This window comes from Urocitellus parryii, chromosome 14 (genome assembly GCF_045843805.1).
Source record: "Urocitellus parryii isolate mUroPar1 chromosome 14, mUroPar1.hap1, whole genome shotgun sequence".
NCBI classification, from domain to species: Eukaryota; Metazoa; Chordata; class Mammalia; order Rodentia; family Sciuridae; genus Urocitellus; species Urocitellus parryii.
The window spans coordinates 44619337-44759189 of NC_135544.1; the positions used below are offsets into that span (position 1 = coordinate 44619337).

Below are 139853 nucleotides of genomic sequence, written 5' to 3' on the forward strand. Positions count from 1 at the left end.
GCTCTGTGACCCTGTGCAGGGCTCTGGGCCTCTGCATTTGAGCAGGACCTTGGACTCCTAGCTCCCGACACCCAAAGCCCAAGTTCCAGCAAACGTAGAGCTAGGGAGCACCATAGCAGAATCTCCTCTCAGCACCTCTACAGAACTCCCAGATGTCTCTCTGCTCCCAAACAGGTCACTCAGCTGCTACCTACCCACAGCGCAACACCATCGCCTGGCTACCCCACCTCACCAGACACCCCACGCGGGAAGCAGGCCGCCTCCGTCTTGGCTCACCTCCCTCGCCATGTTTGCTGGGGGCAGCTCCTAGATCCAATCTCCAGCTGGCCAGGTACCAGGTTTCCAACTTCCCCCTCTCCTCCCCAGCATGAGTAACCTAACACACTAACTGCCCAACTCAAAACAACTCACAGTTGGACAGGTGTGCAGTGCGACCAGGAGCCCTGGTGTGAGAGGTCCCACAATTGGGAACTGCTAGGGCAGAGGGAGATGGGGCTAAAGTTTGGAGCCTAACAGAGAGACCAGAACTGGGAAATCTCCAGGCAAGAGAGGGAGATAGTACCAGGCGCTCAAGTCATATGAGCCAGTGGTCCCCAAAAGAGACCCGTGAAGTGCAGTCTCCCTGCAGGTACCACTCCCTACTTCTAGGAGCCCTGCACTAGGGCCAGTCTTCCCATCCTGCTTGCCTCCACCATCCGGAGGGTAGAGACACCAGCTTACGACAGACAACCCCACCTATTGTATGAGAAGAGAAGCAGGAAAGATATGGATCTCTAAAACTAGCAACAACACTGTTTTTTTTTTCTCTTCTACCCCTCTATCCTCCAGGCCTCACATCCCCAACATAATGTGGAATCAAGAACTTTGCATGAAATAGGATTCTGAGGACTGAGACTTCTGAATAAAATAATATATAGGTGTTGTATATGCCTTTTTTTCTCTTTTTTCTTCCTTCATTTTTCTTTCCCCCTCCAAATTTTACTATTTTAACATCCTGTATTTTTCTGAATACTTATGTGTGTTTGTTTTATGTACTGTACTGTCTTCCCACGTACTTGCCTACCCTAAATTACTTCCTTTCTATTCTCTTGTTACCAACCCTCTTCATTAGATTTATCTCTCAAATTCCCTAAGATATATTAACTCTATATCCTCACATCCTACTTCCTCAGCATATTGTCCTATGCCCCACCCCCAGTTCATGGTCCACTGTCAGAAACTGTAAACCCTTTTATAAAACTGCTGATTATATTATAGACAATAATTGAATCCAACATTTATGTACATTGAGACCAAATGTAAACGTCTTAATAACAACAAATTATTCTTAGGTGGCATATTGTTGATATTGGGATCTGAAAACATTCTCCTTCCCCAAAAAGGAGAGGTCTTGGAACCCTACAAGAACACTACAAACCTGTAGGGTAAAAACAATAACACCCCAGACCCACAGAGCTGGAAAGGAAGACACACAAGCAACATGAAAAAGCAAGGGAAGAAAGTGCCCCAAACAAATCAAGACATCACATTATTAGAATCATAGGAAGCCACAGCAGAAGAAATAACAGAGAAGGAGTTCAGGATGCACATGGTTAAAATGTTCTATGAACTCAAGGAAGATAGAGCAAATACAGGCAGTGAAAGATCACTTCAACAAGGAGCTACATAAACAAATTCAGGAAGTAAGAGATCACCTCAGCAGGGAGATACAGAGGTTCTTTAAAAAAATAAAAAACAGAAATCCTTGAAATGAAAGAAAGAAACAATAAACCAGATTAAAAGCTCAAAGGAAAGCATCACCAACAGAGTAGACCACTTAAAAGATAGGACATCAGACAATGAAGACAATATATTTAATCTTGAAAAGAATGTAGACCACACAGTGATAATGGTAAGAAACCACAAACAGAACATTCAAGAAATATGGGATAGCATAAAAAGACCAAATTTAACAGTTATTGGGATAGAGGAAGGCATAGAGTTCCAAACCAAAACAATGAACAATCTATTTAATGCAATAATGTCAGAAAACTTTCCAAACATGAAGAATGAATTGGAAATCCAAATTCAGGAAGACTACAGGATGCCAAATGTACAAAATCACAACAGATCACAACAATCCATTATAATGAAAATGCCCAACATACAGAATAAGGATAGAATTTTAAAACCCACAAGAGAAAGGAATCAGATTACATATAGGAGAAAACCAATTAGGATAACAGCAGATTTTTCAACCCACACCCTGAAAGCTAGAAGATCCTGGAACAACATATATCAAGCTCTGAAAGAAAATGGGTGCCAACCAAGAATCTTGTATCCAGTAAAATTAAGCTTTAGATTTGATGATGAAATAGAAACTATCCATGATAAACAAAAGTTAAAAGAATTTATAGCTAGAAAACCGGCACTACAAAACATCCTTGGAAAAATATTCCATGAAGAGGAAACGAAAGACAACAATGAAAATCAGCAGAAGGAGGTAGTACCTAAAAGGCAAAACTAATTAAAGAAGAAAATCAAGTCAAATTAAATAACAAAAATAAACAAATATGGCTGGGAATACAAACCATGTCTCAATAGTAACCCTGAACGTTAATAGCTTTAACTCACCAATCAAAAGACGTAGGCCAGCAGATTGGATTAAAAAAAAAAAAAGATCCAACAATATGCTGCCTCCAGGAGACTCATATGATAGGTAAAGACATACACAGACTGAAGGTGAAAGGTTGGGAAAAATCACACCACTCACATGGACTACGGAAGCAAGCAGGGGTTTCCATCCTCATATCAAATAAAGTAGACTTCAAGCCAAAGTTAATCAAAAGGGATAAAGATGGACATTACATACTGCTCAAGGGAACCATACACCAGCAAAACATAACAATCATATAAATATGTATGCCCCAAACAATGGTGCAGCTATGTTCATCAAACAAATCCTTCTCAAGTTCAAGAGTCAAATTGACCACAACACAATAATCTTGCATGATTTTAACACAACTCTCTTACCATTGGATAGATCTTTCAAACAAAAGTTGAATAAAGAAACTATAGATCTCAATAATACAATTAATAACTTTGACTTAACTGACATATATAGAATATTTCAACCTGCATCAAGCAGATACACTTTCTTCTCATCAGCACATGGATCCTCCTCTAAAATAGACCATATAATATGCCACAAAGCAACTCTTAGAAAATACAAAAATGTAGCGCTACTACCCTGCATTTTATCAGATCATATGGAATGAAATTGGAAATCAATGACAAAATAAAAAATAAAAATTACTCCAACACCTAGAGACTAAACAATATGCTACTGAATGAACAATGAGTTGCAGAAGACATCAAGGAGGAGATTAAAAAATTCCTAGAGGTAAATGAGAACACAGACACAACATATGGAAATCTCTGGGACACTATGAAAGCAGTACTAAGAGGAAAGTTCATTGCAAGGAGTTCATTCAATAAAAGAAGAAAAAGTCAGGGCTAGGGATGTGGCTCAAGCAGTACCATGCTGGCCTGGCATGCATGGGCCACTGGGTTCCATCCTCAGCACCACATAAAAATAAAATAAAGATGTTGTGTCCACCGAAAACTAAAAAAAAATAAATATTAAAAAATTATCTCTCTCTCTCTCTCTCTCTCTCTCTCTCTCTCTCTCAAGAAAGAAGAAAAAGTCAACAAATAACCAAGCTAACATTACATTTCAAAGCCCTAGAAAAAAAGAACCAATCAACACCAAAAGCAGTAGAAGACAAGAAATAATCAAAATTAGAAATAAAATTGAAACAAAAGAAACAATTGACAAAACAAAAAGTTGCTTCTTTGAAAAAATAAATAAAATTGACAGACCCTTAGCAATGCTAATGAAGAGAAGGAGAGAGAAAACTCAAATTACCAGCATACATGATGAAAAAGGTAATATCACAACAAGCACTACAGAAATAGAGAGGATAATTAGAAATTATTTTGAAAACTCCAATAAAATAAAAGATATTGAAGGCATCTACAAATTTCTTAAGTCATACAATTTGCCCAGATTGAACCAGGATGATATACACATTTTAAACAGACCAATATCAAGTGATGAAATAGAAGACACCATCAGAAGTCTACCGACAAGAAAAGCCCAGGACTGGATGGATACACAGCCAAGTTCTACAAGACCTTTAAAGAAGAATGAATACCAATACTCTTCAATTTATTTCAGGAAATAGAAAAAGAGGCAGCACTTCCAAACTCATTCTGTGAGGCTAATATCACCTTGATTCCAAAACCAGGCAAAGACACATCAAAGAAAGAAAACTTCAGACAAATATCTCTAATGAACATAGATGCAAAAATTCTCAATAAAATTCTGGCAAATCAAATACAAAAACATATCAAAAAGATTGTGCACCATGATCAAGTAGGATTCATCCCAGGGATGCAAGTTTGGTTCAACATATGGAAATCAATAAATGTAATTCATCACATTAATAGACTCAAAGATAAGAATCATATCATCATCTCAATGGGTGCAAAAAAAGCATTTGACAAAATACAGCACCTCTTCATGTACAAAACACTAGAAAAACTAGGGATAACAGGAACATATCTCAACATCGTAAAGGCTGTCTACACTATGCCCCAAGCTAACATCATTCTAAATGGAGAAAAATTGAAGGCATTCCCTCTAAAAACGGGAACAAAACAGGGATGCCCTCTTTCACCACTTCTCTTTAACATAGTTCTTGAAACACTGGCCAGAGCAATTAGACAGACGAAAGAAATTAAAGGGATACACATAGGAAAAGAAGAACTCCAATTGGCACTATTTGCCGATGATATGATTCTATACCTAGAAGACCCTAAAAGTTCTACCAGAAAACTCCTAGAACTAGTAATTCAGCAAATTAGCAAGGTATAAAATCAACACCTATAAATCTAAGGCATTTCTGTATATCAGTGACAAATCCTCTAAGAAGGAAATGAAGAAAACTACCCCATTCTCAGTAGCCTCAAAAAAAAAATAAATTAATTAAATACTTGGGAATCAACTTAACAAAAGAGGTGAAATATCTATGCAATGAAAACTACAGAACCCTAAAGAGAAATCAAAGAAGACCTTAGAAGATGGAAAGATCTACCTTGTTCTTGGACAGGCAGAATTAATATTATCAAAATGACCATACTACCAAAAGTGCTATACAGATTTAATGCAATTCTGATCAAAATCACAATGGTATTCCTCACAGAAATTGAAAAATCAATCATGAAATTCATCTGGAAAAATAAGAGACCCAGAATAGCTAAAGCAATCCTTAGCAGGAAGAGTAAAGCAGATAGCATCACTATACCAGACCTTAAACTGTACTACAGAGCAATAGTAACAAAAACAGCATGGTATCAGCACCAAAACAAACTGTTAGACCAATGGTACAGAATAGGGAACACAGAGACTAACTCACATAATTACAATTATCTTATGTTAGACAAAGGTGTCAAAAACATACAATGGAGAAAAGATAGCCTCTTCAACAAATGGTGCTGGGAAAACTGGAAATCCATATGCAACAAAATTAAATTAAACCCTATCTCTCACCATGCACAAAACTCAACTCAAAGTGGATCAAGGACCTAGGAATTAAACCAGAGACCCTACACCTAATAGAAGAAAAAGTAGGCCCTAATCTTCATCATGTGGGATTAGGCCCCAACTTCCTTAATAAGACTCCTATAGCACAAGAATCAATAAATGGGATGGATTCGAACTAAAAAGTTTCTTCTCAGCAAAAGAAAGAATATGTGAAATGAATAGAGAGCCTACATCTTGGGAACAAATTTTTACCCCTCACACATGAGATAGAGCTCTAATTTCTAGGGTATATAAAGAACTCAAAAAGCTAAACACCAAGAAAACAAATAACCCAATCAGACACTCCTCAGAAGAGGATATACAATCAATCAACAAATATATGAAAAAATGTTCATCATATCTAGCAATCAGAGAAATGCAAATCAAAACTACTTTAAGATTTTATTTTCTTTTATTGCTCCAGTCAGAATGGCAGCTATTATGAAGACACACAATACGTGTTGGTGAGGATGTAGAGAAAAAGGCACACTCATACACTGCTGGTGGGACTGCAAATTGGTGCAACCAATATGGAAAGCTGTATGGAGATATCCTCGTAATCTGGGAATGGAACCACCATTTGACTCAGCTATCCCTCTCCTCAGTGTATACCCAAAGGACTTAAAAACAGTATACTACAGGGACACAGCCACTTCAATGTTTACAGCAGCACAATTCACAATAGCTAAACTGTGGAACCAACCTAGATGCCCTTCAGTAGATGAATGGATAAAAAAAATGTGGCATATATACATAATGGAATATTACTCAGCAATTAAAAAAATAAAATCATGGCATTTGCAGGTAAATGGGTGGCGTTGGAGAAGATAATGCTAAGTGAAGTTAGCCAATCCTAAAAAAACAAATGCCGAATGTTTTCTCTGATATAAGATGACTGACTCATAGTGGGGTAGGGAGGGGGAGCATGGGAGGAAAAGATGAACTCTAGATAGGACAGAGGACTGGGAGGAAAAAGGAGGGAGCAGGGTATTAGCAAGGATGGTGGAATGTGATGGACATCACTATCCAAAGTATATGCATGAAGACATGAATTGGTGTGAACATACTTTATATACAACCAGAGATATGAAAAATTTTGCTCTATATGCGTAATAAGAAATGTAATGCATTCCGCAGTCATTTATTTTTAAAAAATCATTTGAATTTTTTTTTTTTAAAAAAAGAGTGTGACAAGCGAGTGGTGAGCTTGGAACCCCAATATCATGACAAATGGTTGCAAAGGCAAGTCTATGGATCTGATACCTCCTTCTGACGGTAGAATGGGTGGGTAGTCCAATTGGCACTACGGCCTGTGGCAGAGACTCCTGCACATTTCCTGCATTCTGTTCACTTAGGCAAGGTCGTGAGTGTGACTAATCATTTTCAGACTCAGGCAATGAAAAGTCCACTCTCTTGTTCCCCCTCCAGTGACAGGGAGGCAGTGCTCCACCTTCCCAGCCCTACAGGGTGCGGTCTTGATCAACCTGAGTCCTGAGTGAATGAGAGAGAGTTCAAGAGAGTGAAGTGTTGGCCATAGAAAATAAGAGAAGGAAGCTCTTCTAAGAGAGTAGGATGAATTCTGATACCAGTAATGTTTTCCACTCCCAAAACAGAGAGCCTATAAAACTTCTGCTCAGAAAGATTTCAGAGTTTCAGTAGACTGGGGAGTGTATGTACCTCTTTTGCTTCACACTTCAAAAGGGAGCACTGCTGATTTTTGTCTTGACTCTATGCCACCACCATGTGTTCGACGTGAGGAGTACATATAGCCTCTTTAGTGGCCACATGCAGACCTGATCTAAAAAGACTAACCATGACACCATCACTCAGAGATCCAAAAATCATAATTGGATTTGACTTTAAATTGCCTCCCTTGTGGGATAAATCCTGTATTTGGGAAACAGGAGGAAAGTTGTGTTGGCAACCAGGAATGGGGACCATGGCACAGATGTTGTGGTTCACCAAACATTATTGTGAAGCAAGACGGTGACTAGTTCTGGCCAATAAGCTGTGGGCAGGAATGACCCCGTTCATCTGTCCCTGTGACCAAGACAACAGATCATGTGAGACGGCAGAGCCACAAGGTGGAAACATTCTATATCACCAAGCAGGACAAATTTCCTGGAAATCTACATGAACCCATAGAGTTCACAAAATATGAATTATTGTTAAGGTTATATAACACTGAGATTTGGGGGTGCTTCTAACCATAACATTTTCTGTCATATATAAACCACCATGAAAAAAATTTTTGAAGTTCTTTCAAAGCTCAATCCAGACCCTACTTTTCTTCTTACTTAATGGGCTCCTCCTAGGACATTTTATAGGTTCCCATAGCTTTATGATCACCTATATGTAAGTGACTATTTCCAGGCATGCCCTGGACAGTTCTAGATAATACCTACTACCACAACATAATCAAGTGTACCATTTTCGTTCTCAAAAGTGTCCCCGTGTGGATGAATAAGTTATATGGCCACCTTATCTATATGCCAATATATCCCGCTTCCTCCTTCCTCCTATCCTCCCACCCATTGGTCCCTTTCCTGTACTGATCTCCCTTTGATTTTCACGAGAGCCATTCTCATCTCTCTTTTCCTTTTTTCCTCTCTAGATTCTGCATAGGAGAGAACACATATGACTTTTGACCTCCTGAGTTTGGCTTACTTCACTTAACGTGATGGCCCTCTAGTTCACGCATATTCCCTCAAGTGACATATTTCCTTTTTTCTTTATGGCTAAATAAAACTCCATTGTGTGTACATACCACAGTTTCTTTATCCATTTGTTTGTTGATGGACACCTAGGCAGGTTCCAGAGTTGGGCTATTGTGAATTGTGCTGCTTTAGACACAGGTGTGCATGTATCACTGTAGTATGGTGACTTTAATTCTTCAGGACAATTACCGAGAAGTGGTCTAGCTGGGCCATATGGTGGTTCCATGCCTAACCCTTTGGGGAGCCTCCATACTGATTTCCACTGTGGTTGTACTAATTGACAGTCCTACCAACAGTGTAAAATTCTTCCTTTTTCTCCACATCCTACTATTTATTATTATTTGTATTCTTCATGGCTGCCATTCTGACGGGTATGAGATGAAATCTGTGAAGTTTGGCTTTGCATTTCCCCAATTGCTAATGATGTTGAACATTTTTTTCATACATTTGTTTCCCATTTGCAGTTCTTCTTTTAAAAGTGTCTGCTTCATTCATTTGCCCATTAATTGGGTTATTTGGTTCTTTGTCACACACACACATTCTTATACTTGGTCACTCTGCACTGCCCTCACCCACTCCCATTTTAGGTCTAGACTTTACACATATTTAAAAAAAAAAAAAAAGAATTCCTAATCATCCTCATCCAGTCCAGTTTAAGTCATTCTGTCATCCTTTCTCTCCACATCCTATTCTTTCTTTTCACTTTATTCATCACAACGCATAATTACATATTAATCTGTTTATATTATTTAAAGTCTGTGTCCACAAGAAGATCCATAGAATCAGAACCTTTCATCCAACACAGCAATGCACAGCCTGCACACTGCTTGGCATATTGCAGTCAATAAATTTTTAAAATTGCAGAAGATAAACAAATGAGAAGACATTCTCAAGGGAAAACTGCTTTTCATATGAGACCACAACTTTTGACCAAAAATCATCATGAATTAAGATGCACACCTGGAGATGTGTTTTAGCCTTTATTCATTCACAAAGCAATTCTGAGCCAATCTACGACCAAGAGAAAGACTCTAAACTCTGAAGGAGTGTTAACAGGCTGAACAATAAAACAATATTGCCCCTACAAGTACAAGCAGAAAGTCGACTTTCATTCTGTTCATAAAACCTCTTGGTAAACATACATTTTCTTTCCATCAAAAATGCATTAATAGGATCATGCTTATATAGCTAGTCGGCACAAGAGACGAATGACAATTTAAACTGTACTATTTAATTCTTGCAGTAGAGTGCTCACAACTCCAAGTTTCATCTGTTGACTTTCTCAATGGCATTCATTCTGTGGCATTGCCACCAATTACATTAAAGAAATCACTAATTTTTAAAAGCTAGGACTACCCAAAAAGTTCTGAACTGTAAATAACATCTGGAATAGTGCATTTAAGCCTAAAATGGCAAGATTATTTAAATCTCTTCTATAGTCCTTTGTGTAATATTCGTAGGGAAATGAATGCTATATATGAGAATGAAATAGATTAGGTTCTTATATTTTTTACCTAAGAGTCTATTTAAGTAATATTGATTAATATTTAGATGAGTAAAAAATAAATCAATGTTAAATATTAACTGCACAAAATCTAAAATAAAATGGCCACATTACATCCTACATTATATGACAGATTAAAAGCAGCTAGTTTGAAGACTTTTTAAAAGTTTAAAGTTTCTGACATCATTTTCCACCATTCCATCAATTCTTCCTTCTCCTCTTCTTTTCTTTCAGAAAATGACTCCAGTTCAAAATCAACCTAAAGGAGAAAAATTAGTAACATGTTGTTATCAAACTGTGTATTTTTAAAAATTGAAATAAAAATAATTAGAGCAGCTTTAGAGTTTATAAAATACACTCAATACAGCCACCTAAATTAAAGTAGACCCTTTAAAAGTTTTATTTAAACAAAATATACTTTCAGAAGATAAAAACAAAAAGCAATTAGGCCTCAATTGTGCTTTGATCTAATAGCATTAAGGACAGATATGGTTCAACAAAAATCCCCTCCCCAGCCTCTTCCACTCATAAAAAAGATCTAACTATAGTGAATTTCATGCCTTTGACATTTAGGAAGCATCTTCTGTCTGCAGTGAACTTTCTCCTGATAAGAGGGGAATACAGAACACAGTTCAGTGAGCTGGTATCACAGTTCACCAGGCCCTGTTTTCCCAAATTGTGAATGTGTTAAAGAAACTAACAGACGCACATATCTCCACACCACTCTCCCTGGGATGTGGGGGTCTTCATCAGGTCTGTAGGAAATCCACACACTCCTGCATAAAGTCCAAATGTGCAGCCCCCAAACCAGTCCACCTCAGGCTCCCATCCCAGGAACTAAGAGTTCCTTGATGTGGCCACTAGAACCCTGGATATTTTGGAATGGGATTATGTACTTACTACTTCCTTGGACGACAGCATATTAGAAAGACTAAGGAGTGTCATAGTGGAACATTTTACAACCTGTTCCTGGTTTATTATTTTTTTCCAGGTTTCAGTAGCCCAAATTTACTTCCTGATCTTAATACTCATATAGCCTAATATACACATAGACACAACCAAAATCAAAACACCAGTTGAAACACTTGAGATATTTTGTTTGCAAAAATAAAGCATTTGTACCCCAAAATTCAGGTGCATAAACTAAAATATAATGCACGTTTCTCAAGTAAACCTTTTGATTGGAAATCGTATTGGCCACCCTACAGGATTTTGACAGTTGTTAATCCCTGCTCTAGAAATTTGGGCACTATCACCACCACCTTCTTAACAAAATTAATTAGCTCTACTTAAATAAGATACAATTTTTGACAGTGCTTAGCTCATAGTATGTTTTATTTGTTCTTTTCAGATATACATGATAGTAGAGTGTATTTTGACATATTTTACATACATGGGGTATAACTTCCCATTCTTGTGCTTGTACATGATGTGGAGTTTCATTGGTCATGTATTCACATATGAACACAGAAAAGTTATGCCCAATTCATTCTACTGTCTTTCCTATTCCCATCCCCCATTCCTTCCCTTCATTTCTCTTTATCTAATCCAATGAATTTCTATTCTTTGCCACCTGCATCTCAGAGCATTAATCCCCAGGATATATAAAGAACTCAAAAACCTTGACACCAAAATAAATAAACAACCCAATCAATAAATGGGTAAAGGAACTGAACAGACACTTCATAGAAGAAGAAATATGAATGGTCAACAAATATATGAAAAAAATACTTAATATCTCTAGTAATTAGAGAAATGCAAATTAAAAGTACACTGAGATTTCCTCTCACTCCAGTCAGAATGTCAGTTATCAAGAATATGAGTAACACTAAATGTTGGCAAGGATGTGGGGAAAAAAGTTCACTCATACATTGCTGGTGGGACTGCAAATTGATGCAACCACTTTGGAAAGTAGTATGAAAATTCCTCAAAAAACTTGAAATGGAATCACCATTTGACCCAGTCATCCCACTCCTTGGCATATACCCAAAGGACTTAAAATCAGCTTCTATGGTGACACAGCCACGTCAATGTTTATAGAAGCTCAATTCACAATAGCTAAGCTATGGAACCAACCTAGATGTCCTTCAACAGATGAATGGATAAAGAAAATGTGCTATATATACACAATGGAATCTTACTCAGCCATTAAGAAAAATGACATTATGGCATTTGCCAGTTAATAGATGTTCCATGGAGATTATCATGCAAGTGAAAGAAGCCAATCCCCAAAATCAAAGTTTGAATGTTTTCTCTGATATGTGGGTGCTAACCCATAAAAATATGGTGGTAGGGAATAAAAATTTGTAGTATGTTGTTTTTTTGTTAGGGAAGTACCAGGGATTGAACTCAGGGGCACTCAACCACTGAGCCACATCCGAAGACCTATTTTGTATTTTATTTGGAGGCAGAGTCTCACTGAGTTGCTTAGTGCCTCACTTTTACTGAGGCTGGCTTTGAACTTGTGATCCTTCTGCCTCAGCCTCCCAATCCCCTGGGATTATAGGTGTATGCTACCACGCCCAGCCATAGTATGTTCTTAATAAATGTCAGTAATGTCCAAAATTATCTTGCAGCTGTCATATTTTTCAAATACTTATTAAGTAAGGCACTATGCTAGGTGCTAGAGATAAAAAGACAAGGGGAACAGAATTCCATTTAAATTGAAACCAAGGTTAGCAAATAAAAAATTAAATATTTTTAAGTTATTTCATTTTCTTAGGAAATCTCTTCAAAAGTTGAGAAACGGTAATGAGTTTCACACCAAATGGTGTTAAATCATCCAATTAGACCTTGGGCCAATCACTTAACTTTTTTAGGCCTCAGTTTGCTCATCTGTTAAGTGGCTATAACAAGGATGGAAACTCCCTCACAGGGCTATTATAAAGATTAAATATGTCGCTTAAACATGCTGGACAATGGTGAGTGCTGAAGTCTTAGTAGCTTAATAATAATGATAGTCCTTAGCTATTATTATGATCACTTACCCCAACAGCAGGGCTATAAGGAACTGCCACTTTCTTTGTTATTGCTAGATAGCCCGGAGCTGAGGCTGTAAGTTTATAGTTCCCAGGTACAAGCAGTCTCCAGTAATCACCATCCTTTGCTGTAGGAAAAACAGAACATCAAACCACTAGGCAGGTGCACAAGCAAAATGCATAATTATGCCATCCCAGGAATCTTCACGACAGCTCAGTTCAAGGTCTTTGAGTCCCCATTTCTAAAACAAACACATGGCAATGTTTGGGCAATGAGATGAAATTCTATGGAAGGAGGTGTGAGGCTCTCCCTCCAGGTCTCATTTCTTAAAACTACTCTACAGACCTTAATGCTAAATTGTCTAATAAATCTTCTAAGATCTTGGATCTTCTACTCATGTCAGGAATCACACAGATGAAAAAATATACCCAGTCCTCAAAGCAGTGAGGTTAGAGCATCTAGACACCATGATTTGATTCTTTCAGGGGAAGATCAATGTTTCACAAAGTATGGCCCAAAGGTAGCCTCACCAGAATCCCACAGGCACGGTCAGAAATCTAGATTTCCATAGGAGGGAGACCAATAGAGTAAAGTGAGGGGGTGGGGAGGCACTGAGGAATGAAATTTACCAGATTATGTTATGTGCATATATAAATATGTCACAATTAATCCCACTGTAATTATAATGTACCCATAAAATTAATTAATAAAAAAACAAAAAATAAAAATTATCTATGAAATAAGCCTTTACTAAATTTTATGAAAAGTAGAACTAAGCTTAGCTTCTCCCTTCAACAGGGTTTCTCAACATTGGTGCTATGAAAATGTATCCAAATTGGCTGGAGAATTCTATATTGGGGGATCTCCTGTATACCACAAAAGTTTATTTATTTATTTATTTTAATATTTAGGTTTTTTTGTTTTGTTTTGTTTTGTTTTGTTTTGGTAGTGAGGATTGAACTCAGGGGCACTTAACCACTGAACCACAACCCCAGCCATTTTATTTTAAAACAGGGTCTCCTTAAGTTTTTTAGGGCCTCACTAATTTGCTGAGGCTGGCTTTAAACTTGCAATCCTCCTGCCTCAGCCTCCTGAGCTGCTGGGATGACAGGTAGGAGCCACTGCACCTAGCCAAAAACATTTTAGATTTCTAAAGATTCAGAAGAATCTGTTAGCCTGGTGCATCTTCCAGGAACCATATTATCCACAAGGTCTCCAGAGAATTCTTAAGCAAACCTATGATCTAGTCTCCTTTACTCCTCTGGATTCCTTCCTAACCTATTTTGAGTTCCATGGCCCACCATTATATCACATGCCTTCACCTCACTCGCTTTCCTCCCTTGGCCATACACACCTAGCAAATCACCAGCCTTGGACAATTTCCAACTCCCTACCTCCATGTGGCTAGAAACACACACCCGTGGTGATATTTCTCCAATTTCTAGATACCAGACCTAGGGAGTCACGGTATATTTCTTCTTCGCCTCCCTGGCCCATTCAATCTCCCATTTTCCTAAGTCACCACTTCTGGAACTGTAACAGGGATCCACTTCAGGCTTTAAATATAAACCTTGCTGCTCAACCACTGGTAGCTTATTCTAAAGCTGACATTTTATTTCCTTCCTCTTTTTCCTGTTCCCATCCCTAACTTCAGGGGAAGCAAGACCAACATTCTGCCCATCCTAGGCCAAGTTATCTTTCCTTTGACTCACTGACCACAGGAATGAAGAAACCTAGACTTGGGAGATGGTACCAGTGGATCAAAGAAATGGCCGTCTCTCAAGGCTATCACTTGAACATGAATTACGAGTCCTGATAGACACACCTGGTAGACACACCTGATAGACACACCTGGAGTTCAGCCTTTGAAACCCCTCTTTAAAGCCCACTGTTCCCCTGGCAGTTAGAATCGCGATCTCTGAGCTAGGAGTCCCCTGTCGCATTTCTCATTTGCTTGCTAACCAGTAATACCTCTTTTTTCTTCTTTTTTTTTTTTTTCAAAACCTTGTCCTCTTTATTGGATCAGCAACCGAGACAAGGACTTAGCTTTTGGTATCAAGCCATAGGTGCACCTCAATAACCCAGGAAACCTGACAAAACGCACAATCTGATTCACTAGCTCTGGGGTGAGGCGCGAGATTCTGCGTTTCTACCCTCCAGAGTGATGCTGAAGCTGCTAATAGGGACCGCACTTTGAGTGTCAAGGTTCTAGTGGTCAACTCATATTTTATCCTTTTCCCTGAGTCTCTAACACATCCTCATCCTCCTCACTCTTCCTCAGCACTTTACAACTTATTTCACTGTGAAAATAGATACAATCAGGAAAAAAAAAATTAAGCCCTCATCCCCACATCTTCCAATCTACCTCTAGATCATTCTCCTTTCAGCTAGTGCAACATTTATCTTCTATGCTCAATGCAGAATTTCTGGAACGACTGTCACTATTCTGTGTCACTAAAAGCTCTCTTTTCTTCTCTCTTGGACCCACTTGAATCAGGCTCCTACCACTTGCTCCCCTGAAATAGGTTTTGTCAAGATTCTCCATACTGCTAAATCTATTCGTTCACTCTCAAGAATCATCTTACCAGGCACTTTTTATTACTCCATCCTACCCTCCTGAAACACTTCCAACCTTCCAGGACCACACACTTTATGTCTATCTTTGACTTCATTGCTAGTTCCTTCTTATTACCCTGCCCTCAAAAAGCTGGAGATTCCTAGAACCCTCAGAAATCATTCTGTTCCACCCAGTTATTCTCTCTACTATTAGATTTTCCTCAACTTTTTAAATCATGGAATGCAGAGAAAATGGTATTTACATGGCACTCCTGGGATAACAGAGAGAGCAGGTTTCCAGGAGACAGAAGGTATCCATGCCTCAGTTCCACCCTCCCTGAGGACTAAGGGGATGAAGGGGAAGTAGCATTTTGGCACAGATGCTGGAGCGCTGGTTGAGAAGGCATGCTGGTACTTAGTGCGATGTTGATAAATATTTGTTGGATAAGTGAATAAACAGAGTTTTAGAGAACAAATGTTAAAGGTAAAAAAAAAAAAAAAAAAAAAAAAAAAAAAAAAAAAAAAAAAAAAAAAAAAACCTCCAAGCTACAAGTGTGAAGGTTAGGAAAGAAGTAATGATATACAGTGCTTTGGAAAACAAATCAATGATTATTTGAAAATAGTATTAAAAGTTTATGGCTAGAAAAATATTGTTATTGTTTTTTAAAAAAATCCCAATAAATAACAGTTCAACTAAAATGAATGAGTAAGTATTTAAAACAGCAGGGCTGGGGATGTGGCTCAAGCAGTAGTGTGCTCGCCTGGCATGCGAGGGGCACTGGGTTCTATCCTCAGCACCACATAAAAGGAAAATAAAGATGTTGTGTCCACTGAAAACTAAAAAACAATTTTTTTAAAAAAAAATCCTCTCTCTCTCAAAAAAAAAAAATTAACAGGAGTAGGTAGATCTTCTGGGGAAATACACCATATTCTCCAAACTGAGAAAATGAAGATGGTGCTTTAAACCTAGAAATAACTAACATCACAGCCCAATTCTATAATATCCTGTATCATCCTGAATAACTCTAGATTTATTTTAAGGGTTAAACAAAGAAATGTGTGAGACACACAATATGCTGGGAGTTACCTTACCTTCTACTCTTTTCACTCCCTCCCGACTCACAGCTCTTTAGAAAAGCCACTCGTGGCTTTACTCTGGCTAATTCATTTTTCTCTGAACAACTAACTGCAAACCTCAGGCAGTGGACAGCACCAACTCACAGCTCTGGGTGACAGCTGAGGACAGGGCGCCACCTGCTGCACTCAGATTTTTACACGCAGCATAATTTCACTGTGCCTGACCTGCTCCAGCAGCCTACCTAGGTCAAAGCTGGGCAGAGATTGTGTAAAGAGATCTGAGGCATCTCACTGTGTTGCTTATAGTATGAGTTATAATTATGATAATAAAAAAATCATTCTCTTGTACATAATGCTAGATCATGGCAAAGAACACCCACCAGATGTAATATCATGGTCTATTCCTTCCACAGAGATGGTCGCATTGGCAATTGGGTTACCTTGAAGGTCTCGGACAAATCCTTTAACTCCTCGGTGTATCTGTGGAGGTCAAGAACAACCAAAAATCTCATATTAGAAATGGCCTAAAAAATATGTTTTATATTAAGCATCTTCTTATATTCCTGCCCTGCAGGGAAGGAATATGATTCAATGATAGGTCAGGAAACTCGGGAACCTTAGAAGATTCTGATGTGAGTGGCCAGGAACAAGTCTCTGGAGAATTTTGAGAATCAGCTTATTCCAAAGATAGAAATGGGAAGCTCTTCTTAGCAAACTATTTCCCCTAATTAGCCTGACAATTCTAGTTTCTGCAAACATTCCTTTGAGATTTCCTCTCAACCAATTACAGAATTAGATGCCCAAATTATCTATTTTCTATGAGTTCTAAACTAGTCTTTGCTTAGATTTTAGAACCAGGTGTTCAATTACCATTATCGCCACCATTATCAAGAAAATAGGCCCAAAGCAGGACTTGTGACTGTCTACACTGATCTTCGATCCCCTGACTGCAGTATTCTGGGATGCAAGCAGCTGTATGTGCTCTCATTGTAACTCCATTCCCACTGCTTCTACACAGCCTGCACCTAACATGATGTTATCTCAAGACTGATCACATAGCTCTGTAGACAGAACATATTTTCATTCAAAGTAGCTTAACGCAGGACTGTGTAACTTTATCCCTCTTCTTTTCAGCTTATTTCTACTATCAGATGGATTGGATGCATGTGTACCTGCCACCATAAAGATGACAAATATTGTCCCCTGTCCTGATGGCATGAAAATGTGTTTTATTTTGTTTTATATTGTGTTTTTCCTCAAGAACTGAGACAACTTAAGCAAGGTGATGATCTTATTAGCACCAACTATAGTAAATCCTATTTATAACTCCAAGAAGCCTTTTCTGAATTCCCAGGAATAGGACTGGGAATCTTCTGTGTCCTGCCATTGTAGTTAATTCTGGTAGTTAGTCTTCATTTTTCCTTATGATTAGATATTCATGTTTCTGATCCCACTAATATGAAGCCTTGAGAGGGTGGTCACTAGCCCCAGTGCCTAACATAGTGCCGGGAATATAAAAGTAGCTCAAAACATTTTTGTAGAAAAAATATGTAAACAATGACATTATTTGATATCTAAGAGAACACACCAAATGTCCCCATCTTGCTTCCTCTAACCAAAAGTGCATTTCTTCCGTTAACTTTGCTCTTGTAGGATCCAGTTAAATACAGCTCTCCTCAAAAAAGAAGTTCTATAGGGATTCCCACCAAGGTTATTCTAGAGTTAATATGGTTAATTATTCTTAGCTTTGTGGCAAAAAAAAAAAAAAAAAAAACACCACCAGTATACTAACACACAGCAGGAACCCACTAATTGAAAAAGTCCTGTGGAGCAGTTGTTCTTTAATCAGGACCCATCATCGGTGGATCTATTCCACAGCAGTTCATTGGTAAGGTATTGTATGAATATATGACATGCATAGAACAATTCTTAAGCTAATTTTACTTTAAAATAAAAAAAGAAGTGGTATTATACATGTGTGTGCATAGCATATATAGCATATATACAATATATATACACAAGAGGTATACAATATAAATACACTATATATGTATGTATATATATATATATATATATATATATATATATATATTTAAAAGCATTTGTTTTTGACAAATTGGTTTAACAGATTTTTCTGGACTATTTGCTGGCAAGTAAAATCACATCACTCTACTTAACTTTAGGCCTAAGTGGTCACATACAGAATAGAATTTAAAGATGGTCAAGGCATGGCAGGCAATACACTGAGCCTTTAGATCTTTCACCACCACTGCCCTGATGTCAATGCCTACCATACTACAGAGAGGAGGAATTCGGCAAGGGGTGACCAATCTAAGTAGGTAAGATATTTTATTTTGACAGGTTGTGAGATCCCCCAAATTCTACACAGATCTCTCTGGAATGATTACACAGTGACCGTGGTACAGATCTAGGATTAACTCATGAAAGGGGGTAGGGCATGGAGATTCCACAACCACACAACCTGGATTCAAATTCTAACTGAATAACTCCAGAAAAGCTGCTGAACCTCTCTGATACTCTGATTTCATTTTTTTAATAATTTTTTATTTGTTTTAATTAGTTACACATGACAGTACAATGATCTTGACATATCACACATTTGAATCAGATGGGATATAATTTCTCATTTTTCTGAGTGTACAGGTTGCAGAATCACATTGGTCATGCAGTCACATGTATACACACAGCAATAATTTAACTCCCAGGTGATAATGGTGGTGATAGTGGTGGTCATATAACCTCCTTCTCGGGTTGTCGTGAGGCTAGGCACACAATTACTACATGTAAGGCATTACATGTATAACAATAATGATAAATGGTAAATGCTCAATAAATATGCATTGTTGTGATTATTATTACCTGGCCTCTAGCTGGATCTAGGTTAAGAGAAGTGAGGCACCAAGGCACTGACGGAGACACTCTCAGGAGCTGATCTCATATTTGGTGACCCTGAGAGTGAATTTTTCCTGACGTTGTGCATCCTAAGTGCCTCATTTCCTCACTCTTGTCCTGCCCTTTCTGGGTGCCTCCTAGGGCCACTGAGATCAGGCTGGGACATGATCTTAGGACTTCCCTCACCTGCAAGAGTTTGGCTCACTTCTCCACAATTTTCCAGTGGGGTCAGTTCTCAGTGAATCGTCATGAGCCACAAGGTCTCTGACAGGTGAAAGGTGAATTGAATCTACTGACACCTGCTTTCCAATGACAGCACCTTCACCCAGGCTCAGACGGACCTCCCTGGACAGGACTCCTCCTAGAAGACTATTACACCACAGGTCTCAATACTCCTAAATATTCATTTGATGCTGGACACTCTACTTACCTGCTCAAGGTAGCTAATGAGGGAGTTTTTGTTATCCTCCCAGTAGTTCTTCAGAGACTCCTCAGGTGGGAACTTTTCACAGCTAAGCTCCACAGTGATCTCAAAACAGTTGCTGCTCAGGTAATTGAAGTCTTGCATTCCTGCCGAAGCAACAGATGGCACGTCCATATATGCATGCGGTGGCTAAAACACACAGGCGATTCTGCTGAACTGAGCTAAATAAAAATGTACCATCCTGGGCCATCTGAGGGAGCTCCCTGGGAAACCACAGGGAAGTCACCTTCCGTAGGGGATCTGAAAACATACTTGCAAGATGAATACATTAACTCTGCTTCCATAGAGAGGAGGGAATTGTCAAGAGGCTGGCCAGTCTGAGGAGGTGAAGTGTTTTATTTTGGCAGATCATGAAATCTATAAAATTCTCTATGGACCCCACTGGAATGGCGACATAAGTAACTATTTAACTTAATGCATTGCTGTTGCAAAGTGCAAAAGCAGATGTCAGCCACGGTCCATGTTGCTGTAACAGGCTTCAAAAAAGACAAGGTGAATGACTCCATCCCTACTGACCTAAAAGAAATGCACATCCTTCAAAGCCTTCAACGGAGTGGGAGATGATCTAACATACTGCTCTTTCCTTATGTCCAACCAGGACCGCAGTGTACACCTGAGGGACTAGGAATCCTGATAATGCACTACATATTAATTCAATAATCACTGAGTGTCCATATAAAGGTCATAAACTTGAATTATACTTCATAACTCCCTAAAGAGAAGATTCTGTATCCAGATAATTTTCATTGAAATTAAATCTAATTCATATTAATAGTGGATACTGTTGGTGCCCACCAGATCACTTCTATGGAGCCAGGGCACCCACCCCAAGCTGCTATTAAGTGTGGGCTGTTAGGAGTTCACAAAGGCTGCTCCCCTTTCCTGGAGAATGCTTGATAGGAGCCACCTAATTTGGAAGGTTACACTCTCCCATTTCTCACCGTCAATTCTTTCTGGCAGCACACAACCAACTGGTATGCAGTCACCAAAGACTGTACCCTTACCAGAAAAAGATGACTCCGCCTGATTTATGCTCTGGACCCTTCTCCCAATGGCTCTGTCCAAGGCTACACCTCACCTGAGACATCCTTGCTCAGCTCTATCCTTTCCTTTTCCCCGCTCCCCTAAGGATTTTCTTAAAGTGTACGCCCTCAATAAACATCCAAACCACTGTCTCAGTCTCTGCTTCTAGAAAACCTCACCCAAGACATTGATTTTATTCACTATGTGGAGAACTAAAACCATCAAAGCTTCCTTTGACCATCTGATTACTGTGGAACATAAGCATTAACTAATACTAATATTATTATCATTGCTATTGCTAATATGATCATCAGTATTTTACTAATATTGTTTATCTGATATTGTATAGACTGTATATATTTGTTCAAAAGTGACTGCACAAGGAATTGCTAAATTTTTATCAAAGCTGACATATATTTTACTTCCCATCTGATGTATTTGATTTATTCTAAATCCTAAATATGACCTAGACCTTTGTTCACAAATTACAAAAGAAAACAAAGTACTAAAACTGGTCTGGTCAAATGCAAACCGTAAATAAAAACAGTATCAACATATACCAGAAAAAAAAAAACAGGAAGAATATTTTTCTCAGGGCATAATGCAACAAAATTAAACATATCTAACCAATCCCTGAAGTCACTGGATGCTGCCCTAATTCTCTTTTTTGTTTCCAGGTTGGCCATAGCAAAATTTCCTTAGGCAAAGTGAAAAAAAAAAAAAAAGTATCAATATCTTCGCATCTCACCCTCATCCTTGGTCCAGGCCAGTAGCATCCTACAACTGTTATTCTTCTGCGTGGTTACAAAAATATGAACTCTGTAAAGTTCATATTGGGACAAGGGAAGCTGCCTTGATGGGCAAAAAAGGGATTTCCTGCACAGGGCCTTCTCTCTCTTTGCAGACTAAACCCTACCTGATCTGATAGTGTTTATTACACTAGTGAATATAAACTACATAATCCATGTCACATAGTCTCTTTAGCCCACCATTTAAAAAAAAATTAAAAGATGTGTGCACCAAGATGTGCTAAAGGCCACAGGATGCCCTCTAAAATACGCATTTATCTATTGTAAAAGCAAGACTTGTTTATGATAAGGATGCTACCTTATTACCTAAAGCCTGAACTTGAAAAATAGAGCAATTAACAATATTCAAGTTATATTTTCCCACTGAATACTTCAGTTTGTTTTCTTTATTTAGCATCTCATTTTTTTAAATCCACAAGAAAAAAAATTACATATTATTCATGCATAAAATTAATGGAGGAATTAGGGGTTCCGCCTACTTCTTAATGACTGAAGAAGACTGAAGAGTCTCTAGGTGGAAATCGCTCTGTAAATCTAAGGAAGTAAACATCAGAGAACAAAATGGAAACTCACCGCCAGGTACACTGTACCAAGCGCCACCGTTGGTTGTTCCATCTACAAAGCTACTGTCATCGTCATTCTTGCGACAGGGAGGTCTGTTGGAGTCAGACATGGCCGGGTTGAAAGAAGAGTAGGCCCGAGCCACGCTCTTGAAAATGGCATCATCCGGGCAGGAGCTGTACTCATGGGCACTACCTAGAAATTAAATCCAAAAGATGAAAGGATTTGACACAGATCAAAAGGCACCACTTGTTTTCTGAAAAGTAATTTGGTGTTGAGCTATTGCAGATGTATTTTTTAGCTACATTGCTATGGGGAAGAGGTGAAGATTTAACTACCAATTACACTTAGTTATGTAATTTCCATTTCTAATACCAAAAAAAAAAAAAATGTAGAAATCAGATTGACTGAACCTGCTACTTATGAACTGAAATTTCACAAGAAAAAGGTGATATGGTTATAGAAGATTGGACCTGGGAGAATAGCAAGATTTCCATTGTTTAAATTTTTCATTTCAAATATGCGCCCATATCAACCTAATAGCCACTATGAACCACTTTCACACATGCTATTCAGTGTTCGATTTTAATTCTTTTTTTAAAAAAAATCTCCTATATGTGTTGTATGAGCAAATATTAGGTCTTTTGATCCCATGTATTCTTACTCCTATATTATAAATGTGCCTGGCCTACCAGTTTCCCAGCTATTGACAAATCACAAAATCTCTAGGTATATTTAACAGTGTTGTTTAGCCAGACTTTCTTCAAATCTCAAAGTTTCTAATATCTAAGATCCTTATCCTTTGTTTACAAAGAGCTTACTCTTCAAGGGTCCCTAAGACTAGATCCAAAGCAGGAGATTTCCTGAAGCAAGAAAAATTAAGCTGAAACTGTCTATCTGGTTAAAGGGTGCCCTGCCTGAAGCTTAACTAAAACTAGTTAGAAGAAAATAAAGGATCACTTCCCCTCCCTGACACCCTCCGACACGAATCCAATGAAAAAATGCAAGGGGATGTTCAAAAAATGTACATGGGCCCTGATGAAGGACCAGAGACTGCTTCCATTTTTAGGCTGGTGCACCAAATGACATGACCTCTGTAATCTCTCCATTTTACCAGGAGCCGGGATTAAACCAAGTTCATGATTTCTGTCTTCTCCCTTTCTCTTCTCTACGTGTTCTCTTAGGGTCATGTTTCTCTTCACCTCAACTTCAAAGAAAGTTACAGTCTTTTTTGGCAAGTATGCCAACATTACGTGAAATAGGGTATGTATGTTAAACACATGTATTTCTACCCGCAAAACTGACTGGTAGCTTACAAGACTACTCCAGAAATCATCTTCTAAACCCTTTGTATTGTAGTAATAAGCCTTAAACCACTCAGAGAAGCAGGAAGGATACCTACCACTCCGAGTCTCGTCGTATGGATAATTGGCGACAAGGTCTCCTCCATGGAGATTGGCGGAAAGCACAAAAGGAATGTCCATGATCCAATGGATGACAGCCTTGGTCTCAGGGGCAAGCTGTAATCAAGATTAGAGATTAAAATGAGTATTAATTTGATGATCATTGGTTGATCACTTGACAGAAAAGGTGAAAGAAAGAGAAAAAGAAAAGAAAAAAACCCTCAAAATTATTCATGTTGAGCCACTTTGTGGCTGTTTTCATAGAAAAACAAAAGTTCCTATAAGAGCAGCATTCCCTAGGCCTTTCTCAGACTTGTAAAAAAAAAAAATAGTTCAATCACATTTAAATTTTCTTCAAAGTTCTACTTTTGTGGGATGCCAGTTTTCTCTCTTTGTAGCTTGGAAAACAGAAGGCAAATCACTTGGGGACATCTTGTGATCTGTAATGGCTCCCGGGTCTTCATGATTAACAGTTAAAAATAAGACAAAGAAAAAAAAAATGGTTGGATCTCAGAACAAGATTCAAACTCTGTAGTGGTTCAGATATGTGGGAGATTTTATTTCCAATTTCAACTTTTGCTTACTATTTTTCCAATTTCCTTCAACTACTTCAAATATTGTCCTCCTATTGTACTTGGTTTCTTGCAGAGCTGACTATAAAATATCAGTTTCCTTCAGAATGCTCATCTTAAATTTTGAAACAAAGGCAATGGTTTCAGGAATCATGTTGTCTTTTGATTGATTCATAGTCCCTCATAACTTGGAAGCAAAACAAAAGAGGGAAAAAAATTTATACCAAAGAATTAATCTGCAGCCAAAAACTTGATACTTTTATGTGATGAGTTTTTAATAGCAGCAAGAAAGACTATTAAACTCTAAGTACTTCTTTGATAAAAAGAAAAGCTTTTAACGGAGATGTGATCCATACTGTTCTTTTGGACAGAAAAAATCTAACAGCAATAGCATTTGATGGCTATAAAAAGATCTTGCATTTGTATGTCTCTGTTCTGTTTAAGAATGGCTTTCACGTGCATTATTTTATGGAGCTTTACAGCATACCCACTTCATAGAGAGGAATTTGATGGTTGGCTGTGTTAAACAACATGTCCAAGTTCACATGGCTAAGGATTCAAAATCCAGGCTATGAACTGATAAGCCCCACAATACTTTTAGCATATCAGCATTAGCTGATATTAAAACTGTCCTATTTTCACATAATTATAGGAAAGTGTGATTTAGAATAGGTGTTGTCAACAGATACCAAAATAGAGTTACATAGGAGAATCAGTTCTAATATTCTACAATAAAGTAGGGTGACTGTAGTTCCAATTTATTATATATTTCATAATTAACTAGAAGAGTTCGAAGGACAAAGAAATGACAAATGTTTAAAGCAATGGAAATGCTAATTACCCTAATTTGACCATTATACTTCATATGCATGTATTGAATGGCCACACTGTACCATATCTATATCTCCCATATTTACATTATACACACACACACACACACACATTCACACACAATTATGTGTCAATCAAAAAATAGAATGGGATGTTGGTTTTATCAGTTATTTGGTTGGTGTATTTTATCCTTGCTACAAATTAATTCTCATTGTAGAAAATGTAGAGAAGACAAATAAGCACAAAGAAGAAAATTAAAGTCACTTCATCGGTTTACCATCTAAAAATAGCCACTGCTAATACTTTCATATATGTGTTTTTGGTCCTTTTTCAATCCACTTACATAAATATTTAAAATGTGATCATTTACATGCCCTTTTATTTACTGTAGTTTTTTTTTCTGCTCAACAAAAAATAACATACCATTTCATATGACTGAATACCTTTCTATAATATATTAACAGCTGAGTAGTAATTATCTGATGCGTGCATCTAGCATTCATAAATAAAATCAATAACAATAAAATAATGGTAAATACTTCTAAAAAATAAATATTAAACACTTTCTATGTGACACGTTGAATTCCCACACCCTCCCAATGAGATAGGGACTACACTTTCCCCATTTATAAATGAGTAAATTGAAATACTGAGAAGTTAGGGAACAACATGACGTTATTCAACTGGTAGTGGTAGAGCCTAGCCTCAAGCCCAGTTTTATCTGCACAACTACCACTCTAGCACTAGTAATCCCTAATTGTTGAGTATTGGGTTGTTTACTATGAAAATTTTGTAAATATTATCAATACCCTTATAGTAACCCTTTGTGCAGATCTATACTTTCCTGGGGGAAATCTCTAGAAATAAAATGACTTGACCAAAAGCTAAACACAATTTTTGCTTTAAAAAAAAAAGTTTAAATAAAATTTTATTTTTAACTAACACTGTTTAAATTTAAAAATATTCCAAATTGCCTCCCCATAAGTTATAGCAATGTATTCATCAACATCATATTAAGCCTTGCATCTCTAATCACTCTTACCAAGAGCATATTTCTAGGTTTTTTTTAAAGTTTTTCACTATGATTAATAACAAAAATTTTAATTAGCCAGAGAAAGTTTTTATGTATTAATTGATCATTTATATTTAGTCTTTCATGACACATTTATATGTTTTAACTGATTTTTCTAATGAAATGTTTACCTTATTAATTTGTAATAGTTATTTAGTAAAAACCTCTACTATATATTACACATATTTTTCAAATTTGCCATGTACCTTACAAATTTTGTAATTAAAATGCAGACCATAAAGATATTTATGTTATGAATGATAACAACAAATTTACTGACCTTTTCTTTATGGTCTCTTCCTTTGCTTTTGCGTTTCATTCATAGTTACAAAACAGTAATTTTAGTGACCATCATATGCCTATTTCTACAAAGGGAATTTTAAAAGTTCTGTCCCCTTCAAAAATTACATATCTGTTTTTTGTTTTGTTTTGGTTTTGTTTTTTCCTCACATCATCATATGTATTCTGTATAACGATGAGGGTCTGCTTCCATCTTCCGTGCAATTCCCTTATTCCTCCCTTTCCTTCCCACCTCTCTTCCCTATTTAGTGGTAATCTTCTTCTCATGCTCTTCCTCCCTACCCCATTTTGAGTCACCCCCCTTATATCAGAGAAGACATTCAGCCTTTGTTTTTTAGGGATTGGCTAACTTCACTTAGCATAATCTGCTCTAATGCCATCCATTTCCCTGCAAATGCCATGATCTTGTTATTTTTTAGTGCTAAGTAATATTCTATTGTGTATAAATGCCACAATTTTTTTTATCCATTCATCCATTAGATTGGGTAGAGAGAAGTGATGGGAGGGGAGAGGAGGGGAAGGGGGATATAGGAAGGACAGGAGAATAAAATAGACATTATTATTGCTGTAAGTATATACTTGACTGTATGACCAATGTGATTCTGCAACCTGTATACTCAGAGAAATAAGAAATTATACCCCATCTGATTCAAATGTATGATATGTCAAGATCATTGTACTGTCATGTGTAACTAATTAAAACAAATTTTTAAAAAAAGGAAAAAAATTACATATCTGCCAAAGTTCTCTTTTACTGGTCTCCTACACTTTATATTTAAATTATTTAAGTTGAATGCATCTAGAATTTATTTTGATCTCTGCTATTTGTGAGATGGATCTGTCTCAATTCAATTAAATAATCCTTTCCACATTGATCTGAAATCTGCCCTCATTATATACTAAACTTTTATACATAATTACATCTACTTCTAAAGTTCAAGTAGTTTAAACTAGGTCCATTATAACTTTTGATTAAAATAATCTAAAAATAACTTTAAAAGAAATTAAATTTAAAATTCTATAATGCACATTTTTATAATGAATTTATATTTTTAAGCTCAGCACCAACCTGGTATTAGTATTATATGGTATGAATCTAACATAAATTCTTCCATAATATTTTGTTCAAAAGTTTTTATTTTGCTGCTAAATTTGTTTTCGGTCCTCTACCATGTTCATCCTTCATTCTCTATTTATTCAAATCCAGTGATTGGTCTGACCAATGAGTAAGAAGAGGCAGAAATCACTGAGGTTTGGAGAACTATTGAGGACTTCAGGAAAAGGGTAGAACTTCAGGAAGGAAAAAAATAAGATAGGATTTGGATAGGAGGAGAAGAAAAAAAATGAGAGAAGTTAAAGTCAAGAAGGAGGGAGGGTAACCTGGCCATCTTTGGGAAGTAAGCAGAATATTCCCTGGGGTGAGGTGTCAGTGTTAACAGGCGCTCAGGTGAAAAGCCACTCTGCAACTGACTATTTTGCTATTCATTATTAACCTGCAAATGTTCAAAACAGTTTGCACAACATGCTGCCATGTGTTCATACATCAATATGCACATAAAAATAATTTTGAAGGACACATACCAAAATATGAATTTTGCAATAATTGTTTTTATTTTTTTAATATTTTTTTTAGTTGTAATTGGACACAATACCTTTATTTTATTTATTTTTATGTGGTGCTGAGGATCAAACCCAGGGTTTCACACGTGCTACGTGAGCGCTCTACCACTGAGCCACATCCCCAGCCCCACCATAACATTTTTTTTAAACTGCTTTTTGAAATAAGTTCAAAGATACAGTCCTGAATACACAAAGTTGTATAAAGCTCCTTGGCTTAGTTCATTGTTAGTTCTTGTATCTTACATGCACCACTGCTAATATTCATGTTACAAGTACATTCAAAAGTAAGCAAGTCAGTTCCACAATCTGATAAATTAAAGATGAATTTCTCTTTGACTCTGAATGGCCTTTTAGGCTGACTATATACTTACTGTAATTATAGGTTTAAGTGATCTACAGAGTGGACCACAGTGGACCATCCCTAAAAGCAAGGCCCTGATAGCCTCTAAAACTATTTGTGACCTATTTTTAAAACTTCCATTTAAAGACTATAAGTATAACTCAAATGTTATGCCCTATAATTAGATGGCTTTGACTCTTAAAATATGTTGAAACTATATTTATTCTATTTTCTTCACAACTCTAGCCATTTAAGGTTCAGTGTAATCTTAATAACTTACGAAATGCATTTTATCCATGCTGTTCTCAAGCAATCAAGGCCAAGGTTCACGTGCTAAGCCCAGATCACAGTGAGATGACCAGGCTCACAAGCTCAGGGGCAGATGAGAAATGGCAGCAGGAAGAACTGGGAGTATAGGAGACAGCTTTTATATTCAAAGGTTCAGAAGAGCAGGAGCACGTGAGTCTCAAGCCTGTGTCTCAAGAGAACGTCACAGCATCTGAAGAGTATGCCACAAGGTGCAGGTTCCTTCTCACCTCCTCCCCTACAGCACACACAGCCCAGAGCTCCTGGACCAGTCATCACAGGACTCTGCATTCCTAAGCCATGATTCCCGGGATACCCAACAGAATAACCCTTGAACTTTACAAACCTCTACAAGGAATCTAGATATCGGGCTGAGAAGAATTAAGAAAAGGGGAGTATCTAGCAGCATTAATGAATTGTCTATGTCTCGTACCAGAAGGCTCTAAACACTGTCTCATTTATGATGACAAAAACAAAAAAGAAATGAACTGGACACAGGCAATGTGACCTCACAATTGTCAAGCAGATTTACAGGAGACTTGGAACAAAGTCAACAAATACTGTTAATGTACCAAAGAAGGGTCTAAAAAAATAATTTTCATATTTCTCTTTGGTTTACCTTTATCTAGAAAAAGTAGTAGCATCAAGATCTTTGAAGTAAAAGTTATGATTTAAAAAGAGTACCAATGAACATCTTTTAATCATATTGCTTAAGCTAAAAATATGAAAACACCTAGTATGGAGAAGGTGCAAAGATGACACAGTTTTAACAGGAAGGAGAAGGTCATGCTGTCTGGAAATAATGGCACCTACACAAAGTTGCCAATCAACCATGTTGTCGACATGAGCTCATTCGAAGTTCTTCTGTAGCAGGTGATCGGAATTATTTTCCTCATTTCTTTAACAAAGATGGCATTGACAGGGTAATGCAAGCAATGGAGAGTTTGTGTGCTCATATCAGGTCTCGGCTTCCAGAACAGTTTTTCATTCCTGTTCCAACTGCTCATAGTTTATCACTCAGAACTTCCTTCTTTTTCACCCAACCATGGCCTTCGGGCTCTCCCTTCTCCCTGAAGATGGTTGTCAGGAGGAGAATCTGCAAGTGCATCTGAGATGCAGAAGCAGGAAAGTTTTCCTTTTCAAATATTTTGATTTGTTTGCAGGGCTGGATTGTATTTTTTTTTTTTTTTGGTACCAGGGATTGAACCCAGGAGAGCTTAACATCTCAGATAAGAATTGAAATTCCTGCAAGCAAGAGACTGAAAGTGAGAAAATCAAAGGGAAAAGCGTATGTGTAAACAACTACGTATGATATAAACTTGTATGTGACAATAAGCACACTACTGGGAATGAATATATCGTAAGGAAGGATTAATAGGATCTGTTTTGAAGAGCAGAGGAAGATCTCAGAGATGAGGAGGCATAGAAGGACAGGGAAGGGTATTCTTGACAGTTGGAATAGCCACTTACACGAAGACATAAAATTATCAGAAAATTGTACATGTGAGTACAAATAGAAGATAGGGCTATTGGAGCCAAATTCATGAATGAGTCAAACAGGAGTTTCCAGGGGCCAAGAGACACTTGAATGATCCTGGAACTATAATGAAATGAAGAAATCATACTTCCCAGTCTCTTAGTTAGGAAAGGTACTAAAAATAATTGATCCAACAGAGCTGCATGTCCTGGAACAATAGAGAAGGGACTGAGAGCTGCTACCAGCCATCTTCCACCTGTCCTCCATGACGGGCTCAGTTTCTCCACAAATAATTGAAAGCAATATTGCCTTGAAGGTGTACCAGGGGTTTAATAGATGCAAACTCGCGTCCACCTAGCCCCCAGGTAACTAGCAGGGAATACTGGGAGAGAATGCTGAGGCAGTAATAATAGTCCTGGGTCCTGAACTCAAGTTCTTTCGCTGCATTAACTTTTTCAATCCTTATAAACATCCTATGAAACAGACAGTACTATCATCTCCATTTTCCAGATAAGAAGCTGAAGCACAAAAGAATTAAAGAACTTTCCATGTTTGTACCGCAAGTATATGGCGCCAGGATTTGGTCTAAGATGGCTATGTCTAGAATCTTTATGCCTAAACTTCATACTATGCTGCCATGCTAAGTTTTCACTTTACCCTCTGGGTAGTGGTGAACCAGTAAGATTTTTGAAGCAAAAGAGAAATAATTTGTGTTTGAAGAGTCACTCTGGAGGAAATGAGATGACTGTTATAATTTGAATGTGAGATGTCCCACTAAAGCTCATGTGTGAGACAATGCAAGAAGGTTTAGAGGAGAAATGATTGGGTTATGAGAGCCTTCACCCAATCAGTGAATGGATCCTGTGATGGCATTAACTAGTGGAAGCTGAAGGTGGGTAGGGTACAGCTGGAGTAGGTGGGCACTAGGAGCATGCCATTGGGGTATATATTTTGTATCTGGTGGGTAAAGTCTTTCTCTGCTGCCTGATCATCATGTGAGCCAATTCCCTGCACCATGCTCTTCCACCATGATGTTAGACCTCACCTTGAGCCCTGAGGAATGGATTTGGCTGTCTATGAACTGAAACCTCTTGAGCCCCCAAATAACTCTTCCTCCTCTACAGTTGTTCTGATGGGGTCTGTTAGTCACAGCAGTGAGAAAGCTGACTAAAACAAAGTCTGAATGGAGTTGGGAGAGGAGGGACACAAAACAAGAATAAAAGGACACGGGGCCTGAACCACAGCCAGGGAATAAGTTTTGCAGAGGAAGGGAAGATGGGAGGGAGAGGAGTCAAAAAGGTCAAATAACTGGGAAGTAGGAACTAATTGACAAAGTTGGAAATTGCATGGTTTTGGTGATCAGGATAAGTGAAACAATAGTGGTTCTAAGAGAAAATACTTATTTCTGGACAGTCTGAACCTCAGTCCCAGGTACCACCAGATAAAGGGACCCAGTGAGCAAGTAAAACAGAAAATCTATGCTCCTGGAAGATCTAGAATTAGAGACATGGGTCTGAGAGAGCTGGTATAACAGCTAACATTGCAGGTTCAGGAAAGGATGGAAACCTAGTGCAGCAGAGAGAGGTATCAGATGGGATCCTGAGGAAGGGCAGTGTGAAGCCAAGGTAGAAGAAACAGGGAAAGAAACGAAGCAGTGATTTGAAAGTAGGAGAGAAAAGAGTTTTATAAAGCAAGAAAGGAAGGAAGAAAGTTCTGTAAGAGAAGAAAGTCCAACAACGTGGAATGCTGCTGAGTTGCTAATGAGATGCGCTGACAAAGGACCTCTGGGAGGGCCCTGGTGACTTCCCAAGATCTACAACTGGCTTCCTTCTTCCTGTTCCTAGCCCAAACTTCTACTCTATAACCCTCAGTCAATCCTAGGGAGCAAACCTAACATCTAGGCTCCCCCTCCTCCAGCCTTGGCTTGTGTAGTGACAGGTAACTGCCACCTACCAGCATTTATTACTCCTGCATTCTTCACTATGATAAAGATACTCAAACTTATTTTCCAGGTAGAAGACAGAAGTGGGTCATTGGGGGCATGCCTTTGGGGTACATATTTTGTATCTGGAGAAAGGACTGTCTCTCTGCTGCCTGATCACCATGTGCACCCATTCCCTCCACCATGCTCTTCCACCATGATGCTAGACCTCACCTTGAGCCCTGAGGAATGGATTTGGCTGTCTGTGAACTGAGACCTATAACACTGTGAGCCCCAAAATAAACTCTTCCTCCTCTACAGTTGTTCTGGTTGGTTCTTTTAGTCACAGCAGTGAGAAGGCTGACCAAAACAGTGACTGAATGGAGTTGGGAGAGGACGGACAAGAGATCTGAACTAAAGCCAAGAAATGACCCCAAGAAAACTATATATAAGTTCTCTACCTTTGTATTTTGATCCACAATTTTCTTCAGATTTTTCAACAGGTGGTTATTTGGACCACCTTCTTTCTCATTAACATAAACTATCCTATCCAGGTCTGGAAAGTTCCGGTTCAGATCTATTCCCTGGGCATTGCTTCGTCCCACAAACCAGTCCTTGAGTTCACCAGGCTAAAAAAAAAAAAAAAAATCAGTCATTGACTATTATTGTCACTATTTAAGTTCTCAATGTTTTTGAAAATAATTTACTAAGATTATTTATTTCAACAATATCCTTCCACAATGTCATTCTTACTGTTTTACTGATATAAGCATGAATTTATCAGATTTAAAGGATATGTTATGAGCATCTTAAAAATATTTTCAATGAATAATATTTTAAATATCAATAATAATATTTAAGAGATATTTATAAGATTACAAAAACGTCAATACATATTCACTAGTAATAGAGGACTTTCTCAAAGCATGCCACTCTAATTCAATTTTAATAAAATTTTCACTGCCTCTATAAATAATAACTGGCATATGTTTAAATAATCAAAAGAATAAATAAGATTAGAAGCTTAAAATGAATTAACACACATTTTTATAAATTAATAACATATATCTCTCTTATACATTTAATCAAAAGAATATGAGTTTTATTTCAAACTCTGTAAGAAAGTATTTTGAATGTTTTTACCATATGAAATGATAAATGTTTGAGGAGACAGATATATTTACTCTGATTAAACATTACACAAAATATATGTATATCAAAGCCTCACATCATACCCCATAAATATGTATAATTTTATACTTTAAGTATCAATTAAAAATGAATTCTAATTTTAGATAATAATCTTTTAAAAAGTTCTAGAGCTTTGAACAAAAATTCTAGGGTTTTGTCTATATGGGGATTTTTTTTGTGGAGGGTGGGGAGGGGACCAGGGATTGAACTCGGGGGCACTCAACCACTGAGCCACATCCACAGCCCTACTTTATATATTATTTAGAGACAGGGTCTCACTAAGTTGCTTAGCGCCTCGCCATTGCTGAGGTTGGCTTTGAACTTGTCATGCTCCCGCCTCAGCCTCCCCAGCTACTGGGGTTACAGGCACTGGGTGAGGGCTTTGTGGCTGAGGAATTTCTGTTCAATTTAACCCTTTGGCTAATGGTACAACCGGAACAACTGACGAACTTCTAAGACATTCAATTTTACTTTACAATGTGAATTTTGTTGTTTTACTATTAAATTATGTCAAATCTTTGATATAAACAAAGCAATCATCTTTTAAGCCATGTAAGCTAAGATACCTCAGATGGAGAAATAAAAATCTATATGACAGAAAATAAATAGCAAAACAACCTTTTGCTCACTTACAATTCTGAAACTGACCTCAAATTATTAAATAATTTGATTTTATGTTACTAGAATTTTTCTCTCATAACTTTAGAAATCATATCAATGTTACACTTTATAAAAATTGACTGGGTTTCTGACTATATCAAACTACAGGATTACTGGCTTCACTGTAAAAAAACATTATTTAATGTGTCCCAATAAAATAAGAAAATGATTTCAAGCTGTAGACAGCAGCAGATATAATGTTCCCATCCCTTCCTAACCAAAAATGGATGTACAAACCATATTATCTTCTCTTCAAAAGTGGTTAATTTCCAGCCTAAGAGTTAAAATGTAATTTAATAAACTTATTAAAAATTAAAATATAAAATATGAATCAAAATTTATGCCATAAAATTATAATTTAAACTTTATAAATTACTTTCTATTTACGGTTGATTGTTTTTTCATTTTGATTTTTTAAAATTTTATTCAACATTCATAAAACTAATGATTAAACATCAGTTGAACATTGATCTGGCCGAAAGTTTTTCTTCTTGATTTCAGCAGAGGGCGCTATGACATCGGCTGATCAGATACAGCCATAGTCTTTATTACACTACAGTAGATATTTTCTGAAATTTTTTAGAAGGAAATTTACCAGATCACAAATATGGATACATAAATTATTTATTTATCAATACAAACAAAACATTATTAAAATATTAACCTATTAACTAAATTTCTCATTTGCAATCTCTGCTGAAAAAACTCTCTTCCCTTTATTCTTAACTTTTTTTCTTACCAACAAATTGATCATGTATCACTTACACTCTCCACTGAACTTTCTATAAGCTTTGTGCAAGGGTGTGATGCATGTATAAACACATATCTGCAAACATACAAAGACACATGAAGAAAGCACGCCCAGCCCAACCTGCCTGTCACTCACCTGAGATGCTGCCTTCTCAAAGCCATCCGGGTTCAGGGAAGGCATGATGTGAATTCGGGTATTGTGGATCAGGTTGACAATTGTCTCATTCCCCTTCTGGTACTCGTTACACAGGTACTGGGCTAAGAAAATGAGCAGTTCCCGTCCAACTGCCTCATTACCATGCATATTCCCAATGTATTTAAATTCTGGTTCACCTAAAAGAACAAAAACAGATAGTGTGAAGACATTTTCTGCAACACCAAAGCAAGGGCACACGGTGCCCGATATATAATTTATCTACTAATTTATTATGAATAGGCAACAATTTCTTTTCCCTCTAGAATTGATGCCTAAGAAAATCTACCTTACACATGGGAATACGCCAAACACCTCTTCCATCTTTCCATCCTGTTCCTCTCTTCCCGCTGCCCACTTGTTATGAACTGAATTGCATCCACACAAAGTACGCGTTTTGGGGGCCTGACACTCAACATGACTGTGTTTGGAAATAGGACTGTGGGGGAGGTACTCAAGGTCAAATAAGGTCATAGGAGTGGGTCTCCAGTTTAATAGGTCATGTGAGGACACAGTAAGAAGGTAGTCTGGAAGCCAGAAGAGAGGCCTCACCAGAAACCTACTCTGCTGGCACCTTGACCTTGACTTACAGCCTCTAGAACAGTGTCATAGCACCCTCTACTGAAATCAAGAAGAAAAACTTCTGCTACTTAAGCCACTCAGTGTGTGGTATTTTTTTATGATAGTCCAATCAGGCTAATACATATCCCAACCCAATAACTAGGAATAGTAATATACTTTATGTGCCTTTTACTGGTTAAACATTGTGCTTTGCATTTTTTCTTATTTAATCCTCACCAAACATCTAAAAGGCAAGGGCTATTATCCATCTCCATTTTATAGATGGATAAACTGAAGTTCTGACTGCTTAAGAGATCTGACCAACTCTGAAGTCACAATTCAAAGGCTGATCTTCTGCCTTAGTTAAAGGTCTATGCTGTTTGTTTGTTTCCAACCAGAAGGATTAGAAGGATCCAGAATGCAAGGTTCCAACCTTGTAGCCAATTTTTACAAATGGCCTTGAACAAGTACTTCAGCTCTCTCTGGCTCTGTTTCCCCATCTAAAAAATAGACAGGATAGGTTCTACCTCATAAGGAAGGTTATGATGATAAGAGTTAAGTAGAGCTGAGCACAGTGGTACACACCTGTAATCCCAGCAGTTTAGGAGGCTAAGGCAGAAGGATCGAAAGTACAAAGCCAGCCTCAGCAACTTTGCAAGGCTCTAAGCATTCAGCAAGACCCAGTCTCTAAATAAAATATTAAAAAAGGACTGGGGATGTGGCTCAGTGGTTAAGTGCCCCTGGGTTCAATCACTGCTACAAAATAATAACTAAGTAGAATCGTGAATGTAAAGGTTTAGAACCTGGAAGTAGCAACTCTTCTGTGTGCTTGCTCTAATTATTTTTTAACATTAGTATAATTACATCACATTATCATTGTGAGGTGTTTGTACCTGATCTAATCTTTACAACAGCCCACTAAGTTGTGGAGGGAAGATATTTTTATTGTCATGATGGTACAAATGCAGCCCAAAGAGGATAAGCAGGGCTGAAGGGCTCAGATGGAAATATAAATCAGGCTGCCCACAGCTGCTGCCTCAGTTGCTTTTGGAGAGGTGCTGTGGGACTGCAGAGAACAAGATTCCCATTCATCCTGCTGTTCTGCTCTTTCGGCTTCATCTATCCCACGGGCCCATCTTCTGCCAGGAAAAACATTCTCCCATTTATAAAATCACTAGAAAAGAAGTTGGACTTATTTTTCTCCTGGAAATGTGTTATCTAACCATTCTTTGCGTGAGATTCCTGCATGTCTGGTTTAATTGACCTCTCAACTGGGCTTATGCTAATCTTAATCTTAGTGGAAGCAGCATCAGCGCTATTAATACTCCCCTGTGTTTATACTTTGAAGGAGAGTCTCTAATAATAAAATTGCCCCCCTCAGGTCTTGCCCAAAAGGCATGAGAAGAAGTGTTTTCTTTGTTTCTGGTTTGAAAAATGACAATACCTTTCCCCTTTCTGTTAAATGCATGTCCTTTAAACCTTCCCTTACTGGTTGCATTCATTTGAGGGAGGCAAAGGGAAAATTGCAACAGCCCATGATTTAAGAGAGGCACAGAGAGAAAAAAAAAAAAAAACAAGCAAGCAGAGGGATATTAAAAACCTATTTTGTAAAGGTATCTGAGACTACACATCAAGAGGTTCTCTGGTCCTGTCCCCAACACAACTCTGAAGCACCAAGTCACTCAAAAGAGTGAGCATGGTCCACAATATGTATGAATAGATGAGCACAATGGATTCTTTTTAATTACTTATCTCATTTTAAATTTTTAAAAATCATTTAAAGGAGAAATAGCACCTTCACAATTACATAGCCAAATTTGGCCCCCAGATGTTTTGATTGGCAGAGTGCATTTTGCTTTTGAATGTGAATATTTGGGGGGAGAGTGTGCCCTCCCCAGTTCTGCCCCAGGCCACACTACTCCCTATTGCTTCTTTACTCATGTATGTTTGCAGTTCCAGAATTTCCAGAAAAATTCCAAAATGATTTCTCTTCTTCTTCAACTCTGCAAGAACTTCGTCTCAGAACTAATCTCCCTCAATTTGTCTGTTCTATCTGTGAGGAGATAGTAATAATGACAATAAGGATGTTTTAGGTTGACAAAAACAGCAAAGGTCATTATACTGAAGATACTGATGTTGCAAAATAAGATTCAAGGCACATAGCACTTAGCAAAAGAAAAAGCAAGTGTATCCTTGCCTTCTTTTATCCACAGGAATAATTCACAATGAATTCTGGTGGTAACATTATACAACCATGGCAAGCCTGCTGACATGTCCATGAGACGGAAAAGAGCCACAGTATTTATTCAAAGCATATATACAAATCCCAATGTGAGACACTACAGGGGGTCAAAGAGCAAATAAGGCAGCATTCCTAAACTCAAGGAATGTCGAATCTGGGAGGAGGACACAGACATGCACATGAACAATGTCAAGAGTGAGGCAACCATGAAAGAATGTTGGATACATAACTATCCAGCTTCGAGGTTCTAAATTAGAATATTCCCTCCGCCTCTTTGGCTTCCTCTCTCAATCCTGTTCCCTCCCATAGCCAGAGTTATCTTTTTAAAACACCACTCTCCCCAGGTTGTCTCTACCTAAAAGCCTATCTATAACTTCCCGTTTTTGTGCATGATCCAGACCAAAATTCTCTGCAAAATCCTTAACTTCCACATGGCCTGCCCTTGACCACCAACTCCCTGCAGATGCCACACTTCCCTCCTGTGTCTCAGTCATGCTTCCTACAGTGACAGGGCTCTTTCCTCTAACGTTATCTCCTTCTTGTGCACATGTTGTGTTCACACCCTTCTAGTTTTGGATAAATATGGCTCCTTCTTTATTCCCAGCCCGGCTCCCTTATTAATTTTAATACCTCACTTTGAAAGTATGCATTAATCAGTGGGATTATTTGATTAACCCTCCCACCCCCAGAATGTAAAATCTGTTGGTCCCGAGGTGGTTTCAATTTTAGCTCCCAAAGGTAGCATCCATGCCCAGCACAGAGTCTGGAACATAAAAACACAATAAATATTTACTCCATACATTCATGAGGGAGGGATGAATGAACAGTCTTGCTTTTAAATCCCCTCCTCACACTCCCTTGAGATGCAGGTGCAGCTGCAGCCGCCTGAAGAGCTCTTTGGAACCAGGAAGGGAACAAATGAATAACTGAAGGCGACTTGAGGAGCGTCAGGGAGTCTGCAACCCGTGCAGAATACCTAGAAGCTTCTATGCTTGCTGTTCTACCCGACAGCCCCTGGAGGGAATGGAAACTCTTCTTTGAGAATCAAGGCATCGTGCTGTGAACAGCTGATTTCCCATGAAGAAGATTAATCTCCATGGTCACCACAAAACCTCTCCAGGCAAGTCTAAGGCTATTTTTGTTGTGCAGTCTAAACAACTGATTCTGAAGAGACCTCAACTTCAGAATCTCGAATGCAGAAATAGAGATACAATGAAAGACTTTGGATTTTGAATGACCTTCTCTGTGTCAGTTTCCCTTTGATTTTTTTTTTTTTTAATGACAGCTTTTCATTATCACTTAATTTTCTTCCGCTAGGTAGGTGACAGGCACAGCGGGCTGGCTCATGGATGACATATGCCTTCCTTTGTGCAGTGTTTACATAGAAAAACAAATCCCAGGTGGAACAGGTTGGGACTGCCAGGTACGTCATTGTCATCGCTGGTGGATAGGCTGGTGATGCTCGGGGAGCTGTGTGCTGCTCATCTCTCTCCTAGCAACAAGACGTGAAAGGAAGCAAGAAGCACTCTTCTCAGTACGCTTGGGGATGGTTGTTTATATCCATCTTACTTTCATCACTTACTACCAAATTCATTTTCCTTTTTAGGCAGTAATCCCAAGTTCACAGTCTTGCAGTTGAAAAATGATCCTATGAGCACAAGTTACATGGCTCACATTAGGAAGCACCATTCTCCTGTTACATCAATTTTCCCACAATTTTGTGTTGCTATCAGTATTCTAGATATTTCACAGGCACGTAGTTATCAATCAATAGAATATTAAAAGAGAATCATCTCACAAAACTAATCTAACCTGGCTGGGCCAAGTTTCTACCTTTTTTCCATTGGTAACACAAAATACATAATGTACCTGACGAGATTTGCATTCTCAGCAGAATAAGGCAAGAATAATTTCTACCTTTTAAAAATGAGATCCACAATTTTAATGAAGTCAGAAATAACTATAAATCATAAACCAGAGCAGGCAAAGGATTTTAAATCTGTACTTATATTTCTTAATTTGCCCAAATTATGTAGTAATATGATTTGAAATAACTTTAAAAACATGTAAAAAAAAAAAGAAAAGAAAGAAATTCCTATTTCCTCAAAAGTAAAATGTTAATATTTTGTACCCCAGAAATTCATACCTATTAGACTGGGCTTGTGGGTGGCATTTGAAGCACAAGGCAAGGTAGCGATGTTCCCAAAGGAAATTTAAAGGTAAAAGGAATTTATCCTCAAAGTGATCTGAGAGACCCTAGAGCAGCAGTTCAGAGGACCACTCTATTGAGGATGAAACAAATGACCAAATAAAAAGGCAAGTAGACAAAAACATAGTCTCCCTTTCCTACCAAAAAATAAAAAATAAAATAAAATAAAAATCACTCCTTTATTTGGCCCAGTGGCCTGTCTGTCTCCCTATCTAATAGTTTCTCCTCCTGGAAATAGTAGGCAGACTGACTTCCGGATACAGTAATCAGTCAGACAGCTTGGAAGACCCCTTTCTAATCTTAGAGTCACTGATTCAATGACCTTGATACAGAAAGAAAATGACAGAAAGAAAAAAACTATTGGAAAATGATATGAAAACTAATATGAAAGTGGATTGGAAATTGCAAAATTCTATGCAAGTGTAGCATCATTATTTAGAAAAAATAAGAAACTTATAGGCATTTTTAAGAAAACAACCATAGTAACAGAATTCTCCTTTCAACCTGAAAACAGATGAAATACAGAAATGAATCTATTCTTGCTCCAACATCAAATTCTTGCTAACATTTAAATCCACTAATTACTTCAGAAGATAAAGTCATCCCTCTGTATCCAAGGGAGATTGGTTCCAGGACCCCATCCACAAAAGATTCCCAAATTTGAGGATGCTCATGTTCTTATATACATGGTATATAGTTTTTATTTATAAAACCTAGCCACTTCCTCTCCCATACTTTAAATCATCTCCAGGTCACTTATAATACCTAGTGCAATGCAAATACTTTTTAAACTGAACTGTTTAAGGAATAATGTCAAGAAAAAATTCTGAACGTGTTCCATAGAGATGATTATATTTTTCAAATATTTCTGATCTGCAGTTGACTAAGTCTGCAAATGCCAAACCCATGCATATGGAAAACTGACCATATATGTTTAATTCATTGATTATATAAGTCTTAGAACTGGTAAGAATTTCAAAATATATGTTCCCGGTATATGTCTTATACTAAACATAACAATAATATCCATGAACAAAATCCCATTTCTCAAAGCTATCAGGATAAAATGTACACATAAGCAACAATTTTAGAAATAAACTGAACCAATCGGATTTACAAACTGCTTTGCAAGCAAGTGGAACATCTTTGGAACAGATGGGCCTTTTAATCAATGAGCTTCCTCCCTCAGTGGTAATCTGGGGTAAAGACATTAACTACTAATTGTTCCCACTTGTTTGACATTATAACCCATTACATATAGCCTGTAAATCATTCTCACAGAACCCTGTAAACTTCCTAGAATTTGTCAGGAAGAAAGTCGTTAATCAACTCATGTTTTAGCACACTTTAGCAGCCTAAAATGCTGAGCATATTCTTAAATGCAAACCTCCAGGGTTCAAATAAATAATAGATGGGTGTGGTTATAAAAATAGACATCTCCCCTACTTAAGAAATGAAAAAAAATAAAGAATGAAGGGAAAGAATCCAGGAAAAGACAAAAGAACAGAAAATGGATGCAAAAGAAGTTGCAGAATTTCTTTTCATGTTATATTCTCTCTTCTTGCTTCTTCTTTGGAGTCCTTGTTTTTTTGTCTGTTTGTTATGCTTTTGTGGTGGTGGTGGTACCGGAAATTGAACGCAGGGGAGTTTTATCACTGAGCTACATCATCAGTGCTTTTTGTTTTTTACTTTGAGACAGGGTTTCAACAAGCTGCTTGGGTCCTCACCAAGTTGCTAAAACTGGCCTCAAATTTGCAATTCTCCTGCCTCAGCCTCCCAAGTCACTGAGATTATAGGCATGAGCCAATGCACCTTCCTGCAGTCATATTTAAACTAAGTTAACATGACATCTAAAAATGAAGCCTTGACTTCATCTGATTTTTTTTTAATGGATGATCAGAATAGAATACATTACATAATCACCCTGCAGAGATATATTACAGAATCATTGTCTCAAATATTAATTATGTAATACACATAAGTACAGTTAAAGTTATCTTAAACATGCCATCTAGAATGTTTCTGGTAAAATCCTAAGTGAAGAAAGAGGTGTGAACAAAAGAACAGATGATATTTTCAGCCTCAGAAATCTATAACAATGTCAGAGTTCCAATATTAACAGAAATGACTTCAGTTTTTAAAAATGAAAGCATCTGATGCTTTCACAAAAGTATTCAAGAAACTTCACAAATACCCATACTCACTGGTTTGCAGGTACGATGTTCATCAACCAACTTAGGACGCAGTACTGTTTATTTCCATGGCGTAAACACTCTTACCCTGGCCAATTTGAAGCTATGAATGTGAGATCACTTGGTTCACAAATTTCCTAAAATTAAGATTTCATCTCACAGGCCAGTACAAGCCTACTACAACACACTGCTGCATACAGTGGAATAAATAGATTCCAGTGTTTCCATAGGTTCTCAAAAAAGCGAACTGAGGTTTAGGAGATCTGAAGACATTTTGTGTGACAGATATTATCAGACTAACCTCTACCCAACTGCTTTTTTTTTTCTTTCTTTACTAATTTTTAATTTTTTAAATTAGTTATACATGAAAGTAGAATGCATTTATGTACTTTGATATACATAGATGGGGGTATGATTTCTCATTTTTCTGATGTATATGTAGAATCACATTGGTCATACAGTCACATATATACATAAAGTAATAATGTCTTTTTCATTGTACTATCCTTCCTATCCTTCCCCATGTTCCTTCCCCTCCCCTCCCTTCATTCCCCTCTACCTAATCTAAGGTAACTCTGTTCTTCTCTGGTACCCCTCGCCCTTATTGAGAATTAGCATCCACATATTACAGAAAATATTTGGCCTTTGGTTTTTTGGGATTGACTTATTTCACTTAGCATGATATTCTCCAACTCCATCCATTTATCAGCAAATGCCATAACCTCATTCTTCTTTAAAGCTGATTAATATTCCATTGTGTATATATACCACATTTTCTTTATCCATTCATCTACTGAGGATACCTAGGTTGGTTCCATAGTTTAGCTATTATGAATTGAATGGCTATAAACATTGACATGACTGTGTCACTGTAGTATGCTGATTTTAAGTCCTTTGGGTGTAAATGAAGAAGTGGGGTAGTCTCACCCTGCACAAAAATCAACTCAAAGTGGATCAAAAACTGAGGCACTAGAACAGAGAGCCTGAGCCTAATAGAAGAAAAAGTAGGCCCAAATCTTCACCATGTCGGCCAAGGATCTGACTTCCTTAATAAGACTCAGAAAGCTCAAGAAGTAAAATTAAGAATCAATAAATGGGATGGATTCAAATTAAAAAGCTTCTTCTCAGCAAAGGAAACAATCAATAATGTGAGGTGTGAACCTATAGATTGGGAGAAATCTTTACCACATGCAGCTCAGATAAAGCATTAATCTCTAGGATATATAAAGAACTCAAAAAATCTTAACACCAAAAAAATAATAATAATAACCCAATCAATAAATGGGCAAAGGAATTGAACGAATACTTCACAGAAGAAGAAATACAATTGATCAACAAATATATGAAAAAAATGTTTAACATCTCTAGCAATCAGAGAAATGCAAATCAAAACTACAGTAAGATTTCATCTCACTCCAGACAGATGGCAACCATCAAGAATACAGGCAACAGTAAATGTTGTTGAGGATGTGGGGAAAAAGTTAAACTCATACATTGCTGGTGGGACTGCAAATTGGTGCAACCTACTGCTTTTAAGTTCTGTTTCATTCTGGAAGAATTAATAGAAGTTTGTTTGGTTTCAAGTTGTTGTTATTGTGAGCCAGGCACTGTGGTGTATGCCTGTAATCCCAGCAGCTCGGGAAGCTGAGGCAGGAGGATCAGGAGTTCAAAGCCAGTCTCAAAAAAAAAAAAAAAAGAAAAAGAAAAAAAAAGCAAGGTGCTAAGCAACTCAGTGAGATCCTGTCTATAAATAAAATTTTTAAAAAACAGAGAGGCAGGGGATGTGGCTCAGTGGTCGAGTGCCTGTGAGTTCTATCTCCATAACCACCCGCCCCCCAAAAATCAAGTTGTTGTTATTGTTTTGTTTTTTTTGTATTGAATCATTATCAATTCAACTTAGGAGGAAGGAAAAGTAAAGAGGACTAGGGAATTATTTTGGACTGAGTTAATGAGTCTAGAAGATGATAATTCACCAGATTTTATCACCCTTTGCTCTAAAATTAGCCATAATAAACCACTGAAGAAATTTTAACCTAATAAGGAGATTTTTCTAAAGTATCTAACAGTAATAATATCATATATCCAAAACACCTTCTTGGTCTCCCCATTAACAAGACTATCTTCATAAAGGTAGAGGCAATAGTAATTTTTATGCCCATTCACAGAAATTCCTAACTTCAAATTCACAGAAATAAACTACTGAAGATTATTAATGCAAACACTTTATTATTGTTATGCAAGAAGTTGAACATCCTTAGATACAGAAAAACACTTGACTTGTCTAAGGACATCTCACATGAGCAGAAATAAGTTTTAATATGCAAATCAGATAAGACAGAACTTGTCCTACAGACAGAGCCTCATGATTTGAATTCTTCCTGTAGTTATTAATCACCAAGAAACACCAAGAAGTATTTATTAAGTACTATAATAATTATAGGGGTTGGGGATGTGGCTCAAGCGGTAGCGCGCTCGCCTGGCATGCGTGCAGCCTGGGTTCGATCCTCAGCACCACATACCAACAAAGATGTTGTGTCCACCGAGAACTAAAAAATAAATATTAAAATTCTCTCTCTGTATCTCTCTCTCCTCTCTCTCTCTTTCTAAAAAAAAAATAATAATTATGGACTTCATCAGAATGTCTCTGTGGATGTATTACTGAAGAGGCTTTTGGGATCTTGTATCTTTTAGCAGTATCAGTTTCTAATTATTTTCGATAATTCTCTTAAGAAGATTCTGCAGTCTTTCATGAGTATGCTTATCAAATCAAATAAGATGTAGAGAAAATTGTATCTAAGAAGTCAAACATGAAACAGTTTAATGACTGGCTCTAGACAGTGCAGAGAGAAAACACAAGTGCACTTGACTTATGGCAAGTATTATGACCCAGGTCTTCACTGATTTCTCTCATTAATATATTTTGTGTTGGTCTGTATGCCCACTTGGGGAGTTTCATTTCATAGCTTGAGAACTAGAAGTGGCAGTGTCAAGTTCCCAAAGGTTGAAAGTCCCTCAAGGTTTGTTGGTTTGTTTGATTGTTTTTAATATTTTTAGTTGTAGATGAACCCAATACCTTTATTTTATTGATTTAGTTTTATGTGGTGCTGAGATCAAACCCAGTGCCTCACAAGCACTCCACCACTGAGCTACCACCCCAGCCCTCAAGTCTTTGACAGTTGTAATGTGCAGCCAGATTTGATTTCTTCTGCAAAATTCCAGAGACTAAACTAGAGACAGTAACTAGAAGGTTCAGAAACTGGGCATTTAGCACAGCTGAAGAACAAGCTTTCTTTCAGTTAGAGCTGCTGTGAAGCCATTAACTCCCACACAGGCAGAAAGGTAACTGAGAAAAATGCTGCAGAGGTTTCAATGATCTCTTAAATCCTACGATTCTATAAAAGCAGGCTTTATATCTTTAGTTTGACAAACTAGTGGTATTCAAGCTCCCAAAAATGTCCTATACAAGTCATGCTTCTTAATAAATGTGGGTTGACAATTTTGATAGTTCTCTGGAACCAAGAGAAAGCCACAGATCATCACAGTGTAAGACATGATTGCAAAACGTAATGGAAAAACACTAGTCCATTGCCACTAATCATCCTGCTTTCCGCTGGTGAATGAACAGCTCATCCATTCAAAGGTAAATAGGCAGAAGATGAGTAAAGGTGATGTCATCAGAGCCTGTGTGGGTGAAAAACGTCAAACGGTTCCAAGAGACATAGATAAATTGAAGAAGAAAAACTTCAATTTGCTAATCAGCAGATAAAGAGGAAGTACAATTAACTACCTAAAATATAATCAATGATTATAAAAGCTTATTTGAACAATCTCTCCTCGAAAGATCCTTAGAACACTTTTTTTTTCAATTCTCTCAGGAAGAAGATAAAATAAAAGTCAAATTGATTTGTCAAAACATCTTCAGGATGTTATTTTTCCAACAAGGTAACTAAAGTCTTGCAATGTTGAACATGCACCAGTTTTTCATACACCAGCACTTGGCTGGCCAGGAGTTCCCCATGGAAGTGCTGGGCCTACCCTGGGCCTCTCTCCAAGAGATCATTCCACATCAGGGCAGGCACGAAGCATCCTCTTTTGTTCAAAATTTGTAAAGAAAATTGTGCTGACTTACAGCACTCCAGGTGAGCAGAACTTATGGAGCTACTTACACATGCAGCTTTCTGAGCTCCATTCCCAACGATCAAGTTCAGAAGGTCCCAGAAGGTGGCCGAGGATCTTTTTTCTATATAAGGTCTACAGGTGATTGTGATGTCCTGCCGGGATTGAAAAGGAATGATTTGGGAGGGAGGCACCGGGAAAGTCTAATAACGGTTGGGTGTTTAGTGATGGCAGCAGACAAGTGGGAATTCCAACAGCTGAGGGTCACTGGGATATGAGATGAGTTGGGTGATGGTCCAGAACAATTTGTGAGTCATGACCTTTTGTAAAAGTTTGACTTAAACAAAATTATGAATTCTCTCCCCCACAAACACATTTGCAAAAAAAAAAAATCACAAATTTTGATAAAGATTTTACTTATTTAGGGAACTTTATACTAGACATTTGCAAGGCAGAATCAAGAAATAGACACATCACAGCCACCATTAATATCAACACACAACTAAGATATAGGCTTGTTTTCTAATCCCAGACAAATGGGAGTCTCCTTTATCCTCTTATTTCCTGCAAGTAGAACAAAGCATCAGGGAAGCACAGACTTCTGTGAGACAGACTTGGCTTCGAATTTCCGCTCTAACATTATATATCTAATCTTGAATAAGAAACCCTTTCTATTATCCTAGTTTTCTTTTCAACAAATTAATTTATTATTAAAACCTCTTCTGTTGAATTGTTAAGGGGATTAAATAAGATATAGATGAGACATTCTGCACCATGACCTACAACCAGTGAGTAACCAATAAATGGAAATGATAGTGCCCATGACTCACACTGTGGATAATGATATGGGCAATCTTCCCTACCAGAGACACAAAGAAATAAACTTCCACCGGGAATATGAGGAGTCCCTGGGATCTTTCAAAAAGCTGGCCACCCTAAGTGAGTTTGGAAATTTAATCCTTCCAGGAATATAGACAATAATTTTAGCCTGGTCTTGATCCATCCCATATGGCAGGCCTTCTCCCACTTGGATGTGCACATGAATGCCCTGAAGATCCTATTAAAATGTGGATTCCAATTCAGCAGATGGGGAATAGGGCCTACAATTCTAATAAGAGCCCAAGGGAACCAGGCTGCTAATCTGTGGACCATAGTATGCTGCAGGCCTGTGGATTGCTCTTGAGGATAGAAAGGCTATTTGAAAATTCCAAAAATCAAGAGTTGGGCAAGAGATACTGACTTTTAAACAGTGGGAAACACACAAACTTTAAAAACTCAAGTGCATTTACTTATTTTTGGCTACTCTAACCATTACCCAAAGGTACAATTTTAGAGGTCACTACATGGCCTCAAATTTAAGACTCACTGTAAGTGCTAACCTCCATAATCAAAAAGTCACTATCTGCTAATGTATATTAAATCCAATATTAGATGCAGTATAGTGCATACTGACATAACCCCATAATGCATCAAAACTATCCACACTACAGGCAAGTGTATTGCTCTTCTCCATTTTAAATTCAATATTTAAATTTTAAATATACATTAAATAATTATGCATGGTTTTACATTTTTAATGTCCTTGTGAATAAATCATGAGTGATCATGGATCCTTATAGGAGACAGACTAACATATTTTGTTTATGATTCTCTCAATAAAGTACTTGAAAGGCTTTTACCAATTGCAACTATTCTAATTTTACCTCCCACTCAATCTCATCCATCTTCTGCTTTTCTTTTATTTATTTCTTTGGGGACAACAGTAAGACCTTTAGAGAATTTATTTTCCCAGCAAAGAGTAGTGAATATTAAAACTAAGGACAAAATCTCTTACAATGTCAAGTAGATAACTAAGCAGATTCATACTTCCCCCAATAAAGACTTGAGACTTGTGATGCTATAATGGTTTTATTAATTTGTATTAGCATTTTACCTGGCCCTTTCCTTGGAGATCCTTTAATGTTAAAGATAAATCCTATAAAGCATTCAAAACTAAAAATAATACTGAAATGCTTTGCTAAAATATAAACCCCCTGGCTTCAATGAAGAAAAAAGTTACTGAATATTAACTAATAATCTTTGATTTCATGTTTCCCCCAAGTAAACATTACATACCATCTTAAAACATCAACATAGAATTTTATACTGACCCTCGTGATTGTTTTTGCTAATAAGTTCATGATTCTTTTAAAGCTATTTAGGAATCTTTATTTGGATAGTTTGATATCTACATAGATATACTCAGCACACATCTCAACTTAGAGGGTAGGAAATACTGTCATTTTCTTCAGGTCTATCATCCTATTTTCAATGCCCACTTCTCCAGTTTATGGATCTCTTATCTCCACCATATCCACAAGATAAAAGACATGCCTCATAAAGCAACAAAGACAGTCATGGAAATCAACTGGAGTCACAAAAGAATTGGGTCACTCCTAAAATATGCATGTCAGCATTCAAATGTTTGTGAGCCTCTAATTCATCTTACCCTTCTTTAAACTCATGGTGTAAATACATGCAGGTATTACTGCAACAGTGGTGCACACGGAACAATTTTGACAAAGTAAACCATCGTCTTGGATCTAGACTCTGAGGGCTAGTGTCATAATAATAATGACCTGTGTGTACTTGGTCTTACCCTGGGGCAGGCGCTATCCAAGGACCTCTGTGAGTGAATTCATTACACACACACACACACACACACACACACACACACCCCTCTATGGGTGAGGAACTCTTTTCATCTACATTTTATAAATAAGGAAATAAGGGACACTTGGAGCTTTGCTTTCCCTATACCAGAGTTTACTGAAAGTGGTCATGGGATTGGACACCCCATGGTTTGGCTGCACAGCCAAAGCACTTAATTGACTTCTTTCTTTGCCTCATTAATTAAGTTTTAAGTGCTTGCCTCTTTCCATTCTGGCTTTCCCTGACTATCCAAATTCCAGTTTACAGAAATGCAGAAATCCTCTGACTAGTGCTCTAAAGCTCATCTGCATTCCATCAAATACATCTTGCCAAATCTCAAGCCTTGCCTATCATGTTGTTTTTTTTTTTATTTTTCTTAGTATTTTATAAAATCTCATTCCATGTGAAGTACATTGAACTTTTGTTTGTCCTGCAGTTTGGCAAATATTTTCTCACTCAAAGCTTTTATATTTTTTACTTTTTCCATGCATTTTTCAACATAGAAATTCATAATTTTTTAAAATTAAAACCATCTGTTTTCTTAAGTAGCATCAAGACTTTTCCTGTTCTGTTTTTTTTTTTTGGGGGGGGGGGTACTAGGGGTTGAACTTAGGGGCATTAACCACTGAGCCACATCCTCAGCCCTATTTTGTATTTTTTTATTCAGAAACAGGGTCTCACTCAGTTGCTTAGTGCCTCGCTTTTGCTGATGCTGGCTTTGAACACACAATCCTCCTGCCTCAGCCTCTCCTGAGCTGCTGAGATTACAGGTATACGCCACTGAGCCTGGGGGTTTTTTAAGAAAAGTTAAATAAATACAATAAAAATTTTTCTCCTATTATCTTATATTTTAATTTTTACATTTACATCTTTATTCCATATTCATGCACGTGTGAAGTGGTAGCTTCACTATTCCAACTGGAAGCCAATTATACCAACATTACGTTTCCTCTAAATTTAAATTCTACCTTTATCATAAATTAGATTTCCATATATACTTTAATCTATTTCTAGACCTTATTCTACTATTATACTTGATTCTTCCTAAACTTTATACCAGCTATTTTGATAAAAGAATCTTAACAGTACATAGAAATAGCAGATAGGACTAGTATTCCACTCTAAATACTTTCCCTAAGATTGTCTCTAAAACTGATAGTTATAAATTTCAAATAAACATGCAATTAATTTTTTTCATTAAAAATATAAGATTGGAATTTCATTAAATTAACATAATAATTTTAGAAAAAATTTTCTATTTTCATGATAAGTCCTCCTGTGAATTCAATTTCCATTTATTAAAATTCTGTCAATAAAGTACATCTTCTTTCACATGAGAGTTGCACCTTTTGTGTTAAATCTATTCCTGGGTATACAATTGTGAAAGGAACATTTTCCCACTTCTATATCTAACTTGTTATTGCTATTATTTGTAAAAGCTGCTATTTTTTTTCTTTTCTTTTTTTCTTTTTTCTTTTTTTTTTTTTTTGGTCATGACACCTTTTCAAATCCAAGGAAATACCAAATTCCGCCACAAGAAGGTAGGAGTAGAGATTTTAGGAGTAGAGATTTTAAAAGCTGAAGGCCAAAATTGACATTTTAAAAACACTTTTAAAAATGTAGAACAAAGGACAAACAACACCAACAAAATAGAAATAACATTAAAATAGAATAGTTCCAATCGTAATTAAGGAGAAAAAATAAAGAGGAAATTAAATGTACGTGCTATTAGAGGAATGGAAATGGCATCATAGGAAGAAGTTAAAATAATTTTTTATTCTTTTTATTAAGAGAAAACAAAGTAGAGAAAGCTGCCCAGCTTCCAATAATGAGGACTGGGGTTCTCCGGTTGCTACAGCCTCCTTCATTCAGATGGCCGGGGGAAATGAACTTTGCCATAGCCCAAGGATCACTCACCAGAAGTTTCCTTCTCCAGATAAAACTGGGGAAAGGAAATGAAGATCCGAGAGAGAATATGGCTGAGGTAGCAGGAACTGGGGGAACTGGAGTTGACAAGTGTGACCAACAACAGAAGCCAGTGTCTACAATGGCAGTACCCAGCCTCCTGACCTGGCCATCAGCACCCCAGCGCTCCACCTCAGCATGGCTCTATTCTTTCCTAATTGGTTCAACCCCACATGGATGGCCAACTTACGAAGATCCAATATCTCGTCTAGTGGTTTAAAAATGCAAGCTCTAGGTCACACACGTTGGATTTCTATTTATGTTCCATCACTTATCAGCTGTGAGACTCTGAGCAAGTTATTTATCATCTGGGCCTCAATTTTATGATACGGTGTAACTAATAATAATACTTCATAGGTGTTATGAGCTAAACTGTATTCTCCCAAAATTCATACTTTGAAGACAGTCTTAGTCTCATTTGGCTGCTATAACAAAATATAAGATACATCGCTTACAAAAAAACGAAATTTGTTTCTCACAGTTCTACAGGCCAACATGTCCAAGAACAAGACACTGGCAGATTCAGCGTTTTGTAAGGACTTCTTTTCTGGTTCAGAGATGGTGCCTTCTAGCTGCCTCGGCACATAGAGGAATAGTCAAGGCAGGTTTCTGGAGTCTCTTTTACAAGGGCACTCATTTCATTTGTGAGGACTTCACCCTCACGATCTAGTCACCTCAAAGGCCCCACCTCCTAATACCATCACATTGGTAATTCAGTTTTCATCATATGAATTTTGGAAGAACACAGACATTCAGACCACAGTAAATCCTTTATCCTAGTACCTAAGGATGTGACTGCATTCGGAGGTAAGTTCTTTGAAAAGGTGAGTGATTTAAAAGGAAACCGACAGGATTGGCCCTAACTCAGTCCTTTTAAGAGGAACTTGAACACAAAGACACACCAGCAGTGTGTGTGCTCAGGGTGAGACTGTGTGAGGACACCAGGAGAAGGCAGCCTCGAAGGAGAAGGAGAGAGGTCTCGGGAGAAACCAAACCTGCCAACACCTTGACCTTGGACTACCAGCCTCCAGAACTTTAAAAAATAAATCTCTGTCATTTAAGCCACCTAATCTGTGATGTATTTTATGGTAGCCCTAGTGAACCAATACAGTAAAGCTGTTTGGAGGATTAAATAAAATAATATGTTAGAACAACTCAAAAGAGTGGCTAGCATTTAATAAACACCCCATAAAATTAACTTTTCGATAGAGAAGAGGTAAAGGAAAAGAAGAAAAAGGAGGAGATACTCAGTGGCCCATTCTTTGTTCTGGCTTCTAGACATAGAAGATGTCTCTCATGTCTACTGCTTGCTCCTTCTCGTAAGTTCCCGGGAACCCTAAAAAGTTACTGCAAGAGATGCCTTATGTGTTTATAGTTAGGCCCCTTCAACTGTCTTTGCTGAGCTGTTTCACGTATTCATTTACTAAAGTGTTTGTTGAGTGTCTACTTTGTGCCAGGTCCCCAGGTTCCAATGAGGCTAATAAGGTCAAAGAAGACTTAGACCTTACTGTCATGAACCTTAGCATCTCCTAGATCTTGGGTCTGAGTACTGGGACAGCTATGCCACTTTGAGATTTCACCGCTCTTCCCAAAAGGAACACACAGGACATCCCATATTCCTCTGTTGACTAGCACAATCAGGATTAAAGACAGATTAAAGGTCAACTCAACTACATTTTCCCCAGAGAATAGAAATCATTGTATGCAAGGTCTGCCAGTGTCTCAGCACCATGAGTGTCCAGTTGGGTTCTCTGCAGTGGCACTAGTTTTCTGTGTCTGTGCTCTCCAGCACAGTGCCATTTAGGCACTAGATATGTGACTGATGCATTGAAGGAACCAGATTTTTAATTATACACAATTGCAATTAATTTAAATTTAAATCGCTGTATGTGGCTACCACACTGAGTCATGGAGTTCTAACACTTCATGCTTTTTTGTTCCAATCTGGAAACTGAAGTTAGTACCTTTGTATAAATTCCCTGTGTGTTGAGTTTATTTACATCTCATGAAGACAAGTTTGAGGGATGTCAGAAGGAAACCTGGAAAGTAGTACCGTGCACATGCTAGTTTGAGCTGCAGTTCCATTGTATAAACACTCATTGCTTTCCTGTAGGAAGAAACTTTCCCTAATGGGGAAAAATGTTCTGCCAAACCCAAAACACTACTTAAATAACATGAATTTACAAAGTATGGAATGTATTCCTACTACCTTTTATACAAAATATGCTATTTTTTATGGAATATGGAATGGATTCCTAAGAAGCATTTACCAAAGTTGCTTTGAGTGTATCTGCATTCACAGTCTAGAGCAGCAACAAAACATTTGGAGCAAGTGGTCATTTTCGTTTGGTCAAGATGCCCACATGTCCTCAGCCATAACTCACGCCCTCTAGCTAGGGATGAAAATTAAACCCAAAATTTCCAGTGGCCTCAGAACCAAAAGAATTAAAAAAAAAAATCTGTAAAGGAAAGCCTAAATATAATGGAATAAATAATTGAGAGTAGCTGAAAACAAGATCTTAGGGAAAATACCCCCTCCAAAAATGTGAATTACTGGTTCTGGGACAACATGGAAATAGAGTGAGCCTACAGAGACCTGGCTTGACAGAACCCTGAAAAGTCAGGTCCCACTGGGTTCTGGTCCAAAGGTGAATTGCAACAGAACGTTCCAACCACGGCTTCATTCTATGCCAAAATGGAGCTGAGTCACCGTGATGCCCTGTGTCACAGGAAAGCCAGTGTCTGTCAAGTGCGGCTAACTCGGCTTCCCTAGGAGTTTGGGTTCTGCGTGAGCCACCCCTTCAAGTTGTTCCAATTCAGATACACAGTACTCCAAGTTTCTTTATGCTATTTGAGCCATTAAAACAATTTCATGGGCTGGGGATGTGGCTCAAGCAGTAATGCATTTGCCTGGCATGCACGGGGCGCTGGGTTCGATCCTCAGCACCACATAAAATAAAATAAAGATGTTGTGTCCACCAAAAACTGAAAAATAAATATTAAAAAGCTCTCGCTCGCTTGCTCTCTCTCTCTCTCTCTTAAAAAAAAATTATTATTCATCAGATCCCCTACCAAGTCAAGCCTTCTGCACAGGAGAGGGTTCTCAATTTTTTTTAAGACTGGGCCATCCTGTGCAAAGTGGCATACGTGGTCACCCAGCAACACAGAGAAAAATGGAGGTCCAGAGTCAAAGTCAGGCGAAGTTACAGCACTCAAGTTCCCCCCACAGTTTGCTTCCCTCCAAATGCACCTTTGTGACGATTCACTTTCCATCCAGGGACATTCTGCAGTTCCTTTGATTTAACAGCATTTTATGCTTTTATTATTAAGATTAGGTTGTCAGAGCTGCATTTTGAAGATTCATGTCACACTGACATTTGTGGATGCTGGTACATGAGAAGGCACTCCAGCTTCTTCGGCAATGGAGACGTTCCAAATCTCAGAGGAATTCTCGAGTGCTAATTAGCCAGTGCCTATCAAGGACCAAACATGCGTTGAGGAAAATCCCTCAAGGCAAATATTTCCAAACTGGAGAAATAGAGACAGAGGCAGATTTTCCAGCTCATTCCTTGGAATTCTCCCTGCATAGATGCTGTTTATTAAGGACTGTGGGACCTCAATTGGGAAGGGTGAGGAAGAGGTCCTGTGAAGTGTATTAAGTCTTCAAGCACATAAATTATAGAAGCTTACTCATCCACTCCCATGGTGATCGTATGAATCATAAAATCACTTTCCAAACTCTGCACATCAGATCCCTGGTCCAGAAACCATGGCTTGGAAGGGGTTCGGCAGTCACAGGGGAGATTCTGCAAAACACGCTTGGTTGTTTCTCGCTGTAAATGACATCTTGGTAGCACTTCCATTTTGCCAGTGTCACTTTGCACTGTAAGAAGGATTCAGCTCAAACTGACCCAACTTCTAGATTAGAGACAGAGTTAGTTTTTGAGATGCTGAAGTTTAACTGCAAAACCACCATTATTCCTGTCTCCCTGATAATGAGTCATTTCTGCCTTCACAGCCTGGGAGACACATTGAAACCCTGGAAAGGATACACAGAGAGTAAAACAGAAAAACAAACACACCTGTCCACAACTGCTTTTAGCAGGAAAAACCAAAGGAGGCAAGAAAGGCTGATGTGGAAGTCTTCCATGACACTATATAAAAGAGAATGATTGTATTACACAAATGAGCTAAGGTATTAGATCGGAAGGCACTCCCGCCTCATTGATCTTATTAGTCTTTGTGCTTAGGTAGTAAAATCCAAAAATTTCTAGAAAGCAGAGAAATAAACTCCACAAATAAGCAAATTCTGTTTTGTTCGTTCACTGGGTTTATGAGCTGATCTGGGGAGCAGTTTGACCCTCTCGATATTCTACTGGTCCCTGTCACATCAGTGTTCTTTTATCTAAAACAATGGCATTTTCTCAAGTTTGCTGTAAGCTACTCTCCTTTTCTGATCATATTAGACTGCCCCAATCTTTTCATATATAGACATTTTACAGCAACAACTGTGCATATGTATTCTCTCATTAGGTGCTGTATCTCCTTTTATTAGTAGTTTCTCTGAATTTTTTATGAGTTAGAAATGCAGATAAGCCTCCTGTCACTCTGAGATATGAGATGTTTGAAAATGAAGTAAATCTTTAGAGTGATATGAGTCACATCCAAAAAACTGCTTCATTGGGCTTCTGCTGCAACATATTGTTCCTTTTATAAATTGGCAATCGAGAACACAGATGGCTCTTCCATGAATAATTTATTTCTAACAATTTAACTAGGAAATGAATTTCTGTTGACTTATATATATCAGAATGATAAACAACAAAGACATGGTCTGATATTCTTCCCTCAGTTAATTCTGCTTTTTTTTCCCCACATTTTCTTCTACCTTATCTATTTCCCTGTCCCATGATCTTTCTGTTGTCTTACCAAATGTTAAAGTTGGCTCAACCTCAGGCCACCGTTTGAGAATTACCCGATAACTGGTATTTATTTATGTTGCTATTATTTTTGTTTTGTTGCTGTTGTGGTTGGGGCTTTTTCAAACATGAAATAAAACAAAACTCATCTTCAATGAGTTTGGCATAGAAGGTGTTTCTATTTCTTTTCTAGGTCAGAATTGTAAAAGCCAGCTTCTCTGAAGGTTTGAGCCTCTTTTTGACTGCAAATCAGACACTTCTGAAAACAACACTCTTAAAACACCAGGGTGCATATTAATCAGGAGCCCTTGCATCGAATCTGCATTAAAGAGACCAGTCCTTGCACTAGATTTTAAGAGCTGGCAATCTCCTCTTTGGCCACTGGTGCTCATCCTTTGAGCAAGTACTTCTTGAAAATCTGTTACAAACTCTACCCTCCATAAGTTCCAAGAAAACCAAAATTCATCCCATATATTGCCCAGTCACAGCTCCTAGCATTAACCTCTGCAATCCTTAACACAGTTTGCCTTGAAGCCAAGATAGACCTTTCTTCTGAACTAGAACAATTTTATTTTTCAAAAAAAAAAAAAAAAAAACTTTTTTTTTTTTAATTTACTTTGGGAACTTGTAACACTCATGATGTTTGAATTTGCACATTCTGTCTCTTCTACTAGCCTGTAGGCTGCATGACACCACAAGTTGAGATTGCTGTCTTTATATCGGGATCTCAGCACAGTGACCATCATCTAGAAGATGCTCAGTAATCAGAGCTGATGAAATGAACCAAGACAGGGGGGTAAATGGGACCAGCATAACTGTGCCTCAAAGAAAGAAGGGGAAATGCCCAGTTGTTTCCCTACTCCTTCCTCAGGGGCCTCCTGCACTTTGCTTTGTCTAGATGTGGACTCATCTGGGAGCCCCTCTCATCTGTGGACTCATCTGTGAAACAACTCCAGTTACCAAACTTTGCCTATGTTTCCCTCATCTGTTCTTTTCTGAACATTCTTCCATACATTCTCATCTTCTTCACCAGGTCTGTTAGAACAGTCTCCTAATGTGTCTCTCCTCCCACCTCCAAGAATGATTAGATCCTCCTCCATCCTCCACACAGTCTACAGTCAACACCATGAATTTTCTGAAAGATGCATCCCCTAAGCAGTCCCTTCAATATCTCCTTATTTCTTATAGGATGAAATCTAAGCCCCTTTGTATCTCAACTGATTCTAAACGCTTGGTGGTTTTGTGTTGATTTCCAACATCTCATCCTTGCCCACCCCTCCAGCCCCTTCTGGATTCACTCTTCACCCCTAAGCAATGTTAAATTATTTGCAGTTCGGCCTCATCCCCTATGCGGCTCACGACGTTGCTTTGCCAAGGTAACTTGCTCCCCTTTCTTCATCCAGAAACTTCCTCATACTTCGAGATGAGGAGCTCAATTGTGAGCTCCTCCAGGAAACCTTTCCTGAATTCTCTCCACATCCTACACTCTGCTCCCAGATGGGCTGTCTGTCTTCCCTCCCACAGTCCCCAACACATGAAGACAGCCTAGCAAATGGGCTGCTATCTGGAATTTACAGATTTATATGTCCTTTATGAGACATAATGGCCATGACTATGCCTCTCCCTTCATCTTTATATCTCCAGATCCAGCGGACTGCCTGAATTATTATTTAATAAGTGTTTGATCCAATTGATGTCCATTTAATCCTCCCACTTGGATCCAGGGAGGCCGGCAGAACAGAGCTGATTCAGACAGGATCTAGGTCCTGAGGAAAGATGCCTGAAAATATTACATAAATGGGACCTAAAGTACAGATCTTAAGCTTTTTCTAACCAGAATTAATTCCTTGTTAAGTAAAAGCACCATGATTTCCTCCACTCAGTTCTTATGACCCTAGACCTCGCTGACCAGCACCTTCCATCTCTCTGAATACATCTACTCTCTCAGGTACAAACATGTGACTGACACAAGCCAGACCAATAACTCTGAAGTAGGAACTTGTATGAGAACATATCCTTCTTGGAGAAATGCCCCTCTGAGAAAGGAAGTCCTCAGAATCTCACATTCACTCTGGATCCAGCTATGCCTGAAGCTTATTCTGTTCCAGGACTTGTCATTTCTACGGTCAGGACATTCCCTTTTTCTCTAGATTTGGTATGTCTGTCACTTGCTATAAGAATTCCAAGACAGTGTCCAATTTAAATAATCACTTGGAATATCCATAACCAATTTTTGAATTCATAAAGCAGTAAAGAATAATAAGTAGTGAAGATTATGACTTCTCCAAAAATAGACGTGGAGTTCTTTTTTCAGATCCCTAAATTCTGTAACACTACTTTAGTTGAGGTTTTAAAAAGGACCATTACATAAATTATTAAAATCTTTTTTCATTGGACTGTCTCTAAAATAGACTAAATAGGAAATTGGCTGGACTCCGAAAAACTCCGGCCCAATAATAACGTCAAGCTATTCTCTAAATGGGTTTTCATAGGTAACAGACCAAACATCAAGGGGAATTTCAAGCAGAATAAAAGCATCATGCACTGGCCTAAAGAAAAACTGCTTGAGGGCAGAGTTCTAAAGATAGAACGACATACTGGTATGAAATTCCCAAATGCAAGGTGAACTCTTTCATGAGCCCTGAAAATAGAGGCACCCATGGTGGCTCTAGAGGGACTCTGGTTCCACAGCCTTCCTCCCTGACCTCTGTGCACAGATGGACAGGGGGCCTGGGCTGGGAGCAGAGCGTGGCCCTCATCCTCAGCTCAGGAAACGACTATTCTGAGGTCCCATCGGCAGCCAGATGAACAAACTCAATTGGAGAACAGACCACAGGGGAGCCAGTCGGATACAGGGGGAGCCCCTCCGGAAGTCAGCTATAATGGGGACCATGTCATCCAGCCCGTGACACGGAACTGACTACCCGCACACGACAACAAGGGGCATACCCCTTCCCAAATGCTGTTCACATTGAGCAAAGTAGTTGAATTGGTTTTGTCGGAATTCTCAGGATACTCGTAAACTACAGAGAAATAAAAGATAGTGCATAATTATTGTACATCAAGCCTACAGCACACATAGATTAAAGGAAGTAAATAGAAAAAAATCCATAGAATGCTCTTCAACTTATAGATGAAAAAAAAAAAAAATGAAACCATGTGGCCAGCAAGTTGCTATCCTAGAATCCAGATTTTGATCTTCCTATCCCAAAGTGCTGGCCTTACTGTGCCACACCATTGCTCTCAAAAATGTCATGTGTCCACATAACTAAAATGCATCTATTCTGACTCTATACCAAAGCATCCTTCCTATGTATGATAGGCAGATTCTAAATGTAACCAGTTATTTACATAACTACATAACCAAGATGACAAACCCAAGGAACACTGTGGGAATTTAGGATTCAGAAAAAGCCACAGAGCTTATTTTAGTTTGGACAAAAAGAATTTAACAAAAGAACACAAGGGTTTTCCTTCAAGGCAAAAAGCCAGGAGAATGGCTTAATAGTATCCATTACAATATGAAGAGACTCTAAGCCCAGATGGAGAACCAGAACTCTTCTCGGTGGACTAACACAGATTAAAGAAATGGGTTTATGCTCTATGTGTTAACAATGTAGATAACCAAAGGACTGTGAAATTTAGGGCTGATAGGGGTTGGGGTTGTGGCTCAAGTGGTAGAGCGCTCGCCTAGCACATATGAGGCACTGAGTCTGATCCTCAGCACCACATAAAAATAGAATAAAGATATTGTGTCCATCTAAAACTAAAAAAGAAAAAAAAATTAATTTAGGGCTGATAGTCTGAAAAGGATTATGAAAGCTTTTTCTCTGGTTCCAAAGGTTTATGTAAAAACATAATTTCTGTGCCTGAGATGATTCAAGAACCAGTCTTTCAAAAGTCTTTGGAACATTCTAGAACAAGGTTCAGCATATCTTTATCCATGGGCTGGCCACCCAATTTTTATAAATAAAGTTTTATTGGAAAATAGTCACACAATAGTATGAGCTTTTCAATATTTTAGCAAAACGTTGTAAAGATCACGAGAGAATGATAGCTTTTCCCCATTGATTATAAAGATTACAGTGCGTTTTTTGCTATGCACAGTCATTTTTATGGTCCACACTGTCTTGCAGTGAAAACTGTGTGTATATTTAGGTATCATCAGCATGAAAGTGGCATCTAAAGCTGTGAGACTATATAAGACCACTTAGAAAAATGGTGTTTTTTTTTTCAACTGCAAATTGTGACCTACTAAGTGGAAAGTGAAATTTCATTTGGCAGATGTGAAGAGGATTTTTTTAATGACATAGAAAAGGGAAGGGAAGAAAAGAAGAAAGGAAAAGGGAAAGGAGGAAGAGATCCGAGTGGATTGTTTTGGGAAGACTAGATTCAGAGTGCCCTGGAAAAGGAATGGTATAAAATATGGTTTTTATGCAAAAGATCAAAATGAGTTAAAAAGTCACTGAGCTAAAACATGTACAAACCCCGGAAAGGAGGCGCAAGGACAGAGTCCAGGGTCTGTAAATATTTAAGTTTGTTAAATTGAGGAGAAACTATTAAACAAGGCAAACAGAGAATTAGCCAGGAGGAAACCAAGTCCTGAACAACAAGTGAAAAACATGTTCTATGAAGGAAGGAAATGATCAACAGGGTCAACTGCTAATCCACTCACTGCACCTTTAACAAGACGCTCAGGATGTTCTTGATCATCTTTAAAGGAAAAATAAGGTCAAAAGCCTCACTGAAACTGATTCAAGAGAGGAAGGAAAGTGAAGAACCAAAGACAAAGGTTTTAAGTTAACATGCAAAGAACGATGTCTAAAATATACAAGGAACATGAGAATGTGAATAGGTGTCAGTACACATAATACCATACACAGTACACAAAACATGTTCAGATTTGTTCGTGATATTGTTTTTTGTTTGCCTTCTACACCTTTTACAAAATCACAGAACTAAAAAGGCACCCAAGAAGTCATGGTCCCCATATTCTGGCTAAGACTTACACCCAATTTTTATAAGGAAAATTTTCTATTTTATCTTCTAAAATTTTCAGGGATTGTTAATATTTTAAATCATGTTTATAATGATTTTTTTCCATAGTTAAATAACCCATAACAGGATCCATTAGTAACTTTGTTACATATCTACTCTTTTAAAAACACAAACTTTCTTCCTTCCTTCCTTCTCTTCTCTGGGTTCTTTTCCAGGGTGTTTTCTTCCAGTAGCTTTAAAGTTATTTGCATTTCAAATCCCTGAGAAAGCCATCCCTGTGCAAAATCATGGTCCCTTTTCATTTCGCTGAGGCTGTGTGAATTACTTGACACTGTCACTCTCTACCTTTTTCCTTCAGCTTTGGCCAACTAGCTCCAAAGACTCGGGTGGCCATGCATTCAGCTCCTCTTTCTGACTACTTTACCATTGGCAGCGGCCCTGTTTCTCACTCCCAGCACCTCACAGCCATCAAGAAGTTATTCAGTACTCTATTCAATGTAACTTGTGCCAGGTGGGCACGGTGGCCCCCTCTTAGTGTTCATCATTCCACTGAGTTCTCTAGACGCTGGAAGTAAGCCACCAGAATCGCATTGAAGTGTAATTAAAATAAGAGAAAATAAGTTTCTTTTACCCTCAAAAAAAAAAAATTACATTAAAGCATATGAAACAGCTTTGTTTGCTGGTCAAGAACAATCAAATGGGTTCAACCTAAAAGTTCTTGCAAAATCCGTGTGTTTCCATGGCATCTAGTTGAATATTACCTTTCTATTTCACCTTCTGGTTGAATACTACATCTCTCTTTCACCTTGATTCAGATTCAAATTTATTTATTTAACAAACAGCTGCTAAGTATCTACCATATGGGACATTAGATTAGATATTGAATTCAGAGTTTGAAACTCAGGCAGGTCCCTGACCCTGGGAGTTCACAGTCTAGGAAGGAGCTAAATGTTAAGCAAATAATCACACCAATATTTATTTAGTTAAAATGCAGATGAACATTATGGGGAAAGTATGAATATAACAAAAAGAACCTAAATTAGTTGGGAAGGATAGGGAAGATTTCCCTGAGAAAGTGACATTTGGGCTGAGAACAGAAGGTAGAGTGGGAGTTTGGAAAGTAGAGTTTTCCAGGGAGAAGAGAACAGCTTGTGTGAAGGTCCTAAGTCAGGAAGGAACTTTTAAGGATCTGAATTAAATAAGGCCAACAGGACAGGCGCACAGAGAGTGAGAGGGAAAGGCTGGAGATAAGCAGGATAGAGAAGCAAGTCATTGCCAATGTATTTCCTTGAGCAGCTGAGAAGCAATTAATTAGCTTTAAGCAGGGGCTTTGCAAGATCCATGTGCATAGAAGAGGGATCACAAGCTACAGGGAGGATCAGGGCTCCACTGTGCCTGATTTGTGAACAAAGTGTTCCAGGACACAGCTTGTTTATGCTCCTGCTGTGGTGCTGCCTTACCCATGGCAGAGGTGAGAAGCTGAGACTGTATGGTCAGCAACGTTGGAAATGCACACTATCTGGCCCTGTACTCAAAAGGTTTGCTGACGTCCCACGTGGAGAATGCAGGAGAGGACAAGAGGGTCACCAGGAAAGGAAGTCAGTGTGCATTAAGATACTCTTTGCAGGGGATACCTTTGACCTGCACTAGGAGGGTGGTCAGGGTCATGGACAGCAGCAGGCAGATCTGAGGAAAATTAAGAAGCAGAACTAATGGGGCTTGGTGATGGCTTGGGCAGGAGTGGCACACAGCCAGAGGAGCAGCTAGGCAGGGTATGGGTGCCACTTCAGCCCTGTGCAAGTGAAGAGTGAAGGGGTTTAAAGAGACAGATGAGGAACTGGCCCTGAATGGGAAGATAAACAAGAACAATTCTGGAACCTATTCATCAGGGGTCAGGGTGTGGGTGAGAAACCACACATTTTTACCCCATTTTCTAAATTGTTCTATTGAAAATGTTTTCTTAAAGATTCTGCAAAATTTCTGCAATTCTTTTCTGCTCCTCACGCTGTGCCTTCTTGCCGACAACAATGTCCGGAGCCTGGCTTGCTCACCAAACACCCTGTGAACGAGACAGGAGCAAGCCAGTATTCCTCCACCAGACCACGTGTGGGGTTTTGCACACCTAAAATACGTCTTGGAAGTGCCCTTGTCTTCCACAACCTTTTTTCTCTTTGGTCTGATAGTTCAACATGGTTTGTCTTATGTTGACTGATTTCATTTGGTAATGATTTTCTTTTTTAATGGGGTTTTAAGGGAAACAGAAAGGGAGGTGTTTTTGCATCAAATATATCCATCTATCTTGTCTCTGTTACCTCTGCTCTCTACAGCCACTGCAACAGATGGCAGTGTTTCATTTATTCTGCAAAGCCTTCAATATTATTCTATCCCTTTGGATCTTTCCTTATATATTTAACAATTCTAATTACTCTCTGGCATCTTTATTACCCTTTACCATATTTTAATGTCTTCGTAGTCAAACAAAAATCTAATCAGCTTTCACACATCACTGCCAAAAATTCTAAGTTCCTTCAGTGTTTAATTTCAGACACCAACATTGCATAATATAGACCAAAAAAAAAAATCTTTCCATTTCACAAGTTGCAAACTTGTGAAGCAGTACGTTGTCGTAGAAAAATCATGTCTTCGTCAGAAATGTTCCTCCTGTTACTATCCAGGCATCCTCATTTAATGGAGATATTAACACCTGCTTCATAGAGAGCTACGGTCATTAAAATGAGATTATGTGTAGAAAGTACCTGACCTAGGGTTTCCTTCACTCTTTCACCTTCCTCTTCCCTCTTTCAGCCAAAAAGGTAGTTCTGCCAGGTGCAGTGCAGCACACCTGTAATCCCAGCTACTCTGAAGGCTGAGGCAGGAAGGAGTATCTCAAGTTCAAGGATAGCTTGGACAACTATTAATGAGACACTATCTCAAAATAAAATAAAAAGGGCTGAGGAGTTAGCTCAGTGGTAGAGTGTCCCTGGGTGCAATCTCTAGTACCAGAAGAAAAAAAATCTGCTTATCACTTTTTGGAAGTATGATTTTGTACTGCCAACACACCTGATCCACAGCTAGACTGGTATGGAGCAAATGCTGGAACTAACCCAGGTGGTGTACGTAGGTGTAGACAGTGGAAACCAGGGTATCACATTAGGACAGGGAAGTCCTACCAGAGCAAGAAGCAGTAGGTGTTGAGATAAATCGACACACAGCTTCTGGAGGTCCATAAAACATGGCTTATAGGTCAGTCGGAGAAGATCTGAGAGGAGAAAGTGGAGAGGCTGGCAGAAGGCAGCAATGGGGTACAGGCTCCATTCTAGCATTAATAGGCCCTGCAGGAAGCTCGGCCAGGAGCTAAAGTACCATCTTTACAGCAATCAAGTCCCCACCCATGTTGGGGTGAGTTATTGGGAAAGGCAAGAGCATAGGGCTGGGCATGAGCCACCAAGGACAGTTTCTCCTATAACGGCACATGCTGGGTTGGGAACAATGAGATGGCAGTTGAGGCCTTGTGCATACTCCACTCTATGATTAGAGTCCTTTGAGTGTGATAGCATCTGTCAATCTTGGTGTTGACCAAATCCAAATATTTAATCATTTTCTGATTGTTCTTTTTGCTTTTTCTGATATACTATCTCAGCCTACTCTCTCAATAAGTCTGAAAAGTATATATCCCATTCTTTTGACTTCTGTAGTACAGTTGTTAAATATAAATAAAAATCACTTTTCATATTGTTTTACATTTTTTCCATTCCAACATGAGATGAAAGCTACATTTTTCACAATCCCACCATTTCTACCATACATTATACTGTAAATTTCAGAAAATCTTGCTTTGGTATTCTCACCAGAAATGATGAATGTTGAATATTAATTAAAAACACTTCTAGTCTGTTACCTTCAAAACAGCACTAAAATGGGATCTTGGAAAATATATCTAAAAATGTCATTCTAATATCCCACACAAGCACTTACATTTGAAAAGTCAACCTAAAAAAAAAAAATGTGTTATTTTGTCACATTGTTGTTTTGTACTTACTTTGAAAATTTTTTGTGCAAATTTCCCAAAGTGACATTTTCTCAGAGAACAAGAAAGTTCTGTAGTATGACTAAGATTACTTCTACCAAAAAATGAATCAACACATGTAATCAATTTAGCCACATATGGGTACTTACAAGCAGTGATTTTTAAGAAATGAACACTGTCTCTAGGCTATGTGATTTTGGTAGCTATTAAAAACTGATAAAAAAAAAGCTCCAATCAATTCATTTTAAAGAATACAGTAACGATAATAGTATTATTTCTTTTCTTTTTTTCTTTTTTGTTTTTTGGTATTTTCATTCAGCTGTCAAACAATCAAAAACCCTCTGAGGTCCATGGAAATTACCTGCGGAATGATCCTAACACAATCATGACTGTCTCATGCCAACCAAGGTTCTGCCTTCCTAAGGGATTACTTGTTAGACACACAATATTACGTATCTGTCAGTCACGTATACAGCATGAAAAATAACCCAAAACACAAGCACAGCATAAACAAGGACTTAAAATTTCTCATGGTTACTCTCTGCTACTATTCGTGTTTTTCCATTCTACATAAACTTCAAGTGTCTGTAATGATAGAAGTTTAGTAATTTTTAAAATATATTTTTAAAAGAATATACCCAATGTACTTATTCTAGAAATGTTTTTATATAAATTTGGATTGACAGAAGTATTAAAAAAGGAGATGCAGAAAGTTGTTAAATTAATTTTCCCTGATGAATCATACCTCTGGAGTCCACACATTTGTGGTCCCCTCTGGCCCACTGCTAATACACAACCAAGTGACAACTGGCACCACCAGCCATTCCCAGATGAAGCCCTACAGGTAGGACTAGCAGAAGAATCACCTAGCTAAGCCCAGCCCAAATTTCTGACAGAAAGAATTATGGAAAACCTCAAACAACTGCTGTTTTTAAGTCACTGAGTTTGGGGACATAGCTGTCAATAATTTCTCATTGCTTACGGATGGTTTGTTATGTAGCTATAGGTAAATAATGTAGGATAGAAGAGTGATAAGGTGGGTTAAGAGAAAGAGCAAGCAAATATTGGTGTTATAGGCTGGAAAAAAACACAATGACTCCTCAACAGATGTCCATGTCCTATCCCTGCAACCTGTGAATGTCACCTTCTATGACAATCACAAAAGGGTCTTCTTTGATGTGATCAAATTCAGGATCTTAAGAGGGGAAGATTATCCTGGATTAACAGGTGAGCCCTAAATGCAACTACCTGTTTCTTTGTGAGAGGGAGCCTACACACGAAGGGAGGAAGAAGATAGCAAACCCACAGGTAGAGGTTGGAGTGATGTGACCACAAGCCAAAATGCACTAGCAGCCACCAGACACTGGAAGAAGGAAGGTAGGGATTATTCCTAAGAGCCTCTGGAGGGGCAGCAGCCCTGAGCACACCTTTATTTCAAACCAATGACACCGACTTCACATTTGGACCTACAAAACTGTAGAAAATAAACTTCTATTGTTTAAAATCATCAGGTTTATGGTTATTTGTTACAGAACATACAGGAAACCAATAATATGATCAATACATTTATATGGGAGATGGTTCTCTTTATGTTGTGATATCAAGGGGAAAATTATCTCCCATTACAGGTAAGTCTTTTTTTTTCTTTGATCAGCAGGTCAATTCTTTGAGTGCTTCCACATTGCAATACTTAAACCTGAACAAAGAGTGTAAGAAAACACAACCTAAACATGCAAAATCTTTAAAAGAACTTAAAGACTAGTAAGTCATAAAACATTATTTTTATATTATAGAATAAAATACAAATGCACATGAATTTCTTTCCAGAAGAAAACTGTATTCAAATATCAAATGTTCAAGTTATGGGTACCTTAGACTGAACTACACTCAGATTGATGGAGATTCTAAATCCCTGTCCCCATTGCTAGAGGAAAGCCCATGAAAAATACAAGGAAGTACTTTATCCATTTCTGTTGTGTGACTCATACATCAAAATGCTTTTCACAGCATCCTAGGAGATACAGCATCTTGGACAGGCAGCTCTGTTCAGACTACAGAAGGCAGCATCTCTTTGGAGAATCGACTGCCCAGAGAGAAAAAATAAATAAATTTTTGTGTGATCCAATGCCCGTGTCATTTTTTTCTTTAATTAAGAAATTGTACTGCACAAAATGATAAGCAAATCATGGAATATTATGCAACCGTAGATATGTCCTACAAATAATTGGAGAAAATGATTGAGAAATATTTATGACACAATGTTTAAAAAGGCAGGTCAAGGGTTAGCTGTGGTTAAATTACTTCGACTGAATTTTCTAACATGCCTGTATGTGTATGTACTTCTTTTGTAAATCGGAATTGGCCAACTTCACACAGAAACAAAGGAGTTTTGAACTTGTCTTACTTCTAAAAGAATTTGAGGCAACTTACACAACTTTATGTTACATTAAAAAGAGCACTGTAACTCAAATTTTAACCTGCATATGAATTACCTGGGGACATTGTTCATATGCAGATTCTGATTTGATAAAACTGGTCTGGAGTCTAAGAGCTTGCATTTCTAACAAGGTCTGCATGTTCCTGTGTTGTTGGTAGAGCAGTAAAGTGGGCATGACCCTTTAAGCAGCAGCAGCAGCAGCAACAAACAACAACAAAACCAGGGCATAGATGTCAGAGAGCACTCGAGATGATTTAATCACCATAACTGGACCCTGGATTTAGCATTTTCCTGTCTAAACCAAATAAATCACTAAGTATAGCAAAGGTTAACCTTAAAATGTAATTCAGCAGAAAGAATTGCTTCAATACCTAACCTTCAATTTTACCATTTTAAAACACAGAAACGAAGCTTATTCATATCCTTCTTGAAGGAACAGTATTTATAGATTGACATAAGGTTTTGGTTGAGCCACTAAGAATAGAACCTTAAAAGTCCAGGATTGAAAAGCATTTCCCTAGAGAATGTTTTCATCATGGGAAAAGTATCAGTTATTTTGTTTGGTTTAGACTCTAGATCACAGCTTGTGAGAGCCCTGAACTCCTGACTACACAGTACAACACAGAAAAATGTATTGCTGAAGTCTTCATCCAGGCACCGATGGGTATTGCCTAAACTAAAATAGGCACTAATGATCTTTGGGGCCAAGTCTTCCTTTCTGGTGGGAAACTGCCTGTGCATTTTAGGTTCTTAGCGGTGTCTCTGGCCTCTACCTACTAATTACCAATAGCATGTCTCTCCACTTATGATTTTTGCATAGCCACACAAGTTGTGACAACCAAAAACCTCTGCAGACGTGGCCAAATGTCCCAAGTAGAAAATACCCTGCAGTTGAGAACCATTAATCTAAAACCTCTTCTTGGACTTTATTTTAGACTAATGATACTGGCCTCACATTTGGACCTATAGAACTGTAGGCAATAAATTTCTACATGTTATGTATGTATGTGGTTTTATGTTTGTTTGGTTCTGAGGATTGAACCCAGGGGCGCTTTACTTCTGAACTACATACCCAGTCTTTTTTATTATTATTATTTTATTTTGAGAAAGGTCTCACTAAATTGCTAAGGCCTGACTCAAATATTGGATCCCCCTGCCTCAGCCTTCCTAGTCAATGCACCACGGTGTCCAGCATTTTTTTTTTTAAAGAATTAAATTGGTGAAAAGTAGTATTTCGTATTTTCAAAAGATACAATAGCCAGCTAGGAAACCCTGAATAAGGCAGCAAGAAAATATAGACAACAAAAACCTTTGCAAGAATGAGTAGAAAATAACCAAACACAATTAATTAGAGACCAATCCATCTTCATCTGTTTATCAAGTAGACAAAAGGAAGGATAATGGAGATTTTAAAAAGAAAAATAAAATGAATCAAAACATACCCATTTTAATACTCTAGAAACAGAGAAATCACCTTGTAATGTACATAAGAAATAAAATAGCTAATTAGATAATCAGTCACAGAAATTTTAAAAGGTAAAATTTTACAAATCAGAAAGAATCTAGATCACCTTCTCTAATAACCACATAATAAAAAGGAAAATTAATCAAACTTCAAAAAGACACATAGAATAGGAAATTTAAAAACTATTTAGAAAGTGAGGTCAAAGAAAAAATTAAAAACAAATCACTCATGTATAAAATATCTATAATAAGGTTGCTAAGTAGCAAAACCTTTAAAAAGACATATTCAGAGATAATGTCATAGCTTTAATTTTTTTCTTCTTCAATATAAAAAACAAATGACCTAAACAGTGTTTAAATTGTAAAAAGATAGAAATATTTTTAAGTGTAAATAAAAATTAAAATATATGTGAAAAGAAATCAGGAGAAAGAAAACCAATGCCATGGATAAATAAATTCTAAAGTTCCTTACTTAAAGTAATAATAATGATGGTGAAATAAAGAAGCACTTCTCAAATGGGTGTTAAGGAAAAAAAAAATCAAAATCTATCCCAGAGATAGATTGCTGTGCCAAGAAAAAGTCTTACTCTACACAAGTAAGTTCTTTATTTTAAGTTCTTTTAATCTTTAAGTAGACTTCAAAAGTTTCTCCTTTTACTTTAAAACTTCTCAGATCTTTTCTTATGTTAATATGTACTTTGAATCCTCAAAAAGGGTATTTAGTACAATTTCCCAAGCTTATTTGCCCATTTTTTAGTATTCTGAGGAGAACAGCTTACAAAATACTGAACTAAACAAACCTCTTGCAAAACCATTATAGAAAAAAAAAAAAAAAGAAAATCAAGGGAGATCAGCAGAGTAAAGGAAAGGAAATAGGGAGGCTGTTGGTGGGGAAAGGGAAAGGAGAAATACTGGGGAAGGATATTGGCCACATTATATTGGTATATTATGTACATGTAGGAATATGTAACAACCAATCCCACCATTATGTGCGAGTATAACACACCAATAAAAAATATTTTAAAAAAATTTATTTTATTTATTTCCATCTATTAATTTCTATTAATTTCCAGAAATTAATAGATGGAAATAATGCCTAGAGGAAAAGATATTAAAATGGAATGCTATGTACAATTGCACATTACTTAAAATGGGAGTACATTGAAAAAGCACTACCTATCCAATTATGCTTTCCTGCTTGGATAGCTTGGGTCCTATGTCAGGATATGATATTAACTAGAATTATAAGACAGATGGAAAGGGGAGAACAAGGTGCTTAGCCATAATTAAACAATAGGCAAGCATTCTATAATTGCAACTCAAATGTACTCTTCTGAAAAAGAAGATCCACTAAAGAAGGATGGCAAGGAAACTTCCCAGGTCCTATTGTAAGAGCAGGAAGAACACAGAATTAGTAAATGTGAAGGATTCATTGGGCAAACTTGGAGAAGAACAAAGAATTCACCAATCTGGGAACTAACTCCATCTGTGTCAATAAGACAATAAAAATGGAAGTTATAAATACCAAGTCCAGGAGATAGAACAGAGGCAGAGGTTATTTCCTATCAACCATACAAATGACATCAACTAAGATTCAGCTCCCTCCGTCCCCACCGGAGGACACAGAGCAATGTCCAGGCAGGAAGTCCTGAAAGTACACATTTCAACATATCTGTCATTCTCTGCCCCAAAGAAACAGTTGCCTAAAAAACACAGGAATGAAAAGTCTCCAAATCCTAATATAGGGGAGTAAGGACTAAAAGAAAACCCTTCTCATTTCACATCCTAAAATATCCATGATCTGAATCTATAAAACAAATGGACAATAGAAAGATCAACAGGAGAAAAGACATACCAATTTCTTAATGTGCAAGGAAGCAGGAGTCACACCAAGTATGAAATTCAAAGAAGGGCCAGATGGTTGATGCTTAAATAACATGCTGAGCTACAGAAAGAAGTACAGACTTGGGGTTTCTGGGAATAGGTGGCAACAAGGATTAGGGGCATGGGGCCTCCAGAGATAGATACAGGCCATGGGAGGATAGGGAGAGGAATTTCTCAGCTAACAAAGGCTCTCTTGTGAGGCAAAGGAATTATCCCAGGTAACAGCCCTCAGAAAAATATATGGCTGATCAGTGATACAGTCTCTCTGCTGTGAAGCATTAGGCCTTGGATCTCCTTTTCCTGAGTTAATCTTCCCTATTTAATAAGATATCAGAGAAGAGGTCCAAGGCACCTGCATTCCATCAGGAGAAACTCCTTTAGTCAGATAAGGGAGTTTCCAAGAGAGCACCTCCCTGCACTTCAGGAAAAAAACAGGATTCAGAGTGGGTAGTCAAAAGCCATTTTTTGAACCCAACAGGAGGGTTAGAAAAGAAGCAATTTTTAAAGTACTTTCTGCTGTGCTACTACATGCTCAATAGGTTTCTGCCTTAAGATTGAGCTTAATTTGATCAGTCTTAGGCAGTAAAGAGGAAGTAACTAATCATCAGAAAAGTGCTAAGAAGTACAAGTTCCTTGTACAACACAGACCTGACATAACCATTACACTAATTGTATTAGTCAGCTTTCTGTCACTACAATGAAATACCTGAGGCAATTAACATATAGAGAAGGGTACTCTATTCAGACTAAACTTGCATTAAATTCAAAGCTCCTTCTTAAAAAAGTATAAAAATTATTTTTAAAAAGAGAAAAGGTTTATTTTGGTTCATGATTGTAGAAGTTTTAATCCAAGATCCAGAGACCCCAATGGCTTAGGACCTCTGGCAAGGGCAGCACATCATGGCAGGAACCTATGGTGGAGCAGAGCATTGCCCTCATGAGCCAGGAAGTAAAGGGGAAGAGGAAGAGGTTGGGTTTAGCTTCAGGGCACTAGGGACTCCCACAAGGCCCCATCTCCTAAAGATTCCACCACCTCCCAATATCACCACCCTAACAATGTAAACTTTAACACATGGTCCTTTGGGGAACCCTTATCCCAACCCATAGCATTAATAAACACATAGACCTCAATGATGTGGTTTTCTGAAAATACAATCCAACTCCAATTCCAAATAGGACAAAAAATTTTTAATTTATAAAATTAAAAAGTGCAGGCCAATTTCTTTTATGAACGTAGATATGAAAAGCTAAATGAAATAGCAGAAAATAAATTAAAAGAATAACCTGGCTCAGAGTTTATTCTTAGTATCATTTAAATAAAAATTCATCTTAAAACAAAATGGCATTTAATAACAACAAATAAATTATTCCAAATACTGAAAATATTTATTCCACGAGATCAAGAGTAGTTCTTTACATGTTTGAGTGTGCATATGGGCCATCATACAAGACAGAAAAGCTAACCTCGGGGGAAGGATGCCTACTAGTATTGTCATGTAAAATGCACTAGAAATTCTGAAATATTATACATATGAAAATCAATATATACAAAAATTGATAAGCTAAATGCAAATACTGTGCACAAATTGTGCAATATACTCAGAAAAAAGAATCAACTGGCCAGCAACTGGAATTTAGAGCTCAGCAAAATGGCCAAAAATAAGAGGTTTATATAAAAAAATCAATAGTTCTTGTACAAAAATAATGAAAGATAATTCATCCTCGGTGGCAATAATATTTGTACAGGAATGACTATAATGAGAAGTATATTCCCAATATTAACAAAATTGTTGTAATTTTCTGAGAAGCAAAAATATAAAATATTGGGGTTGGGGTTGTGGCTCAATGGTAGAGCACTCGCCTAGCATGTGCAAGGCCCTGAGTTCAATCCCCAGCACCACTTTAAAATAAATAAATAAAATAAAGCTATTGTGTCCATCTACAACTAAAAAATAAATATTAAAAAAGATATAAAATATTATCATTTTTCTGAAATTCAAACTTCAGTGCATTTTTCACTCAAAAGAAAAAAGACAAATTTTATTACATGATACAATGATTCTGAAGGCCTCCTACAAAAGAAAAACTAGTGAAAATTTTTTGAAGTTATTAAAGATAAAAACATAAGAATGAGGATGAGTAAAAGCACCATTCCTTTGAGACAGTGATACCCACACATATAGCTATAAAAGTGAAAAAGGTGTAAAAGCACAAGAAATGGGAAACAACTACGTGCATGTGAAGGCATGTGTATGTGTGTGTGTGTGTGTGTGCATGTGTGTATGTGTGCTATTATATTTTTTAGTAACTAATGAAAAAAACACTCTAAACCTTTGGGCAAAATATATTATTCAGTGAAGGAGGTTGGTTCAATTGGCTAGCAACTTGCGAAAAATAATGTTTAGATCATCACCTACCATCATATAATAAAGACTATAATGGTCAGTTAATTGGTTGGTTGGTTGGTTGGTTGGTTGGTTGGTTTTTGAAACTCTGGACAAAGCAGGTCCCAGCTAGAGGTTCAAATCAGAATCTCTCTTGGAACTTTTTTAGTGTATGTATACCTGAGCACCAGCTCGGAACAAGTGCAAAGAACAAGGAGACTAATGGACAATGAGATTAAGTGATGTAATGTGCAAAATCCATTATGAAGCACTGTCATAATGAGAGCAGCTGGAATTCACAAGAACTCAGTTCAAATCCTAACCTTGTTCCTCAATAGATGTGGGACTTTAGGAACTTTGTTTACATGATCCTCCAATTTCTCAATTATAAAATGAGAATGATAATAATCACTTTTAAAGGTTATTTTGAGGATTAAATAAAATAACTTATGTAGAGTGCTCAGATTTCATAGTTTTCATTTATTCCAAAATATACTAAGGGCTAGAGTTGTAGCTCAGTGGTAGAACGCTTGCCTTGCACAGGTGAAGCACTGGGTTTGATCCTCAGTAGCACATAAAAATAAATAAATAAATAAATATAAAGGTTTTTTTAAGTTAAAAAATATATATACACTAATATGTGGCTGGGGTTGTTGTTCAGTGGTAGAGCACTTGCCTGGCATGTGTGAGGCACTAGGTTCAATTCTCAGCACCACATAAAAATAAATAAATAAATAATGAGGTCCATCAACCAATAAAAAAATTAAATTTAAAAAAATGGCTGGAGATATAGCTCAGTTGGTAGAGTGCTTGTCTAGCATGCACAAGGCTCTGGGTTCAATCCCCAGCACCACAAAAAAAAAAAAAAATACACACACACACATATATATATATATATATATATATATATATATATATATATACACATATGTATATATCAATATATATCACGGATATGTAAGTTTGCTTCTCCATCTAGAAAACCATGCCTTTAAAAGTAAAACAAATTTCTTTAATGTTTTAAATTATTTCCCTTCAGTTCTCGCTGGACTGAATAATCCCTTCGATTGTCAAGGTAAAGGGCAGAAGCAGCACCACACAAACCACCTCCCAGCCTTTTCCTCTAGTCTTTAAGTTTAAAATACAAAATTTACACTTCAGTAAGTGTGGCTAAAATCAAAGAGAAAAACATAAAAAATCTCTGAGAAGAATCCAGCATATTAAATTACTATTCCTTCTAAAGAAAAATGGAGTATCTAACATTTCTGATGCATGAAATCAAAGACCGTGTTAAAGCACATAACTGGAAGGGTTTAATGGGCTAGACCTGGGTTAAAAACCCGAGCCTATTTGACTTCTCAAGTTGGACACTGCCATGTACAAATGGAATAAGTAGCTCTGACCTAAAATTTCAGCACAGAAAATTAGGTTCTTTCACTTAAAAACTAATCCCAATTGTGAATGTTCAACCACATCTCTCTTAAACATCTACAATGATTATTTTTCAAATCCTCATCATAACTTTGCAAGTGATCAGTTTTCTCTGCTATAGTTTTTCTCAAATTTCAAATTAAAGTTCTTTAAAGCTCAATGTTGTTATTTCTCATTTCCATACGCTATTCCAAAAATCTTTCCAGGAAACAGAGAATGTCTAGTACTTTCTTTCCATTAGGAAAGTATCATTGCTGCTTTAGGAACCTACTAACACTTTTAGTGGAAAACTTTCTTATATCAAAAAATGTGAAAGAAACAGGTCTTATACAAATCCAACTGTTTGATGCAAAAGAAAACACTTGTTACAATGTCGGTCACCATCTCTAAGTAAACAAAATTTCCATTCTAATGGAGAAACGCATCTCACATTTCTATTATCCTGACCCAAAAACATACTTACTTAATATTCTGTGGCTGTACTATCACCCTTCCTTGCAGCACTAGCCAGGAGTTTACTTTTCCTCTAAACCCAACTACAGATGGAGAACTTCATTGTTTTTGTGATTTGTGGCATCATCACCCCTCACTGAACACTTCCTGTTGCCATCTGCCTCTTTTAAGGCCAACTAGGACTTTTCTTGGCTTGTTGATTTTTCTCCCAGTCTGTTGTCTGGCATTTCCCTCACCACCTTCTGGCCTTCTGTGATTTTGGAGAGCTGCTCCAATCTGATGGACTCAGCTCTTCCCACTCTCATGTGTCCTGATTTCTCCAACAGGTTTTGAATGTCAATCAGTAGGCTAACTTCTCATTCACACAAAATGCGCTCGTATCTCCGCTGGCTGACAGTTGTGTTTTAAGATATTTTGCAAAGCCATGAATCCATGATTCTAAATGACCACCTGCATTGGTATCCTCCATCTCAGGATAAAGGCTTCAAAGGCAAGAAACTCTCAGTTCCCTCAGAATTGATTCCAAGAGTGAGTATAATAGTAATACATGGATTTGATCTTTGAACTTCTTCATAATTCACACTTAGTGAAATTGCCCTTACACTGAATATGACGACAAGGTCATGTTTTTCATAATAAATGGAAATGATTTATGGTCCTCCACTTTCTCATCAACCATGAATTTTGTATTAAGTGCCCGCCATGTTCCAACCACTACTCTAGGGGCTAGGGATTCAGAGGTTTGGGGGAAAAAAAAATAGACCAGTTGTTAAAGCTGTAATAAAAGTAACTAAACTTAAGACCCTGCACACTTTGGGATGAGTAAAAGGAGGCTTCACATTTAAACCGATATGATCTGCCTAAGTTAGTTTTCTTTTCTACATGCCTTCTCTGCGTTAAAAGCATAGTTAGAAGTAAAAAGCAATAATAATTAAAAAAAACAAAACAAAACATTTACTAAGTGCTGGGGAGTGATATTAACCAAATTATGTTGTTATATTTTATACTGTGTGCATGGAACGAATACATACCAACAAATCACATCAGCATGTATAACTATAATGCGCCAATTAAAAAAACATGTGGGGGAAAAAGCATTTACTACCAACAAATATTTGTGGAATGAAAGATGAATAACGATGAGCTCTACTGTTTCCTAGCTTTTTAACCCTAAAGTTAACTAATCCCTCTGAGCTTGTTTCCTTAACTGTAATGGAAGTATAATTCCTACTTCATTACATTGTTGTATTAAAGGAGATAATCCTATGAAGGCCTGGGCCTGTAGAAATTGCTCAATAGTGGGTATCCCTAAGTCAAATGTCATTCAAAAAGATGAAGGGAATCACTTTTAAGTTAGTTCAAGTAATTTTATGTACCTACTTTGACTTCTAGAAAATTCACTCCCTTCCCCCCCAAAAAAAGCCCAAACTTAAGTAAAACTGAACAGTATGAATGTCAATAACCACCAACACCACACCTTCTGCCAACCCTTTTACTCTCTCCCTCCTCCACCCCTTAATCAATTTCATATTACTTTCCAATTGAGAAAATGGCCCCATTTCTCTTCTCCCTATTCCCAGTGGTTGATTTGCATCTTTTCTGAGGAAACTTCCTGGTTTTCTAAGTAAAACCCAGCCGTAGTCTTGCAAGGTTCCAATGAAGGAAGCATCCCATATGGTGAGGGGAAGCTGAGTGTCAGCATTCTGACTCTTAATCTGTGCCCCCACGCCCCCCCCATCTATGTGCTCATTGATGCATTCATTCATCCCGAAGTATTTATTGAGGGCCCACTGTGTGTCGGGGACTGTCCAAGGTGCTGAAAACAAAATAGTGCCACAGAGTGTATGGCTTAACAGGATCAACAAGTGCAAAACAGGAAGAGGAGGAGGCATATCTAGGACAACTGTATACCATATAGGGACAAACTGAATCCAGGCCTCAAGAAGCAGGAAGATGTGACACCCACACAGAAATCTAGTGAGTGAAAACAAAGAGCCAGGCAACGCTGGAGAAGACAACGGAAATAGACAGGAAATAGCATGTACAAAGCCTGGAATGGAAGAGCTGGGGCCACAGCTCAGTTGTCCAGTGTTTGCCTACCATGCACAAGGCCTGAGGTGTGATCCCCAGCACCACAAAGAAAAAAAAATCACTAAAGCAAAGCCTGGAATCAAACAAGAGTTTGGGGGAGCTCTGGAGATCAAGAAAATTGCACTGAAGAACCTAAATTGTCTACTGTATTTTCTCCCCTTGATGGTTTCTATTCTGCTACCCCAAATCCTACAGCACCCTTTTGAATAAGTGCTTCACCTTCCTGTGAGCTACACTAAACACAGAGCATTTGAGAGGAGGAGGATCCCTACCCCATCCCCAGCTATCCTAGGGATGAGAGGTCCCAGCAGGGTAGAGAATGGAGGAAGGGTGGGCAGTCAAGGCCAGAAGCTAGTTAAACCTTTCTTTTGTCCCTTGTCCATCCTCTGCCAAGCTTGAAAAATCAGGATTGGCTTTATTAACAAGCTGGAAAGCTCCCCTATACCTTACCTTAAGGCATTGATTCACACATTTAAAGTCATGGCTGAGTTGGCACCGAAGCATGGAAAGGGCTGAGTTGGCAGGAAAAGTACATATGGGATCTTGACTAGTCCAGCACCTAAGTTACAAAAAAAACACTGATGCCATGCCTAGGACTAGGAACCAAAGCCAGGTTCCAATTCCCTTTTTACATTTGGTTTTTACCTTTGGTGGATATAGATCTTCGAGAAAATTAAACTAAACAAAGAAGATCGGCCTCCTTTGAGGACCAGATGCAATAACATTACAATGTTTAAATCACTATCCCATATTACTCAAAAAGGAAGATGAAGAACTATATGCAACAACATGTCTGGTTTCAGAGATTTTCATCCATAGACAGCAGGCTCCATTCCTTGGGGCTGGAGGTAAGGCAGAACATCATGGTGGGAAAGTGTGGCAGAAGGAAGCAGCTCACATGATGATCAGAAAGCACAAAGGTGGTACATTAATTTTGGTCTATACATTTCTATATAATTTAAGTTATATACTTTAGAGTTATGAAATAATTAGGCAATGGCAGTGAATAAGAGAGACACAAGAATTAGAAATGTTTCACCAAAAGTCTTATTCATGGTGAAAATTGAAGTATTGGTCATTACTAATTGTCCCAAAACATACAATAAGATAAAATAATATTCAAAAAGTATTAAAGATTATGGTGACAGATCCTCTGAACAAGCTCCTCTGCTTTCATTTTGCTGTACTTAGTCCAAATGATAAAAGAATTTATTAAAATTACACTCTATGTGACAGTAATATTAAAAGATAATCCAAAACAGTTCTTATACAATAGTTCCCTAGAGAACAACAATAGATCCTACAAAATGACAGGGAAAAACACACCTGTCTGCTGCCCCCATATTAAGAGAAGAAAGAGATTAATTCACTGTCTTGGCAACCTGTAAAGAGCTTTCTCCAGAGGTCTTTCCACCAATCAGAAAGTCAGTGATCCAGAGATAGTTTCAGGATGGGCACTATGAATGTTTTCATTGAGGCTGAGGATGAAATAAATCAGATTCAAAACCAAGGTCTCATTCAAGCATACCCATTTGGAATTAACTCATAGCAATGAGGTAATTCTGAGACACATTCTTCTAGTGTTAAATATATTTTGTTTTTAATAAGTCCTACTCTCTCAATGTGGCACTTTGCAAAGTCACTATAACTCACTTCGCAATGTAAATTCCTGCTAAGATGGTAACCAGCTGTCCCTGCAGTCATGTGAGATGCTACTTTTCAAGTTAAATTCTATTTCTACATGCATTCTTCTTTTGAATTTATATATTACCTATATTTTGCTCAGAATTTCTTCAAATCGTGTGAATCAATCACCAAATTACCTTAGTAATGAAGCCAGGTAGGAGCCAGGTGCCTTACAAAGAAAGACTGCTCAGGCTGTTAAAACACACACACACACACACACACACACACACACACACACACACACAATTTATGCAAGAAAATATTCTTAGCTTCCTGGTTGTATCATTGTTTTTATTTTTATATAAACTATTCTTAGAAGCATAACAAATTTTGTTTTGTAGGAAAGAATGCCTGACTTTAGGGTAGGTACAAATATACTTTGACTAAACTCTCATTTTTTTTTAAAGCAGGTCATCCTATTCATTGTAAGATTCCTAAAAATTTATTCCTTTGTTTTTCCCCTCTGTTTTTGTTATCTTAAAAAAATCCTTTCTTTGGAATAAAATAGATTTTTATCCAAAGACACAGACCTATGTTCAAGATAACTTCAATATGACCAACCTGATAAGGACCCTCTTTAAATGGTAATTGCACAAATAATTTTAGTAATTCATGAAGTAGTCAAGATGTAAAACAAGAATTACAGAGATTTTTCTAAATTCTTTGTGGATTTTATTTTTGCTATTATGTTACAGGAGAAAAACAAGTAAATTTGCTATTTTTGAGAAAAAAGCAAAACCAAGATTTTTTTTCCAGTTCACTATAAGCAAACTCAGGAAACGCTTCAAACTAAACATTCTTCTTGTCCATAGTTAGATAGAATATTTCTCAAAGGCTATTAATAATTGAACTCAGAATAGAATCATAAATATGAATGAATGGAAGATCACTAGCTCTATCCTTAGTTCAGAAGGACCTTGGACTATAAATTTCCAGAAAGATCAACACCTGCCCAACTCTCAGGTCTCTCCAGGCATATGAATGCCAGCAGCTCTGAGAAGACAAAGGAGAGGCCTCAATGGCATCTCCTCTGACCCCTCGAGCTGTCTTGGTTGCCTCCTCCTCTGTGTTCCCACAGCACTCTGTTCATGCCTGTGTCGTAATATCTAGCATGTGCCACAACTGTCTATTTCCGTGTCCATTTCCCCCACAAAACTTTCCAGGACATTTTAGTGAACCCCACTTTTTATATGAGAAAGCAAGCTTGGTAAAGTTAAGTAACTTATTTAATGTCTCACAGGTAAAATGTGACATCTGATTCCAAAGCCCCTTGAATTCTCCATTATACAACACCCCTCCCTATCTGTGAGGGATTGGTTTTAGGACCCCCCTCACCATAGATACCAAAATCTCTTCTAATGACATAGTGTTTGCATATAATCTATACACATTCACCATATACTTTAAATCATTCTATGTTCCTTAACAGTGCTTAATGTAATGTAAATGCTATGAAAATAGTTTTTTGCACTATATTGTTTAGGGAACAATGAGAAGAAAAAAGACCCTGACATGTTCAGTATAGATGCAAAAATTCTGCACATATTTTCAACCTGCACTTGGTTGAATCTGGGGATATGGAGCCTATAAATACACAAGGACTACTGCCTAGCTTCTGCCCACACCTGGCATTGCAGCTGACAAAGTTTGACAATGAGCTGCTCAAAAGATGCTGCCCATTGATTAAATGTCCTGGCACATCCCCTTCTGTGTGCTACAGAGGACTGTGTGATGAGATCCCCATTCTATATCCCCCTACTGTCCCTTCTGTCCCACCATCATGGGGTTTCCAGTGGAGCAAAGTCAGGAGTGAACAGGCAACTACAACACATAGTGGAGAAGCAGCATCTCGGGGGAAACTGAGAAAAGAAACAGGAGTGGCATGCATGCCTGTGATCCCAGCAACTCTGGAGGCTGAGGCAGGGAGACTGCAAGTTGGAGGCCAGCCTCAGCAACTAAGACCCTAAGTAGCTTAGCAATACCCTGTCTTGAAAGGAAGGACGGAAGGAACCACATATGCAAGAAAGAAGGGGCCAGAAGTGGTGACACATGCCTGTAATACCAGCAGCTCAGGAGGCCAAAACAGGAGGATCGGGAGTTCAAAGCCAGCCTCAGCAAAAGCAAGGTGCTGAGCAACTCAGAGAGACCCTGTCTCTAAATAAAATATAAAATAGGGCTGAGGATGTGGCTCAGTAGTCTAGTGCCCCTGAGTTCAATTCCAGGTACCTCTCCCCCCCCCCAAAAAAAAAAAAAACAAAGAAAGAAGGTACAAGTAAAAGAGGAGAAGGAAGGGAAGAAAAGAGCATGTGAGGCAGAGGGAAGAGCATCTGTAACATGTGAAAGGGAAGAAAGAGAATGTCTTGTTAAAATGAGAAGAGTCACCAGGTACAGCGGTGTGCATTTATGATCCAGCAACACAGGAGGCTGAAGCGGGAGGATTCCAAGTTAGAGACTAGCCTCAGAAAATTAGTGAGAGATTGTCTCAAAATAAAAAACAGACACCCATTTTTAAGAGAAGATTTTTAGTATCAATAAAAAATAAAATACAATAGAAAAGATTTTTAGTATCAATAAAAAATAAAATGCAATAGAAAAAGCTGGGGATGTAGATCAGTGGTAGAGTGTCTCTAGGTTCAAGTCCCCAGTACCACAAAAAGTAATGATAAAAATGAGAAAAGGCCAAGTAGGACCAGAACTCAGAGGGAAAGAAGATGCATGTAGTAAATTCAGTGCAGGGGTGAGCAAGGACCCATGAAGGGTCTCACAAGCATGCTAAGAAGTTTGGGTTTGGCTCTAAGTATATAAGTAAATAACAGGTTTTAAGCAGAACAACAACATAGATTTTATGTTTAAGAAAAATCATTCAGATTATAAGGGTGAGGTTGAGATGCCAGTGAATGAAGCATTAATCAAGGCAATAGGTGAAGGAGATGAATCTAGAACTTCTTCACAACATGCAGCTTTAACCAAGGCAATTAAAATTTTCAAAATATTTTTGTATTTGCTAATGCAATAGGAACAACCCACTAAGCCTTCTTTGCAGTGTTAATTTTAAAATTAAGTCTGCAGTGACAGAGCTGACTGAATGAGATAGCCAGGCAGTGGTTACAAGCACAGGATCAGATTAAAAACAATCTGAGTTTGAATCCTGACTCCCCCATTCCCTGACTATGAACCTTTGAGCAAGTGAGAGAGCTTCTCTTTGCCTCAGTCTCCTAATCTGTAAAAGAAAGATAATAACAATACCTGGGCAGGGCGTGGTGGTGCACATATGTAATCCCAGCAGTTTGGGAGGCCAAGGAAGGAGGATTTCGAGTTCAAAGCCAGCCTCAGCAATTTAGCAAGTCCCTAAGCAACTCAGCAAGACCCTGTCTCTAAATAAAATGCAAAAAAGGGTTGAGGAGGTGGCTCAGTGGTTAAGTGCCCGTGGGTTCAATTCCCCAGTACCAAAACAACAACAACAAAAGTAGCTGATTCATAGAGTTTATTGAGAGGATGTAATTAAATAATGCATGTTTTATTTATTCTCTTATCCAGCATCTAGCATTGCACCTGATGTATACTAAGCGCTTACTAATGTTAGTATTTATTGAAAAAATATAAAGTACTATGTAAATATAAGGTGTAAATATAACCGGCATTTAATATCTACAATTTTTCCACCACCAAGAAAACTGTATTTTCTAAAATCCATAGTCCACATAACTGTTCTTCTAAATATCAGGATAAGTTTACCTCTTTCTCTTTTGTTTCTTCTTCAACTTTTCCATAGTGTGCTTCACCCTTTCAAACAAAACCTCTTTTGTTTAACACATTTATAAACCCTAGCTTTCAGGCTGGCTGAGGTCCAAATGCTCTCTAAAAATAGCTAATTCTGCGCTGCTTATAGACAGAGGCTGTTCCACTATAAAAGTTGTCCCTTGGGGGTAAGTGTGACGCTTTTGAAATTTTGAAAAACATCTTAGCTCAGCCAACGGTAGCAGCTCAGCAGCCGTTTACTGTGGCCAAAACAGTTACCAATGATTACAGAAAAGATGGCACCCTTGTGGATGGGAGTGCTTGCAGTTTCAAGAGGTGGTTTCAAAAATTTTAAAAATGACTATGTAGTCACTACAGTATATATGTAAGTATAATTTTTTGTATGCAAGCAATTACCTTGATTTTTGTGATGATATCAAAGATGTTTGCATATATCCAAACTCATCAATTTATACATATTAAATGTAGGCAATTTTTTGTATATAAAATTTATCTCAGTAAAACTTTAAAAAAAAGAAAGATTGTTTCAATCTCTTGGAGGGATTAGACTCCAGCCCCCAGTTTTTCCCCATACTACTCTTCTGCCCACTCTTTCTGGTATAGGAAAGTTTTCTCCCTGAACCACCAGCAGTGGGTGTAGCATTTCATTTAGCAGAATTAGGATAGTAATAAGAACACATTTTTTCTTTTTATTGCATTAATCATTTGAGTAAATTAATAAAAGCAGTTTGCATAGACCCTATATCCTGACCCATACCTAAAAACTCATGAGAAAACACCCTCAAACACAACATAGGGTTTCCATATGTACTAGAAAGATCAGGCTGGGGTTGTGGCTCAGTGGTACAGCATTTGCCTCATATGTGTGAGGCACTGGGTTTGATCCTCAGCAGCAATAAAAAATAAATAAATAAAATAAAGACATTGTGTCCATCTACAACTGAAAAATAAAAATTAATTTAAAAAAATAGTTAGACTTAAAGTGGTCATACCCCAAAGAGCAGGGGACGCTATTTCTCATTTCTCATTCAGTGGAGAATTTGAGGATGCATCCATTGATCAAAGTTGTTCTTGGCCTACCCGTTTAGCAATTTACATGGTACTGATTCAGCAATCGTGTACAATGTCAACTGTACCAGATGGTTGACAGTGAGCTCTGCAGAATAAGATAAACTAAATAAAACAAGGGTTCAGGGGAAGAGGGAAGGGAAAGAGTGGAAGAAGGGAAGATTGAAACAGAGAGAAGAGAGAGGGAGAAAGAAAGATAGAGAAGGAGAGATGAAGGGAAAAGTTCACAAAAAAAAAAAGTCCATTTTTAAGAAGTCCAGATGGTTCCTGTCCTGCTACTAAAAACTCCTTTTCCAATAATGCATTTTTGTTTTAATAATTTCTTTCCTCAGAGGAGAAAGAAAGGGGGAAAAAATTCTCTTTGGAGAAGAGAAAGAAGCCAACTCTCAGAAACAATGGGCTAGATTTTTATCTTAAGTTAAGACTGTGGTGGAAATCTCCTAGATAACATTGAAATAATCACTTCCCGGCTTCCTTTGGGATTGGAAAGAGATGCAGTATCCTCCATTCACCTCTCTCTGGCGCTGGGTTTATCTATAAGTGCAGCCAGGAATTTACCACTGACGTTCCCTGATCCAGCCCTCTGCTGAACGTTGTCCTTAAGCCTCCCGTTTTGAAGTAGCCATAGCAAAGAAACCCCAAAGCGCATGAGCACGCGTGCACACACACACACACACACACACACACCCTCCCTCCCTATCTCACTAAAATTAAGAGACACAGTGACATCATAAGGGAAAAGAAAATTAATTTTAAGCTAGAAGTTCTCATTCTCTAAGCTAACTTCAGGTTCTCAATTAGATCTTTGAAATATCTTCTCATAAATTATTCTACCTTCCCTTTTTGGAAAGGAACAAACACAAAGACAAATATGGTTCCCTCTCTTTGTTATCCTTACTTTCTTTTTTTTTAGATAAGCTAAAGTCTTGTAAGTTTGCAGTTATTAAATGAAGTACTAATGAGTTTCTATTTCAGGACCTTCTGGCATGACAAGATTCTAAATGTGTAACAGAAATACATCACCATTAATAGCTGGTTCTTTGACAACAGAGAGACCTCTGCTCTCTCATTTACTCACCCAGCGTGACTATGATTTTTCTCCTTTGGACACAGCTGTGAATAGAACCATTAATAATAAGGCTGCATGCAAAAGGAGTCTGTTCAAAGCTCTGCAAGTCAATGATTTAGTTTTTGACCTTGACCTTTTAAATTGAAATTGCTCTTCTCAGTAAGTCATTTATATAGTTTAAGACTAGCCCACTGGGCTGGGGTTGTGGCTCAGCAGTAGAGCGCTCCAGGGCCTGGGTTTGATCCTCAGCACCACATAAAAATAATAAATAAAATAAAAGTATTGAGTCCAACTACAATTGAAAAAAATATATTTTTTTTTTTAAAAAAAAGACTAGCCCACTAAGATCTCTGATGGGGGAGGGAGGGTATTGACAGATAAAATTACTTCAGAAAGAGAACCAACCAGTTCACAATCTTAGATTCCATAAATCCAGTTAATTTGGGATCTGAAATGAAATTTTATATAATTCAACAATATGAAGGTCCCTGGGTAAACACATCGTACAAATAAACTATACTGTAAAATAGTTAATAAAATCTGGCCCATCCACGTTCATTCCAGGATGAGATCACCACAGTACTTAATAGTTTCTCAGAAAAGCATTAATATCCTGCTGTTATTGATATTTTCTTTATCAAGATTTCATATAGTAGATTTAAAGACTCAGAGTTTAAAATAAATTATCAGTTAAGCCCATTAAGTAATTTTATTCTCTCCACATAAATGGCATCAATTCACTGGAGCTGACTATAGGATATAAGGGTAGCGAGAAGATTCTAACACACTTCATTCATATTACTTTCCTGCATTTGAAGTTAACAATCTGGCTGTCCTCTCTGTACTTTGCACACTAGCCATTCTAGGATTACCAGTCACTGAAAAACAGCTGCTTAAACATACTTGTAACAAACAAAAGAAGGGACAGTTGCTCTTCTGTGATTTCATCATTCAGAGGAAAAGATATTATTCATAAACCAATTCAATTCTATAATATCTCCTGCAGGAATATTTTCCCAGTCTATGTATATTTCACCCCTTTGTAACTATTATTGACTTCATATTGTTTCCTCTACCACAACTGGAAGCTCTTTGAATATCATGAATGACACACACGGGAAACATCACAGAGTGCTACAGTGGCTCCAAGTGTGGTCCCTGAGCCAGCAGCATAAGCATCTCTGGGAACAGAACTTAGAAATGCAAAATCTCAGGACCCACCACAGATCTGAATCAGAAACTCTGGTGGTAGGGCGCCATCAATGTTTGTTTTAACAGCCCTCCAAGGCTTTACCGCAGGCTCTCAAGATTGAGAACCACTGGTACATTGCAACAAGTCTAGATGTTGGAAGGAGATCTTTGGTTTTTAAGTTCCTGTTGCACCACTTTTTAGCTGATGATGTTAAGCAAGCCATTTTCTGTCTCTGAGTTGTCTCCCCTCACCTATGAAGTGGAGAGAAAACTAAAAAATGACTGACAATGAATAAATTCTCAATAAATGCTACTGTCTTTATATCTTTAATCCCTGGTATCTAGCTAACAATCTGAAAATACTTTACCCTCTATACCTGTTCACTTAAGTCAGCCAGTTGAACTGAATGGAATAAGAATAGACAAAACCCTCTGAAACCAAACTTTTAACTCATCTGAAAACACTATCACTGCTAGACACAGGTAATGGGTACAGAAGAATCGCATATAAAACAATGAGGGAATATGCTAGGTCAATAATCCTGTCTGTTTTGTCACATGGTGACCCTCCCATCATCTCCAAATTCCTGCCATATTTTTGTCACAATGGTAATTCCACTCTATTACAAATAAATACCTCATCCATCTCCAAAATTCTGCCATACTCATTGGGAATAAGTATGGTACCCATTTAAACTTTAAACAAGGAGGGAGTTTGCATAAATCAAATTATCTGATAAGGGACTTGGTTCCAGAATATATAGGTAACACTTACAACTCAATAATAATAAGACAAATGGCCTCATTAATAATGAAGACATCTCTCCCAAGAAGATAAACACAGGCCAGTAATCACATGAAATGATATTCAATATCTTTAGCCATCAAGGAAATGCAGATCAAAACAATGAAATATCACCTCACACTCAGCTGCATGACTATAATCAAACTCACAGAAATACCAAGCTGGTGAGGACATAGAGAAATTTGAACCTTCATACATTTTTGTTTTGTTCTTTTTTTCTAAGCTTAGGTCAAGTGTAAAAATTTTCATAGTTACTTTATACACTGTTGATAGGAATGTAAATGGTGTAGTCACTTTGAAAACAGTCTCACAGTTCTTGAAAATGCTAAACAAAGAGTTACAATATAACCCAACAATTCAACTACTAGGTATATGCCAAAAAAGAAATAAAAACATATCCACACAAAACTTAACTCAAGAATGTTCCCAGCAGTATCATCCATAATAGTTAAAAAGTAGAAACAATCCAGATGTCCATCAACTGATGAATAAATAGAATGTGGTATTTCCATATACTGGAATATTACTGGGCAATAGAAATGAAGTTCTAATACATGTTACAACATGGATGAACCTAGAAAACATTATGCTAAATCAAAGAAGCCAGATAAAAAAGACAACATAGTGTATGATTCCGTTCTCATGAAATGTCTAGAATGGCACATCTATTAGGACAGAAAGTACTTTGGTTGCCTAAAGTTGATGGAGGAGGGTTGGGAGGATATAGAGCAATAATTAGTGATTGCTGTTTGGAATGGGGCTTCTTTTTAAGGCCATAAAAAAATGTTCTAAAATTGGGGTGATGGTTGCACAATTCTGTGTATATACTCAAGAGCACTTAATTTTTAATCCTCTTTGTGAATTGTTTTGCTGTGAATTCTTATCTTGATAAAGTTGTAAAATTTAATAATAATAGGCTGGGGTTGTGGCTCAATGGTAGAGCACTTGCCTAGCATGTGTAAGGCACTGGGTTCGATCCCCAGAACCACATTAAAAAAACTAAATAAACAAAAGAAAGGTATTGTGTCCATCTACAACTAAAAATATTTTTTAAAAAAAATAATAACAGGAAGAATTTTTTTCCAGCCATTAAAATAAAAGAGGCAAGTTTTAGGATGGAGATTGAGACAGTCCGACTCTGAAATCTCAGAGAAAACCATGAAGTCAGTTCAATTATATTGTCCTGGATTATCATGAAATCCCAAAAGAGGAGAAACAAAAGATGAGAACTAAATTAAAAACATGAATAACAAGAGGCTTTCCACTTCCTCTTTTAATGTTGTTAGCAAGCCAGCGAAGCACATTCCCCACGGCATATGCTGCAATTTAAATTTGGTACAACAATTAAATCATTGTCACGTTAATAGTAGTGGCAGGATTTTACAGCTGGACCCAAATGAGCATCTATTCCAGTTTCCAGATTTTACAAAAACAGATTTCTTGAGCGTTTTTCATACCACTCCACAGTATTTCCTCATCAGCATGTACCTATTAGTTTTTATTTAATACCATGCTCATAAATTGTCTTCTGGAAGATGTACTTCATTCCCTCAAGAGTGATTCTTTCATTTTGAATTTCTTACTCTGCTTTCCTTTCACACAGCGAGGCTTTCTTTGTTTTAATGGGAGATGGTGGTGGTTTTCCTACAGTATACACACATCATAAACCAGACACCCTTCAGCTATTTCCTTTTAATAGCTTTCTCAGAGCTACAAAATGAACCAAGTAGCAAGCAAAATACTCTTCCTGATCACCAGGAGCTTTCATCAATTCCCAGCATTGACTTCTTTAATCTGAGCTCAAACTTGGTGTGCCCACACTTGAGTACAGGACCACATACCTCCCAGTGGCTGCTGGTTTCAAAGTGAGAAAAGGGGAACCAGAAAGTGGCACTTCACTTTCCAGATTTCAAAACAATAATCTTATTCCAAAGGAAAAAAAAATCTTAAGTATTATAAAAACGAAAACGGTTTTCCCCTTTCCATTTTTCAACTTGCCAAAGTCTTCGGTTTTGGTACCGATTCTTCTTAGTAGGAGAATAAATCTTTCTGTGATATATTTGAAGTTTATATTTTTTTTTGAAGTTTATATTTTAACTCACATGAGCCAGAGTCATCTGAAGCACAAACATCCTTCAAGAGTGAATGATGCATCTCAAGAATTCTCAGTAACTCTGAGAATCACAGAGGTGATTCAGATGGGACCAGTTGTTTTACAAAATTCATTCAAAGACATAAAGAGGTAAAGGTCTAAGTGAAAACTGAGCAAATGGGGCTAAAAATGTTGCCACCATTATTATGAACACATCACCCTTTTCTATCATGAATATACTGACTCAAACTAAAAGTGGTGCCTGATCCGTAAAGATACTTTCATTGAGTATTAAATGTCTTATTAATGAAAATTAATTCTAACTACAGTAGAAAGAACTGACACAAAAAGTAAATAATCTATACATTTACTGATTTTTGTCTGTCTTTTCCATCGTTTCCTCTTCTTTCCATTGTTACCACTCTTCCAAGTCCTGATTGAATTATTCCAGCATTGACTTAACAGCCTCTTGGCTACTTCCCTTTTAATACATTTGGCTTAATATTCAAATAAATAATTTTACTCTAAGACCACTTTCCACAGAACCATTGGTACTTAGGAGCCCACAGAAGGCCCAATGGCAGACCCTTATGTCTAAACTCCTCTCGCCAGCTTTCGGGGGCTCATACGGGGTACCACCAAGTCTTTTCAAGAGCATCTTGTGGGCCGCTGCCGTCGCCACCAGCGCAGCCGTGCCGCACCGTGAGCACCCGTCCGTCCGCCCCGACCCGTCCGCCGCGTCCTTGGACTTGTTCCAACAATCTGTTAAAACATGGTGGATTACTATGAAGTTCTAGGCGTGCAGAGACATGCCTCACCCGAGGATATCAAAAAGGCATACCGGAAACTTGCACTAAGGTGGCATCCAGATAAAAATCCTGAGAATAAAGAAGAAGCAGAGAGAAAATTCAAACAAGTAGCTGAGGCATATGAGGTGTTATCAGATGCTAAAAAACGGGACATCTATGACAAGTATGGCAAAGAAGGCTTAAATGGTGGAGGTGGAGGTGGAAGTCATTTTGACAGTCCATTTGAGTTTGGCTTCACATTCCGGAACCCAGATGATGTCTTCAGGGACTTTTTTGGTGGAAGGGACCCATTTTCCTTCGACTTCTTTGAAGATACATTTGATGACTTTTTTGGGAACCGAAGAGGTCCCCGAGGAAGCAGAAACCGAGGTGCAGGCTCATTTTTCTCCGCTTTCAGTGGATTTCCAACATTTGGAGGTGGATTTTCTGCATTTGATACAGGATTTACTTCATTTGGGTCACTAGGTCACGGTGGCCTTACCTCATTCTCTTCTACATCATTTGGTGGCAGCGGGATGGGTAGCTTCAAATCAATATCAACTTCTACCAAAATAGTAAATGGGAGAAAAATCACTACAAAAAGAATCGTCGAGAATGGTCAAGAAAGAGTAGAAGTTGAAGAAGACGGCCAGTTAAAGTCCTTAACGATAAATGGTAAGGAGCAGCTGCTACGCTTGGATAACAAGTAATTCAACGCACGCATTTAACAGAAATGTTAAACTATAACAAGCACCATTTGAGGATTAACAGGAACATTTTTTTGAAGATTTCAGACGAACTCGACTTTCAGTATAATTGTACCTAATCTAAAGTATTTATAAACAGCTCATCGGAGCCCCTATTTGTCATAGACTTTTGAGTTTATTGTTGGGACCACACAATAGGACCATTTTTTTGTCTTTAAAATTGTTGTAATCTCTGTATGCACTTTGCTTTTTTATTAAACGTTATCCAAGGTGAGCCTTGACTTTGAGTAGTGCTAGGACAAGATTGTATTCTAACACCAGCATGGATCTGCTTCCCATTGTGTTTGACATGTGAGCCAAGTAGTGTCAGCCTGCTGTGAGCTAACATTGCCAGGATGAGGCTCCTGTAGAAGTAATTTGGTTTTTTTTTTTTCAGTATTTAGTAATGAAAGATATTAATGCATTAATGGTAATACATTTCTGGTTTAATATAAATAAGGATGTTTTCTAGTTGTGCATGAATGCTGGCAACTTAGTAAAGTTTTGACAATTGTTTAAATATGTAATGTTAAGCTTAGGTTTAAAAATCTGGTATACTGGGTCTTTGTCATTTGCTTAAAAAAAAAAGAAAATAAATGTGAATGTGTTTGGTGCATTTTTAAAAAAAAAAACAAAACAAAAAAAAAGAGCATCTTGTGTTCCCCTGAACAAACACTTTCTTCTACTCATACAGGCAAGTGTTCCACACCTCATCAATACAGGGAGTCATGGGAAGGGGTTACAGTTTGGAGACTAATAATAGTCCCTTTGATTCATCAAGCGCATATTGTGTGCTATGAAATGTGCAAGGCTCATTACATATACTATTTTATCCCCACATAAACCTTATGGGACAGGTTTTATGATGTGATAGGATAGAAATTAAGCCACATAGAGAAGAGATTAGAGATATTCTCCAAGACCTTTAGCTATTAAATGGCAGAGATGGCAACTTTTAAAAGTCTAAGATTGGATGAAGAGAGCTATAACCTCATCCATTGATGAATCCATTTGGTGAATTCATAGTTTGATGGACTACTGGGGTGGTAACTGTAGGCAGGTGGGCGTGACTGGAGGAAGTCACTGGGGATGTGCCCTTGGGGATTATATCTTTTCCCTGGCTTGCTTCTCTCTCTCTCTCTCTCTCTCTCTCTCTCTCTCTCTCTCTCTCTCTCTCTCTCTCTTCTCTCTCTCTCTCTCTCTCACTGCCATGAACTGAGCATCTTTCCTTCACCAGTACCTTCCACCATGCTGTTCTTCCTCACCTCAGGCCTAGAACCGTGAAGCTGGCCACCCATGGACTGACCTCTAAAACTGAGCCCAAGATAGACTTTTCCTCCTCTAAACTATTCTTGTCAGGTATTTTGATCACAGTAACAAAAAGCTGACACATCATCCAAACTAGGGCAGTTTTTGTTGTTGTTGTTGTTGTTTATTTGGTTTTTGCAATACTGGGGATTGAACCCAGGACCCTCTACATGCTAGGTAAGTGCTCTACCACTGAGCTACATCCCAGCCCTTCAAACCAGGACAGTTGGAGAGCTAAAGAGTATTCCATTTATTCCTTATCTCTATGTCTCACTCTTTCCTCTTAACCCTACTGAAGCTGCTTTACCACGTGTCCTCAGTGACCGCAAACCAGCCCTGGAGTGAGTGACTTGTACCCATTCCTCCACTTCTTCAGCTTCCATGGCACCTGGCATTGTCCTAGGCCCACAGTTCTGCCTTGAGACTCTCTCTTTTTCCATGATTTCTTTGGCACTGATTTACATCATTGTCACTCTTTGTCTACTTCTCTGTGTCTTTGCATGCTTCTCTAATCTACAAAAAAAAAAAAAAAAAAATGCTGGTGTCTTCTAAGGATCTTCCCGGAGACACCTTCTCCCTCTATCTACCACGGCAGTCTCATCCACAATGACCACTTTCACCTTCACCGGTCAGGCAAATGACTCCTAAATATTTTCCTCCATCTTTAAACTCTCCCCTGGAATGAATCTTCATTTCAAAGGACCATACAGTGTCCTCCAGATGGGCAGTATACAACACCTCCTTAAACTTGCCAAAGGCATGCATTACCTTTTTTACAAGTTAGTGACTCATCTCAACCCTTGGTCTAGCATTTAAGGATATCCATGATGTAACCAAAGTCTGTTAAAATCGTTTCTCCTCTACCTACACAGCAGGCTCTAGGCTCAAGGCATTCCGGTATTATTTTCTAAACATTATCTTAGGGCCACTCTTGGAAAGGATGGGCTTCTATTACTGATGAATATTGTTGCTTCTCATAGAATCCCCCTCTCTCTTCAACTACACTGGCCAAGGCTCAGGCCAATCAGGAACCACTTCTTCCACAGAGGCTTCTAGCTGTCATTTTTAAGTATATCCTCCTCCATTCTTTAATCTCAGGCCTCACTTTGTATTTCTTGGTTTTATGGTACTCACCATCTTCTAGCTCAATTACTACATGCATGTGTCTGTCTTAACCTCCCTACATATTGGAAGCTCCTTAAAAAAATGAATGTCTTTCAATCAAAGCACAACAGATATTTATTGTTCAAAATAATAGTTTCATTATTATAATAGGTACATTTCTCACCTTCATATATCCTTCTGAAAATCCATGATTTGTATCACTCTCAAATGTAAAAACTGACAACTGTTCATGCTCTGACATACTAAGCATTCTCAATAATCACTGTTTTTAAAAATATTTCTATTTAAACATTACACAGTGTATACATATACCAAAACATCTCATGTCACCTGTTGTAGCCAGATTCTTCACTGCTGTGACCAAAAGACTTGACAAGAATGTTTTCAAAGGAAGACAAGTTTATTGGGGGCTCAATTTCAGAGGTCTCAGTCCATAGATGCCCAACTCCACTGCTCTGGGCCAGAAGTGAGGAAGACTATTGGGGCAGAAGAGCATGGCAAAGGAAAGCAGTTTTGAACAATGCCCCCAGGAAGCAGAAAGAGAACTGTGCTCACCAGGGATGTCCCTCAATGACCCACCTCCTCCAGCCACATCCTACCTGCCTACAGTTACCACCCAGTTAATCCCTCTAAGGGGATCAATGCACTGATTAGGTTAAGACTCTCATAACTCCATCATTTTCCCTCTAGAGCTTCTTGCATTGTCTCACACATGAGTTTTCAGAGACACCTCATATCTAAACCATAACATTACCATACCATAGCCAGAACATTAATATATATAATCTTTATGTTTTATGTATCCATTAAAAATAAATTCAAATATACACTTATACATATAACAATTTGGTTTATGGCTATCTAATGTGAGAGAACAATTTATCAAGTGAAATAATCTGCAGGTATTTCAAGATTAACAATGATGATGTAGTGCAGTGTATTTTGTAACATAAGGCTGGGGTTGCAGCTCAGTGGTAGAGAACTTGCCTAGCATGCATGAGGCACTGGGTTCAATTTCCAGCACCATATAAAAAAAAACTAAATAAGCAAAATTTTGTAACATAAATAAACTCAATAGTAAAGTCCTTTAACTCCTAATGTCAAAGCCTAGAATCATGAATTAATTGGCTATAATTATGATTTTAAGTGGAATTTCTTAGTCATTGCTTGGTTAAAACACCTAATGCCTGCAAAAGCTAGGTTTGACACCTTAATGTTACCTGGCATTCTAACAGAACTGTACCTTTAAATGCAGCTGATGACAGATGGTCTGCTCAATTAAAAAAAAAAGCAGGAGGCAACATATAAATTCAACAAGCAAGTCCACAGATACTCAACCAATGAAATCAATCGGCAGTTGCTAAGCTGTTTTATCACCATGGCAACACTACTTCAGAAGAAATATTGAATTTTCAAGACAAATGAGCCACCCATCTTAAAATTTCAGATCACTCAAGCTGTAATGATCAGGTACTTTATGTGAAATAACTGCTTATATTTTTTCACTGACCTCAAATTAGGGATATCTTAAAAAGTCATTTGCCCGTCCAGTCCCACTTTCTAGATTTCTTGATTTCCTAAACATATTCTATTAAAAGATGTGTCTGTATTTGTATCTGCATATACTTGTAAGCTAATAGTCCTAAATATAAAGCCAAATGTAAATGTCTTAGAAATTTTCACTGATACATACTCTGGTTTTTTCCTAATATTACATCTGATTTGAATGAGCAATCAATGAAATAAATAATACACAAAGAGTAGAATCATATTGTTACCAGCCTCCAAGCTACTAATAAAAATGTTCAAAATAACAATTAAATATTATTTGTAATACAGCTTCATTTATTTGTTGACAAGATAATTTGTCCCATAAAAGAATAATGATCTTGTTTTACCTGATGAAGATGCAGAGAACCTGAGAAATACTGTTTGGAAATATATTATAGAATCAAGATAATGTGGGAGATTGATGAAGGGTATTAAGTTACAGTTAGAATTAAGAAATTCTGGTATACTAATGAACAGTAGGGTGACTACACATAGCAATAATGTACACTTAAACAGTAGAATAAAGGATTTTGAATGACTTCACCATAAAATGAAAAATAGTTAAGAAGATAGATTTAACTTGATTGAAACATGTATTCATGAACCAAAACATCACATGGTACCCTATAAATATGTACAGTTTCATGTTTTTATGTATGTTAACTTTTAATTTAAAACCAAAGGCAAGCCAGGCACGGTGGCACACTCTCAGCAGCTCGGGAGGCTGAGGCAGGAGGTTCAGAGTTCAAAGCCAGCCTCGGCAGAAGCAAGTTGCTAAGCAACTCAGCAAGACTCTGTCTCTAAATAAAATATAAAACAGGGCTGGGGATGTGACTCAGTAGTTAAGTGCCCCTGAGTTCAGTCCCAGTACCAAAAAAAAAAAAAAAAAAAGTCAAGATGGTTTGGTAGAAAAGATGTTGACTTTAAAAGCATAGAGAGAGGCTGTCTAGGAAGACAGGAGTGGCACCCCCTCAAGTCACATGTCATGAAGGAAAATCTCCCTGAAAGGGGAAGGGAAAACAGAAGTGTTTTAGGTAGCTTTTTTTGCTGCTGTGACTAAAGGACCTGACCAGAACAACTGTAGAGGAGGAAAAGTTTATTTGAGGGCTCACAGTTTCAGAGTTCTCAATCCACAGACAGCAGCTCCATTCCTCAGGGCTCCAGGGGAGAGTACACCTCTCGGCAGAAGAGTGTGGTGGAGGGAAGCGGTTCATGATGATCAGAAAGCAGGGAAAGAGAGACTCCACTTGCCAGATACAAATATATACACTAAAGCCACGCCCCCTGAGCCCCACCTCCTCCAGCCACACCCCACCTGCCTTCAGGCCCCACTCAATTAATCCCATCAGGTGCTTGATTACTGATGGGGTTAAGGCTCTCACAACCCAATCCTTTCCCCTCTGAACCTCTCACGTTGTCTCACACTTGAGCTTTTGGGGGCCCCTCACATCCAAACCATAAGAAGTGTTAGGTGCAGGGCAGGCTGAACTAAATTGTCCGCAGGGCAGGCTGAACGAATGTTAGCTGCAGGATAACCCACACACTCGAAGCCCCCTCAGTCTGGTCTTTTATCACCTGTTTGCATCAAGTCTGAACTCAACCCACTCAAGGCTGAACACTTAACCCCCCTTGTGCCAACAAGGCAGCTTGCAGACCCAGAGACCCCATTAGATTGGGCCTATAAAAACTCCCTCCTGCCAGGCCCCTCTCTCTTGCTCTTGCTCTCTTGCTCTTGCTCTCTCTGTCTCCCTCTCTTGCTTTTGCTCTCTTTCTTATCTCTCTCTCTCTCTCTCTCTCTCTCTCTCTCTCTCTCTCTTGCACTGGTGAAATAAAGATCTCTTGGTCACTCCGAGTGTTATGGTCACTTTCCTTTCATTGCTGCCGAAACCCGGGAAGAGGGTTAAAACCCACTTTTGGGTCCCTCTTCCTTCAGAAATGCCACTCACCGGATGGCATGAACCCATTTTCTCAACTGCCAGAACTTCATCCACCCCTAGCCTTCGTTTGGTGAGTTTCCCTTTCCTGGAGCCCTAAACCCAATGGTGGTGTCGGGAGGATTTGACCCTCAATTGTCCGGCAAACCTCTTTGCCCACCTGTGCAGAGGAAAGCACCCCACCACAGCCTTCAAGACCACGGTGGCCCTCAGGGACTCCTTCCTAGGGCAGAATAGACTCCTGGGTTCAAAATTATTCCCTTCCCTTCCCAGCTGGTAGTTTCCCAGCATAAGCTTGGTAGGTCTCCCTCGAAGGACTCTGTAACCTCTGGGGACACAGGACAGAGAACTGAACATCACCCCACCCAGACTTTCACGGTCACGGTGGCTCTCCTAAAGTCCTAGTCCTCCCACCTTCAAGACTCAGAGAGGTGCTTCCCCTCCCCTTCCTCCCTCTTCCCCTGTCTCTCTCTTTCCCCTCTTTCGGGCCCTGGGAGTATCCGGCCTCTCCAGGAGGGGTCCCGAAAAGCCTTGGTCAAGGTCTCCCACGGCTCCGGCCCCGTCCAGGATGGGAGCCTCAACTGTCAAGATTCAACGACGACCAATCTCTGCAGCTCGAACCTGTCACTAGGCACTCCTGATTTTTGGCTCTAGCGGGGACGTCCCTTTTGCCAATAAATCAGTTTCCTCCCTCTCCCTTACACTACCTTTGCATCTCCTTCCCTCTCCCCTATACTACCTAACTACATTTGCCTCCCCTTCCCTCTCCCTTATACTACCTTTGCGACATGGGTAGTGTGTCCTCTCTGCCGGTCGACTCTCCCCTACAATCCCTTTTAGATAACCTCAAAACCCTCTCCTTGCCACCTGACATCAAACCCCCAAAATTGATCAAATATAGCCCAGGCCTGGCCCACTTATCCCCTAGACAACCAAAGCAGATGGCCCCCTTTTGGGTCTCTGAATCCCCCTATTCTAAGGGATCTCTGCAACTACTGTGAGCATTTGAAAAAAATGGGTAAACATCCCTTATGTCCAAGCTTTCTTCTTGCTTGTGCTCTCTGCACCTCTTGCAAACCTCTACAAATTTTTCTAGCTTGCAAACCAACCCCCACAACCACCGATCCCCAATCTTTTCCTCCTCCGGACTCATCCACTACTTTTGACCCTGCTGATGAACCTCCACCCTATCACCCAGCTCCAATAGGTCCTCACCCTCAACCTTCTGCCCCAGCCCCTCCACCGTCTCGCCCACCTCAATAACCTGCTTTCTCCCCTCCAATGACTAGATCAAAAACCCAAACCACCACCCTTCCTCAAACCATTGCCCCCTTGCTGAGGTAGCAGGTACCGAGGTACCCCTCCACCCACTCACTCCTCTCTTCTCCTGTCAGTACCCACACCGGATCCCACCAGGTCCTCTTACCAGCTAACCCAAAGCTCAAACGAGCTGAGGAGAGCCCCCAGGCCCCTATCCAAGATCTGGTGAAAATGGCCTTTAAAGTCGCTTTGTCATCACTGAAAACAGATTTTAAAATCCCTTACAGGCTTTGGGGGATATTCACTCCTGTCCTCCCCTCTGCTCTACCTGTTCTGCTGCTCAAGTTTTCCTTGCTAGGGAAAATCCCAAACCCCTTTCCCATTATTCTTTTACATCTTCTTCCTCATTCTCAGATCCACCAGAGCTGCTCTCAGCCCTGCCTTCCCGTCTTCCCCCTCCCTACCCGGCCCACAGAAAACTCTTCTCCAGAATTCTTCACCATGACTGTTAGAACTGACAGCAAAGAGTCCCTACAGAAAAGTTTAATGTAGATAAACTTCCTATTTTCATGTTGCCCTGTTTTACTTGGTCACTTGCTGGAAAAATCAGCACTCCAAAAGCTAGACGCCCCCTTACTAGTTTTTCACAAAATACATAAACAAGGCCTCTGGCCTTGATCAGGGGATTCACAGTGATGACTACATTTCTAAGATAAAGAAGTTATCAACTGGGCTCCATGGTAACAGCTGGCAGGGGGAGGAAAGAAAGGGAAGAAAAAGCTCTCCCCTTCAGGTGTCCTTGAAGGGTTAACTTGCCCAAAACAGAGAAAAAAAACCTGTTTTTTGTGAACTTCTGCAGACTGTGAACTTCTGAGCCCCACCCCTTACATGCTGGGAGCAAAATTCTGAAACTACCTAAACTTGGGGGGTTCAGGGGATTAATTGATTACAGCAGAAGCTGTGCCCTTTGAATCTGCAACCAAATAAAACTGTTTCCCTACCTTCAGTGCTATCTTAGGTGCCTTGTCTTGTCCGACCCTACAACAGTATAATTCTATACACTTAAACATTGTTTATGTTTTCATGAAATGGTCCACAGATGTGATTAATTGTGTATGCAAATAACAAAATATCTCTTATTAAAATGGAATAACTTGCCTAAATTCAGAAATTTACAAGGATTGTTTCAAAATGTGAATAAAGAAGGAGTTAACAGGTGGGAAAGAGAAATTAGAAGGTTCTAGGTATGGATTTAATAAAAGGAAAATGTGTTTCTGGATAAGAGAGTCTATGTGATTAAGTAAATAAGAGGGTTTAAGCAAGTGATAAAGAAGGTCTGTGTAAGTTAGTTATATATGTAAGTTTTTTGAGCAAGTATCTTGAAGAAATTAAGCATTATACAACTATGGTTAAACAACAACTGTTATTTTGCAATATTGTAATATGTTATTCTTTAAGAGCTAAACTTGATTAATATAAAAACATCAATGTAAAGGTGGTACTATTACTCTTCTTTATATATTAAATGTGTTCATATTTTCCAGGTATAAAAGTCATTAAGATAGAAGTTTTAAAAAACATTATATCAAGCTGGTGTTCTCCAAAAGGTTGCATGGTAATTTTAGGCTAATAAAAATAACATATTGGAGATTTATTTATATCATTTAATGTTCTATAACTGGACCTTTTATCAATAAGATTAATATAAAGTTCTATAAACTGGGGTAAAATTTAAATGTAATATCCTATTGTGTTAGCTAGTATTCATGTGACATCAAGCAACAATATATGTAAACTTTATAAAATGATATTTAAGAAAAAAAAATCAACTTCAATACTAGAACACTTTACCTAAGATTTCCCCGACTTACCTGAGATAAGGCTGGGCTTCCCATCTTACTACATGTCAGAATGACTCCAAAGTAGGCCAGACTTCAGCTAAAGTCCAGTACTTTTAATTTAAGGTGAAACTGACTTTGCTGGATGTTTAAGATCAAGACTTAAAGTTAAATTAAAATGGCCAAGAAAACCAGTATTTGGCTCTGGCCCTCTGAGTCAGTCTGAATCCAGGGAACAGGGAACTTCTCTAAAGAGCTTTGCAACTCTGGCCACATAACCTCCTGATCAGGGAGATTAATGAGACCACTGGAGAATGGAAAGCCAATCAGTGCACTTGCTGTGAATAGGAGGGTCACTGGAGACAGGAGACATCCCTGATGCTTCCAAGGGAAGCCACATGGTCAAGCAAGACCTGGACCCATCCTAGCGCAAATGGCACTAGTAAAACTAAGAAGCTGCTCTCAAGTTCCCCACAAGTGACCCCTATGGGAACTCAGATGACTCTTAACAATAGATAGAAACAAAGTCAATTTTGACCAGCTTGATCTTAAACACCTACCAAAAACAGTTAAGCCAAAACACAGTCATTCCTGGGAGTAATGAAGGACAAGAACAGCTAGAAAAGAGGAGACAGCAACTAGGCCAACAGGCTCCATGGGGAATGTTCAGTCAAGGATAGCCTTGGCTCCTCCCCCTCGCAGGACCCCTGTTAGTCCTCTCTATGTTTCTCCTAATAGGACCACATCTGTTAAATTGCCTACAGAAGTTCCTGCAAGATCAGATACACAAATTCACCAACCAGACAATCAACTACTTCTTTAAGACTACCAGCCCTGATGCCCAAGACACGCCCAAGGAGTTGACTCATGATCAACTCCTCCAGCTCCAGAGACTCTGCCCCCACATAAAACCCTCTCTAACCTCTTTTCCATATTTTACAACCCCTCTTTCACTTCCTAGGAATGAGAACTACTCTCCAGCAGATCCACTCTGCTTGTTCGTCTGCTTGTTCTGTCTGCTCTACAGCATCCCCACAAAGAAGCATTAAACCTAAACTCCCCACACATCGGATGAGAAGCCACCAGCCAGATGAAGACTGGTAGATCAACTTCACTCACATGCCTAGGCACAAAAAGCTTCGCTACCTACTTACTTGGGTTGATACTTTTTCAGGTTGGATGGAAGCCTTCCCTACATCCAGGGAAACTGCTGACACCGTCGCCTCCATCCTCATTGAGGGGATCATTCCCAGGTTCGAACTTCCCGCATTCATCCAGTCAGACAACAGTCCAGACTTCACTTCTCAGGTTTTTCTCAACTAGTCTCCAAAGGCTTCAACATCATTTGGAGGCTCCACATCCCCCACCAACCCCAATCCTCGAGTAAGGTTGAGAGGCCTAATGGCATTCTCAAGAATCATCTCACTAAACTTGCTATTGAACTCAGGCTCTCCTGACCCAATCTCCTGCCATTGACCCTCACCTGAATCAGGCAGCCCCAAGGGCCCCCTCAGGCCTTAGCCCCTTTGAGCAGCTCCATGGGTGCCCTTTCCTAATCGACCAAAGCCTTCCAATCACCCCTCCTCCCCTTGTGTCCTACCTGCCCTATCTCACACTTCTATGCAATCTCCTAAGGGAACATGCAGACCGGTGCCTTCCTGCACCATTCATTGCCTCAATCCCAGCACAACCACAAACTGAATTGGACCCTCTTCAACTGGGTGACTCAGTCTTACTTCAGGAACTGCATTCTCAATCGTTGGAACCTCGCTGGACAGGACCCCATACAGTCATACTTACTACCCCAATGGTGACCAAGCATTTAAACACTCCCCCTGATACCATGTCTCCTGCCTTTAAAAGGCACCTGTTCCAAATGTCCAGTCCTGAACTTCCACCATGCACTCCAAACTGAAAATTTCTCGCCAACCCTCTTCTTTTACTAATCATTAATCTCTCTCAAGTTTCTATCCCAACCACAGATGGTGCTTTAACATCCAAGCAACTTGGCACCAGGATGACACCACCCACTCTCAGTTTATGGGTCAAGGCAATTGCCCTTCCACTGAATTCAACCAAGCCACCTCCGATACTTCCTAGAGTCCCTACGACAGGACCAATGGCTGATACCAATGATCTCCTCTGCTCAGAAATGGTTTGATGCCGTTGACAGCCTATGGCTTCAAGGAACCTTTATGGACTTTGCCCCTTCCAAAATAACTGTCTATAGCCACTGGATGTTATTTTAGGCTGCCCTGGTGTTCCCAGACCTGTCCCCCCACATTCCTCCACTTTCCCTCCTAGGTCCTACGCCACCCACCATCAAGCAGGAAGTAGCCAGACAATTTTACACCACCCCCATGTCACCTGGAAAAACAAAAAAGGAGGAATGTTAGGTGCAGGACAGGCTGAACTAAGTTGTCTTCAGGGAAGGCTGAACAAATGTTAGCTGCAGGATAACCCACGCGCTCAAACTCCCCTCTGTCTGGTCCTTTATCACCTGTTTGCACCGAGTCTGAGCACTCAACCCACTCAAGGCTGAGCACTCAACCCCCGGCTCAAGGCTGAACACTTAACCCCTCTTGTGCCAACAAGGCAGCTTGCAGACCCAGAGACCCCATTAGATTTGGGGCTATAAAAACTCCCTCCTGCCGAGCCCCTCTCTCTTGCTCTTGCTATCTCTGTCTCCCTCTATTGCTTTCGCTTTCCCTTGCTCTCTCTTTCTTCTCTAGCTCTCACTCTCACTCTCTCTCTCTTTCTCTCTCTTTCTCTTTTCTCCTCTTTTGCACTGCTGCAATAAAGATCTCTTGGTTGCTCCGAGTGTTGTGGTCACTTTCCTTTCAAGAAGGAAGAGAGGAGCCAACCTCAGAGGCAGGAAGAGAGAGCAAGGAGGTGTCTAACATACTGATCCCATGAATTTACTTAAGGGTAGCTATGTATCCACATATTCCACTCTTGGCTTGGCCACTTGGTTTTTCCACAGGTTCACCCATCTGTGATTTCAAACAAATCAATCTTTCTGTGCTTCAGTTTCTCAATATTTTTAGAATGGGGATAATAATCAGGGTTATGAGGCTGAGTTAAGATTTTAAAGCATGCTTGGTATACAGTAAACATTATCTGAGTAAAAACAAAAATAAAAGAAGTGAATTCATATTTGATTTGCAACATTACATGACTGTTTTATCTTGAAGCTTTATTTTCTTTGTTTTCTAACTTACCCTATGTTTTAATGATTTTTGTTTCCAGTTGGCTTCATTTTCTCCTTTTATTTCAAATGTTTTATTTTGGTCTGCCATAATCTTTTTAGCCAGCTTCATTATGTTACTTTCTTATCTGATATTTACAAAATTCAATAGGTCACTTTTTAAGAGCTAACTCAGATCCAGGTTGTAGGAGATACACAGAGACTCCAGGCCACAAACCACAGTGGGTCTGAAACCAGCAAGAACTTGTTCAGGGATGTGCTGTAATGTATTCCCAAGGGACCAACTGCCCTACTGTGCCAAGAACAAATTTGATGATCTGAATTGCATTTTTTCATAAAAAGTCTGCTAAACTTGAAATTTCCAAGTTTCACAGCACACACAGTTTTTTCTTTGGAGGAAGGAAAAAAAAAGCAAATGGAACATCTTTAGGGAAACCCCTTTTTGTAAGAAAAAAAGTTGCAGCAGTGGTCTTAACTGCGTGGATAGAAGTCAGTCTAGTTTTCATTTACTTCAGAGAAGGGAAGTCGGGTATGGTGGCACATGCCTATAATTAGTGCTACTCAAGAGGCTGACACAGGAGAATCCCAAGTTCAGACCAGCCTGGGAAATTTAGTGAGACTCCTGTCTCAAAGTAAAAAATAAAAAAAAGGCAGAGGATATAGCTCAGTGATGGTAGAGTTGGTGTTCCATCCCCAGGACCAAAAGGAACAAAGAGAAGGGAAGATTCTTCATGTTAGAATTAGCATAGCCTCACGCCATAGGTGCAAGATTGGGTTCAAAACCATTTCAATGTAAGTTTCTTAAATAATCCCACTTCTGAAGTATTGGGGGCATCTACAAGTCTTATATGTAGCCAATGAGCATACTCTGAAGTTAAAAAAAAAATTACCAACAGTCCTATACAATTCTCTACATGTGAATTAACACATAAACACCTTTGAACTACTTATAATGCACAGAATTTCTAATTTCAAGTTTTACCCTATGCTGACTTTAGTTTCTAGGCTGAATATAGATTTAATAGGAAGCAAGAAACAAGATCAAAGTTAGTCCACATTCCTTTCATTCTAATCAAGTTTTATGAGAATGTGGAGGTAGACCCTAAAAAGTTATTTTTTTATTGGTGTGCCAAAGAAATAGCTGCTGATAAAATGGACCAACCAAGTCATGACCAGTGTTGTTCATTGACCCTCAACGTACATAGAACTCTCCCTCACCTTTTCTTCCTAATCCCACTTGTGATTAGGCTCTGGGCCCCCTCTCTTATTGACACTCTTGTTATGACTATACACAGATCAAATGAGGGAGTAAAGCAACAGTGCAAGGGATCCAAACCAATACTCCCACCAGAAATAATATGACAATCAAAAAGAAAGTTATTTCATCCCAAATCAGCTGTAAAATTGTCTCAAGTTTTTTCATTGCCTTATTAGCTCCTTGCCTGATGATAGGTGTACACACCCTCTCACCAAAACATCAGCCCAAATACATTGGAATATTCTACTTACTCATATACTGACTATAAATTTCCAACAGAATTTATCATCTAATCCATCTGGTAGAATTTCTCATGGGGTAAAAATCAAAACAAAAATTTCACTTATATGTATTTCATATGTATTCTTAAATGCTTACAATAATGCATACTATTTCTGTATAATAATTTAAGGAGAGCCTTTATTCCAAATATAGTTCTTATCTTAATATGTGCCATTTATTAAATATACAATATATCAATAATTCTTATAGCATTTTCATGTGTTTTACATAACGGTCTCAAATATAGAATAACATCCTTTGAGAAACTGTGTGCTGATTTTTGGCTTGGAAAACATTCTCAGCAAATACATGATTCCCTATTTAGCACAAATGACTTTCTACACATTGATGTTTATGGAGACGTGGGAACAGGTCAGCACAGGTACTATTTTTTTAAAAGGAAACCTCACCCAATTTTGGTTATTTTATATTCTCCGCTCTAACCTCCAACCACACAACCCATGATTCATTCTGCACGATGCACACAAACCTGGAGTTACCCTTACAAACCACAATGCCCTCCTCCGAGGGCGTCGACCAGTGTTCGTATTCTCCCCGGGGGCGAGGATTCCAGGTTGGAATACATAACAAGGAACCTTCACTTAGAGTTAAGTCAGATGGGAGATGCCTGGCTTCTATCCTCCCATCCTGAATTACTTTCATATAATTCCTTCTAGAATCTACTGTGGCATAGTGGGAATCTGATCCCCATTAATAAGTTCTCATAATTGTATGGTAATTTCTGTCCTCCCACGGACAGTCTTAGCTTTTGCCCATGACTATCTTTCTCTTTTCATTTTTGTTTTTTATTGGAGATTGAGCCCAGGGCCTCGTGCATGCTAAGCACGTGCTCAGCCACCGAGCTACACCCCCAGCCCTTACCAGTCCTATTCTGGAGCAAGATTGAGTCCTTCATCCTACACCACCACCACCCCTCACCCTGTAATCTTCTCCACTAAACATGATGGAGCCTGGTAAATTCTGCTGATGCTCCCATCCAACATTTCTGTTATCCCACAGTTTCCCTTGAGTCCCCATCCCTTAAGTCTTTCTCTCCCTCTGCGACTCCCCACAGCCTCTCTTTTCATTCTATTTAGCTAATTCCTTAGCCCCGAAGGCCCAGCCCTCCAAAGAGTTCATCAGAGCCATCTTCCAACAAAAGCTTGTTTCTTCCTAGAGAGTCGATTTTGCTGCCAAGAAAAATAACATTTTCTTCGGGTGCTTATGGTATGCGAGAGTGATTTATTTCCATCCTTTCCTGACTTTTCACTACCCCAGGCCCTGGTCCATCCCACTCTGGCACAACTGTCGCCATCCACAGCCCACAGGTCAGGAAGCTCTGCTCTAAGGAATGGAAAACATACTGATAAGTTACATTCCAGTAAACTCTCTCCGACGGGTCCACACAAACAGTTCACAGCCACGTCAGAAACATTTGTGTTCATTCTCCTCTGTGTACATCACAGTAGGCCATGCTCTAAAAACAATACCCGACCGAACACCAGGAAAGGAATTCCAGGGACCCTAGGCTTCCCAACCTCGTGCAGGTCATTGAATCTCTCTCTGAAGCTCAGTTTAATCATCTATAAAATGAGAGTATTCCTTCCAGCTAGGAAAAAAAAAATCTATAATTCTAATGTTTCACAATTCTATGGAACACTAATGAAGATTGGTTTTGACATTAGGAGTGATTCAAAATAAATTTACCCTAATCAAAAACCTATAATTGGAAAAATTAGTTAAATACTAAATATTTCCACATAGTGAATTTCTCTCCCCAAAGCATCTGACAAACTATATGATCATTATTCAAGTGATAGACAAATGCAGCTGGATGGATGCTCTAAAGCAGCTGCCAATTCGCAGAGAAAAGCTGTGGACTGGATTTTCCTCCAGAAACTCAATACATCACTTTCGTTGTTGTTCTTTTTGTTTGTTTGTTTTGGTTGTCGTTGTTGTTTTGTGTTTGTTGCTATGTTATTCAGACTAGCCTTGAACTTCTGGGCCCAAGTGACCTTCCTTACCTCAGCCTTCCAAGTCAAGAAGCGCAAGCCACAGCACCCAGCACCCGGCACTAAACATCGCGCTTTAATTGTACAGTCGAAACAGAACACAAATTGAGCATCTTTTTACTCCGTGACTTACTAAGGAGTCTTCAATAATAACTACCTAGGAAATAATGTTGGTAACTAATTATTGCTTACTTACTATAATTATTTAATATAATTATGTTTATAATTATATACCATAATATAGGAAAATAATATGTAATATAATCATAGTATGCTCTTTATTTGAATATGTATAAATAAAATATTGATATACTCTCTATCCCAAATAGTCTTACTATCCTGATGAGGGAAATTGACCCCCAAAGGACAACAACCCCAACATTTTATTCTCACATTAATGGAATATAATTAGCTGGTATAATCTGTTTTGAAAACTTATATGTCACCACGTTGAGGACAATGAAGAAAAACACACAAGAGGCATTAATGGTCTTCTACTGGCAGAATGAAGTTCTCTTTTACTTTACAGATTTTATTCACCTTTTAAGTCCTACTCAAATCCCCAGCTCCTTTTGAAAGAACTACTTTCTCTCTTCCTCTCCCTCTCCCTCTCCCTCTCCCTCTCCCTCTCCCTCTCAGCTCCAGTGGAAAAAGATTCAATACCTCCCTACTAGGTACTTGGTAAAACACTGCTGCCTGTTTCTCCTTTTTGAAACATGTCTTCAAATTTACAGAATGTCACTCATGTGGTAAGCACTTAGTTATTATTCTTAGGTAAGAACGTCAGAACTACAAGTATAATAACACATTCAGAAATGAAAGACACAGTATTTTATTTACTGCCCTCTACTACTCAGAGTTTGATTTCCAAACGTGAACTAGTATTTCCAAACATCAGGTAAATGAATGTCTTTATATTTTTCTTGGTGATGTGTCCAATTAGGGTGATTTATACCTATGAGTTGTTAAAAGGGCCCTTCTTATAATAAAGAATTCTTACGACCCTGGTCTAAGAACTAAGAACATCATGGAAAATGTGGCATGGTTTAAAACATGAGAGCCTTCTTGGCTTTTTGGAAAAGTTGGCCAAAGTGTGAATGTTTTCCTTATGCTACTGTCTTTATAGAGTCCATAAAAACATTACCTGCATCCAATGAATTTTTGAGAAAATACCAGTAACTCTCAGCCTTCTGTACATTCATTCAAGAAAAACATTCCCATTTATTCCCTCTCCCTGTCTACAAAGGTCACAGAATTGTAGCAACCAACACGTTCAGCTTCGACATTAAAACAGCAATAGCAACAAAAATACAAGTTTTTAAATACTTATGAAAAATATCTTCAAACTCACACTAAATTGATGCTCCTTAAAGCTACATGTAATTTTTTAAGATACAATTTGTGAAAACTGAAATAGAATTGAAGCAGAAAGGAAAATGTTAAACTATTACAAAGTGCCTCCAACTCCCATCTATTCAACAGTCTGAATCAACCATAAAGAATGCACCCAGAAGTCTAGAAATAATGGAAAAGGGGTCTCAAAAATGCTACAAACAATTATTACATAGTTCATGGTTTGTACTGTTAGAGTAAAGCCCAGGGCTGTCCTTAATCTACAACACACTAATTTAGACACAAATACATTTCATAGAGTCTTTTAATGATGTGTCTCCTGATGGTCCATAGTGACCAGTGGAGAGCAAATTAGGAGCTGCAATGAGTTTAAGAAGTGCATAAAACTAGATTTAACTCATAAAAATATTCAGCTCAATTAATTCCAGATACTACAATGGACAGCAGAACACTGGAACCAACCAAAGACATGTTATGTGCTTTAAGGAGACATTTCCAAGAAATATTTAACCCAGATGCTATTCTAAGTTGAAAAAAACTAATGTGAGGAAAGCTTGTACAACCCTTTTCTACATTGACACATAGAAGGATGCATTTTTATAGGATATTTTGCATGTTTAACACCACCAACATTTTCTGCAACTCATGCATTTAAAATCAAGAAATAGCAAAAAAAAATTTTCAGAAGAAACCTCCCTACTTTAAGAATTGAGCTCTGAGGGCTGGAAATGTAGCTCATCAGTAGAGTGCTTGCTTAATTTGCTCAAAATCTTAGGTTCAATCCCTAGCAACATTAAAAAAAAAAAAAAAAAAAAAAAAACTTGAGCTCTGAATCACTGCATGCAGAAACCAATGTTCAATGCAAGTTTTTTGTGATGTCCTGAAGAGTGACTTATGTGACTATTGAGAATTGTAAATTAATTTGTTTTTTTAAAATAATACTCAACTTATTGGGTTGTAAATTGTAAACTCAAAATCCTGGTTATTCCATTCGCAGTTAAGTTCTGTTTACAACTCTTAATACTCTATGAAGAAATCTGGCAGATTCTCTATTCACCTTAAAAGGAGATTTCCTTTTCAGTTAATCAAATTGTTTTAAATGTTTTAAATTCAATGCACTCAATTCTATTAAACATGACATGGTTTAAAAGTACTTAAAATTCTAACTACATACATGTTATTTCTAAATTCCCTTGAAATTAAAGATTTTTTTTCCCCAAAAGGAAAACAACATGTCAGGCTACACAGTTTTTAGAACTACCTGCCCAAGGATAATGGAGGGCTGGGAGTGGGGAAGAAAGCTGGTACTATTACTATGTTCTTCACTACTTCATTTTCAAATTGAATTAGAACCAGAAATTCCCTCCCAGGTGACTATATGGCTAACTTTAATTTGCATTTTTTGGGCTCTTAAAATATTTATTTTTTAGTTATAGGTGGACACAATATCTTTATTTTACTTTATGTGATGCTGAAAAGATAGAACCCTGTGCCTCAGGCATACTAGGTGCGTGCTCTACCTCTGAGCCACAACCCCAGCCCATTAAAACGATTATTTTCCATCTCATTCAAAAAAATTTGTTTTCTTCCTTTTCATTTTCATCCTCTTTGCTAGGACTACATAAGTCTTACAAATATTAAGATGATATTCCATAAATGTCATTAAAAGTCACTCATGGCCTTGACCCTTCCTTTACAACTTCCATGTTTGTCCTCCTGATAACTGGAAGCCTTTAGTACCTTGGTTCTCTTATAAGAAAGCAGCCAGAATGATGTGGCTCAGCATAGAACAAGGACCCATGTCTTAATAAGAAGCAGATCTGGAGGCAACACAGAGCCATGGCTCTATGTAGAAAGGACCAGAATAAGAAACAGGACCAGCCTAGGGTAGAGGGTTAACAGAGGACCCTATTGGAAATCAAATATGAGAGTCAGGCACTGTGGCAGAGATGACCCACTTCTCTTCCAGCTCCCAGGAAAGGAGAACAGGACTGTTCACTGATATACTATTTGGCCTGCAGGTGCAAGAAGAGGTATGCTTGCTCACCCTCAGTTAAAGATATGGCAGAGTATCTGCATATCCAACAGTGCGTCATTCATTCTGAAGTGCCTATTTATTCATTCATCAATTCATGGAGAGCTTACTACAGACTCAGCAGATACACTGGATAATACACAGCAAAATGTGTAGTCAGTATCTAGGTTCCAGGAGAGGGCAGACAGGTTAGGACTTCTCCTCTTAAGAAATGGGAAGAGGGGCTGGGATTGTAGCTCAGTGGTAGAGCGCTTGCCTAGCATGTTTGAGAGGCTTTGGGTTCGATTCTCAACACAACATATAAATAAATAAAATAAAGGTCTATCAACAACTTAAAAGTTAAAAAAAAAAAGAAAGAAAGAAACAGGAAGACACATCACTATCATTTGGCAACTTGGAAAATGAATCACCAATGTTACAAAAAATATGTCCTGAATTTAATTTTAAGTCTGATTCTCACTAGATGTTTGGACTTGCTCATGTATTCCTTTAATGACATTTGAAGAAAGTTTATTTGCCAGGTGTTTTTAGAAAATTTAATCCATAAATGATTATAAGTTCCACAATCTTGCAGAAGTTTTAGTATGTTTGGCTAAGAAAATAACAAGAAGGATGGTCCGCCAGAGAGAAGGAAAACTACAGAAAGCAATATTCAAATCATGAACTGTAAATGAATTTACAGCCATCTTTTTGAAGCCTCATTTTACAATAATGATTTTTTCAGAAATGAATATGAAAGTATTAAGGATATCAACTAGAAGAAATGAGCTCTTTTAGGTACGGATAGCTTGTTCCTGTCTGATACCAAGATGGGCCTATATTAAGACTTGTTTCTTCTGGAGCTCCATAGAACCTCTTAAAAATAACCCCCTTAAAAAAAAAAAAACAGCTCCTTGAGTAACCTCTCTCAGAGTGTAACTATCCTTAGTACACCTACTAAATAACAAAAATTCATGTGCATGTTTGTACAGAGGAAATTAAGATCATCCTGACAAGATCATCTTTTCAAAAGAAAAAAATTTATGTGTTTGACTTTTGCTGGTTTGTTTGTTGCAGTGCTGGTAATTGGACATTGGGCCTTGCATGTGCTAGGCAAGTGCCCTTTCACTGAGCTACATCCTCAGTCCCTGTTTGTTTGTTGTTGTTGTTTTTTAAGCGCTTCCACAAAAGAAAAGTTCTACATGCATCAAGTTCTTATAAATAAGTAAATATATATATTTATATATATAAATATATATTATTTATATATAAAATTCCTTACACATGACAGATATAGAGCTACCATTAATACAGGACCAAACTGGAGGATGCTTCTAGAGATGAACAGCTATGGATAAAAGGTTGGCAGTAAATGTGTTGAACACATCCCATGTGCTTATAACTCAAGTTCTTTAGACAAAAGCCTGCCAATTAACACGCAGAGCGACTCTTCCTTCATTATCTTAATAACCACAAAAGAGTAGGAAAGCTACAGGGAGGGAAGAGAAAAAAAAAAAAAAAAACATGGAACCACTTTAATATTCACTACACTCTCCATACCTACTCCAGAGGGTACCCAGTAAGCATCTTCACAAAAACAAAGGCAATTCAAGCCCAGCTACTTAAAATCCTGGTAGAATATCTGACCAAATTTGGAGAAGACAATAATAGACAAAAAAAAAGAAAGAAAGAAAGAAAGAAAGAAAGAAAGAAAGAAAGAAAGAAAGAAAGAAAGAAAGAAAAGAAAAGAAAAGAAAACCTTCCTGAAAGAAAAGCACTTTGAGAAATAACTTTTTAGAAATAATGAGCTGGGGATGAGGTTCAAGCGGTAGTGAGCTCGCCTGGCATGCGTGGGGTGCTGGGTTCGATCCTCAGCACCACACAAAAATTTAAAAAAAATAAAGATTTTGTGTCCACCGAAAACTGAAAAATAAATATTAAAAAACTCTCTCTCTCTCTCTCTCTCTCTCTCTCTCTGTCTCTCTCTCTCCTCTCTCTCTCTATCTTATTCAAAAAATCTATATGTGTATATAGTATTTCACTATATATAGCTACACGTTTTATCCTTCATATGTCTAACTGGTATTGACATGAGAACTATCTATTATATTTTTATTGTTTCAGTATTTTCGGAAAAGTGAATATAAGTCTTGAGAATATGCATTTAGCAAGCTGATTTGTCTTTGTACAAGCTTTCTAAAGGTCCTGTTGATTTGCCAGGTTAATATAGTTTTGAAAGTATGCAAAATTAATTCTAATGATGCTGATTATACTGAGAATCTGGCTTAACATTTACTCAGTTCCCACAATGAATAAAACCGATTTCCTTTACTAGTAAACTTAAAAAAGGAAAATTTGTGCTGAGCAATGTCACAATTTGAGACAATGAAAACAATTTCAATAGGACTGTTGTATTTTAAAATCAGATGTCCAACATTGCCCTTAAAACACAAAAAGGACAATTTTTTTTCTTTTGCAAATGTCTACATTTCCAGTAGTTTCCTCCATACATGCTGTCATCATATTTGCTACATCAAGAAAGGAAGGGGAAAACATTTCATCCTTGCATCTATATGCAGCAGACATTTTGCAGAATCAAGTCATGCACCCACTGGTTATACAGTATTCAAACTAATTGCACCCACTATAAAAGAGTGAATCCAAAGCAAGAAGTGAAATAACACATCCTAAGATATGTGAAGGCATTGCCTCCAAGGGTGACTGACAGATAAACTAAAATGGCAACCAGGCATCATGGTATGGGCCTTGTATTTCCAGGGATTCAGGAGGCTGTTTCAGGAGGGCTGCTAGCCTGAGGCCAACCTCGGCAATTTAGCAATACCCTGTCTCAAAATTAAAAATAAAAAGGGCTGGGATGTAGCTCAGTGGTAGAGCACTCCTGGGTCCAATCTCCAGGAAGAAAGAAAGAAAGAAAGAAAGGGGGGAGGGAGAGAGGGAGGGAGAGAGAGAGGGGGAGAGAGAGAGAGAGAGAGAGAGAGAGAGAGAGAGAGAGAGAGAGAGGAAGGAAGGAAGGAAGGAAGGAAGGAAGGAAGGAAGGAAGGAAGGAAGGAAGGAAGGAAGGGCATACATATAATGTGCATTCATTAAATATTCCCTAAATTAATTCAGAAGTATTACTCATATTAACAAAGGCCAACATTTTCTTTTTACCCCTGAAAGCTGATTTCAATGTGGAATGCCACATAGCAATATTTTACAATGGTTACTATAAAAGGTTGTCTTAGAAATTACTCTTTGGCTAGATAAAAGAAACAGAAAAGGTTATTAAAATACTGGTTGGGTAACAACCCCAAATTTATCATTTCATTATTGAAATTTTTCATGGTCAAGGGTTATGATTTAAGAAAGTTGTTGAACTTAGCTCTAGATATAATTCCTGGGGGAAAAAAATTACACAACCACAGTGAATAACAGCTGCATAGCCAAGGAAAGATTTTCTGGATTTAAATATTTAGATGATATAGGGAAAGAAACTAGGTTAGGTCCAACTAAAAAGCCTCACTTCAGGATCAGAACACATGAGGAGCTGCCTGCGGTGAGCAAATAAATGAAGTAATCGTTTCTCCCAATTACCTTGACATGCATAACCTCAGCAAGGGAATTTTAGCAACCTGAATTTAAGTTAAAAGTTTTCTTTAGGCTCATTTAAAAAAATAAATGATCTACATCCATTTTTTAAAATAACCAGTCTTGTTTGGAATGTCTTAAGATGAAGGGTTTTATTTATTTTATTTATTTATTTATTTGATATAGTGATTAAACCCAGGGACACTTAACCACTGAGCAACATCCCTACCCCTTTTTCTATTTTATTTAAAGACAGAATTTCACTAAGTTGCTGAGGTTGCTTTGAACTTGCAATCCTCCTACCTCAGCCTCCAAAGCCGATGGATATACAAGTATGCACCACCATGCCCGGTGGTTTTTTATTATTGTTACAGAACTATGATGCTTAATAGTGTTTTATAGTTAAACAGGTTTCTGTAAAAAGCAAAATATTGACTAGCAGTGGAAAATTGTTCCAGGGTGTATTATCACAATTAACAAGTTTATTTTTGTTTAAGAGTTGGTCAATGATACTCTACATATGCCACCTTATCCTGCAAAGATTACTTATTTGGCCATAGGTAGCTCATTTGAAATAATAAAATGCACTGGAAACATAAATGGGCCGTCCTCTTTGCCCACGTTTTATTAGAAAGAGCTGGCTGTTATTAGAAAGAGCTTGCAAAACACCATATCATGAATTTTAAAAGAAACATTTGCAGAGCAATGAACCCAAGGCAATTCCTATAATTAATGGGAAGAGAAGGAAGGAGCACATTTAAACATGTTGTGGATTTAGGGTTGTTTGGTCCATTGATTTGAATACCACTTTGAATACCATTTCATGAGGAAAAGGAAACTTAAGACCTGGAGACACATGATTTCGGTGTTCAAAACAAGCACACAGGGGCTGGGGTTGTGGCTCAGTGGTTGAGCACTTGCCTCACATATGTGATGCACTGGGTTTGATTCTCAGCACCACATACAGATAAATGAATAAAATAAAGGTCCATCAACAACTAAAACATTTTTTAAAAAAGAAAACAAGCACACAATTTTAGCATGCAACACTAAAAACTCAGACAGATTTTTTTTTCCCCAGTACTAGGGATCAAACTCAGTGCGTTTTACCCCTAAGAAACATCCCTAGTTCTTTTTTATCTTTTATTGTGAGAGTCTCCTTAAGTTGCTGCGGGTCTTGCTAAATCGCTGAGGCTGGCTTTGAACTAGCCCTGCTCCTGCATCAGCCTCTGAGTCTGGCTGGGTGGGTGCCACCAACCGGGCCTCAGGAAGATTCTTTAAAGATTGAATTTCACTAAATAAATTTCGATTGATTATCTTTAAAACTTGGATTTAACATTTAAGAAAGAGCTTAACTGTCTAAAATGTATGAAGAATGAGGAAGCCAAGAGGTAGTGTCTCCTGCTGGTGAAGCTATTACAGATAACAAACAAAGCAAGTGCATCCCTGAAACTTGAGAAGACAGTAGTTGGTGCATTTCTCTTTTATGCAAACCTAGATTGAACACAATTAGGTATGAGCATACACATCAGGAAAATAGCACTTATCTCCTTTTTTGTTATCACACTTCTGGCAGGCTAACACGGATAATGTCAACATCGACCTTCATCATGGCTCTGTTTTACCATATGCATTTTTATCTGTTTGAGAAATTGCATTTATTCAATAAATATTCACTGAATGACAACTATGTCCTAAGCATAGTATCACATTTGTGATAAAGAAACAAAATGCAATCCTTTAGCACAAACTTATAATCTATTGAAGGAACACACACACCAAGAGTGGAAAGGGCCAGATAGAGGTAACAATAACTGCCACCACACACTGAATTTAAAACTTCATATTTAACACCTCATTTAATTACCACATCATATTCTTTCCATAGATGATACACTTAGGACTCACAAGAGAAATCGACTTTCCCAAGAGCTCTCAGTTGAAAATAAGAACCAGGATTTAAACTTATGGCCCCTGACATCAAAATCTATACTGTATACCTTTACCATATGGCGCTCCAAAGAACAATAACAACAACAACAACAAAAAACTACAAAGGAAAAACCCCAGTTAACCAGTATCTAAGCACTTTCATTGTAAAATTTTTTAGGAAAATAAGTTAGAGTTAGATTGCCAATAAAAATGCACAAATCATCCTAGATCTATTTAACTACCTAAAGTAACAACCAGAAAGACATTCTCAGATAATGATGAACATTTGGTTCCTATGAAGCAAAATAGAATGTCAAAGAGGGAGAAGAGAAGGAATGTCCCACATTTTAAAAATTGGTAAAAGACAAACATTTGTGTGCAAGAAAATAGTATTAGCAGGGAAGAACACTTTTAGAGTTGTCAACCAGGTCTGTGCAACACCATCCTAAGAGGTGAGCAGATGCCTTAGGATGACATCGGCAACAGCTAAATAAAAAGCCCATGGAACACATTTTGCAAAGCAACTGAAGTGAAGAAAAGTCGTTACAAATTAGCCCATCTTATTAATAATTAGATGCAAGCAACTTCATTAGATTCTTTTCTATATCCTAAATTACTTGGGCCTCATAGCAATCCTGTGAGGTAAAGTTTTATAGATGGGGGGGAAATGGTAAACAGGATTTAAAATCAGGAAGTCACTTTAACAAGAATAGAATTGGAATGCATTGGTCTAACTTTAATCTTGTCAATCAAATTGTTTGTTATGGCCCATTTCCTCAGAATCATGCTCTGAATTAAATGAATATATCTTAGTGTCTACTGTACATAAATCACATTCTAGCTGTTTTTAGGTGGAGGAAGAGGAGGAGAAGGAGGAGGAGAGGGAGGAGGAAGAAGAAAAGACATTCTTTGTCCTCCTGAAGACCTACTAGAGAATTGCCAAATGAATCCTTAATAACATGATGATCAATAACAATAGGTTAATCCTGTATCTCCAGGTAGGATGATATTAGTTTCATGATAAGCTCCTTTAAAAAAGAAAGAAAAGATTTTATTGTCAAAGAAAATTGGAAAGCACTGCATTATATGCATCTAACATGGAAATTTGGAAATGTCTGTTAGCATATTTTTTAATATTTTTATTAGTTGTTGACGGATCTTTATTTTATTTACTTATTTATTTATATGTGGTGCTGAGGATCAAATCCAGCGCCTCACACATGCTAGGCAAGAGCCTACCACTGAGCCACAACTCCAGCCCCATGTCTGTTAGCATATTAAGGGCTATAATGAATTTTGTAAAATATAAACTTATTTATCTTTGTTTACCTAATACTTACCAAATCATGCTAAACTAATGTTCTATTGAATACACTCCAGAAAAGCTGGGTTAATATGTCACCCCTTACAGGGCTCTTTTGTATTTCTTAATAATGCCTTTTCCTAAAGGTGGGGATTTCACCCCTTATGGTAAACCAAGATGGCAGATGATTCACTGACCACCTCTCAAACCAGTTTCATAGAAAGTCTCTTCTTTTGTCTGAGCCCAGGATATAATGATAGGGACCAATCTAGTTTCTCCTCTCTTCCATTAGCCAATCACAAGTCAATCAAGAACGTCACTTCTGGCAACACTGTGGTGACTCATTCGGGTCTAAAAATAACTCTTGACCATGTGCAGTTTGATCCAGATTCTCCTTCAGAATCTAATATCTATCTTCACATACTGTAAAATGTTACTTAGTTATAATATTTCACATGAATACATCCTAATCTGTTAGGAAAAGAGGCCATACAAATAATTAAAATTTCCATTTCTTTTTTTCAAGTTGTATAGAAATTTTTCCAGCATTAAATGTTCCATCACAATATTTGGCAAATATATACTGGCATTCACACGCTTTAAATTTCAACAGATTTTTGGGGGGAATGGGTCCAAAATAATCATTCCAATCTCTGAGAAAGGAAAATCCATGCTCTAAAGAATGTGTTTAAGATAGCATTTCAGCTATAAATCAGATTTACTTCCAAGAAGCAATCTTGAACTACATATGAAAGAATCAATGTTTTAAACAAAGGAGTCTTAACTTGTATTTAACTCTGATAGGAAAGTTCTGGAAATGCAGATTTCATTACTTAGATATAAATTGATAGATGTTTCTTTTTTATGAGTATTTCAGACAAACATCAAGCTGACTCCTATGGTATTGAGACAATAGGTATAGATATTCCTCCCTCGTCCATTAAAAAGGGAATTTTCTTTCCCTTTTGATGACTTCAAATGTTGAATATCTGAGAGAATCATTTTCAGAAGATAAGTTCAAGTTCACCGCACTGCGTGTACCAAACAAAGAGATCATTTATTTCAACTAAGGAAGATAACTGGTGGTTTTAACAAACATCTGGCCATAAATTGCTAATCTCACCAAGTGAACCTCTTGCAGGTTGGATTGCAGGGAGAGGCACTTCAAGTTTATGTTGTTTTGTTTTGTTTTGTTAGAGTTCTTCTACTCTTCTACCTAAATCCTTAGAAAATAGCTGGGTTCTTGTCCTTCTCCTCCTTCTTCTTTTCTTTATTTTTTTTTTCTTGCCACTCTAGGCAAGTGCTCCACCACTGAGCCACATTTCCAGCTCACTACTTTTTTTTATGAATTCCGAAAAAGAATTTAGATTGAGAAAACTAACAAACTCCACACTTCTCTCTTGCTAGAAAATAAAGTATAACACAACTTCATCAGAGTTTTAGTCAAGTAAATGAAATGAAGTTAAACACTATTTCCTAAAACTGAATCAAAAATGTTATTTTGAATAAACCAAAAGGGGGGGCACCTATAAGGGAAAAGTAGTTGAGGTAGGTAGTTGCTGTCTTTCCAGAGCTATCCGAGCAACACTGGGGTTTAGAAATTTCAGTAATCTGTACCCTTCTGGCCTTCTGTTCATATACTCTTCAAAAACCCAGTCCTCCAGCCTAGTGTCCCTAAACTGCTTTCTCCAGTCTTCTCTCAGCTGTTCTTACACCCTACACACCTTTATGTTGTCAAACCCCCAATTCTCCATTCTCACAAGGTCAAGCACTATCTTCTAGACTGGAACTTGACTCACCTTGAGTACACATTGTGCTTTAAAAAAAAAAAACAAAAAACACCGAATGTGTTGAGCATGCTGGCACGTGCTTATAATCCCAGTGATTTGGGAGACTGAAGCAGGAGGATCCAAAGATCAAGGCATTTTGTATAGACATGTTGTATTCTATTAGTAAAGTAATACCTGAACTTCAATGAACTTAGTGAGAGCCTATCTCAAAATAAGAAATAAAAAGAACTGGGGATGTGGCTCCATGATAAAGCATCCCTGAGTTCAATCCCCAGTACCAAAACACAAAACAAAAACACTGTTTTTGTATCCCCTATCTTAGACTAGATATGGATATTTCTTTTTTATTTCTTAAACTAGATCAATCTAAAAGGAATTGGAAGGCTATTAAAGAAGGATGGATGTTTTCTTTATCCAAAACTTCCTAAAAAGTTAATTCACAAAAGAATTATCAAAGTTTTATACCAATCAGATCTCTACATTTACTAGTAGCCTACAGATATCTAGCTTACTTACCCTCATGAAGGGGGAGCAGAGGGGAAAACCACCCTGTAGTGTTTTAGTGTTAGTTCATAAGTTTTTTATTTTTAAAAATGCACTGGACATTTTGTATTCTATTAGTAAAGTAATACCTGAACTTCAAATTAAGTTTCCTGCATTTAATAAAGAATTGCAAAGCACATATTATACAACACTTTTAGTATCTTTGTAAATGAAATGAGAAATACAACTTTTTTTTTAAATACTATGTTGCCCAGATATTGACTGGTCATTTTTCTTTTTTATTTGTTCTTTTTAGATATACATCAATGATCATTTTTTCTATGATAATGTTGAGTATTTTTCCATAATGTGTATTATTTCTAATGTATATTCAGTCCCACTGTGTGCCATACCCTAACTGGGTGCTGGAGACAGACCCTACCTCACAGAGCTTGCAATCTACAAGAAAGATCTGCAAATCTTGCTGGACTATCTATTCATTCCAGATATTCAAGCAAAAGAATCATTATATTCATTTTCAAAAGCATATTATCTCCTTACAGCATTATCACTTATAAATTTTATTTCTAATTTGAAACAAGACAAGATAAACATTAACTTTCACATAATTTCTTTGAAATAATAATGTATCAAACTCTAAGAAGCAATTTACAAAAAAAGTAAAATAACAAAGGATTCTAATTAAGTAGGAAGCAGGAGAATCAAAAATATTTAGATTAGCTTTAGTTGTCTGGGATGTCTTGGCTTTGGTTATTTGACTTAGGTGAAAGTGAGTCATCACATTAAATTTTTTCTTTGTGTTCAGATAGCAGTATCAAACTAATTTTCCAAATTTCCAATTCTACATGCTGAATTCTGCCAGAGTACATTGTATTTAATGTCTTCTGGGGCCTCATTTCAGGATTTTGAGAGCAAATTTATTCAGGAATTATTTGAAGGTAAGAAATACTTTTTTGTTTACATTATTTGAAGGTAAGAAGTATTTTCTAAAGATTTATTTTTGATGAAGCCATATGCTACACAAAATCAAAATGTTTCTATTGGTCACAAATTTCAATCCCTTAGTTTGGTTCTCATGTATCATTATAAAACTATTTTGGCACTGCCTTAAGAATGGTTAGCCTATTTTTCTTGCTTTCTTTGTCATTAAAAAATAATAAAGCATTGAGTGCTGATATCATTGGTTCAGATTACCTTTACTCTCAGAAGGAAGATCAGGCCTACGTCATTTCCAAAAAAAGCAGAAACATTTTTTAAAGCCCCAACACATTTTAAATACCTCTTCACTAATACTAAATGAACGGCATTTAACATAAATTAAAATATGCTTTAACCTACTCTCAAGGAAGGTGCATACGATCAGTATCTGGGAACAACATTTGGAATAAAATCCAGTCACAAACTATTCATTCCAACGTGGTTAAAGCAGAGAAAAATGGACTATTCCTTTTTCCTTAAGTCATGTGCAGTTCCAAAATCTGAAAGCTTGTCAGAGAACACTTTTCCACCCTGCTAGGAAGAGCTGCGTGTCTGAACAACCACGGCCCCAGATTGGCAATATCCTTAAAATTCCTGAGCATCCAAAGCAGTGAGTGTGCCGAACACGGCGCGTGCAGGTAGAGATGGAGACGCCAAGCCCACAGCACCCAATAAACTAATGCTCTGGAAATTAGGCAACAAATGATAAATGACTTTTCCCGGTTTTCTCTAAAACCCCGCCCTCTGCGCCCTGTCTTTCCACTCCTGTCTGTAAGGACGGGCGGCCGCCTTCCCGAGGACTCGCAATCATTCCTTGGGGTGCTTGATACAGCTGTCAGAGTGGCCGCCGGGTGGGCGCGCACGGGGATTTGCTGGCTCGGTACTCTTGTCCCCCACCCTCTCCAGCCTCTCTCGCTGCGGCTCACCCAAGAGTGGCCGTCAGGGCTGTGGTGGTGGCTTGGGGCTGGGGGGATGGGCGAGGGGGACAGAGATTAGGCTCCCGGCCACCCGCAGCAGTCTAGGTCCGATTCTTCCCCATTTCCAGCCGCCTTCTGCTTCCTACCTACGCTAGGCAGCACCCCTGATCAGGAGGCACCCCTGGGCCCACCTTTCCCTCCGTCCCCCACCGCCACCCTCTGCCGCCCTCCGGGACGCCTCCAGCGCTGGCAGGGGGCATGGCCCTTACCAGGCTCATGGACCCCAGGGTTGTCGGACAGCTCGATGACCAGGAGCTCCCGACCCTCGAAGCTGCGCCCCACCGTGTAGATCCTGCTGATGGCGGTGCACTGCAGCCACACGGACACCAGCGCCTCGCGCAGCTCGGGGTAGCGGTGGTACTCGAAGGAGATGCCGTCTTCCTGCTGCAGCCTCCGGCGCCGCCTCATGCCCGCCGCGGGCGCCCCGGGCTCCTGGGCTTCGGCACCCAGCAGCCACCCGCAGGCGGCCAGTGCCACGCTCAGCGCCAGCAGCGCCCTGCCTCGTCGCCCGACCATCGCCGCGCTCCGCCGCCGCCGGCCGTGCCTTCCTGCCCTGGCGGCCTCTTTTGTCTGCCCGGCTCCGGGTTTCGCTGGCAGGCGCTGCGCGAGCGGCGACAAGTTCCGCACCCGCCTCGGGTCGCCTCACCTTCTGCGCTGAATGAGTGTCACCGCGCGCTGGGGCCGCCCAGAGGAGAGGGGCGACGCGGCGGCTCTGCGGGCTGCACTACTGGCCGCTGAACCCAGGGGAGCTGCAGGAGAAACCACTGCAGTCGGGGGGGCCGGCCGAGAGAGCTGCAGCCGGCGCGCCTCGGGGAGGGCAGCGGGCGCTCTCTGTGGGCTCCAAACCTCGGCCAAAGCCGAAGGGAGCCTGGGGCAACCCAGGTGACACGACAGCGTAGGTCTGGGCTCCCGGACGTTGCTGTCATTGAGAAAACCGTGACCCGTGACACTGCACGTGGAATATAATTCTTGGATTGTTAGTGGAACCTTTTAAAGAAACACCTATTCCAAGCAGAACGGGGTTTCCATCTTGATGCATTAGAGAATTAGAGAGTATTCCAGGAAGAAAAAGAACAGAAAGGAAGTGTTAGGAGCCACTTGCCTTCTCTTCCTGAAGCATCACTGTATCAATAATCGAAATACAAACCCAAGGGTGGGGATTTCATTTATAGCAAGGCCTGGCTAGAAACCAGAACATCGTGCACTTTGATTTAGAGATTTAAAAGAATAGAAATGCTTTCTACCAATTTGCAGCTACTGTCTTTAATTGTATTTATGCACATTCTCTTAGAGGGGGAAAATGAGACAATGTCGTTTGGCAGTGCCTGTAAGAACATCGTCTATAAACACCACCCTGGGAAAACAAATACAGCTCTGCTGATGACTTAGACAAAAGATTTAGTTTGGCATTAAGATTACATCCTGATATAGCGAAAACTGATTATGACTTGCCACCTCCAATCCTTTCACAAATTGTAAAAATGTAAGAATCATTTACAGCTTTAAATATCCAGTCTTAGGTAGGATTTATATTCATGGACCATGTCTGGAACAGATGTTACCCTGTAAAGGTTGCTATTTTATATTTAAGAACAGCACAAACCCGAATAAATAAATAATTCATTGGCAATTGCAACCAAGAAGAAAAACTGGACCCTAGATGGGTAATTTTTTACCTTAAGACATTTTTTTCTAAGCTTCCTCTTTCCTCATCTGTCTAGTAATGCATTGCACTAAATAAAAACTTTTACCCGTGTGTTACCTTTTTCATCACTATGACAAAATACCTGAGAAAATCAACTTAGAGGTGGAAAGATTTAATATGGCTCATGGTTTCTCAGGTTTCAGTCCATCATAGACTGGTTCAACTTTGCTGGGGGGACTTGTGAGAGACAGAAACATCATGGCAGAAGGGTATGATCAAGCCAAGCTTCTCATCTTAAGGCAGTCAACAAGCAAAGAGATAGAAAAGGGCTGGGCACAAGGGCCTCGTCCACCAAGCACCCACACCCCTCCACTAGATCCCACCACATTCAGTTTACACACACACACACACACACACAAACAGAGAGAGAGCACATTCAAATTATGACTCCATCAATGGATTAATTCAATTGTGAGGTTAGACTTCTCATGTTCCAATCACTTCCTAAAAACCTCACCTCTGAACATTGCTACATTGGAGACCAGCCTTCAACACATGAATCTTTGAAGGGAACCTTCCCCAAACCATAACAATCTATAAAAGGATCCAGATATTTAAATGATTTTATTGGATCAAAAAATAAAAAGCTCAGATATGCTTGGTAAGGTGCCCCTGGAGAGGCAAGCTTCAAAACCTCCTGACTGCCTTCATTTCCTACAGTAGCATAGATCTTCTTTGGGGCGCCTTGAATGGAAGCTGCCACTTTATAAAATCTCTGTAAACAACTGCTTAGTTGAACTGATGTGGGTCCACCCATTTTCCCTGTCTATGTAAGCAGAGCTAAAAACTACATTTTCCACTATGACTAGTCTGTGTTTGATTACGTGGTCCAGAAGTTTGAAACCAGAGTTATAATTACATTTCTAAAACCATGCCCAAAGAAGTAACCTTGTAAATCTAGAAAAAAGAAAATAGAGTAGCTAAAACCAATAACTTCAGAAGTGGGAGGTTAAGATTTTCATGTTAGTAATTTAAAATAACCACACTAATTTGTGGTGAGGTGGGCATATTGAATAGTAACTGCACATATAAACAACGTATTTTCATTGAGGTCCTGTGTTGCTCCTTAACTGTCTCTTTAAACAAAGAATGTTTTTCTATTTTCTCCCAAAATGTCAACTTTATGGGTTATGAGTTTTTTGTTTGGTTGTTTTTTACTTTTCTTTAGTGGGTGGGATTGTATCTGCTACATGGTCTCACTTGTAAAGACTTCCTTACATTTTAGATGCTTGTTTCCCTAATGTATAAAATGAGAGGTTTGAATCAGATTATTAGTCTTCTAATGTTTATATGCAACAGAATCATCTGGATAATTTATAAAAATATGTAAATTCTCAAGCCCCAACATTAATTGAGTCTAAGGTGAGTTTCAGGTTTTAATGAGATTCTACATGTTAGCAAGAAAACCAGTTCTTTCTGATTTTAATGTTTGATTGGCAAACATACTTTGATAAATAATGACCTATATATGTTTTGTAAGGTCTCGTTCCAATTGAAAATGCTGTGATGCTGGAAGTTTTCCTTTTGAAATAAATTTCTAAAAGCCAAATGGATGGTAGTGCTCCTCAAACATTGTAGAGCATAAAACATACACCAAGACATCAGTTCAAAGAAACTAAAACTTGGTGTTTGGATTTCTGAGCTATTTTTGGTGAAGGTCAGCTGTCCCAACTTCACTAGAGCATATATTATTTGTGGCTTCATAGATAATTATGCAGTTGCCCATCTTGATTAAAAAAAATCTTTCGTGCCAAATCTTTAATGTGTTTGTGTTCCCATAGTTAAGTCCAACGTGCATTTCCCATCTCAAATTGTGTGTAGACGTGCACATACAAGAAAAAGAAAGAGACGGAGCTCCTTTTTTTCATGTCACATCTGGACCTCTGGGTGGGTCTATTTAGGCTCCCCAAGCCTCCACTTTCAGCTTCACCTCTGTCATCAAATCCAGAAACCATCTCTTCTTCTATTCATAACCTTGTCTTCTGTTCTTTCAAAGCCCTAAAATTCATCTACTCCACAAAAATTCTGTGAACATATAATTCTACATCCATCCAGTCGTGTGTTGGTGAACGTTAAACTGTCAGCTCTCTGGTAAGGAAAAAAAAAAAAAAAAACACTTGACTTACAGTGTTTGCTGATTCACATAGTGTAAATATTCCCACCATGGCCAGTTTCAAATTTACCAACGTGACATTCCTGAACACTGCATTAGGAAGAGATAGGCAGTAGCATAAAATAACATAGTATAGCAATGGGTACAAATTCTTTATACTCCTCCCTTTCAAGAGTTGAAATTACTTCCTCTCTATATGTACATAGACGGGACTTAGTGACTCACTATAATGCACATAATACAGCAGAAATCATAAGATGTTTCTTCTAACATTATATTATTTTAAAAAAAAAACTGCAGCTTCCATCTCAATTGCTCTTGAGTGCCTTCAATATCTCCCTGCCCCCATCACTAATCCCAGGGAAGTTGGCTGCCTGTTATGGAGAGGTCCACATATCGAGGAACTGAGACCTCTGGAAAACAGCCTGAGTGCAATTGACATCCTCAGTCAACAGTCAGTAAAGAGCTGAGCCTTGTCAACCACCAATCATGTGAGCAGACTTGGAAGCAGATCCTCAGCCCAGCTGATCCTTGAAAGGATTCCATCTCTGACATCTACCATCTCTAAGGTTTGCTACAACCTCCATAAAGACCTGGAGCCAGAACCACTCAGCTCTGCAGCTCCCAATTCCCTAACCCATAGAAACTGCTAGACAATAAATGTATGCTGTTTTAAGCAATGAAATTGGGGTAATTTCTTATGCAGCAGTGGATAACTAATTTATAGAGCATCCCCCCGATTCAGATATCCTCAAGCAAAGGGTAAGAGTGTGTCAGCAAGATAGCAGAGTAGAATATCCCATTCCTCATTCTCCCACAGAAGCACAGATTTAACGATGGGAAAAGTAACCAAATTCCTTTGTGAGAAGTCTGGAATCGAGTTAGAAAGTTGCAGTACCCCAGACAAGCTCAAAATCAAGGTCAGTCACACTGAAACAGGTAAGAAGAATTATTTCACTTTACCTATAGCAGTCCCTACCCCAGACTAGCACAACTCAGCATCCAGAAGATTACAACTACCCCCTGGGGTGGAAGTGGGGAGAAGTGAGCCTTTCAGTACACCACCTAAGGGGCCAGCTTCTGTCTTGCTTCATGTGGAGTGATCAAAGAAGTGGTACACTGTAGATGCTTGGGCGGGGGTGGGGGGGGGTTGGGGGGGCTGGGGAAAGGGCACACCTTCTATAGCTGGCAAGGCCCTGTGAGACTTGGAACGGGGACTTCTCCAAGAAAGGAGTTGATCATAGTTGTAATGTCCCCAACTTTCAGTGGACTCCTTTAGGTGTTAGTTACTATCTCACCTCTTGTGGACACAGAAAAAAACTAATATAATCAGACACCATAAGGAGTAAAGACCTTGAATTTTGACTTGGTTGACCAGTGGATGTCTTTCCCAATCAAAGTCAGTGCTTACAGACTGGAGAAGGAGAGGGGGCTGTTTCTTCAAATGCGCAGACATCGATGCAAAGATGCAAGGAATGTGAGCAATCAGAAAAACAAAAATCATGCTCAAAAAAATAAAAGAAATCTCCATAACTGACCCTAAAGTAATGAAGCTCCATGAGCTATCTGCCAAAGAACTTGAAATTATTACCTTAAAAAAAAGCTCAGTAAGTTACAAGAGAATAGAGATAAGACAACTAAACAAAACAAAGTATTACAAAGAGAAACAAAAAGAAGTTTTTTCTAACTTTAAAGTTGTTGAATACAATAATTTTAAAATTAGAGCCAAGAATACCAGATGGGGCCTGGGGATGTGGCTCAGTGGTTTAAAGCACTTACTTAGCATGTGTGAAGCCCTGAGTTCAATCCCCAGCACCACAAAAAGAAAGAGAAAGAATATCAGAGGGATTCAACAATAGATTTGATCAATAAAATGAAAGAATTAGTGAACTCATTAGTGAACTTATTTGAAATTATCCAACCAAAGGGTAAAATAATGAAAAAAAGTGAAAAGGGAATAAGGAAATCATGATACAGCATCATGCCAACCAATATAAGCAATATGGAGAAGGAGAAGAGATAACAAAAGGGGGGCACACTTAATTGAAGAAATAATGGCTGAAAAATTGCCAAATCTGAGGAAGGAAACACACGTCCAAACAAGAAATAACGTCCAAATTCCTGAATTCAAAAGGGTCCCAAATAGGACAAATTCTGAGATATATCATAATCAAATTATGAAAAATCAAGGATAAAGAGAATTTTTAAAAGCCATAAAAGAAAAGTGACTCGTCACATACAAGAGAATTTTCAGAAGATTCATAATGGATTTCTCAGCAGAAATCTTGCAGGACAAAAAGAAGCATGTGACATATTGAAAGAGCTGAGGGCTAGGGATGTAGCTCAGTGGCAGAGCACATGTCTGGCATTTGCAAGATTCAATCCCTGTACTACCAAAAAAAAAAAAAGTGAAAAAAGAAAACTACTACCAAGACTATGTTATTTAACTGAAGGAGAAAAAAAAAAAAAAACACTTTTTAAACAAAGAAATGTTGAAGGAATTCATCACCAATAGAACTTTCTCCAAAAAATGCTAACATGATTCCTTCAAGTTGTCATGAAAACAGGATGAACTACATCATGAAAAAATATGAAAGCAAATAACAAAGCCAGGTGACTTTCATATGCAATTGAAGTTAAGTTTCCACCAACTTAAAATGGTCTACTTTATGAGACTTTACATGAACCTTGGGGAACCATTCACAAATACCCATAATAGTCACAAAAAAGAAAAAAAATGAATTAAAGCATGTCACTGTTAAAATGAGCAAATTAGAAAGGAAGACAACAAGAGTGGGGGGAAAAGGGACAATAGAACTACATAAAGCAGATAAAAAACATTAACAAAATATCTATAGTAAATCCTAACCATCAATCATTTAAACATAAATGTAAACGCTATAGACCCTCCAATAAAAAGACATGGAGTGATTGAATGGTAAGAAACCCAACGATGTGCTGTCTATAAGAAATATATTGGTTTGTTGTTTGAGATCGGATTTCACTCTGTTACCCAACCTGGCCCCAAACTCATGATCCCCCTGAGTAGCTGAGATCACAGGTAGGTACCACCATACCCAGCCTATAGACACACTTTAAAATCAAAGGTACACATAGGATGAAAGTGAAGGGATAGAAAAAGATATTCTATGTGAATGCTAACCAAAAGAAAGCAAGGATGACTATAATCACATCAGACAAAATAGACTTTATGTAAAAAAGTGTCACAAGGGACAAAGAGAGCATTATTTAATAATAAAAGGAACAATTCATCAGGAGGACATGACAAATATAAATATATATGCACCCAACATCACAGAACCAAAATAAATAAAGAAAACATTGCCAGATTTGAAGAATAGATCTCAATACAATAACAGTAAGAGATTTTAATACATTACTTCCAATAAAGTATCGAACTCCCAGACATAAAATTAATATGGAAACAGCAGACTCAAACAATGCTACAGACTAAAGAACCTAACAGATATATGTAGAACTTTCCACCCTACGGCAGCAGAATACACATTCTTTTCAAGTGCACACAGGACATTTCCAGGCATAGATCAGATCTGAAATCACAAAAGAAGTCTCAACAAATTTTAAGATGATTGAAATCATACCATGTATCTTTCCCCCAATGCAGTGAAACTAAAAACTAATAACAGAAGGGAAACAAAAAATTTCACAAATATGTGAAAGTTACACAACAGTCTTAAAAATAACCATTGGGTCAAAGGAAAAACAATTAAAAAAGGAAATTTGAAAATATCTGAAGAAAGATGAAAATACATCATACCAAAACTTATGGGATGCAGAAGAAGTAGTACTACGAAGGGGGTTTTAGTGATAAGCAACTACATTGAAAAGGAGGAAAGATTTCAAATAAACTATCTGACATTACACCTAAGAAATTAAAGACCAACCAAACTCAAAGCTGGCAGAAGGAAGGGAATTATTAGAGCAGAAATAAATGAAATACAGACCAGAAAAAAAATCAACAAAACGAGGAGTTCTTTAAAGGATAAATAAAATCAACAAAAACTTTTAATAGAATAACTAAAAAAAAAAAGAATAGCCAACTCAAATTGTTAAAGTGGAAGGGGAGAAATCATTGTGGTTGCACAAAGATTTTTAAAAATCATGAAATAATTACAAACAACTATGTCCAACAAGTTGGATAATCACAAAGAAATGGATACATTCCTAGAAACATGCATCCTAACAAAACTGAATCAAGAAGAAACAGAAAGCTTGAACAGATCAATAGAAACAAGGCAATTGAATCAACAACTAAAAACCTCCCAACAAAGAAAAATCCATGAACAGATGGTTTTGCCAGTGAATTCTACCAAACACTTAAAGAATTAACATCATTTTTTTCTGAAACTCTTCCCCCAAATTAGCAAGAGATACTTCCAACATCATTTTATGAGACTGGCATTGTTCTGATACCAAAGCCAAACAAAAGCAATAAAAAAAAGGGGGGGTGGGGGGGAAACTACATTCATTATCTCAATAAATATGTATGGAAAAATTCTCAATAAAATACTAGCAAAACATATTTGATAGCACATTAAAAGTATCAGTCATCACAATCAAGTGGGACTTAAACTTGGGATGCAAGAGTGCTTCAACACACGTAAATCTATGGATGTGATATGCCACGTTAACAGACTGAAGAATAAAATCACATGATCATCTCAATAGACACAGAAAAAGGTTTTGACAAAATTCAACACCTTTCCATAATTAAAAAAAAATTATTACAAACTAGGTATAGAAAGAATTTACATCAACACAATAAAGACCTATATGAAAAGTCATAGTTAACTTCACATTCAACAGTAAACAATTGAAAGTCTTTCCTCTAAGATCTGAAGTAAGCCTAGGATGCTTACTCTATCACTTGTATTTAACGTAGCACTAGAAGTCCTAGCCAGAACAACTGGGCAAGAGAAAGAAACAAAAGGCATCCAGATAGGAAAAGAAGTTAAAGGCCTCTGTTTGCAGATTTCATGATCTTATACATGGACAATCTCAAACATTCAACATAAAAAATGTTAGAACGACTAGGGATTTAAATCAGTTGATAGAGTGCTTGCCTAGCCTGCATAAGGCCCTAAACTCAATCCCTAGTACCCCAAAATAACAATAGAAACAAATCCCTAAAATTCATAAGGAATCACAAAAGGCCTCAAATAGCCAAAGCAGACTTGAGCAGGGAGACCAAAGCTGGAGGCATCACACATTGCAAAGGTATAGTAACTAGAGTATATAGAAGTAGCATAAAAACAGACATATAGACCAACAGGACAGAACAAAGAGCCCAGAAACAAATCCACACGTATAAAGCCAACTGATCTTCATCACAGAGGTCAAGAGTACACAGTGAGGAAGAGATAGTCTCTTCAGGCGGGAGTTGGGGCTCAGTGACAGAGCATTTGCCTAGCATTTGATCCTCAGCACCACATACAAATAAACAGATAAAAAAATGTTGTGCTCCTCTACAACTAAAAAATATATACTTTTTAAAAATATAGTCTCTTCAAACAATGTTGGGGAAACTCAAGATCTACATGCAAAAGAATGAAATCAGACCCTTGTTTTATACCATATTAAAAAAAATCAGTGAAAATGGGCTTCAGATTTAAGTATAAGACCTAGAACTATAAAATTCCTAGAAGAAAACGTAGAGGAAAAGCTTCACAGCATTGGAATGGGCAATGATTTCTTGGATATGACATCAAAAGCACAAACAAAAGAAAAATTAGAGAAGTGAGACTACATCCAACTAAAACTTTCTACACTGCAAAGGAAACAGCAGAATGAGGAGACAACTTATAGATTGAAAGAAAAGGTTTGCAAACTATTTATCTGACAAAAAAATTGATATCCAGAATATTTAAGCATCCCAAACAACAGCACAAATCAAATAATACAATTAAAAATGGACAAATGGCCTAAATAGACATACACAAATGTCCAACAGGCTCAACCACTAGTCATCAGGAAAATGCAAACTAAAGCCACACTGAGGAATCATCTCCCTGCAATTAGAATGGGCATTACCAAAAAGACTGAAAAATCAACAAAATTCAAAAGTTGAATGCATAAAAGAAATGTGTATACACACCCAATGGAACATTATTCATCCATATAAAATTATAGAATTCCATCATTTGCAGCAACATGGGTAGAACTGGAGGACATTAGCTAAAGTGAAATAAGTCTGGCACAGAAAGACTAAGACCACATATTCTCACTTATATGTGGAAGCTAAAAAGTTGATCTCATATGAGCAGAGAATAGAATAGTGGCTACCAGAGCCTGGGAAGGGCAGGGATGGAGAATGGGTAACACATACAAAGACCGGAGAAATAACTTACAAGGTTATGTAGCACAGTTGGATAGCTACGGTTGACAACAATTAAGTAAATATTTCAAATAAGCTAGTAGAGGATTTTGTGTGTTCCCAAACACAAAGATTTCAGTGTGTGAGGTGACAAATATGTCAATTAACCCTGATTACACATTGCATATGGGTATTGAAATGTCACACTGTATCTCATGAATTTGTGCAATCACTATGTGTGAAATCAAAGTAAAAAATAAATGTTTAAAATTGTTTTATTGAGGATTCTTCTAAACTTCAGTTTTTTGTTTGTTTTTTTCTAGCACCTTGCCTCAGCAAATTAATGTTTTGACTCCTTGACTATTGTTATGGTTTAGAGATGACGTGTCCCTTAAAAGCTCATGTGTCAGACAATACAAGACTTTTCAGAGGTGAAATGATCAGATTATAAGCTCTTTAACCTAATCAGTGGATTAATCCATTGATGTGGATGAACTGGCTGGTAACCATTGGCAGGTAGGGTATGGCTGGGAGAAGTAGGTCACTGGAGGCTATCTTTGGAAGCTCTCTCTGCTTCCTGGCGGCCATGTCCTGAGCGACTTTCCTGCCCCAAGCCCTTCTACACACCAGGTGATGGTCTGCCTCACCTGAGGCCCAGACCTATAGAGCTGGCCAACTATGGACTGAATCTGTGAGCCCAAATAAACTCTCCTCCTCTAAATTGTTCTTGCTGGGTATTTTGGTCTCTGACTAAAACAACTATGTTTATATTTTATTGAATCCTTACAGAAACCCTAACAACCTGATGACTGTCCCTTCTCTAATCTAGTTTTACCTTTTCCTAGGAACTAGTTTGTTATCGCCTCATCTTATGCAGGCTGCTTCCCAATACCTCCATGATTCAATTAGTCATTTTATTCTTCCTGCTCTAGACACATATGGCGAAACCATGCGTGGCTGGGCAGCCAACAAGGTGCTGGGACAACAGAAAGGCTCAGTCAGAACTTTGGACTGGTCAGATTTGAAGGAGATGAAACAGTGCAGCTGGTGAGGCTTAGTCACACATGCTCTGGTGGAAGACAAGCCACCAAACCCCACGGTTAACACTTCACTGAGTTTGCCTCTGTGCATGACCTAAGGCTACCTTAAACACTTCAGAATGGGAGGGCTGGGGCTGTAGCTCAGTGGTAGAGCGCCTGCCTCACATGTGCAAGGCACTGGGTTCAATCCTCAGTACCACATACAAATAAACAAAGATATTATGTCCATTTACAACTAAAAATATATATATATATATTTTAAAAGAAACACTTCAGAATGGAACTCCAAAGAATATCATGACCTAAAAACATCATTTCTCCAACAGGTTGTCTGACCATCTCCCCAGTCCCTCTAATCATCCTGACCTTCTTTCATTATCCGCCCACCTCCATTTCTAGGTAGCTTATAGTAGTCATTCAGGTCTCACATTATACATCACTTTCTGTGGGAACCTTCTCTGAAAGCCTGCACCAACTAAGAAATGTCCTGCAGCTACAGAATTCCAAAACTTCTGTTCCTCTCTCCCCTTTCAGTGATTTTAAATAAACACTTAATTAACTACAAGCTCCCTTATATCCTCAATTGTGAGGACAGGAATCATGCCTCTCGTGCCCCCTAGTGTACCCTTGTGCTTAGTAGAGGACTAAATGAATATCTACATTCTTGTAGTGATCAAGCCACGGTCCTCTGATACTCTGCCATTTAATTGGAGCTTCCACAATTCAAAAATAATTCGCTCAAAAAATCTACATTCACAAGCTGCAACCTCTTCCATACTTACAGAAGCAACTGATGGCTGTGCATATATGCAGGCCTGAGAAAGGTATCGTTATGAACTTGAGAGAGAGCCCAGCGAACCACCCACTTCTGCCAGTTCACGTGGAAATGCATGTTGTCACCAAGGAGAACCCTCAGTGCTACTCACTCTGAAGTCAAGTCCTAACTGGGTGAACTAGTCAGGACTTGCTTTGTTGCAACTGAAATAAACTGAATTCAAATAGATGAAGTAAATAGGAAGGAAAGAGGGAAGGGAGGGAGGGGAAAGGAGAAGAAGAGAGGGAGGAAGACTGACTCGCTATCTCAGTAAAGGCCAAGAAATGCTTTGTGACTTCTTTCTAAAATGCTCTTATTTCTGGAAGAGAGTCTCTACTGACGTTCCTTGGCCAGGAATAGATGTTCATTGCTGCCAAGTTTCCAGTCTGCAACTCTTCAGGCTGTAAACAATTAATGCTGCAAAGCAGGCATGCTGCCATATTAAAAGAGAATACATCTTAATAGTGGGGTCTTAGAATACTGCTGCTGTCCTGTTGCCTGCCTCACCACACCGGCTTAATGCTTTGGAGAACAATTCTCAGTCAATCTTCTTAGTCTTGTCTAAGGAATGCTTTCTGATGTATGAACTTAGTGCAGTAATCAAGGGATGGCTAGAGGAAATTATTTAAAATGATAAAAATAAACAAAATTTTTTTAACATGAAAAGGTTATTCATCTGGGTAAACCAAATCGAAGGGGGAAAATAGTCACCTGGACTATCTAGTTTCAAAGTTATTTTACTCTTTCTGTACAGCATAGCACTCCGCACAACAGGAAAATCACTTTGATTTTGGCAGTGTAAAAAGAGTTGTTACATTAGAAAGGGTGAGTGAGAAGGACTGTTACAAAATAAGACAGGATTCATTTGGACTACAGTGAGAAGACTAATAAAATGAGGAACATCATTTTTATTGGGAAATTTCTAATAAAGTTGGAAACAAACTCGACAAGTCTTTGTTGTTGATAAAACTACAAAGTTATATCTTATGGACTTAATAGATCTCTTAAGTTGAAACATATACTTGTTAGTTACATCAGATTATTTTAATGCATTGAATATGTCTACCCATCACATGTTCCATGAAACAATTTACAAAAGCTATAAATATTTGTAGGTGTGTCCATGGCAAAGTGATAGTATACAATGAAAAGAATCAGCAGTGGTTCTTCAATTTTCCAATATCTTGGATCTAATTGGTTGGCAGCTCATTTGAAAAATGCTATTGAAGTAATTTATAAAATCAAACCTCAGTTGCTCTCTTTAATTTGCCTGTTGTTGCTTTCAGTGTTTCTATTACGAGTTGGATACCTTGCTGATTTTTTTTTTTTTTTGGTATAATTAACTGTGTTTACTTCTTCAGATTCTGCAAGCTACGCGTGATTATTTCCATTTGACGTACAAGGAAACAGAAACTCAGTCCAACAACTTGTCTAAGGCAATGATAGGCAATTTAGGCAATAAATGGCAGAGTCTGGCTCCAAAGTGAGGTCTGTGCAATTCTTGGGCCCTCTCCTTGAGACCCACAGCTTTAGGCAAAATCCTGTTACCAGTGGGCAAGCACATACTGCTGGATGGTGAGGTTGCTTTCCAAGTTGCAGGTCCTCCCCCACCCCCCCCTTTTTTTTTTTTTTTGCCACAGCAAGGAGATTCAAACCCTGTGAAGGTAACTAAACCGAATGACTTTTACAATCATCGAGGACATAGAAGCATGGTGAAATGTTTTCACCAATCCCAGAGAATGTCATTTCCGTCCGGGTGAGTATTCAAGCAAACAAGAGGTAGAAAAATAGCTTCCCTCTGTATTACAGTCTTTAAAACAGAACATGATAAGCTATTTTTTAAGTAAGGACTGTTCTAGCATCAATTCCTAATCGTCTACTCAGAATTAAGAAAATAAAATCGCTAATGTTTGTTGCAGGTTGAATTTTGTCCCCCCAAAACAATGTTGAAGCCTTAACTCCCACTACCTACGATCATGACCTTAAAGAGGATCTTTGCAAATGTTCAAAGTGAGATAAGGTCATAAGGGTGGGCCATAACCCAATACCATTTGACTCGTGTTCTTACAAAAGGGGAAATTTAGACACACAGAAAGACACACACTCCCACACGGAATGTCACGTGAACATTCATGTTCACAGACACCAGAGTCATACCTCTGCAGGTCAAGGAAGCCAATAATTGCCAGCAAACTATTAGCAACAAGGAAAGAAGCAAGAACAGATTTTTCCCTCCGAGACCTCAGAAGAAGCCAGACCTACCAACACTCTCATCTCAGGCTAGAAATCTCCAGAACAGTGAGGGAACACATTTTAAACTACCTAGTTTGTGGTGCTTTGCTATGGAACTCTGGCAAGCTAATACACTATTAACTGGTTTAAACAACAACAAAATAGCTTTATTGAGGTATAATTCCCATACACTACCACTCACAATCCATTGTCTTTCAAACATATTCATGAAGTTGTGTCACCCTCATGACCAAATTTAGGAGCATTTTCATCTTCCCTAATAGAAACTCCGTAGCCACCATATATATAGCCTGAGTCAGGGCTGGCTGCATTCATTTTTATGGCTGAAAGTGTTCCTTTGTATGGATTGTTCGTGTTTTGTCCATTCATCAGTGAGTACGCTTTGGGGTTGTTTCCTCTTTTGATCTAGTATGAATGATGTTGCTATGGACATTCATGTATGAATTGTTGTGTTTACGTCCACTTTTATTTCTCTGGGGTACATACCTAGGAATGGACTTGCTGGGTCACATGGTAACTTTCTGTGTGATATTTTGAGGAACCAACAAATTCTTTTCAAAACAGTTGCACAATCTGACATTCTCACCAGCAAATTAGGGAGATTCCTCTCCACATCCTTTCCAACACTTGTCACTATCTGTCTTTATTAGAGCCATCCTGGGACTATGAAGCAACATTTTGTTGTGGTTGGGCTTCCATTTTTCTCATGAATAATGTGGAGCATCTTTTTATGTTTATTGATTGTTTTTTTTAATCTTCTTTGAGGAAATGACTGTTCAAATTGTTTGTCCAGTTTTGTCCATATTATCAAATCATTTGTCCAGTTTTGTCCATATTATCTCTTGTTCTTTTTATTATTAATATGGAGTTTAAGTTCTTTGTATAATTGGATTCAAGACCTTTATCAAATCTAAAATGTGCCCATTCTGTGGATTTTTTTCATTTTCTGGATGGTATTATTTGCAGTGCAAATATTTTTTAGTCTTGACATAGACTAATTCATCCATTTTTAAATTTTGTTGCCTGTACTTTTGGAGTTCTAACTACTAAGAATCATTGCTTAACCCAAGACTAATTCTTAAATTTTCTCCTAATAGTTTTAGCATTTGGGTTTTACAGTTAGTGCTATGATCTATTTTGAGTTAATTTTGTGTATGGAAAGAGATAGGGGTCTACTGTCATCCTTTATGGGTAGACACCTAGGTACTCCTACACCCTTTGTTGAAGACTATTCTTTACAGCTTGAATTCTCTCCATACCCTTATCAAAATTAGTTGACCATCAACATGAGGGTTTCCAGCTGAATTTCAATCCTATTCCCTTTATCTATGTGTATCTCCTTAGGTCTGTAATACACTGTCTTGATACACTATAATTTTGTAGTAAGTTTTAAAACTGGGATAAGTGAGTCTTTCAACTTTGTTCTTCTTGTCTAGATCATGTTGACTGTTCTGTCTCCCAAACTTCCATATAAATTTTCAGATCAACTTGTCAGTTTCTATAATAGGGTAGCTGGGATTTTCATAGGGATTGCACTGAGTCTTGTCAATAAATTTAGGAAGTATTATTATCTGAGCAATATTAAGTCTTCTGATCTAAAAATATGTAATAACTGTATTTCTTTCCATCTAATTTATTGAAGCAATGTTTTGTAGTTTCCAGTATATAATTTCCTTACTATATTTGTTACACAGGTATCAAAAATATCTCATGCTTTTAAATACTCTTGGAAATGCAGTGTTTTCTTAACTATATTTGTTGAAATGTTAATTGTTATTGTCTAAAAATACAATTTATCATTTGTATATTGATTTTGTATTCTGCAAGCTTGCTGAACCAATTTATTTATTCATTCTAACAGATTTTTTAGTGAATTCCTTAGGGTTTAATTGTTTAAATATAAACAATTGTGTGATCTGTAAATAGAGATCATTTTACCTCTTCCTTTCAGTCTAGATACCTTTTATTTCCTCTTCTCATTCAATTGCACTAGAACCTCCATTAATGTGATAAGTAAAAGTGAGAAGAATGAAAATCCTTGCTTTTTTTTCTTGATCTGATGGATAAAAACATTCAATTTTTCTTACAGTTAAATGTTACCTATGTGTTTTTAGAACTCTTCATCCGTTTCCCTGCTATCTTCTTGATTATTTTCATCATGATAGATTTTGATTTCATCAAATGCCTTTTTCTCCATCTATTGAGATGATCATGTAGTTTTGTCTTTTATTCTATTAATATGGTTATTACATTACTTGACTTTTGGATATTAAACCAACCTTACAGTTTGTGGATAAAATCCATTTGGTAATAGCATATATTCTTTTTTATGTTATCGATTTGGTTCAGTAATATTTTGCTGTGGATTTTCTCATCCACACTTCTGAGGAACATTGGTCTGCAGTTTTCCTCTCTTGTGCCTTATCATCAGGTTTTGATGTTAGAGTAAGTCTGGTCTCATAGAATGAGTGTTAACTGAATTTCAAACAGCTGCTATGCTTTCTCTCTCTCTCCTTATGTCTCTGCTGAATTTCAGTCTCTCTCTCTCTCTCTCTCTCTCTCTCTCTCTCTCTCTCTCTCTCTCTCTCTCATCTAAAAGATTACTACCAAGTGTTTTCACTTTTTTTTGCAAAGTCCCTATACCTATAGATATTCTGATTTGAGTCAGTTATGATTTATAAAACCTTCATTCACTCAATAGATACACCAAAATCATTTCCTCTTAGACATTTTTATTGGCCTATTGTGCTTTCAGTCTAGAGTCATGATTTATCTAGCACTCAGAGCAAAGGCAGTTACTGTGTAAAGACTGAGGGTGCTCCATGAACAAGATGGTCACAGTGACAGTTCCTGTAAAGTTTAGTGTAGGTGGGGGATACACACAGATCCCCTGGCCTCTATAGTCCAGTGTGCTACACACAGTGACTGGGAAGTAAACAGTGTAGTGCAGAGAAGTACCCAGACCAGGCTTGGAGAGAAGACGTTGGAAAATGATCACCGAGGTGATAACTGAGCCAAGAAAGCACCCGTGGGAATTATTCAGATAAAGGGGGCAGAAGTGCATGCACAGTTCTAGGCTTCATGAAGATGAATTGGAAATGCTGAGAAATGCTGAGAACATGAATTTTTGCAGAAACCAAAAGCAGCTGAGTGTGGATTATGATAGAGCAGTACAAATGGCACCCATTAAACAAAACCTTGTCGTGCTATTAACAAATTAACTAAAATATGTACATTAGACCACAGAGCTGAAAGTATCATTTGACATAACCTAATTCAAACTCATCCTTATTACAGGGGCTCCTTCCTTTATGTACTGATTAAGATCCTACAGATGCTACCTAAACCATCAATGAAGGAGCAGATAACCAGCTCTAATTGTAAGAAAATTCTTCCAATAGTTGGCACACACCTTCTCTAACTTTATTTTCTGGTGAAGTTCTTCTCTCTATGACAATAAAGAATGTCCACCGTGAGGCTTGGGGTATATGTAGCTCAGTGGTAGATGCTTCCCAGCAATGGGTGAGACCCTGGGTTCCATTTCCAGCGTTGAAAGGGGGAGGGGGGAAAAAGGAGAAAAGAAAGATAGAAGGAAAAAATACCCACCCTCCCTTCTTTTACACAACACCATTTCAGGTATTTGAAGGTTATTTTAGTCAGCTTTTTGCTGCTTGACCAAAAGACCTGACGAGAACAATATAGAAGAGGAAAAGTTTATTTGGGGGCTCACGATTTCAGAGGACTCAGTCCAGAGACAGCTGGCTCCATTCCTCTGGGTTTGAGGGTGAGGCAGAACATTGTGCCAGAGAGTATAATGGAGGAAGGTGGTCCACATAATGATCAGGAAGCAGAGAGAGGGACTCCACTCACCAGATACAAAATAGATACCCCAAAGGCACGCTCCTAGGGACCCACTTCCTTCAACCAGACCCTACCACCTGCAGTTACTTACTCCTCATTTAATCCCTATCAGGTATTAATTCACTGATTGGGTGAAGGCTCTCATAACTCAATCATTTTACCTCTGAATGTTCTTACATTGTCTCACACATGAACTTTGGGGGAGACACCTCACATCCAAACCATAACAAAGGCACTTTTAATATTTCTAATTAGGCCTATTTTCTTCTAGCCAGTTCTGTGTGATAGAACTTCCTGCAATATGTCAGTGACCACCTTGGTTAATGATTACTGTACTTGAGACAGCTGTTCTAGACTATCTCTCTAAGTTTTCCTTCAAATCTTTTGTGGCATTATTGCTAAATCATCAACAATCACAATCTCTGATTACTCTTCTTTTGAACGTTAGTTGAGATAGGATGCATGAAACCTAAGATGCTCATCCACGTATGGCCAATCAAAGCAGAGTCAAAAGAAAATGTTGCCTTCTCTGTAATTTAGACTTCCCTCTAGCAATTCAGTTTAAAATTGTCTTAAAAAGTTGGGGTGAGCATGGAGTTAGCACTTGCAGTCTGCAAAAATCCATAAGGCTTTCAGGTTTATATTGCTATTGATCCTGGTCTATTACTTCCGTCCTCCATCTGTGCAGCTGAACTTCAAATCAAGGCAAGTATTTATTGGGGGGTCTAGATTCTGTCAGGCAGAATGAAGTACAAGCTTTCTTTCCCTCCATCTCAGTCATCAATTTGACAAGTGTGCCTTAGTGGCCTCATCCAAGTCAGCAACATGTCTAAAAGGACAGGACTATAGGAAAAGCTTCAAGTTACAACACCAGATACCCTCACTGATCAAGATAATTTGGATTCAGTTGTCCAGCCAGCTAAGAATCTCAACTGTATTTCTGGCCACAAGTAGAAAATTGATAAAAGAGGTAGTCAAGCCCTTGATCAGGGTAGTGATAAAAGAGATATGATCATCCATCAAGCTGTGGAATGTTATTCTGTTTGCATGAGATACATCAAATAAAAATCTAGTACCATGGTATTGTGAAATATTAAATAGCAGCATTTCAATCTTTGCTCTATACTCTTACAAACCTTTAGGCCCAAGGTTCCTTCTGCAACTCTATAGAGCCACCCTTTTAGAGAGAGTAGGTGCATTCTTTGGAAAAACTCAAGAAGTTCGGGACTCTCTGGACACTGAGGAACCTTTGGATGTGGTGAGCCTGTGTCTGAGAACACAGAGATTCTGTGACAGGGAATGCAGTGACTATGGGATCCTCAGCCTCTTTCCCACATTTGATGC

The 139853-nt window shown here is 38.2% G+C and overlaps 2 protein-coding genes across 2 annotated transcripts; one reads left to right on the forward strand and one right to left on the reverse strand.

The window, feature by feature from the left end:
- Nucleotides 1-9310: 9310 nt before the first annotated feature.
- Cpe (carboxypeptidase E) lies at nt 9311-121122 on the reverse strand. The gene is made up of 9 exons (XM_077792493.1): nt 120578-121122; nt 34829-35025; nt 32553-32720; nt 23648-23769; nt 22262-22440; nt 19803-19942; nt 16840-16939; nt 12835-12953; nt 9311-10106 (listed from the first exon to the last, which is right to left on the reverse strand). The coding sequence occupies exons 1-9, from the start codon at nt 120882-120884 to the stop codon at nt 10008-10010; spliced, it is 1431 nt and encodes a 476-aa protein (XP_077648619.1). The 5' UTR covers nt 120885-121122; the 3' UTR covers nt 9311-10007.
- On the forward strand, nt 89291-90540 carry LOC113198524 (dnaJ homolog subfamily B member 6). Its single transcript, XM_026411259.2, has one exon. It carries the CDS (start codon nt 89392-89394, stop codon nt 90115-90117), a length of 726 nt encoding a protein of 241 aa, XP_026267044.2. The 5' UTR covers nt 89291-89391; the 3' UTR covers nt 90118-90540.
- Nucleotides 121123-139853: the final 18731 nt, after the last annotated feature.

Coding starts and splice junctions, on each gene's coding strand:
- LOC113198524 (XM_026411259.2), top strand. CDS start 89,392: ATGGTGGATTACTATGAAGTTCTAGGCGTGCAGAGACATGCCTCACCC.
- Cpe (XM_077792493.1), bottom strand. CDS start 120,884: ATGGTCGGGCGACGAGGCAGGGCGCTGCTGGCGCTGAGCGTGGCACTG. Junction 35,026..120,577: donor CCCTGGGGTCCATGAGCCTG/GTAAGGGCCATG, acceptor TTGTTCTTTTAG/GTGAACCAGAATTTAAATAC. Junction 32,721..34,828: donor TTGAGAAGGCAGCATCTCAG/GTGAGTGACAGG, acceptor TTTTTTTTTTAG/CCTGGTGAACTCAAGGACTG.